The sequence below is a fragment of the Astatotilapia calliptera genome, chromosome 17 (assembly GCF_964374335.1).
Source record: "Astatotilapia calliptera chromosome 17, fAstCal68.1, whole genome shotgun sequence".
In the NCBI taxonomy this organism is placed as follows: domain Eukaryota; kingdom Metazoa; phylum Chordata; class Actinopteri; order Cichliformes; family Cichlidae; genus Astatotilapia; species Astatotilapia calliptera.
The window spans coordinates 21219588-21363766 of record NC_137438.1 but is presented as its reverse complement, the minus strand read 5'-3'; the positions used below and the strand labels follow the sequence as shown (position 1 = coordinate 21363766).

The following is a 144179-nucleotide window of genomic DNA, read 5'->3' as shown; positions in this document are numbered from 1 at the left end:
GTAGTGAAAGTATATGGATCGGTGGCCTGTGGGGAACACCAGGACATGTCCTGGTGGCCAGAGGGCTGTTTTGGCCTGTGATGAACTGTCAGCTTGAGCACTGATATTATAGGTAAACAGGAGTGAGTCTGCAATTATCTGCATGCTTGTCTACACCGTGGACAAGTCACCTGCTGAAAAAGGAAGGTGGAGGAGAGGGAGGCTGTTGCTGCATCTGAAAATAAGTGCCAGGTAAGGACCAGGCCAGGCAAATATATGCACAGTTATAGCCCAGGCACAATTTAGTGAATACATATCCATGTGTTCATAAAATATTTTATCATCTGTCCTTCATATTAACGAAATAATCTGAAATTTTAAGTAGAAGAAGAATGTGAAGAAAATAACTTGAGTATGTTGCAGACACACTAGCTGGACACTTCACTGAGTTGACACTTCATTGAACTGCTGTAATTCTTCATAGAATAGATTAAGCATGAAGACATTTGGTTCATGCTCATATGATGGGGAATCTCGAAGTTCATACAGTACTGTTATCAATGCACAGGCACTTTGTCGGCCACTAACAGTCACACTCCGGTGAAACCGTCAGGGCGACTTGGGGTTCAAAGTCCTGGTTAAAGATACTTCAGCATGTGGACTGCAAGAGCCAGGGAACAATCCACCCACCTTCACCCAAGGAGTTAGCCTCACTTCCTGTTCTTAGATGATAGGAGTGGTGTGGTCTTCTGCTGCTGCAGTCCATCTGCTTCAAGGTTTGAATAAAATAATAATAAAAAGCAAATCAGCAGTTTCTGAAATGCTCAGACCATCCTGTCTGGAACCAACAATAATGATGCATTCAAAGTCTCTTAAATCACCTCCTTCATTCTGATGCCGTTTGATCAGGAGGTCATGCACTGAGGTGCTGTCATGTGATTGGCTGATCTGAAATCTATTTCAACAAGTGGCTGAACATGTGTACCTAATAAAGTGGCCGGTGAGTGTATATTTAATGCAACCAATTGATTTTGTTCAAGTCAGCTCCTCAATCACGTACATTTCATGTACTGCTTCCACTCAGAATTCACCTGTACGCACCTCTGTCCTCAGGTTTGTTTTTTTATTGGCTTTTTAGTTTTTTGCTTGAAATCAGCATTATTATCCCAGACATGAGTCTAGTGTTTATTTCCCCTAAATATCTCCAATGTATTGTGAACATTTCCTTAATGCTTGAATAAAAAGAGATTCAGTTGAATATCACCTCAATACCTTGTGTGCAAGAGTAATTAATAAGCAAAAGTGTCAAGTTGAAGTTGACTTTTAAATAGTTTTTACTAGCTGTCCCAATAATCATTGTCTTGCCACGACCATGAAGTCAGAAGGAGCTTTAAAAATGGATAAGAGGGATGGGACAATGAAAATCTGACACAGCAGCAGTTGCTGCAGGTGGCTTGGCTGTACAGAGTGGCTTCAGACAGCAGTCACATCTATCTCTGCTGAGAATGTCCATCACGTGTACTGTAAAAGGTTGTGTTTAATCAATAGTGGCAGGTGAACCTCTCCATAGCAAGCTAGCTAGTTAACGCCAGCTATTAATGAAAACCAGAAACAATTAAGTTAAGATCATAAAATAGTCAAACACTACTTCATATAACAATTACAAATTTACCAAGCACGCCGTGTCCTATTAATTACTGTATGTAATCTGATGTCAGTCACAGGTAGGTGTCCAATAATCATTTGATCCAGTAATTTGGGAAGTGATGTTTGAATAATTGAAAACGAAAAAGATATTTGTATTGAAAAGAATTTTTATTGTCCTTTACACTCTTTGAGACTACATTTTTTTGTTTACAAAAAAAAAAGAAAGAAGAAAAACAAAAACTGGCAGGGTCGATTTTTCAGATTTCAACTGATTCAGATGAACCACAAGAGCCAGCCGGCCTCTCATTTCATCACTCCTTCCCATCTTATATTATTTATTAAAAACAAGCCTGTAGTCCTCTAATATACATGAGAGACTAACACATAATCCCGCATACATATATCACGATTAGAGATGAAATAATTCAGAAGTGCTGGTGAATTCTCAGATTTTAAGGATTTCATCATAAAAAGATGCCCCCACAAACTGCATCTAAAAGATGGATGTATCCACCATGACATCATGTCACGAAGCCTCAAGCTGGTTTTCACCATCTTGGTGTTGAAACAAGTGGGGGAGCTTCTGCCCAGGATTTCAGACAGTACATATACTCTATTAATCCTCATCTGCCTTTATTACAGAGCATAATTTACAACATTTTATGAAATATGACCTAAAACCAGCGTTTGAGTCCAGACTCGCCTCCTGCTGGTCATTAAAAAGACTGCAGACTTCTATTTTCTTACCTTGAAGCCATTTTTTTTTGTTGTCCTCTGCTGTGCAGTGCAACTCGAGCACTTGGAGCATTACCGCTGACGCACCACATTAACACAACATTAGACTTGAATCTAAAGGCAGGCTCATCATGTACAGTATAACACACAGTAAAGTTACACAACCCTCTTTAAACCAAAACCTAATCAACTCATTTTCGCTCATATTTTCTCCTCACAGGTGTTTCAGGACTTTTTTTTCACCTGCGTGCCTTCTCATGTGGGTGGTTAGGCTCCCCGCCTGACTGAAACTTTCCCCACATTTCTCACAAACGTACGGCTTCTCGCCTGTGTGGACTCTCATGTGGACCTTCAAGGAAGTGGTGTAAGCGAAGTCCTTCTTGCATATTTGGCATGAGTACGGCTTCTCGCCCGTGTGAATCCTCGTGTGACTCGTCAACCTGGAAAGGCGAATGAACCTCTTCCCGCAGGTGTTGCAGACGTGAGGCTTCTCGTCCGTGTGTGTCCTCGTGTGCCTTTTAAGCTTTGAGGCGTTGACAAATCTATTCCCGCAGGTGGTGCAGAGGTAAGGCCTCTCACCTGTGTGGGTTCTCATGTGGCAGAGAAAGCTGTTGCTGTGGGCAAAACGTTTGCCGCAGGTTTTGCAAGAATGCCGCTTCTCGCCGGTGTGTATGGCCGTGTGCCTCCTGAACGCCGACGGGTCGTTAAACCTTTTTCCGCAGGTGATGCAGAGGTACGGCTTTTCCCCCGTGTGCGTTCTCATGTGCAGCCGCAGCTTATCGTTTCTTCTGAACGTTTTGCCGCACTTCTCACAGAAGCACGGCCTCTCATCCGTGTGGACTTTCATGTGGAGCTTGAAGGAAGCGCTGTAGTTGAAAACCTTCCCACATGTCATGCAGGAATACGGCTCATCGTCTGCGTGGATTCGTAGGTGATTTTTAAGCGTTGATTCATGTTCAAATGTCTCCGCGCAGGAGCTGCAGGAGTAAAGCGTCCCATCTATATTATTATTCGTAGTACCACAAAGTTCTTTTATTTGTAAACTATTCCTGCAGACTTGTGTGTTTTCATCTGTGTTGTTACAGACTTTCTTTGGTTTCGGCTCCGTTTTTAAGGGCATTCCTGAGTTTTCACATTTGACTCCTTCCTGTTCTCGACTCTCAGGTACAAAACAGGACAGAAGCTCGGCACTGCCCTCACAAACAGGAGTCACCATGAAGGCATCACTTTCCTGCTTTAGCACAAGCTGCTCTCCTTCCTCACTAATGCACAGCTCCTCCTGCTCCTCTTTAATCAGTGAAGGTTTCTGATCCTCTGGATCCAGACTGGCGTTCTTCTCCTGGATAGAGATTTCCTCTTCCTTCTTTGTACAGACGCAGCGTTGGTCTACAGGGACAAAGGGACACGAGGCAAAACGTGAGCAGATCGTTAGTTGGGATGTGACGGTGTGGAGAGACATTTGCCCTCCCCTCCCCGAACAAACACAAAAAAAATGCAGGTATAGAGAAGAACCCAGGTGTCCCAGTTTTCCACTGGGACTTGAACTCAGCTTGCACCAGTGGATCCTTGCGCATCCACTGGTGCACCTGTACTTAAGGTTTTGCAAGTGAGCGAGGGGGATGTTACATGTAGTTTTACACTCTGTAGGAAGGTTTGGAAAGACAAAATGATCCGATTTGTCACGATGAACTTAAAAGGTTAGTGCATCAGTTACTGTTATTTATATAATATTGTTATTCATTGTAAAATAGTTTTAGGCGTTGTCAAAATGCTTCATGTGTGTGGATTAGAGTGTGCATTTGCAAATCTTACTGTGTGCTTGTGGATCACACTATACCCATCTACAAACCCTTGTGAGGCAGTGGAAGAGATCCTAGTTCCTTCCAACAAACATGCCAACACGGGAGGTAGTGAGGAGAGGATAAAAGAAAAGAAACAACGGGCAATATAATAAGATATAAAATAATTTTATATTTAGGGCCACCATAAATAAATGGTGCAGTGTGAGGGGTATAGACACAGTGAGGGTGTTCAAAGAGTCCTCCTCCTCCTGTGCATCCTTGCTTGCTGCTCCTCCAGCAGTCTCTTTTCTCCTCTGTCCTCCTGATACATTTCAGGATTTGAGGCATCCTTCAACATTACTTCTTGCCATTAACTTCCGGGTCACAGCCAGCGGGACGGAGGAGATGAGGAAGCACATATTAGAGAAAAGCCTCAGGTGAAGTAAAGATAATGCGTTACTCAAGGCTAACAACAAGGGAGCTGTCAAATAGTTCGTTTTGCTTAGCTTGCTTGGCTAATAATGAGAGCTGTTTGCATTCTCTAAATATTAAGGAAAGGCGCTTAACTGCTTCTTTTATTGCCTCCTTTAGCAGAGGAGACACTGGACACCACTGAAAGAATAACACCCGCTTCTTCTCGAGGTTTCGCCTTCACATAAATTTATATAACCTCTAAATCCACATAATGAGCTGTATTAAAATAATCAAAGTGTATGGAAGCTATAGTTTTATAGGTTTGCATTAGCAATATCTGCTGCTGCACTGCAGCATTTAGAGTTATGCTGGCAATACAATATAGAAGCTGTATTGCCAGCATATATGGAACGCCAGGACTGCCATAATGAATTAATTAAATACACCATTAAATAATTAATTAAATGTGGCAATAATTAATTAAAATTGGAATTAATTAATTAAATAAATAGTTATGACACATGTAATTAATTAATTATTGACACATTTAATTAATTATTTATGTATTTCACATTTTAATTAATTATTGACACATTTAATTAATTATTTAATGATATATTTATTTATTTCATTTTGGCAGTCCTGGCGCCTGGCTCTCGTCATGAAATAATTTTATCTGTCAGCCTCACCCATCAAACTCAGGAGGCGGGGTTAACGCTGCCCATGCAGCTTCTCTAACATTTGATTGGTTGCCGTGCAAAGTAAGTCAAAACAGGTCGATCCTAGATAATCGATTGCTTGTGTAGACTTGGGACAGCCAGGTATCCCAGAATGCAGATCAAATCACAGGCAGCAATGGTGGTGGTGGTGTAGTTTTAAAATACCCCGTTTTTCTGTCACCAGCTACACTTTTAACAGTGTTTTAGCCGCGAATGTCGCGACGTATGTCTGGTCAGGTTGTCAACATAGAATATGTTTGCAAAAGTGCTCAGATGTTTTCAGAGATTTCACTAGCTCTGCTAACAGTTAGCATGCAGAGTGCACCGAGGGGGTTACGTTAACCGGTTTGTTTACATATTCCACTCTCCGTGTTCCACATGTTGCATTCGCAGATTCTCATTTTCACCGAACGATCGTCTCTTTCCGCCTGGTCTTGTGTCTCTGTGCTTCTGTAACATAAAGAACGAGCTGACATTTTTCTCACGAAACCAGCGATCAGCTCAGCAGACCCTCAGTTTACCTGCATGCATCCTCCTCCTCATCTGTCAGCTGTTTAACACCTGCTGCTAATTCAAGAAACACGCCTAGTTACCTGGTGATAGTCACAGTTTAACTGGGCAGCCGGTGCTCGATATAAAGCAATGTCAGCGCATTTTTATGCACAAGATAAGTAAATATAGTGTTTTCCCCGAGCGCAGAGCTGCTGGAGCTTGTTTCCTTACAGAGCACTTTATAGGCGAACAGCTTCATCAGCGGCTGATGTCCAATCACCGGCACACAGCTTTCAAACCTCAGCTGAGTTTTAGCTCTCAGTGGTTAAACGCTGGACTTCATTCACTCAGGTTCTGTCTGTCGGGTCACGTTTGCTTCGCTGTTTTATTTACAACTGAGCAAATCTGTTTGGCTGAGGTTAAAGTTACGTTTCATAACTGCATAGTTTCACAGACGTTTAATGGTTCACTGGCACATGTGTTAGACTGAACTATCATCTAAATATCATCTGTTTTTTAATAGTTATTCAACTGTATTCTAAGCACCAGCTGTCTGTTAGAATGTGATTTTTTTCTCTCTCTGTTGGCAGAGGTATAAAAATGCGCAGGAAAATCTGACATGCATGGCGAACTTCACCGACGATATTTAGGGAGGAATAAACACACATCAAACATAAATGAACCATTTGTCTGTCTCCATAATTGAGAGCATTTTCTCTTCTTATGTCAACACTCTCTCTCTTTTTTTTTTCTTTTTTTTTTCTTTTTCGGTCATGTTATGTTTACCTGTCAAAGGCTTGTTACAAACTATGAAACACATTGTGCAGACTTCTGGATGTTAGAAGAAAACGAATACTGCTCATGAATGAGACTAAAGGCAGGAAGGTGTCCTTTAAAACTAAACATGTTAATAGGACCTCCCTGTTTATATCATAGTTTATGATATAGCACGTGTATTTCAGTAATAGCCTGCTGAGGCCACTATACGTGCTGGCCTCATATCAAATGTGAAGGCAGACTGAGTCTATGTTTGACGTTTGTTTATATCTAATCTTCCTTTTCAAACATTTAAACAGCAGCGAGTCTGCAGCTGAGGGAATACAAATTCAAATTGTCGGAACAGGTTTGCTCGTTTATTAAATGTATAACTGTTATTCTAATCTGCTGCTGAGTCTCTTACACTTTTCTTTATGCTGTATATTTTCACGTCTCTGGAATAGTTGGAAGTTAGATAGTCAGGTGGGAAACTTTGTGTTAACTCATGGAGCTGAGGATATCGTGGATATCGTGGATATGCTGACCTCGCTGCGTGGTGTACAGAGCGAGGTCAGCATGATTAATATTCACAATAAAAATATTAGCTGAACATCATGAAGTCTGTATGTGTTTCATAGTGTCGAACAACCTTTGTACAGTTAAAGCCAGCAGTTACTACATGACAGAAACACCAACGTTATCTCTTTTATGCGTTTATACACAGGTCACGCTGATTACTGAACAAAAACCCAAAGATCAGATGTTAAACAGATTTATTTGCTCTCTCTCCTCCTTAAACATGTTTTTAATGTTAGTTATAATTCAGAATTGGCGACTGAAACACGTAGGACACATAAGAACATCAGGAAATAAAACATCGATAAATATAACCTCAGTAAAAGAAGTCAGCGGGGGTTACTACAGCTGTGTACCGGGGCCTGCGCTTTGTCGGTGGGATTGCTTGCGAAGCGAGCGGGTCTATCCCACGCTTTGCCGTGAGACTGGGCAGACATCTCCGAAATCATCGAAACACTTTTGCAAAGAGGCTGTATCTTGACAAACCGACCAGACACATGAAGATTAAACCACTACATTCTCGGCTAAAAAAATATTAAAACGGTATTTGGTGACACACAAACAGGGTTTTTCAAAGCTCAGTTCTGTTAGCTTCCACATGCCGGTTGTTGTGTGCAAGAAACAATGGCCACCAGGCCAAAGCAATGGTTTTGACTCGATCAGCGTTAACCCCGCCCCCTGAGTTTGATGGGTGAGGCTGACAGATAAAATTATTTCATGATGAGAGCCAGGCGCCAGGACTGCCAAAATGAAATAAATAAATATATCATTAAATAATTAATTAAATGTGTCAATAATTAATTAAATGTGTCAATAATTAATTAAAATGTGAAATATATAAATAATTAATTAAATGTGTCAATAATTAATTAATTACATGTGTCATAACTATTTATTTAATTAATTAATTCCAATTTTAATTAATTATTGCCACATTTAATTAATTATTTAATGGTATATTTAATTAATTCATTATGGCAGTCCTGGCGTTCCATAAGCATATGCCACCACAGACACCCTGAATTGGCTAAGTGATGGATGAAGGGAATATTTCAGTCACAGAACAACTTTGAAAATGTGGAAAGGAAAGAAAAATATATTTACTGCCTTTTATGAGCCACATGTGCCATGTTCTTTAACATTCACGTGTTTATATGTTTTTGTCATATTGTGTTTCTGTTTGAAAATGTGCTCATTTTGTCCATGTTGCGGACATTGTAGTTTCAACACTGAAGAACACTGTTGACGAGTCTAGTGTAAGTGCGATCTGATCCTCTGAGCGCTGCACTTCTCCTTTCTTAAGACTTTTTCTATTCTTCCTAACACATTTCCATTAAGCAAGTGACTTTCCAGGAATTAGCCAAAAAATTGTAGACTTCTCAACCACACATGGTGTTCTTCCTGGTTAAAAAAAACAGGGTTAGGGTCCACGCCCCTTCATGCGTAAGTAGATAACATAACATGCATCAGTTACAGTTAGTGACAGCTGTCACTGTGCAAGCACGTATGCTATTACAAGCAAAACACTTCTTAGTAATACACTAAGCATAACTATGATATGACCGTTGTAGAGAATGCAATGCGAGTAAGCCTATATTATTCATAACGGGCTTGACAAGATTAGTTCTCACAGTTTCTGTTTGACGGAAGGCCAAAGCCTCACGCTAGGCAACGTAATCATCGAATAAAGCTAAAAACAGTTAGACAAGTTCCCTTTTTCATCAACATTTTACCATATACAGTGGGGCAAAAAAGTATTTAGTCAGCCACCGATTGTGCAAGTTCCCCCACCTAAAATGATGACAGAGGTCAGTAATTTGCACCAGAGGTACACTTCAACTGTGAGAGACAGAATGTGAAAAAAAAATCCATGAATCCACATGGTAGGATTTGTAAAGAATTTATTCGTAAATCAGGGTGGAAAATAAGTATTTGGTCAATAACAAAAATACGACTCAATACTTTGTAACATAACCTTTGTTGGCAATAACAGAGGTCAAACGTTTACTATAGGTCTTTACCAGGTTTGCACACACAGTAGCTGGTATTTTGGCCCATTCCTCCATGCAGATCTTCTCGAGAGCAGTGATGTTTTGGGGCTGTCGCCGAGCAACACGGACTTTCAACTCCCGCCACAGATTTTCTATGGGGTTGAGGTCTGGAGACTGGCTAGGCCACTCCAGGACTTTCAAATGCTTCTTACGGAGCCACTCCTTTGTTGCCCGGGCGGTGTGTTTTGGATCATTGTCATGTTGGAAGACCCAGCCTCGTTTCATCTTCAAAGTTCTCACTGATGGAAGGAGGTTTTGGCTCAAAATCTCACGATACATGGCCCCATTCATTCTGTCCTTAACACGGATCAGTCGTCCTGTCCCCTTGGCAGAAAAACAGCCCCATAGCATGATGTTTCCACCCCCATGCTTCACAGTAGGTATGGTGTTCTTGGGATGCAACTCAGTATTCTTCTTCCTCTAAACACGACGAGTTGAGTTTATACCAAAAAGTTCTACTTTGGTTTCATCTGACCACATGACATTCTCCCAATCCTCTGCTGTATCATCCATGTGCTCTCTGGCAAACTTCAGACGGGCCTGGACATGCACTGGCTTCAGCAGCGGAACACGTCTGGCACTGCGGGATTTTATTCCCTGCCGTTGTAGTGTGTTACTGATGGTGACCTTTGTTACTTTGGTCCCAGCTCTCTGCAGGTCATTCACCAGGTCCCCCCGTGTGGTTCTGGGATCTTTGCTCACCGTTCTCATGATCATTTTGACCCCACGGGATGAGATCTTGCGTGGAGCCCCAGATCGAGGGAGATTATCAGTGGTCTTGTATGTCTTCCATTTTCTGATGATTGCTCCCACAGTTGATTTTTTCACACCAAGCTGCTTGCCTATTGTAGATTCACTCTTCCCAGTCTGGTGCAGGTCTACAATACTTTTCCTGGTGTCCTTCGAAAGCTCTTTGGTCTTGGCCATGGCGGAGTTTGGAGTCTGACTGTTTGAGGCTGTGGACAGGTGTCTTTTATACAGATGATGAGTTCAAACAGGTGCCATTCATACAGGTAACGAGTGGGGGACAGAAAAGCTTCTTACAGAAGACGTTACAGGTCTGTGAGAGCCAGAGATTTTCCTTGTTTGAGGTGACCAAATACTTATTTTCCACCCTAATTTACGAATAAATTCTTTACAAATCCTACCATGTGGATTCATGGATTTTTTTTTTCACATTCTGTCTGTCACAGTTGAAGTGTACCTCTGGTGCAAATTACTGACCTCTGTCATCATTTTAAGTGGGGGAACTTGCACAATCGGTGGCTGACTAAATACTTTTTTGCCCCACTGTATGGTAGTTTGTTTCGACCCTCACATCTTCCAGGTGTTTCCTGTTGACTTACAATTTTCTTAACTCCTCTTTCGTCACTTGTTGCAGGGCAGGGCACAAATGCAATTTCAAGCTAAACGGAAGTCTGGAAGCATAAGGGCCATTCAATTTTGCCCATCTCCAATTTTTAAAATCTGATGGTCCACAATTTCCCCCTCACACACTGAAATCTGAGAAAATGTTTGAACATGTATATGTATAATAATAATATGTAAATAATTTCCCCCAGGGATCAATAAAGTATTCTGATTCTGATGTCAACAACTTTTCAAAATAAAAGCCTGAAGTTCTCTCTCACCATAAAACTGTCCCAATTTTAAACCATAAAAATTTCAGGTAAATGAGAGGGGGTTGAACAGAACATTATACTATAATATATTAATATTATGCTTTAAAGTTGCACTAATTCTAATGGGTCAGATGTTGAACTGTCTGACAATAGGATAACATAAAGTGCCATTAAGGACAGACTCTATAGCAATGTGTCTAATATTTAATTTATTATTTTCTAACAGAGCCTAAGAGTGGGTTAATGTTTTGGCTGTGTGTCTCCAAAAGTTGATTCTGTTCATCTGGACGTAGCTACGTCCAGATGAACAGAATCAACTTTTGGAGATTTACTTACCTGGATGATTGAGAATGCACCAAGACGTTTTGGCTGTGTGGTTTTATTTCATAAAAGTTATATTTCTCTTTAAAAAATATTTTATTGACTCCTAGTAGAATAATGAGCCCCTGTAAAAGCTCACTTTTTCCTAACTCCAGCACTCACACCAAACTCCATTCAAAAAACACGTGTTTTTAATGTTCTGCAGTCAGCCCTCTCTGTGTCCACATGCCGACATAAACGAAACGTTTCTTGTCTTAAACCAGGTGACATGTTGCTGAAACACACCTGCTGCCGTGCTGTATGTTACACACCTATTCTGTGCAGCTTTATTTCGGGGTTCCGGATGGTTTCCAGCAGTCTGCGCTGATGCTCCACTTCTGTCTCGCACTGCTCCATTTTACTTTCAAACTCTGTGAAGATTCCCTCAAATGCTCCATCCAGCCTCACACCAATGACGCTCCTCCACCCACCAACTGAAGACATTGCTGCTGCAACAATTTGCCACACTCATCGGCTACACAGCCATCCGCAACAAGGTTAATAACAGGCTAACGCTACTGTCACTACCCGATCCGTACCGGAAACCCTATCAGTACCCCGCATGCGCAAATTTTACGTCACTTCCTCTCTTTGCCAACATTGCGACATATTTGAATGATACGGTTAGCGCCCAGTTAGCTCCTAGCATTTCTCAGCAGCTCTGCCTCCTTTTCGACTACCGGGACATTTAAACAATGGATAATCCGTATACAAAGAAATTCATGCTTTTCTCCTCAACAGAGAGCGTTCCCCGATTGAACAACAGCGCCGTAAAATAAGAAGAATGGCGCCTAATTACAGAGTTAATAATACAGACTTTGTAATATCTCACGTGTAGATTAATCAGCCAGATGAAGTGTTTACTGACAATTGACAGTGATAGTGGAAATCATCATCACTATTCCAATCAATCCTCTCCACACAGAAGCATAAACACACTCGACTATCACTAAAGCAATTTAACACACGTTTGTAATGGGGCTGATTCAGTTTACAGTAGGGTTCATTCGCTCGGTCAGGGTTAGGGTTAGGGATTTTCTATCAGATCTAGTTGAATAATCATATGATTCAGATCCAGAGCTTGTTTTTTATCCATAAATGTAACAGATGAGAGGAAGAGGCAGAGTTCTTTGTGAAAAGTAAAAAAGGACGGCTTTGTTTTCAGAAAACGACATTTGTGAACGAAGAATTTGCCCATAATAATTATTACATTTAGAACATTTTCAAGCTTATTTTCTTTTCTTAGAGAACCAAAGTTAATATCATTTTTAGAAAATTCAAGTAAGTTTGGAATCTTTGGAAAGAGCCAGTAGTGCACATCGTTCAACAGGGCTTTACAGAATATACAATTATAAAATAAATGTTCTGTTGATTCAATATCCCCATCACAAAAAGAGCAAGAATTATTATCAATAACAAAGCTATTATCAATCCCTTAGCTTTGGGAGGAATGGGAAGTTTAAGGTAATTTTTTCTGATCTCTTTCTTTTGATCACAAGAGAACAGATGTGAAATGGAATTTGGATTGGATCTATAAGGGAAAAAACATTAATAAATAATTCCCTAATTTGGGAGTTTTTTAGACTGTTAGCTGTAATGTTATGCCCATTTACCAAGAGTTCAGGGAGGTCAGGGGATCTATAGTCAGGGTCTTGAAAAAGATTATATGCTGTACATAGAATGTTTTGAGGGATAGCCTTAGTAATTTTTTGAAATTCTTTGTTATTTATTTGCAGATTATAATTCGTGGTGAAATCTTCTAATAAAAATTTACCTCTATCATTTAACAAATGCATCACTGACCAGATGCCCTTATCGTACCATTTCTTTGATAAAGATTGATTTGTTTCCAACGTTTATGTAACGACAGTTCCATAGGGGAGTGTTGTGTGGGCTATACTTATGTTTGTATATTAATTTCCAGTATAATAAAACTTGCTGGTAAAAGGAAGAAAGCTTTATGGGGAGTTTTGTTTTATGTCAAAATCACATCTAAGTAAAAGATTAATTCCGCCTAGATCTGAGAATATTTTGCTTGGAATGTGAAACCAAAGGCTATTTTGACTTCTTAGCCAATTTATTTTTAGGGTGCCATTTAAGCTGTCAAATTCAATAGCTTGCAAACGTCCATCTTCAAAATGTTTGACTAAATTACCTTGCCTAATATAGTGGGTTTTGCGTTTCCATATAAAATCAAAGTTTAGCTGGTTATTAGATTTGATTGCTGGTTTAGGCACTCCTACCGCATATGCAGGATATACTAGCCTTTCCATTTTGGTGAGAAAAATTCTACCCAAAATCAATAAGTCTCTGAGCCCAGTTATTTAAATAAGTTCTACAAATTTGGATTTTCTCCCAAATATTAAGGTAATCTAAATCAGTCTTATTCTTGGTTATATACACACCCAAATATTTGACAGTGGATTTAACAGGAATATTAAAAGTGTTAGAAATAGTACAATCATTTAAGGGTAAGATCTCACATTCGTTTAAATTTAGATTTAACCCTGAAGCTTTTGAGAAAGTTTCAATAATCTGCAGAATTTTGGGGATTTCATTCAGGTTATTTAGGAAAATAGTTGTATCATCGGCTAACTGGCTGAAGGGACACAGCTAGTGACACGCCCAGCGGTTTCAATTTATTTCCGCCGGATGTCGGTGGATGTCCGGAAGTATGTAGGTGGAGTTTAATTTTTTCTGTTATTATTTCCATTTATTTAGCATAAAAAAATACAGGCAATTGAATGCAATTAATAACATAACAGTTAAAAAAAAGAATTTCAAACACATTAAATTAATTTAATAAGAAGGTTTAAGGCTTTGTAAATAAAGTTCAATTTGATTTTTGGTATAAGCGCTGGTGTATGAGTGAGATACTATAGGTACAAAAACGTTAATGTGTATAGTATAAAGTGCATTATAAGAGTTTCAAACTTTCTCCAGGTAGTAAATAATATTCATTTTCTGTATTTCAATCTTCTTCTTCTTTTGTCACTTATCCAGGTCAAGATTATGGAGGCAGCTGTCTAACTAGAGCAGACTTCCTGGTCAGCTCCTCTGATGGGGATACCAAGGATTTACCAAGCCAGCTGAGAGGCATAAACAGTCCAGTGTGTGACTGGGTCAGTTGGGCCTACCCAAAACACCTTACTTAGCAGACATCCATAAGGTCCTAGTCAGTACCCAAGCCACCTCAGCTGGCTCTTTTCAGTGAGTCACCTTTCTCCTCTGAGCCTCTCCTGAATGACATGATCTCGAATGATCCCAGGGGCTGTTTTCCCTGGTCTCCAGAGGCAAATTAGTCCCAGGTGTGTGGTCAGGCTACAAGTGATTCAAAGCAAGGAATGAAGTCACCTCACTTGGTGCAGGATTATCTGGTCCTTAGCCATGGAGCTTGGTTTGGCCTGGCCCCTCCTATGATACCACATAAGCTGGCTATAGAGACACTGAAGGTTACACATGTGACGCTTTCTATAGAAATCCAAAACAGCCAAAAAATATCTTAGAAGCAAGTCTTGAAAATCTTATGGGAAATTATTTAGAAGCTTTATCTAATTTGAATTTGATTTTTAATAAAATCATCAGCCAAGTTTGATGGAAATGACTGCTGTCAGTTTGAATTTTGTATTTTTATCGTGTCCTCTTCTCTGTTTTCATTACACATAACTTTGTTTCACCATCACTAAAACTTTTATAAGGCAGGTATGATAGTAGTGTGTGAATCAGTGCTGCTACCATTAAATTTCTCCTGCTGATATACAAACATAAAATTGTCAGGAAACCTCTGTACCTCCTGCAGGATCTGTTCGCCATCACAACCGGACATAAAACCCAGTGTAAAGCCTCCATCCAGCCCTGCCATGTTTTCTCTCTTTGAATTGCTCCCCATTGGAGGCGTTTTATGCCTCCGGCGAAGAAAGAATATTTACAACAAGCTGGAATTTTAAACATGAAGCTGGGTTTGTTTTCTCTGTTTTTTCTCACTTTCCAGAGAAGGTCGTAGTGGCTGCTTTATGGCCAACATATTAGAGCTGGGTGACAGCCGGCCTGCAGTATCACCACTCAAGGACTAGATGTGATTCTTGGCCATTGCAGTTCTCTGACTCTGAGAGAGAACGAGGCTTTGTTATGAGTACCCAGCTCCCTAATCTCTTCTCCCAGCGCCCTTCTGTCCTTGGTGAAGCCTGACCTGAACACTGCGTGCCGGTGTGAATGCAGAACGTTTTGTCTGGCTTTTGCCCAAGGCTGCCGCAGGTTTTGGTGAGTAACGAGTCACGCTCTCAACAGCGTTTCCTGTGGAAATAAATAGCCGCACGTATGATATTAGAGTATATGTGGATAGTGCTTTCATCTGTGACCTGTCCTTTGAGCTACGCAGGATAAACACAGCGAAGCCATAAATCAAAAGGAAGGTGTTCCAAGGCACTCGTCGAGCAGAAAATAAAGAGCAAAACAGAGGGGTGTTGCTTTTGCTGCTTCTTTATTTATTTATTTTCAAATAGAAAATATGAAAATGAACTCTCTGGCCCCTGGGCCTAAATCGGCATGACACAACAACAGTGTAGAAAGAAGAAAAAATGGAAATTAAAATGAAAACGCACAGCAAGCTTTCTCGTAAGTTTATACTATTGGTTCTTACAACACAAGAACAAGCTGTAGAGGAATCCAGTGGCTTTCATGTCGGCCACATACAAACACAAAGTCGGGATGCTGTGTGACATGTAAATAAAACACACAATGCAGTGATGTGCAAATCTCATATGTTTAATTCACAATAGAAAACAGAAAACACATCAAAAGTTTCAACTGAGTAAAAGAAATATTATTTTAAGAATATTTTAAGAAAAATATCAGCTCGATCTGAATTCCATTTAAGGTCTCAGAAAATTTGGAACCCGGGCAACAGAAGGCTGGAAAAGTAGTTTAACGTGGCAAATGGTCAGTAATGTGACTGGGAGGATTTTAGAGAGACAGAGTTTCTCAGATGATGGACAGAGGTTGAATATCTCATCATCTGCCCCACAAAATATGATCAAAAGACTGAAAATCTGGAGAAATCTCTGTGCGCAAGGGACAAAGCCATCAGTCAGTTCTGGATGCCTATGATCTTTGGGCCCTCAGGCAGCACCACATTAAAAACAGACCTGGCTCTGTGATGGAAAGCACTGCATGGGCTCAGGAACACCTCCAGAAATCCCTGTTTGTGAGCACAAAAGCTCTATCATACAAAGAGGAAGCCATATATGAACATGATCCAGTCATGCTGCTGTCTTCTTTGGGCTAAAGCTCATTTAAAATGGACTGAAAGTGGAAAGCTCTTCTGAGGTCAGAGAATTTTCAGTTTGAAACATTTGTGCTCTATTCCCAAAGAGAAGGACCACCCGGCTTGTTTTTTAAGTCCTGCCTCTCTGATGGTATTGGGGCTGCAGTGCCCATGGAATTGGTAGCTTGCACATCTGGAAAGACTCCACTAAAGCTTTACAAAGATTTTAAAACTTATGAATATCAATTTTTATCAACACAATTTTTTTAACATGAGAGAATATGAAAAAAATTAAAAAAAAAATCCCTAAAAATATGTTTTATAGTTCTTGTACAGCTGAAATAAAAACTCTTAATATGATATTTACAATTTTTTTTCATTGTGCCATAATGTCCTAAAATTTCAAACTAACACAGTTGCACTAGAGGAGGTACAAGCCTATTTACTCTTAAACTGGTTTAAACTGGTTGATGACAATGATTTGCGTGCAGTTATGAAAAAATTCTGACAAGTTCAGCTATTTATGGTGAAAAATATTGTCAGTATTAATTTTACGTGAAATAAATAATGCGATATGTAACCAGATATGACACGTCACTTAAGTAACAATGAAAAAGGTTTCTTAAGCCGTTTGTATGTTATTTATATTTTTCTTAATTCTTGAAAATGACAGGACACATTTACAGTGGACAACATTCATTAGTGAGAGCTTATGCTTTTTCAAATGTCAGTTGTCATGCTACTTAAATGAATGTATTTTCTCTTCTAATAAACAATAACAATCACCTTGCTCATAAAACTTAAAAATAAATCCTCCTCCCTCGTGTCCCTGCTACGATGACCCATAGTGATGAACCACATAGAAAAAGAAGTAAAAGTTGAAGCTGTACTGTGTACAAGTGGTAGAGCTTGTAAGAAACACTTATAAAGTTCCACCTGTCCTCACTAAGGTGTTTACTGTCTGTTTATAGCCACAGACAAGAAAGTAATACCTCAGGACCTGCAGTTATACCTCCTATAGACTCACTGATGTAGTAAATCACTCTGCAAAGCACCACGTGTATGGCAGGAGACCATATTCAACCCTGTAATTAATGTTCCAAATGGATAGTTTTTATTAAAGCATGAGAATCACTCAAATTTTTAGCCTCTGTAAACCAGCTGTGAGATCAATAATAATAATGAATCCTGCGTCTCATCCTACCTGCATATTTCCTGCTCTAAATGCCCAGCATCTGTTGCCATTTCCAGGAGGAAATAGCTTTTTTATATCTGAACTAAATGAACAGCCTTATAATGGGCAATGGAGAGCACGGACATGATGAAACATACAGCTGGGGTCTTTCTGCTGATGTTCAGTTTATTAAACTAAGGCAAGGACGCCTCCTGTTGGTCATGTAGGATCTGTAAAACAGGCAACAGGAGAGAAAAAACATGAGTCACCTGCCATTAACAATAAAGTGACAGTAAAGGTTTACAGAGAACATTTAACAGAACATAAAATTTCATTTTACCCTCATTTTTTTCATGCATAACCCAAATTGCATCTCATACAACTGCAAGACTGACCTGTGTAATGATTTGCTGCCAGAACTTCACAGTCTGTTGAATAGTGATGTGACCACAGTGTCTACAGACAGGTGCTTGTGGTTGCCTATGGATACCACCCGTGGGATTTGCACCTATGGGCCGGTTCATGGCTCAGTAGTTGTTAATCATTTGTAAGTAAACACTTTATACTCAAAGCCTGCTTCATATTATTCTTTTGTAAAGTAACTGCATTTCTCACACATTCTGCTGAAACTATTTGTTAATCAGTCAAACTTAAAATGCTCTAAAATAAATAAAATTGTCTAAACTATTTTGAATTCTTTGTTACTTATGTTTCTCGCCTCATTTGCTGCTGTAATGATTGAAGAATCATTCATTTTACTTTCTTTGAACTTATTGGGAAAAAATGCTTAATGCACTGAAAGTAAAACTCTCAATTTACTCATCTACTTACTTTATGCTTCAGTCAATGCACCGGATTTGTTTAACCTTGCCTTTCCTGCTTGTTAATGCCTGCATCTGATTCCTAGAGTTACTCTATTTTACCTTTTATACATATCTTTTATGGCTTTGTGCTTTTAACATGTTTTTCTTGATATGCAGTTTATGCTATTCCTGTGTATTAGTGACACTGACCTGTTAGCATACTTGGGGCTTTGTTATGGTCCTATCCTCCTGACTACCAGCAATGCAAATTTGTCCTCTGTAGAACACCTTTCTAAACCTGAATATCTCCCATGCACTGCATACTACAGAATTGCCTCCTTTGGGTATCTACAGAGGACATTTAGGACTTTCCAATGATACCAAATGTGAAGGGGTGGAGCTTTGGGAACTTTAGTTTTTTCATTAAGGAACATGGCGGCCATCGCTGCAAGCACATTTTATGGGAAGAAGAAAAGTAAGTGCATAAAACTTCTTATTGAGCAATTTTTAGCTATAAATGTTGTTAACATATTTTAAAGTCTCTTAATAACACATTAAAACATAGTATGCTTAATTCTAACTTCATTTTAGTATAGTATTGAAGTGTTTAAAAATGTCCTCCGTAGTGGACATTTGTAGTCATTTCCTCCATTTTGTTCTCTTTTTTTAAATGACCAGAAAAGGAGTCCTTTTTAGAAGAAAAAAGAAATTTATTGCAGTTTGATGAGGGAAACTCAGATCTTGAGTTGTCTGATGAAGAAGATCATAGGAGATCTTGAAGAAGAAAGAAGGAGGAGCATCAGAGATGGTACTCAGACCTGAACTTGCTGTCATTAAGTGGTTGGACAACAAGCCAGTTGTCATGGCATCCTCTGCCAATGGCAATCAACCTCAGGACAGACGCACAAGATGGTCTAAGAAAAACAAAAGGTTTGTCCATGTGCCAAGTCCACTGAGTACACTACCAATATAGGTGACGTGGACCTTGCTGCCGAATGTTGAGTTTCTACAGGATGGTCTCTCGCACTCAGAAATCGACAGTATGTGCAGTTCTCTACTTTTTGATCTGGCAATCACCAACTCGTGGCTTCAGTATAGCAATGACTTGCAGTTTTGGGGGAAGAAACCAAACCACTACAGTTCCTTGAGTTCAAACTTCTCCTTGGTGAAGAGTTGAAGCAAATATTTGCCATCAAAGTTTATTTTTACATGTTTGGCCTTCCAATGTCCTCTACAGTGGACATGTGATATCTAAAAAATGTAAACTTTTTTTTTCCCAAAAAATTATTTCAGTTTTCTAGTTACCTTACAAACATTGGGGGATTAAAATTTTTTTTGATTGGACAACATTTTTTTTCCTGGTAGTCTGGAGGCTATAGTATTTCATATTTATGTTTTAGTTTCTGTCTTTTATGTGAGGCACTTTGGTATACCGTTGGTTTTTAAATGTGCTCTATAAATAAAGTGTATTGTATTGAATTGTATTGTATTGTATTGTATTAAAAAATAAATGTAATTTAATTCAAATAAATAATGATGAAAAAATAACTTCCTGATGTTCTTTCTCAGTTCTGAGTGAAAAGCTTCAAAGGTTGAAGGCATTTTTAATGTCAGTAAATATTAAACAAAGTAAATATTAAACTGGTTACATAAATGAAGCAGCCCTGACAGCGCTGACACAGTAGGTAAGGGAAGGTAAGGTGAAGGTCTCCAGTCATATAGACACACCTGTACCCGCATTAGAAAAGGAGAAACGTAAAGATTTTGATGCAAATCAGTTGTGACAACCCAAATTAGTTTTGACTGAAGCATAAAGTAAGTAGACGAGTAAATTGAGAGTTTTACTTTCAGTGCATTTCTGATGTTTCTGGCAGTTTGGATCATCAGGATTTTTCAGCAGCAAAGAAGCTGTCAAACACTTCTCTCTCTTTTTGTCCTGTCTCATCAAGCCTCTGTCTCTGTCTCATCTGTTTGTCGTAATGATTAAAAAATAAAAGAACTAATTTCCTTTAATCTGCAGGAATAACGTTGTGCTCAGATTGGCGTCCTTTCATTAGAGACTTTTAACGGCTGGCTGCTGTCGAATAACAGGCTTCACCAAGCAGAATGATCCAATGCAAAAGTTTTGAATGTGCAATCAGCGTTTCCTGGTGACTGCTATCTCTGCTGTCTTTCAGATAACCTTCAAGTGTCAGAGAAAATAATGCACTGTCATCTTCTGGCTGGTGGCTTCAGTTTGAAGTTTGATTAATTGCTTTGTTGCTGCAGCAGCCATCAGCAACAGTCAGCAAGTTCCCAAAAGGTGGCAGCACAGACTAATACCCCATCTCTGTGTATATATGTGTGTATTAATGGCATGCTGAGGACTTGACTACTCGATCACGGGAACAAAAAAGAAGATTTAGGTGTAGGTTACGAAGAATAATACTTGTGTAATAATAAAGTGATCACATATTTGGAAAAGAGAAAAATTTTCAAGAACAAAGATAGTTATTTGGACGCTTAGACTGTTTTGCAGAGTAAGATTACATTTGTTTTTAAGAAACTGGACGTTTTCAGTGGATTTCGTCTGCTAAATGTGTTGTTTTTATAAAAGTGTCCTCACACTGCACCGAGTGTATATTAAAATTAATAATTTGTCAGTTAAGTCTTTCTGTAAAGGCTCAAACTGAGTATTAGGTCCTTTAAAACAGGATGTGACATGAGAGGACTGGATGTGATTGAAAAACACTTTGGACTGGACTATACTCAAAGATCAGCGTGGATGTGTAAGCTAGGTTTCATTTAGTCTGACTAGTGAGGATAGGGCAAGTGAAGTCAGATAAGGAAAAGATAATCTGGATAATGTTGAGCTCGCTTCATATTACAGATACAAAGACCCATATCTCACATGTTGGGGTGGCTGTGGCTCTGGAGGTAAAGTAGATCATCTACCAATCAGAAGATCAGCAGATTGATCCCTGCCTATTCCAGTCTGCATGTGAAGCAGTTTGTGATCTTTATGTGTAAAAAATGCTATATAAATACATTTTACTTACTGATTTAATTGAGTTCAATTGAACTGAATTGAACAATGTGCAAAAGAACTGAAATCAAATTATAACCTGTAAGATGAATTGACAAACAGAATGAGGATCCAAATACACACCTGTGGGAAGCAGGTGGAATTTCAGAGAAGATTTAAGAGAACTGAGTCAAACATGTGAGGAGACAATCAGAAGCCGGTGAAAATTATTAGGAGAGAGCAGGTGATCGTGCAGGAGTGAGGAAAAAATAATGCATAGAAGATGTGAGAAGCATGCAGAACATCAGCAGCTGGAATCTCACATAACCATAAAAAGCTCAAAACTGAACAGCTAAACAGCTGTCAGCTAACAAAGACTGATGTTCCTGATGTTAGAGTCAGGGTCACAAGGCTTAATGTCAGGGGTTAAATACTTAATTATGACAAAAAGCGTCCTTATAAAGGATGCTGCTATAAATCTGTGTGTGTGTCCCGCAGAGGGGATCAGTCCCCGTTTCCTGCTCTGGAGCATCTTGTTGGTCAAACACTTCCCTCAAGAAAGAGTTTTCTCACGCTGTAAACCACACACACACACACACACACACACACACACACACACACACACACACACACACACACACACACACACACACACACACAGTTAAAATAAATACACACATTTGAATCTCAGTTGTGCTTTAATCCCCATCCTCTCTCCATCATCTGCCTTTCTGGGGTGTCACTGTGGGTCACAAGTGCTACTTCCTCTTTTGGTGACACAAGGGTCAGAGGTCAAAGTTGAACATCTGTTTGGGTTTTTTTTTTCTAATGGTTTGTGAGTATGTGAGAACAGAGGAAGAGGGGGTGAGTGGGAGTGAAACCATGGGGGAGTTTAAAAAATAAGTCATGGAGTTATGGCATTTTGTGTGTGTGTGTTTGTGTGTTAACCGTTGTGTGCGTACATGCACACACAAAGCAGAGCCCTTACATCTGTTCTGGGGACTCAAACTCAAATGAAAAAGGAAAATCATACAAATTTCACTGTGATGACTTTGATTTAGGATTACGAATATTAAAGTACTTGATATGGGAATGCTTGGTACTGAAGTGATGTAAATGTGAGTGTGTGTGTGTGTGTTTACAGGGCACAGGTCAAATCAATCCCCTGGTCACTTTCTTGGGAAACACTGGTGGATGAGAATCTCCTCACACGTCGCCTAGCCATGCAGTAAGGACACTCTCGGAGCCACTGATAGCTCACGGTGTCCCTGTTGACAAATCCTCCCACACACACGTCTGGTTTGGCTGCTGCCCCCAGGCTGTGGCCTCTCAGCTGGGACAGAAAAGCAAATGGAGTCCCAGGCTCCGTGTTGAGGATCTGTAACCTTTGTAAGAACATATCCCAGCACTACAGTGGTCTCCAGACCACTCTCCCCAGCCCTGGAGGTTGGGTCCTCTCATGGGTGGAAAAGTCTGAGTAATTACTTTGCTTGTGCTTCAATATGTTATTCTTCCTAAGGGAATAGAACACACTTCTTCCTATCTTCTTTGATAAAAACACTAAATGCATTTTTCTGTTTTTATCTCGAGGCGTAGACTGAATGAAGGCAATAGATACAAAACATTATATGTTTTTGATTTATAGACTGACTATGTTTTGAGCGGGAAGTCTGTAAGTAACGCTCCCCAGTGCTTCTTTTTACTTCTTCCTGTGGTTATCCTGAGGCTTTCCCAGGCCAGATGAAACATTATTAAATGTCCTCAGTATGTTTCAAATCTAATTAATGCTCTAGAAATCCTCTAATAATGGAACGTCTCCATAATGTATCAATTTTAGCTGCTGCTTTGCAGAGCTTCTTATGCATATTAAAGTTCCTCATGTTTTATTCTTTTGTAATCTTATTCCTTTAGTCACTATCCAAAGCTGTGACTCTATTATAGATCCTTGTTATGCTAAACTGGAACATATCTTCCAGAATCAACATCATACTGAATTAAATAAGACTTGACAGTATTGATTGAAGCACGGTGGCACGGTGGTTAGCACTGTTGCCGCACAGCAAGAAGATCCTGCGTTCAATTCCACCATCAGGCCGGGGTCTTTCTGTGTGGAGTTTGCATGTTCTCCCCGTGTTTGCGTGGGTTCCCTCCGGGTACTTCGGCTTCCTCCCACCGTCCAAAAACATGCAGTTAGTGGGGATAGGTTAATTGGAAAATCCAAATTGCCATTAGGTGTGAATATGTGAGTGCGAATGGTTGTCTGTCCCTGTGTGTTGGCCCTGCGACAGACTGGCGACCTGTCCAGGGTGTACCCCGCCTCTCGCCCTATGACAGCTGGGATAGGCTCCAGCGCCCCCCGCGACCCTGAAAAGGATAAGCGGAAGCAAATGGATGGATGGATGGAGTATTGATTGATTAAAACAAAAAATCATCAGAAAGGGAGAAGCAGGGGTTTTTCCCCCACTACTTCTATTCAACTGTGCTTATTTGTACAGCCAGAGCATGTGGAATGCGGTTTTGAACTTGCTGATGGGCACATCATGCAGAGGACAGATACATGAGAAGACCTTCTTCGTTTCCTTGTTGACTGCTTTCTTGAGGTCATTGACTGACCATTGACTGATCATCTTGTAGATTTAGTGGACCTGCTGCACTAGGCGCAGGTTGTTTTTCTGAGCTCGTTGGTGTGCTTCTTTGAGAAACCCACCCAGAAAAGGCACAGAAGGTAGCCATTGGTTGGCTTCATATTCAGCAGTAATGACCTGCTACTTCTTGACCATGGAACAGCATCCTTGCACGGGTCAGGCCCATGCTGTGGAGGTTGGTAAGGCTGTTCATGTCTTGAACATCCCCAGCAACAAGCTGGAACGCCTGATCGATCAGTGAGCCTCACCTTGAACACCTCCCCCTTCACACCATCTGAGACGATTCTGGATCTCTGAGTCCTGCTGACTGGGGTCTTGCAGAGATTCTGGATGCTGAACATGAGTGGTGCCTTGACACCAGTCCATCTTGGAGAAGGCGTCCACAGTCTTGGATGGATACTGTCCACTAACTAAACTTGCTGACTTGAACCATAAAACCGAGGACTCAAAATACAGAGTCCAGTCAATTATCATCAGTTGTTATTAATCTCTGACTCTCTTCCAGAGTTTGTCTTTAGGGGTGACCAAATTCATAGGCTGTATCCTTCTGAGGACCCGGCCTTTGTGGTCTACGTGGCCCTGGTCTTCAGAAGGCTGGGTAGGCCGGAAATGAGCAGCTGTGAAATTGGACGTCTAGCCTTCAGTTTTACATCACCAGCTGTCTTAGTGGAGTTTAATAAACTCGGCCTTTCTATCTAAAATATAACAGGACACTGGCGTAAATTCTCAATCATCTCACACTTCTGTTTAATTAGTTTGACATTTATTGAGCTATGTGAAACTATATACTATACTATTACTTTAATCTCAGCCAAACCGATTTACTCACAAATAAAACACTGAAAAAAGCCAAACAATAACATTTTTAAATTATCTAAGTGACTTATATATCATATTTAACCTGAGTAGAGAAAGACTACGGGGGTTGAAAACGATGTGCTGGGAGTTCGCTGTTATCGCCCCGGCTAGCTATCGAGTTGTTGGGTAACAGACATCTCCAAAAATGTCGGAGCACTTTTGCAAATGTGTGATATCTTGAAAAACCGAGCAGATATTTGAAGTTTACACACCTGAAAATATCACAAAAGTTTATTTTGTGACCCAGAAAGAGTAATAAGAGTAATATTAAAACTAAGTTTCCGCCATTGTTGGAAACTGGAATTGGCTGGGCCTTACTGTGAATTCTGGGATATGGTGGGCCACCAAGGATACACCCGACACATCCTTCAAATTTGGGGAAAAGGAGGACACATTTGTTGGCTGCATTCGGAGGAGTCTACATCACACATCGATTACATCATGTAATCTGCCTACACATGCGGCCTCGGGAGGATGCAGCCTATGAATTTCGACACCCCCGTTTTGTCCTCCCTCTGGTTCTGCAGGAGATTTCTTCCTGTTATAGGGGAGTTTTTCCTTCCCACTGTCACCAAATGCTTGCTCTTGGGCCGGGAGTTATCTGATTGTTGGGGGTTTCTTTGTTTTATTGTAGGGTCATTACTTTATAATATAAAACACCTTAAGGTGACTGTTGATGTGGTTTGGCACTTTAAAAATTAATGTGAATTGAATTAAGTTAAGTCAGCGATCCTTGATCTGTACAGCTGAATTATCAGTTTTTACATAGTTAAATTGATACTTTTGGAGCAGTAATCTAGACTGTCAGGACTTGTCAAGAAAAAAGAAATTTGGAAGGCCTCCAAATTTGGAGGTGTTCCTTTTCTACAAATTACCTTCATAACTGTTTTTTTTTTAAACTTTATAAAAATATAAAGCACTGAGCACGAGTCTTCCGTTAGGTGAGAGGTACAATCAGATTGGAAAGCTCCCTCCCGCTGCACTGTGCCGAAAATAGCGCTTACACTTTTCAAAATAAAATTAATGGGAAAAAAAAATATTTGAAAACTCTACCAACATTGAGACACTGTTATGGCTCTTATATTACCAACCACACATAAGTTAAAATAGTCTTCTCTCATATTAACCTGGGGGGAAAATTCCTTTATTTCATTTGAAACATACTCAGCATCTCTGAAAAAGGCCGATTTAATCCTGATTTGGCTTTAGTTTGACCTAAATTTATCCTTCTATCATGTACATGAACTATTCCGGAAAAAAAAGAAAAAAAAGACAACCATCATATCTGAGAGTGCGTGCGTATCATTTGTGCCGCACGAGCGCCATAACGGCTTCTGAGCGGACACGATAGTGGTCGTAATATATAGGCATTTCCTGTCACCGTGCCTTCAGTATAAACCGCAACCATAAGACACCTCGAACAGGGATAAAGACTGCGGAAGAGACGCCGTGACCCGTAAACCTGCGTCAAAGGTCGGGTAAGTGCTGGGGTGAGCTCTCCTTCTTTATCCTTCTGTCATTCGCAACCAGGCGACAGCATCCTCAGTGTGCCGTAACACGACGTCTTAACTGAGGACGTTAAGAGATGGTGCTCTGTTGATGTGAGAGAGCCAGACTTCATTGAGCATTCCTCCAGTTTGAGTCGATTTGGCTCTTACTGCTGGCGCGTAGCTTCAAAATAAACAGTGTAAAATATCGGAGTTTTTGAGATGTGAGTCTTCATTTCGGCACCGTGTAATGCACCGTGCACACACAATTCAGAAGAAAAAAAGCGTTTTGCTGCTGGTCGTGGAAGGAGGCTGGGTCGATCACAAGCGGTACAGTTTAAAAAGTTTAAGGATTTATAAATTTACATCTTCTTATTATTTCAGTTATTCTTGCCGAATATTAGATTGGATCACATTGGTTTAGAAAAATCACACATCTTTATAATATGTCTGTTTTTACTGGTCCGCGTGTTGAAAGTCTTCCAACTGTTTGATTTCTGAATGGAGGTTTGTTGATATTAATGCGTGGCAGGACTGAATCACAATGAAGGACGCTGAATAACACGTGAAAATAAACCCGATTGGTCTTCCCTCCATCCATCCATCATATTTTTTTTATGCATGCAAGAATCGAACCTCGTCCTTCTGAGTGCAGCAGCTTGCATGAATGAAAGACAATACAGTCGATAATGTGCTCTCTTCAGTGCGCCCGCTGACCGCATCAAAGGTCCCGGTTTCTGTTTTAATGCTAGCAGTTTCACGTGTGTACCCTGCAGGCTCTAGGATTCACTCAGGTTTTAGGGATGATCTCCCATATCAAGCTGCTGTGTGTGCAACCACACGAAATCAGATTAAAGAGTTTAAAGTGTCCATCATTATAAATGTGCACATGCCAAAACATCAGAGCAGCTTGAGGTCCCTTAAGGATAGTGTCATATTTCACCTTGTTAATTAAAATAGCATTATATTTACTCTATTTATATATATAATATCAAATAATTCTAGTTATTTTAAATAAAATATTAATATAATGACTTTACGCATCTGTGTGATTTACCTAAAAATGTTTGATTTTCCAACAGAGGTTAATATATTCATACAATCATACAGACAGATTGTTTGTGCTGTAGAGGTTTAAATAAAAGTACTACACATGATAAAAGTAGATATGCCAGATTAAGCGATATTTCTTTAACTGCATGTTTGTAAATCCACTTTGCTCTTGACATGTCAGCAGGCTGTTGAGGAAGCCTATAATAAACCTCCTTCTCACCCTTAAACTGGTACAAGTTTGGAAATCTGATAGGAGGTGACTTTGTATCAAGCTGTCTGAATATACAGAGTTTTACTGATTTTTATGAGATTTGAACCTTCAAAATAAAACTCCTTTTTTTCTTTTTAACTATAGGGATTTTCAGTTTATAGAAACTGCTGAGCATACGACACAGGCTGAAGGGCAAAAAAGGAGACAAATGTAATGTGGGATCAAGAATATGTGTAGTAAAAATGAACACAAACAATTTAAAATAATGAGTGAAAATGACACAAGGACATTTTGGTGTAACAGATTAGGTGAATGCATTTAGCATGCGTACACATGATGACATTATACATGTGCAGAGAATGAACGAGATGTCTGTATTCAAAGCATATATAGTATTTAAATATTTAACTGCCTCAATATGCTGGTTTTAGTATTACTTCATGTTATTCCTGCATTGTACAAGGTGTTTTAAAAAATGGGGTGTAAAGTGTTGAATCTACATTGTTGACTTTAAGATTTTGTGTCACATGTGCTGTGCTTAAAAAACAAACAAACTAAACAGTAAATATCGTAAATTCTGCAGTTGTTCTTTTTGTGTACTAGTACAGTTCTAGTCATCATGAACTCGTATTTTAAATTGAACTAAGTTGCCAAAAAGATGAACTATAAACTAAGGTACAGATAAATGTAATTATAGATATTATAAATGTTGATCTTCGTATTATATTTTTCAAAACCACTAAATTATTATATGGACTGGTTCTTACATAGTTCTTGTTTATTCTATCTAAAGAAACTGCTTTCTTACTCCAATTAGTAGAAACCTGTTCTGCATCAGGAGCCACATTATGGAAATTTGCAATGAGAGACAATTAGCATTTTTCTATATTTAACTGTGGATTGTGAGTAATTCAGTGTAAGCACATCAACAGTACTCACTTTATTTGCAAATACAAAGGTTTTATTTTGAAAGACTTGGATGGAAGCACTTCTTCATACATGATGTAAGCTGACACCATCCACACAGACAGGCAGCAGTGAGTGGAGCAGCTGAATCTCTTGCGGAGCTAAAAATAATCAACTTTTTCCCTCTCCAACTCTCACCGTATTTTGTTTCTGTTCCTCTCCCTCCTTTCTTCCTTTCTTTTTTCTTTCCTTTGTCTGTTTTCCTTGTTTTTGTTTTTATTTGCTTTTTTTTTTTTTAAATTCAAGCATTCTGAATGAGACGGTGTTGATAAGGCTTATTACTTTACTCTGAGGTAAGACACTTGGTTTTATTACTACCATTGTAGTTTTCTTATTAAGCTGCTTCAATTTAAACAACTCTAAATTAGGTTCCTGAATTATCCACATGTAGTTTAAGTACTGGGCTGTATAGTGTAATGCAGGTGTTCAAGGTTAACTTACTTGTACTTCCAGGTGAAATGATGCACGTACATTAATTACATCCTTCTGTGATGGTAGTAAAAGGGAAAGTAATACGGTAATAAATAAATAAGTAAAGAAGTTAACAGTAGGCAGAAATTTGAGGTGAAACTGCTTGAAACGATACACTTCTTCTCCTGTAAGTCACACAGTGATAATTTCTCAGCAATAAGGCAACAGAATGCTGTGTAGTGGCTGCATATAAAAGTTGAACGTAACCGCCATGTAGTGATTCAGTAACTAGCCTTTGCATATTTAGTAGGGGTGCAACGATACACAAAATTCACGGTTCGGTTTGGTTCGATATTTTTTCGATACAAAAAGTTTTTTTGTGCCTTTTTAATTTATCATTTATTAAATTTATAAATATATATTTTAACTCAAAAGTACAGTTTTTAAATTTAATGTTGCTGAAACAACAAAATAAAAAAAAATAAATCTATCTAATCAAGAAATCACTCATCTTTGGAAAAGAGAGTTTATTACAGAGAAATGGCTCTTTCCAAAATAAAAGCTATACTATACGCTTCTTCTGGGCTATATTCTCAGCAGCATATTAAACATATCAGGTCCCCATAAGGAGAATCATGTGCTAACGGCTGTCTAAATGACTCGGGTAAAGTTAGTAGCATGCTTGTTGTTTTTGTCTGCTTCCACTTGTCTTTGCACTAGGATGATGTCGGCGTAAATGTGCAGTCATATTCGTTGCGTTCCCACTAGTGCTGTCAGCGTTAATCTCGTTAAAATGACATTAACGCCATAACCCGGCAAATCTCCGTTAACAAGTTACCGTGGATTGCCCCGTGCTTGGGGCTGGACGGCGTCAACACGTTAACAAGCTAACTGCACTAAAGTACTAGTTCCCACAAATTGAGCATTGCGTGGCATATCCGACATACTGTTTTACTTTTGTCCATGACACACTTACCATCAGGGTCATACTTCACATGAAAACCAAGATAGTTCCAAACGCCAGATCTGAATAAGGGTGGGGGAGGTTCAATTTTGGGTAGCATTGAGGCAGTTGCCATGTTGCAACGAGCTTCAAGAGCAGGGCTTAGCTTCTGTCTTGCTAGCTTGTACTGCGCTCAGTGGATCTGCACTCGACAGTGCAGCCTAGGCAGAGTAGTCGAACGCAGATCCACTGAGCGCTCAACACAGACAGCATCGTCAGAAGAAAAGTTGATAAAATAAATAAAAAATGTTGTATTGTTCGATACATATGCGTACCGAACCGAAAGCACTGTATCGAACGGCTCAATATCGATAGGTGCATCCAACTCTACAGGTGCAAAACCCAGAGCACGTAACTGCTAATTCATGCTAAGTAAAAGATTTGAATAAAATATTTGTTTTTCACTCACAAAAACTTAAGCACAGAATTCTTGGATGAGTTGTACCTGACAGCAAGCCATAATTACTGTTCAGTTAGTCCCATTAAAAACTGCTTCAGCAGCACAATCACAATATCCAAGTTACTGAGTAGAATTAGCGGACAAGGTCTAGCAGAGAGCTAGAAAGGGGTCACACCCCTAACCGTAATATTTAGCAGTACAATGCCAGAGTAGGTCATAAAAATGTCACTCCAGTACAGCTGTTATAAGGGGGTAACTATCCAAAGAGGCAAAATCTGTTTTTTGTTTTTTATTTTTTTTTGGTACCAGACTGTAAAGACTGTTTTCTGTTGTAGTTTGATCATTCAACATGGGAGCATTTGGGCGTTGACTCACTTTTAGAGGCAGCCTCAAGTGGTCACTAGAGGAACTGCAGTTTTTGGCACTGGCTTCATTATCAGCCCTGGGCACTGCTGCCATTTCTACATAAGATAGAGATATGCTCTTTAATAAAAAAAACAAAAAACTGTTTACTTTAATATCTGGTGAGTATTTGGATTTATTACCAAGTATAAATATTAGCTATTAGCTTAGCATACTGCATACTGTCATCTGTTGGGAGGTGTTTAATAATCTACTGATATTTTTCACATTTTCCCCCCTTGTGTTTGAGGCATATCATATCTGATTTTGTTACAGAACTAATTTTAAAAAAGGGAAAAAAGACATGTTTAGTTAGAGTCAACGCTAAAACAACACACTTCACATAAAGCCAAACCTTTGTAAATAAAGTTGAAATTTGGGGAGTTGTTGTTTCAAGTTAAACAGCTGCCCCTGCTGTTACACCCTCTACAAGAAGCCTTGTGTAGATGAATTAGTGAAATTGTGCTTCAAAATCAGTTTTAGTAATAAAGAATTATTTATGTTGTTGTGATAAGTATAAGGACGTTAAAGAGATGGGGCAGAAATCGGCATCTGGTCTGAAGGAAAAACCCTAAAACCTGGAAGACTTAGCTGGATTCCCACAAAATGAAATAGCTGGCAAAGGACAGATGCAATGATACCATAAAATATAATAAAACAGCTGGTTAAATAGTTTCAGTAAAATGAACAGTAATACATTTTTTCCTAATGTGGCCCTAATACTCTGTTGTAGGCTGCAGACTTTTCTTTTTCTCTTTTGTTCTATTCTTGGATCTTTATGATGTCACGAGTAAAGTCGAGTGCATTTAAAAACATTCTGACGATGTTGAAGATGTGCTAGTGAGGTCACAATTTTAACCCTAACCCAATGTAAAGAAGGAGGGCATTCATGTCACAGATTTGAATCGCAGAGCCTGGGGTTATTGGCTCTGCGTACTAATCAATTACAGAAGTAACAACGGCATCATGAGATCTAGGATGAGGCTTTTCCAACTCTTAATATTCACTTAACATTAAGCCACCATAAGCCGGCCGGCACATAACTGGACGGTGTCCCTGAAATAGCTCTCATGCCTCTCAGAAGCCTGAGTGTAGCACCGAGAGTGTGTGTGCACTTTGTGTGTCAGGCCACAGAAATGTCTGAACTTCAAAGCTGCTGCTGCAAGATTACATAAAATGATTATTTTTTATAAAAATGATCTCAGTTGTCTTTAGTTTAGTGTGGTTTGCGATGTGTTGGCTGATTTGGGGCCTTATTTTTCCAGACTGACTCAGGATTCATATGGAGCAGTTGGATGGCGGCAGGGCCTTGTCATTTTGTGGCAACAACAGCACTGCCTACAGTGTGAAAAATGGCGTGCTGAACAATCCGTGCTTCGTGGATGCTCTCAACCTGGTTCCTCATGTCTTCCTGCTCTTCATTACCTTCCCCATCCTCTTCATTGGTATGTAACACACTGCTGTATTTGTGACTCTTAGAAAAAAAAGTTTTTCTTCTTGGAAACTACTTTTAATTTTTCATGTAATTAATTTATGATAAATGTCAAGTGGGAGCTTTTTTCAGATTTGTTATGGAATGATTCAGGTGTATTTTGAAGGACTAAATAAAGAAAATAAACATTTTCACAGGTAAATACTTATCTGCATTATGAACACAAAAGAGTTTTGGTATATCTGCAGCATAAAGTCACAGCTGTGGACCCTGTGTTATGTTTTAGTGTTCCCTGCTTATATCTCTTAAAGCGTCGCCTTCATTACCGGAGTTCACTACAGTTGTCAAGACTGAACTAATCCAGTGAGGATTACTGGATCTGAGTCAAATAGACTGTTTTGATCTTTCTTCTTATTGTGTCACATGCACTTCATTGTGATTAATGGATATTGGTCTATACATATTCTAGGTGTCAGCTATTGTTTTTGGATATGCATTTTGAAGCCTCTGTATTAGTGTTTTGGCTCCTGCTGGATTTTGGACCCAGAGTTTTGGGTGAGAGTGCTATCATCTGAGGCTAGTAAGCTGTATTAGCAAGCTGCATTTATGTAAACTATGGGTGCGATGTGGAGCTATGTTGTCAGGAGCACTTTGCTCCTGGTAGAGTCTCCTAAGACAAATTGGATCAGGGTGAGGTGTCAGACAAAAAGCTGACAAGCCCTTTGATGAAAAACAAAATTAAGACTCCAGTTTACCCTGCATAGGACAGGGTCAATGGGGCCCCACGCTGGTGCCAGAACAGAGGTAGGCTTTTTGCCTCTTGTATAACAGTTTTTTTCCCAGTCGTTGAGAGCGTTGCTTCCATGCACCTTTAGTCCAGACTTACCCAGCTTTCATGTTTTTTGTCACCCCTACAGGGGTGTTACTGGGAGGAACGGCCTACCCGATCTGACTGTTATTGAACCTCTGTACTAATGACATTTGGTTAGTTGATTTTTGTTAGCAAGTGATTAATTGCGTAATAGTCATCCTCATAATGGTGAATCAGGGACACTGATGTTATGTTTCAAACATTTTGAACTGCAAATGTACCAAATTTGATCCAACAGAAATGAAGGCCCTGTGGGGTAAAATAAAAAACTAATATTTACTATGTCATAGTATTAGATATTTTAAGAAACCATTACCTTTGGGATTTAACTAAAATTAATCAATTGTTACTTGTGAGATTGGAGCTGATTGGAGTTTAGTTCCACACTCAATAACATCTCTATCGCTCAGTGAACTCATCATTTCCCTGCAGTTATGGCGTTTAGCTGAGAAAGGTCGCGGGGTTTATGGGAGCTGACATTTTTTAAAGGCCAAAAGAGCATCTTTATTTAAAGTATGAAGCAATATGACAGCGTCTCAACTTGTTTCTCAACAGCATAGGAGAAAAAGATTTGCTTCAGGGCTGGATTTAAAGTTAGTGTTTTGGTAACATTTGTATTGACGCTTTCTTATTTCAGAAATTCTGGCTATACTTTAGCTTTTTTTTAGGTCTTATAACATTTTGAAGAAGGGCCAAATATAACCAATGAACTGATAGACTGGGACCAAAAAAACCCCATATTGGCCTAGCCATTTCGAGTCAAGATTTCAGCTATGAAGCAAACTGACCGAACCCAGCAGTCGTTAACAAGCATTTTTTTTTTTCTTGTAGTCATTATTTTCCCATCAAAGAAAGCATATGAGGCTACTGAAAGAAGGAGGAGAACTTAATTGCATGGGAAACATGGCAGGAAGGCAATGATCATAAGGCCAGTTTGATTCATTCGTGTTTACGACTAAAAATAGATGCTTGTGAAGTGTAAAATATGTTTAGGAGCATGTGTATGAATAAAGAAAATATAGGTTTCAGCCAAGCAGCCCCTATAGTTTTTAATGCAACACCAGTAAAGACGTTCTGCACATTTAGATTACTTTTAAAATGAACAGTATAAATGTACCAATAAATTATATCCATCCATACATCCATCCAGCTACTTTCTGCCACTTATCACTTTAAAGAAATGAAACCTTTTTTTCATGGGATAGTAAAATATATAAGGTGACATTAAAATAGTGATTTGCTGACTTCAATTGCCTGACAGGGATGTGGTCAGAAAGTGTCTGGAAAGAAAGGAATAAAAACCCTTTTCTAGGGCTTTGAAGTGAATGATGAAATCCCTTGTCTGACTTGTCTGAGCTGTGTTACTGTAATCTTCTATTCTAGCATGACTCTGTGTAATCTGACTGACTGAGCAGATGTGTGGGTGATTTTAACTTTCCCTGTTGTGCTCGCTCGCTTGGGAATACACACACGTGCACTGTTTTTGCTATCTTTGTGCGGTCGCTCATTGACATGATGCGTTTTCTTGCCCTTCTTTAACCCCAGCCATTAAGCAAAATCTTAACATGAAAAATGCAAATGTTTTGAAGATCTGTCACATGTACTCCTATCAGATATGTCCTTGTGATAATAGTTTTGAGACAAACATTGGTCCTCAGAAAGATAGCAAAACACAGACACGCGCGCGCACACACACACGCACACACACACACACACACACACACACACACACACACACACACACACACACACACTATAATTTCAGAGGACAAGCATTACATTAAAAATATGTTTTTATTTGTAAATGCGATGATTTCTGATATGATTCATGTTTAAGAAAACACATCTCCATCTGTAAAAAGAAAAAAGCGTTAGGTCCCCACAACATGACAAAAACTTGGAGCATACACACATATCCTTAAAGGCAGTATCTTGACACGAATGTCATCATTAAGCTGTTTTGAGGAGTGGTTAAGATGGGATTAGATTGATGGTTCAGTGATCCACTGGGATCTTGGCTGTTGTTGCTGGAACAAGTAAAACACACAGGAACAAAAGAGCAGTCAAAATCAGTACTGGCAAATTATTAGTTGAGAATATTGTGTGGGTTAGGTTTGAAAATATTAATATTCAAGTTCCTACACACCCATTTACTCTTCGTTTGATTTTTCCCTTGTTAGACAATGAAAAGAAAACTAAATATGAGTAATGACAAAAAGAAAAATGCCAGAAAAATTAAAGAAAACAGAAAAGAAGTAAGAAGAAAGAGGTTGAAGAATGACGAGGTATCGATCAAACTAACAAACAAGAATGAAATATGTATTTATTAAAGGTTTCGAGTCATTGCAGGGAATAACTTACTGAATGCTTGGCTGGTTATCTGTGTTGTTTGCGTTTGTGTGTCTCGGTGTAGTCAGTATTTTATGGGAATGGTTCTGACCATAAGCCCTCAGCTCTCTCCCCGAGGACTCACTAATTGATGCTTCCTGGTTGTAGTTTTTCATGGTCTCTGTGCCCTAAGGCTCCAAAATGGCTTCAGTCCATTGAGTTAAGAGCAGAATCAAATCTAATAATAGAGACTGGTGGAATAAATTAAACTCTATTACTAAAGCAGCAAGACTTTAATTACATGTAGAAGTAAATGCTGTAGAAAAAAGGCAGACTTGGAAAAAGTCCATATGCAAGCAATTTGATAATTACATACTTACTCAAATTTATTTTCAAGCACAGATAATAAATATTTGATGGGTACAAGATTGCCTAACATGAATTTATTAAGAATATAATTAGCAGTTTGGACTTTAACATAATTAGTAGTTGCTGCCTTATTGAATGACTGTATCATTGATTGAATATGTCTTAATACATAAGGTACTTGGTACCTGAATATACACTCACCTGACACTCTATTAGGTACATCTTACTTGTACTGGACTGAATTATTTTTTGCCTTCAGAACTGCTTTAATTCTTCATGGCTTTGATTCAACAAGGTGCTGGAAACTTTACTCAGAAATACTGGCCCACGTTGATATGAAGGTATAACCATTGCTGAAGATATTTTTGGGCTGCACATTCATCATGTAAATCTCCCAATTCACCACATCCCAAAGGTACTGGATAGTATTGAAATTATGGAGACCATTTAAGTAAAGTCATCTCACCATTTATGGAACCAATTGGAAATGATCAGAGTTTTGTGACATGGCATGTTGTCCAGGTGGAACCACATTCAGAAGATGTTTGTGCCAAATTCTGACCCTCTAATCTTAATGTTGGAGCAGAACTTTGGACTCATCAAGGTGAAAAGACGGATTCTTATATAATGCATTTCTACTTTACAAAAGCACTTTCTACCTAGTGTTTGGCCACATTCATACTCACATGAACACATCGGGAAGGAGCTTGGGGTGTAGTACCTTCCCTTAGGCACACATGCGATTTTGAGTAGCCAGGGGTCAAATTAGTAGATGGCCTGCTCTAACTCCTAAGCTACAGTCATCTCAGTTTCTCGAACCTCATCAGACCAGACAATGTTGTTCCTACTACTGTCAAGTTTTTGGGAGCCTGTGTGAATTGGCACCTACATTTTCTGTTCTTAGCTGACAGGACCTGGTGTGGTCTTCTGCTGCTTGAAGGTTTGATGTGGTCTTCTACCTTGGTAGCTACGAGTGGTTATTTGACTTACTGTTGCCTTCCTATCAGTTTGCAGAAGACTTATCATTTTCCTCTCACTTTTGGCATCAACAAGGCATTTTCGATAAGTTATCTTCTATGGGCCATTCTCTGTAAACCCTAGAGATGGTTATGTGGGAAAATACAAGCAAACCAGGAGTTTCTGAAACACACAGGCCAGCTCATCTGACAACAACCATGCCACATGGAAAGTCAGTTAAATGACCTTTCTTCCCCATTCTGATACTCAGTTTGAACTTCAGCAGATTGTCCTGACCATGTTTACGTGCCTTAATTTGTTTTAATTTGTGGTCAAGTATTGTTCCAATTTGCTTAAAAAAGCAGCCGAACAGGTGTACCCAGTAAAGTATATTACAGCTTTTTCTGATGGCTTAAGCACATTTTTTGTAACTATTGGCTATTTTTGCAAAACTCTACACACAAATAAGAAAACTCTTCACCCAATCAGCAAAACATTGTAGTTTTCTTGTAAAAGCGAACAACTCTTGCTTAGCTCTCCACACCTTTGTAAAAATGGTATTTTGGTATCCAACAGTTAACACAAGCCATCATATTAATAAGCACACAATGCACCAACTAAACACTGATGGTATGAATAAAAAACACATCTGGCTTTTCCTTTCTCTGTGCACAAGGTAGGCTATGTCAGTTTGAGCTCATACTTTTGTCATAGGTCTGTAAACATAGAGGGATCCAAACTTCAGGTACTGGTGTTTACTTACACACATCAAAACAAACACAAGTGTTTATTCCCAAGTCCAAACAAAACAGTAATTTCACTGAGGAAAAAAAAAAAGTCTACATCGTGTCGTCTCTCTGGGTCCGGCCACAAAATTTCATCAACATCACATGCAATGTCCTCGAGTCCAAGGCAACGGGGAAAATATCTCCTGGAATGGCGTATCCAGGCCTGACATGATGCCTGGTCAATATCCCCACATGCCTCCTCCATTGCCTGTAAAAGGGTTATGCGTTGATGCGGATGACGGTCATAGACGAAAAAGCTCTCCAGAGAGTGATCCGTACAGCAGAACGCTGCTGCAGGATTGCTCTCCCCCCGCTTCAGGACACCTACACCAGGAGATGCCGGACTAGAGCAGCGCAGATACTGAAGGACCCGTCCCATCCTGGCAACAAACTGTTCCAACTTCTGCAATCTGGTAGAAGGTTCCGCATCTTCCGGGCAAGGACAGAGAGACTCAAGAGGAGCTTCTATCCCCAAGCCATCCGTGCCCTAAACACACACACCCGCCCTCTCACATCATCTATAATTGACTGAGTCAGGACTCTTCCAGACACTCTAAACCAAGGCACAATGTACATTTCAATTCTTTTAATTTTAAATATGTTTATATTGTGTATCCTGTAAAATAGTCAGTCTATTCATATTACAGTTTTTTCTGATTGCTTAAGCACATTTTTTGTAACTATTGGCTAATTTTGCAAAACTCTTCACACAAATAAGAAAACCTGTCACCCAATAATCAAAACATTGTAGTTCTCTTGCAAAAGCAAACACAGCTAGATTAACTCTTCACACCTTCGTAAAAATGGTGTTTCCGTATCAAACAGTACACACAAGCCATCATCTACTAAGCACACAATGCGCCAACTGCACACTGATGGTATGAATACAAAACACATCTGGCTTTTGCTTTCTCTGTGCACAAGGTAGGCTATGTCAGTTTGAGCTCATACTTCTGTCATAGATCCATAAGCATAGAGGGATCCAAACTTCAAGTACTGGTGTTTATCCAAACACATCAAAACAAACACAAGTGTTTATTTCCAAGTATAGGATTATTTGCAATCGCCATAATGACTATATGGGTTACTTGGCCTGCAGTGAACATGCTTCCTCTGCCCCCAGCATCTGGTTGTCTAGCAATTCTGTAAAGTAACAATTTCAGTATTTTTACATCAATGGTATTGGTGTGTTTGTCATCAGCATATGGCAGTGCTACAAATCTTAGTGCAAAGTGACTGTACTAACCGATTCTCATTTCGAAATGTCCTTATGATGCCTGCTACAGTGTTTTTGCCCGTTGCCTGAACACATTTTGCAAAACTTTGCTCATTGTGCCAAAACCCTAAACACAAGTAAACATGACACAACACTGGGAAATATACCATTCACATCTGCACCAAATTGAAACTCTACTCTCAAAACCTAAACTCTGCTATCAAAACCTAACATTCCTTTGTCAAAATGTAACTCTGTTGACAAAATGACACATACTTGCATCATATGCAAACACTTACAGAGCAGGAGGAACACACTAGTCTACTTTATATAAAGCACTGCAGTCTTTGATTTCCATTGTTCATTCAGAAGGCATATTTTCAGGAGACACATTTGCAAACAACCAAAAAAGCAAATAGACCTACTCAATATTGTACATTGCAGTACCATGAATTCAGATAAAGCAAAAAAAAACCAAAACAAAGAAAACCCCATAATACAGTAATAGAAAAAACACTATACTGTAAACAAAAAATCATGACAATTGTGCATACGTGGGCTCATGGATCCCGCCGTCTGTTGGGGTCTGGCCACAGGACCTCATCAACATCGCAAGCAATGTCTTCTCCCGCTGGGCACCGGGGAAAATATCCTCTTCCATGTCAAAACCATCCATGGATTGCTGTCACCTGAATGTCGCCGCAGGCCTGTTCCATTGCCTGCAGAAGAGGCATGCGGGCATGTAGTTGGCGGTCATATACACGCCATCTCCAAGCCGAAAAAAATTCCTCTATAGGGTTTAAAAATGGTGAGTAAGGGGGCAAGCATACCACTTCAAGTTGACTTTGGTTGGAGAACCAGGCCTGGACCAGAGCAGCCCGATGGAAACTGACATTATCCCATATCACCACAAACCTGGGCTGATCTGGTCTGTTCTGTACAACTATATCATGGAGAGCATCTAGAAATGTGAGTATGTGTTGGCTATTGTATGGACCTAGTATTGCATGATGGTGCAGAAGCCCTCGAAGGCATATGGCGGCACATAATGTGATGTTTCCCCCGCGCTGCCCTGGGACGTGCACAATTGCCCTTTGGCCAATTACATTACGACCCCGTCGTCTTGTTTTGCTCAGGTCGAATCCAGCTTCATCAATGAAAATGTATTCATGAGGCTGTGCAGCTCCATCCATGGCCAAGATTCTCTGGAAAAAAGGGGAACATATCACTGTACTACAGTGCTACACATACAGCACCCTCACCCCATCACACAGGTACCTGTGTAGCTCTCAGAATGGATCCATGTGGTACTGATATGGTACATATTCAGCTGCTACTGGACTTCACCAATACTCTATTGTAAATGTAAGGGACAGTTACACGTACCCGTACATATTCAGCTTGAAGTCCTTTGACCCTGTCACTGTTCCTCTCGAATGGGACTCTGTAGAGCTGCTTCATGGTGATGCTGTGTTTACCCAAGATGCGTCTGATGGTGGTGATGCTCACATGGTCTATGTTGCTGAACACTCGCCTGTCTGCAAGTATTTTCCATCGTAGCTGGTGGAGACGGATGGCATTGTCTGCCCTCACTAGGTCCACAACAGCAAGTTCCTGCCGTTGTGTGAACAGGCGTTGGCGTCCTCCCCCAGAAGGTCTTCGAGTCATTCTAGAGAAATACAACCACATATTGTCATCGGTTTGCTTATTTTTCTTACAGTACTTCACTGTATATACTGTATCATCCACTGTACAACACTGTACTTCAATATAAGTAATCATGGTATGTTTCACAGAAACTACCACTTTGGCTGCAAAAGGAGCATTAGCACCCTGCAATACCCTGTACACTTGATATGGTAACTGTAGAACAGTACTATGAAAACCATCTGAGTAGAGTAGAAGGCAGTGAGATGAAGACAGACCTGTTTTCTAGTCGGAATTTTCTTATTACAGATGCCACTGTGAAGCGGCTTAGATGTGGGTGGACTCTCTGCCCAGCTTCCCTCATAGTCAGGCCGTGGTTGATGACATGGTCCACCAAAGTTGCTCTTATATCATCAGAAATATGGGTCCGTGCATGGCCTCTTTGACCTCCTCCTCCTCTTCCTCTTGCTCTCCCTCCATCCATGCTTGCAAAGTTCTTGAATTGGCTAAACTGAGGGCTTTTTGTGGTTGGCTAATTTGTGTTCAGTTTTGCAAGTAAGTGCCTTCAGGTGTATATTTGAGTGGTTGCAATTACCCGATGTGTTTTGTATTTTGGATACATGTGTTTTCCAAATGGCACCCTGAAATTTCATTTTTGAACGAAGTGTCTTATGTATGAAATAGAGTGTAGTATGCAGGACCATGTGTGTTGCATAAAGGAGTAAGTGTGTTGCATAATTGCAACCAGAGTGCAAAGCAGCACTTTTGTTTAAGGTATGGGTACATGTGTTTGGGGTATGGTAACAAAAGCTTCAAGTTGTGTTACTTTAGTCTAAGCATGGGTTTATAGTGTTCAAGCAACGAGCAAAAACTGTAAGTTAGGCTGAACCCGTTGGCCAGCTTCCCTCAGGGTCATTCCATGGTTGAATACATGGTCCACTATTGTAGCTCTGATGTCATCAGTAATTCTATTTCTTACTCTTCTTACCCTTCCTCCTCCCCCTCCTCTTGCTCCTCCTTGTCCTCTTCCTCTAACTTCACCTCCTTGTCCTTGTTGTCCTCTTTGTCCTACTGCTTCACCTCCACGTCCTCTTCCTCGGCCTCCTCTAATTCTCACTCGTCTCACTCTTCCTGCTCCCTCCATTGTACTCCACACGGACAGCTTACCTGTAGCTTATTTATAGTGCTTAGGCTGATTGGAAAGTGAACTAATTATCTAAAACAGTTTTCACATGTGGCAGTGTGCCCGACAGTTGGCAAAATACTGTAAATAATAGCCATAAATGTGTATAGTTTTGTTAGGAGTGTGTTGATCATTTGGAAATTGAGTGTAAAGCAGTGAGTTGTGTTTACAGTTCTGCAGAAAGAGTGCTGTGCAGTGGATTGTAGCTACAGGTTTGCAAAGTGTGTGTTACAAAATGGCAAACTGAGTGCAAAGCAGTGTTTGTGCTTTTACTTTTGCAAACTCGGTGAGTGATTTTGATATAAGTATTAATAGTTTTTGAAATTGTGCTATAAGAATCACAGTTAGGGTTTAAGCATTCAGAAAAAACTGTAACTGTACTAGTGATAGTTTCTCTTTGTCTTTTCTAACTGCCAGAATATATTAATATGTTAAGATTTGAAGGTTAAATCTGGTCCTAATTTATCAAAGTATTCACTATTTTGTATGGTTGGAACTAATATTATGCATTACTTCTGTGACTTTTCACAGTTGGGCTCTTTCTAGATTGCACATGCTTTCAGGACCTCTCTTTTACAGTTTTTTTGTAACATAACATGAAATAAATATGACGTGAATTTTGTTGTCCTCTTACAGTTTTTACCGAATGCCTAAACACTAACTGTGAATCCTGTAGCACAATTTCTAAAACTAGTCAGACTTATAGCAAAACCACTCACTGAGTGTGCAAAACTAAAAGCACAAAAACTGCTTTGCACTCAGTTTGCAATTTTGTAACACACACTTTGCAAGACTGTAGGCACAATTCACTGCACAACACTCAATTTCCAAATTTCCAACACACTCCTAGCAAAAGTATACACATGTATGGCTATCATTAACACTAATTTGCCAACTGTCTGGCACACTTTCACATGTGAAAACTTTCTTAGATAATTCGTTCACTTTGCAATCAGCCTAAGCACTATAATACAGGTAAGCTGTGTGTGCGGAGTACAATGGTGGGAGCAGAAAGAGTGAGAAGTAGAGGAGGCCGAGGAAGAGGACGTGGAGGTGAAGAAGTAGGATGAAGAGGACGACAAGGACAAGGAGGAGCAAGAGGAAGACGAGGAGGGGGCAGAGGAAGCATGTTCACTGCAGACCACGTAACCCATATAGTCATTATGGCGATTGCAAATAATCCTATACTTGGAAATAAACACTTGTGTTTGTTTTGATGTGTTTGACTAAACACCAGTACTTGAAGTTTGGATCCCTCCATGCTTATGGATCTATGACAGAAGTATGAGCTCAAACTGACATAGCCTACCTTGTGCACAGGGAAGGCAAACGCCAGATGTGTTTTGTATTCATACCATCGGTGTGCAGTTGGCGCATTGTGTGCTTAGTAGATGATGGCTTGTGTGTACTGTTTGATACGGAAACACCATTTTTACGAAGGTGTGAAGAGTTAATCTAGCTGTGTTTGCTTTTGCAAGAGAACTACAATGTTTTGATGATTGGGTGACAGGTTTTCTTATTTGTGTGAAGAGTTTTGCAAAATTAGCCAATAGTTACAAAAAATGTGCTTAAGCAATCAGAAAAAACTGTAAGAATCAGAATCAGAATCAGAATGGGTTTATTGCCAGATGTTGAGGTTTACAACATTAGGAAATTGCTGCGGTGCTTCAGTGCAGACAATAAGAATTAAAGTGCTATGTAGAAAGAAAGATATGTGCATGAGATATACATGTGATATATACATGAGAATAAGAATTGTGAGTGCTACGTAGAAAGATATATACATGAGTGCAGGTGGTGATCAGTGCCAAACATATATACAAGAGAGTAAGAATTATGAGTGCTGCGTAGAAAGATATATACATGAGTGCAGGTGGTGATCAGTGCCAGACATGAAATGATGCAGTGACACAGCGTAGGGTCATGTGTTAGTGGCGGGTACAGTCATGTGGTTATTGTTCATGTGTCCAACAGCAGAGGGGAAGAAACTGTTCTTGTGGCGAGAGGTTCTGGTGCGAATGGACCGGAGCCTCCTGCCTGAGGGGAGCAGGTCAAACAGACTGTGTCCAAGTTAACATATCTTCCCAAAAGATTCCTGATGCATTTAAAAGCATGGTTTGGAGTTGTTTTGATCATACACACAAATGCAGAGATTTTCAAAGGTCAAAGTTGTAAGTGTTGTCATGTGTGATTCATGTTTATGTTTAAAGTTATTTTCTTCATCCGTGAACAATGATTTTCACTCGGTTATGACATGAATATAAACCAGCAGAATTACTTGGAGAGTGAAAGTAAATTGATGCAAATCGGTTGTGCTTTGAAGTCACATTTATAAACACATTTTTTGGATCCACCATCTATTTTTTTTTTTGCTTCTGTTACGCTTTTCTGCACACACTCTCACCTCTGACAACATCACAAGCTCGGATGCACTGTCTTGTGTTTTTGTCCAACAGGTTGGGGCAGTCAGAGCTCTAAAGTCCAGATCCATCATAACACATGGCTTCATTTCCCTGGGCACAACATGAGGTGGATCCTCACCTTCTTGCTGCTATTAGTCCATGTCTGTGAGTTTTCAGAAGGCATCGTCTGCAACATGTGAGACCTCAGAATGTTTTTTTTAATCAAACATAAGCAAATAAAAAGAAGCTTTTTTTGTTTTTTAGTTGTCTTTAGTTAAATAAATGGTTTGCATGTTAATTATTATATATTTTGTGTTTGCCTCTTACTGTAGGGTGATGGGTACCAACCACCTCCATCTCTTCATGCCAGCATTCATGGGTTTTGTAGCAGCCACAACATCAGTTGTTTACTACCACAATATAGAAACATCCAACTTTCCCAAACTGCTGCTTGGTAAGACAGTGAGGGGCGCTTAATATGACCCATTTTGTTTATTTGACCAAATAAACAGCCAAGCAATTCTGTTTAGTCAATATAAAAGAGGATAATTAAGATTAGCACCCCTTCCTTAATTAAAACAGAAAAAACAAAAATATAAACCAATTAACTTGGTTTCAAATTATCAACCTTCCCTTTGGAATTTTAACAAATAATTATAATCATAAAACAAAATGCAGGAGGTTGAGTGAGGAGTATCTATCAAAAAACGGACGCTCATTAGATGCAAGGATGTTTCAACAACAATGGCAGGTTAGCATGTGGATGTTTTGCAGACATTTCATGTGAAATTTGCTAATCCTAAGAATATAGACGTGCCTCGCTAGAGTTCATCCACTTTCTCAGCATTTCCTGAGATTATTTCCTCTGTTTGCTAGGTGGTATATACTGAATCTATAAGCAGGTACTTCTCTTGAAGGCTTGTGAAAGCAATATCAACACTAGCTCCATCCATTATCTCCATCCAGATGAGTGTTTTAGCTTAGGTTCATGTATAATCTACAAACATCTGCCACACTGGCAATAAAGTGGACTATTAAGCAGCACCTATTGCTGACAAGTTAAAGATCAAAAGGTTTATTGGGTAATGACAAGCCAATAGGGAAGGAGATATCAGTCACAGTGATTCTTGGGGACAGTTCAGGTTACGCCAAAGAGAGGTGGTCCACAGAACTGTTTAAGAGGGTTTTGCTCAGAGTGTGTGTGGTAGGTTTGGGCAAGATACTTGGAAAGGGGCCATTTGTCTGTTTTGCACCATCGAATAGAGTTGTTGCATGGTGTCACGGCCAAAGGGTGGGAATCCGAGACTTCACCTGGACTCAGAGAGAGTGGAAAAACAAAGCAGTAAACAGACCAGTGCGAGTGTGACATACAAATTATATTGCACGTTTGAAAAGGCATGTGAATTGACCATAAAAACTGTGAATGTGCATCCTGGTGTAAACAGAAAGCAAAGGCATGCCCAACTAGGAATGAATGGTTGATGTTTTCATGGTTTCCAAGAATCTTATTTTCTGCATAGTCAACACTCAAAATAGACTTTTAATATGTGCTCCCTGGGAGGAGTTCCAGAAGGTCCGTTTCAATGACCTAAAGTTGTTTTTGTGTGGACAAGAGGCCAAAATACAAAGAAAAATTCAGCTTTTTAGGGTACTGTATGATCTTCCAAAGCACAAATATGATAGCAGTGATGCGGCATCTGTGACTGTCATGCTGCTTTTTGTCTCTTTTCTCAAAGTCCTTTTCATCTACTGGGTGCTGGCATTCATCACAAAGTCCATAAAGTTGTGGAAATTTGCTGAGGACAAAGGTGCAGCACAGTATCTCAGGTTGTACATCACTGCACTGTTAGTGATCCTGTATGGACTTCTGATGGCCGTGGAGATCAACGTCATCAGAGTGAGGGTGAGGAAATACATTTCACGCTACGTCGGTTTAGTTCAAGGAGCTTTGTTTCTTGTAGATTGCAATCATCCTGGCATCCCAAAATAGTTTTGTTTTTCTTGTTTTTTCCTGTGTAGTTAATTTTGTTAATTTTGTCTTTGTGTCTTCTAGAAATATGTATTCTTTGCGAACCCTCAGAAAGTTAAACCACCAGAAGATTTACAGGATTTGGGGGTTCGTTTTCTGCAGCCTTTTGTCAACCTGCTGTCAAAGGTAGATTTTCAGAACCATTATTAACACAAAAAGGTTAAAATGCAAATTCTAAAGTATATAATTAAAATAATCTGTCAGTGCGCCACACGGCAGCTGTGGCTACAATGTAGCTTGCCATCACTAGTGTGTGAATGGGTGGATGACTGAACGTGTAAAGCGCTTTGGAGTCTTTATGGACTATGTAAAGCGCTATACAAATACAGGCCATTTACCATTTTAATATTTAGACCACAAGTACTAAAAACCAAGAGAAGGAACTTATTTTGTGTTTTAATGCCTCGTAACCCGTGTGGTGTCCTCGGGTCAAAAATGGTCCCTAGGTGAATGGCAAACAAGTATATGGGAATCCCGAGGACACCACACGGTCAATATTGAGTGTGGCAAGTTTTTACTGGAACGCAACTTGGCAGCACAGCACAGAAAATTCTTGGCTCGTTTTTTAGGCGACATATTGGTGGATGAATCCTCTCATCATCGGAGCCCATAAGAGGCCTATAGAGCTGAAGAAGATAGGCAAGCTGCCCATCGCCATGAGAGCCCTCACCAACTACCTGCGGCTTAAAGACGCCTATGAGGATCAGAGGGTGAGCACATGGAAGCCGTAAAATAATTTAATTTCACTGCAGTGATTTCCAGTGGTTGTTCTAAATTAAAATATACAGATCTAATTAATTTCTCTGCTTTTTCCTTCTATCCTCCGCCCTCACAGACACCTGAGGACCCAGATAGGTCTCCATCGATCTGGCGCTCCATGTATCGAGCATTTGGCCGTCCCATCCTGCTCAGCAGCACCTTCCGCTACTTGGCAGATCTGCTGGGCTTTGCTGGGCCCCTCTGCATCTCTAGGATCGTTCAGCAGCTAAATTCTGAAAAAGATGTTCCAGAAGGCAACACAACGGTGAGTGTTTAAGATGTATGACCTTTAAGAAAAGACGCCTTAGTACTGTTTACACAAGGCCAGCAGATTTTTTCTACACAAACACATTTGTTTATGGACTTCTGTATAACGGAGGGTTCAACCTTTCTTTCTTTCAAGCTTTTTTCCATCATCACTGGTTGCATAATTACAGTTCATTATGGAATATTACGGCGTGTTACGAAGTCTGTTTTTTTATTGTATAGTGTGTTTTATATGACTGGTTCGGACTCTAGAGTCATTTAAATTTTGGGTTTCTTCGTGTTTTATTTTTTAATTTCAGTTAGATTTCCTGCCTTTGCTCTTTTTCCCGCCGTGTCATTTCCACATAGTGTTCAGTTAGCAAATCAGCCTCCTGTGTGGACTTAATACTTGTAACTAGAGATGGCACGATACCACTTTTTTATGTCCGATACCGATACCGATATCATAAATTTGGATATCTGCCGATACCGATATGAATCCGATATAGTGTTTTTTAATCAACAAAACTGTTTTTTTTTTAAATATCTTGCTGCATTTTGTATAAGTTCATACTCAAGTTTAAAACAACAACTACACTAAAGCTATTCTGTTATACCTGTATGCAAAAAAAATATATTTCATAGTTCAGCAATACTGATCAATCTAATAAACTCAAACCTACACCATCCTCCCTATTCTGGTATTTTAAAGAGTACTTAGCATAAATATTAAGCAACCTAACTAATAGGGTTCCAACTCCCAGCAACAACAAAAATAAATAAATAAAAAATAGGGAACCACCCCTCACGCTCCACCTCATGATGCTTAATCGACGTAATCAACCTTAATTTGATGCAGTGTGGAAAAAAATGCACAGAAATCAATTATTTTTCAAGAAATATTAAATAGATTCAACATCTTTCTTCAACAGAATTGCAGACTGCACAGATGGTACCTTCCCAAAGGAAAAAGTACTATAGCTTACTAGGGTATATATATTAGACTTAATAGTTACTATATACAGTAATGGACTTCTATTCATTTTACATCAAATTAAAACTTTGGGTGTCAGATAATTATTTATTAAAAGCTAGACATTTTAAATGAGAATAAGAAAGAAAAGTATGTCTTTGTGGCCCCTTTTCCCAGTTAATGCCCTATCGGCCCCCCTGGCTAAACTTTGCTAGATCCGCCCCTGCACAGTTACCAGCGTCAGCTACGTAGAAAAAGATCCTGGTGTAGAAAGTAATATTAAATACATTCTAACAATAGCTGATCAAGCTTAAACGTGCTGCTGTTGTTCAGCCGCTGGTTTCCTCTTTCTGGTGCAAAGTGGGCCAAAAGCAAACTAGAGACACGGACTCGCGACAGAAAAGCCGATCAGCTGATCGTTAAGCAGTTTCATGATTGAAGTAGCAGCCGGAGAGCGAGAGGCAGTCGCTCCATATATCGCTTGTTAAGCTTAACGCAGGAATGCTTTACAAACATTTAGAGATGGACTTACACACTTGCTTTACTTCTCTCGGGAAAACTTTGTCGGAGATGAAATGCGGGGTTGCTAGCGAAGCTCCAAATGCTATCCAGACCACCACAGGTCCCGCATGCCACAGCCGCTCTATCACGTGATGCATACTGCTCCGACGTGCTAACGCTCTGAGGTGAGTGTGTTGCAAGTTTTGTGAGGTGCTTTCGTGATATTTAATGGATCGGATTACATTTTTTTTATTTTTCTCCGATATCCGATCCAGTAATTTAGGTCAGTATCGGACCGATACCGATACGTAATATCGGATCGGTCCATCTCTACTTGTAACCAAGCTTTCTTGTGTTCTTGGTGTTTTTTTTGTTTTCCTTTATGGTCCTAGTTGATTTCCTCATACATAATGCTTTGGATGTTTGGTTGTTCACTTTTTTGTGAATTTTTTCTTAGCTGTGAATTTTTTGCCGACTGCTTCTTGCATTTGGGTCCTCTTTCCTTTCAGAGGTGTATTTGTTTAAAAATGACCCATTCTGCTCATTTCCAGCTCTGCATTCTTGTTCTTGGACGTTTCATGATTCACAGCTCAGCATAAACATCATTTTTCTTATACTAGGTTTTGGTGCTAACATGTCAGAGAGCTGAGTGATTAAGATTACCTCATTAGGAATATACACTCTCTCTGACATCATACATTTCTAAGAGTAGAAAAAACAGACTATTAAGCTTAGAGAGTCACGCCTGAGCTTTAGGCTCTCAGGGATTGTTTATAACATAGTTCATGTAACATAATACTAACCCTAATATTTGTTATTTAAAAAAATATAAGAATTAAGAATTTAACAATATAAAAACATCATAAAGTAAGAAAAAGCAGACCTCCAGTATATATAGTATGTTTTAAGAGATGAAGACGTAAAGAGTTTAATGCCATTCGTTTTCCCTTCTGAGAAATCATCCTGGAAACCTGAACCTTTACTCAGGCATAGCTGATGTCTCCAACACCATCAACAAGACCAAAGCCTTGTTAAGTGTTTATATAAGATCATTATATTAGTGGTTAAGGGCAGATCAGTGAAACATCATGGGTCATTAACACACTATAACTGTTGGGTGGTCCAGTCAGCCAAAGAGTGACTCACTCTAAGCACGACGTCAACAAGGCGTTGGTCACAGTCGCCACATCGTCAACAGTTCGTGTGCGACGCCGTGTCTGACGTGATGATGATTAAGACAAAGTTAAAATGACATCACACACACTTTACGTGGAACAGACCTTGTGGATGTAACTTTAACCAGAGCAGCTTCATGCCTGACTCCTAGCATGAAACCAAACCTGCGTTTCACCTTAACTTTTAATATTTTTCCAAATGTTTTCTCATTTTTTATCTTGAAATCCAAAGTATTTTTCCTCACAAATAAATGAGCACAAAAAACGCTTCCAGGACGTTGTCAGCAATAAAGGGTCTTCTGATGTCTGGAAGTTATATTCCACTGAATTCCATATTTGCGTTTTTAGATATTAATTTAAATTCAAGCAGATGATGCTGATTAGATTCAGTCACTAAGTTGCACCTTTTTATAGTAACTTCATACAGTTTCGGGGTTTGGAAATCAGCCATGAAGGACACATGACATCAGGTCATTTGCATAAATCCACAGAGAGCAGAAAATCTCCTCACGTACCAATTCTTATTTTAACCTCTAGAGGCAGGGCCCAGAGGGGCTTACAATGAAGTGACATGAATGCTTAAGTTATGTGAAGTTTTTGTGTTACAAAAGTGGATTTTTTAATGTGGCTAAATCAGCATAGTAACTGATGCTGAACACATAACCAGGTCAGGAGCAGGTTATGTTCAGAATTTGGTTTAAAATTAACAGGAAGCACCACATTTTCATGAATTCTTTTATTTACGATACATTTTATCTGCATTTATTTGCAACTTGCAACAAGCTGTACTTCAGTAAACCCACCAAATGAAGCCTTTCTGTTAACACAGTGCACACTGTGTGTTAACACAGTTAAAAACGGGTGTATTGATGTAGAATCGAGTGTTCCACTTAAGGCTTTTATTTTGAAATGATACTTTATGCGGCATGGCCTTCACACAGTTAAAGTGACAGTGAGTGGGAGGCTGTGGAAAGGCCAGACTAGAATTGGGCTTTAGTTCAGTTGTCTCCCCTCAGTCTTTGTTAACTTGTTGTTTTATTCTTGAGTCTGAATTGCTCATTAACTTTTTCGATTTTTGTTATTTTCCTACAACCTCATCGCAGCAAATTCTATTACTAATTTTCAGAATTGCTTCTCATTATAAGATAAGATAAGATAAGATAAGATAGAACTTTATTAATCCCTCGGGTGGGTTCCTCTGGGAAATTCGACTTCCAAAAAAAGCACAGCAACGACCGAAGTTACAGTTACAGAATTGTTATATATATATATATATATATATATATATATATATATATATATATATATATACACACACACACACACACACACACACATATATATAAATACAGAGACGAATATAAATAAAATATACAAAGGGGATAAATAGAATAAATAGGAATATATAATAAAAATACAAGTGAATTGCACATTTCAAGTATTGAGTCTATTGCACTGTTGACTATTTACAAAAAGTATTGCACAAGGTATTGTACAGTGAGGTGAAGAGGCACTACAGCTTAGTTGTTCCCCCCTCCTTTGTCCTCCTGTTTCCCCTCCCTCTCCCCTCCAGAGAGGAGTTAAACAGTTTGATGGCGTGTGGGACAAAGGAGTTTTTAAGTCTGTTAGTTCTTGTCTTGGGGAGAAGCAACCTGTCACTGAACAGACTCTTCTGATTGTTTATGGCCGTGTGCAGAGGATGCCTGGCATTGTCCATAATGTCCATCAGTTTCTTTAGTGTCCTTTTCTTTTCCTTTTCTTTTCTTATGGACTTTGTTATACTTGTATTAAGGTACTGAATGAAAATGTTCCTAGAATGCAGTTTTGATAATTCAAGTAAACCAAAAATTGTTCTTAAAATGGCTTTAAAAAAATTAAGCTAATCCATTTGGATGCATAGTAACAGTATATCTGGCTTCCTGTCTGATATCTTAGCATAGACCAGCATGACTCATAATTAGCTCGACCAAACCTGCAGCTCATACACAACATTACAAAACAATATAAATATCTCCCTACAATAAAAAGGGCAGAGCAGACAGAGATCAAGCAGACTGGTCACAGACAGCATTTCTGGCAACCAAATATACACCAGCAGAAGTGATCATAGGCATCAACTCCTCTTAAATCCATGCCAACCTCTCCAAAGGTCATAAAGCAGTCAGGGCTTGTAGGAGAGGCAGAACAGATGCTTTTGTAATGGCAGCGTATTTTCACACAGTCCACTTGGCTGGATGCTGGTATAGTAGATGTTAAGCTGTTGTCAGGTCTGTGCCTGCTGGTTAAAGTGGGTATAATGGGCAATTGAGATAGAGAGCAGAGCATGGCTGCATTTCTGAGTGACATGGAAAATTCCCCACTCACCTCACACTCTCTGCCTCAGTTTAACGTACACAGAGGGACTGCTGAGCGTCACTCTGGGATTTTTGAAGCAACAATTCATGTGTAATTTTTTCAATCCAGATTGATTTATCAGTGTATAAACATTTTTTTTTTTACTGCGCTAGAAATGGGATACATGGATAAAATTCTAATGTGTATTTGTTTAAACGAATTCAGAAATGTAGAAACTAATTAATAAAATATTAGAATAAAATATTCTGTCTCTTTTTTGCCACAAATATAAATATTGTATAAAATTGCTGTATTTGAAAATGCCAACCATGCTTTCTGGTTTAAAACCCTGGCTACATGGGGCTCATGGACAAAGCACTGAGAATCACCATGAATGGCACAGCCATCATTTGCTTGGATACCAGCTGAGGGATAACAATCAGTCTGGATCATAATTTACTTTCATCTTATTATCCCCTTAGAGTTGGAGGTCACTGCAAATCAATAGAAAGTAATTCTGAGTGATCGCCTTTATCCTATGATTACGTAAATGGGAGTAGTTCCTCTCCAGGTGACAGAGGCTCTATCCATGAGTGGTTTCATGAAAATGAATCATGGTTTAGTCTCGACACTCACCAGAGCTCAACTTAAATGAACACTGATGGACTTTGCATCGATGTTTCAGACTTTGCTAAAATAGCAAGCGTTCCTTACTTTCTAAGAGCTCCAGAGACTTGGACAATCATCTCTTTTTCCACAAAGCCCATAGACTATATGTAAATGGATTTAGCCACTATGGTGTAATTTGGGGGGGGATTTCCCCACTTCTGGTCTGCATGCCCCTCCCTCAGCTAGAGCTAAGAGCCAATCCATAGCACAAGAGACAATAAATCTGTTTCTGGCTTTCACTTTTGGGACTTGCGATCCCAGGACAGTAAAGATGACACTGCTTATGAGAGAAAGACCCCAATCCTGTTCCAATTCAACGTCTTATTTTTACCACTGCTGCTGCAGAGTGAAAACCGATTAAATGAAAGAAAAATGAAGTAGAATCTTAACATCAGATTTTACAGAAGATTCTCAATAAGTCCTAGAAATACTCTTTCTTTAGCTGATCATCTAGATAATTTCCTAATAATTATATCAATAATAATAATTTTATTATTATTAAACTGAAAATGTTCTGCAGTTGCATTTTTTATTTACACTGAATGATAAAGAACCTATTTTTGAAACACACTTATTTACATTGTTACTGATGAACGTCCAGAATATCCGTCCAAGGTTGAATTGAAAAACATCTGTATCTGAGAGAATGTTTTCACATATTTTCTAGCAAATTTTGGTTTGTGATTGAAATAGGATATGCTCTTGTTAATGCACCAGCTACTATGGTTTGTGGAACAGACAACAGACTGTCATCGAATGAGAAATCAGTTTGACCTCTGATCAGGTTACAAAGAAGAATCTTATTTTTGTACCTGTTGTCTGCTTGTGTTTGTAGGTCACCCATTTCGAGAACTACCATATGTCTTCCCATGAGCTGCTGCAGAACAGCTCCATCCTGGCTGTTCTTCTCTTCTTGGCTTTAATCCTGCAGAGAACCTTCCTTCAGGCCTCGTACTATGTCACCATTGAAACAGGCATTAACATGCGGGGAGCTCTGCTGGTGAGTGAAGCATCGTGGAAAATGAAAATTCGGACCGGTGTTTCAACACTCGGGTGTCACTTTGGAAAGCTCATCGTGAATGATTTCTATGATGCTTCAGAGTTTTATCAGCTCACACAGCCATTATCTGTCACCTCATGTGACACCAGGCTCTTTTAATTGCTGATGTAAGCCCCAGCTTAATAGCCACATAGAGGTTTCATTGGACACCTGTTCTGAAGTGTAACAACAGTCCGGTAGATTTCAGCTGGCAGTCAGTGTTGAACAGAAACATGGAGGAGGGTTAAAAATTTCCAGGGCTGATGTAAATCGATGATGTGAAGGCATTTAGTTAGCATTTCTATTTAATTCAGTTATGTAAGTGATGGGTTTATTTATAGGAGTCCCTCAGTGGGAAAAGTCTTTGGCATTCTGCATAGTGCTGACACTGTCCATTAACCTATTAAAACTTAAAGCTAAAACATTGCTTTTTTTACAAATGTATTTAAAATGCTAAATTCTAAAAGAACGTGCTATGTTATAGGTATCTCTTTTCACATGTATTTTTGGCATTTAGTCTTTATCAAGACAGGCTTGTGCACAGCGGAAGAAGCAGCAAAGTTGCTTTAAATAAGCTAAAATTACTGATAAGTGGTAGTGGTAAAAACTCCCATGGTTAATGTAATTAGATGTTATCCAAATATTTAGTAGGCATTTCTGCATAATTCAGTTATGGCAGTTATAAATATATAGATTCCATTAATGGGATATAGAGTGTCTGGCTCTCCATTAAAACCCAGAATAATACTGCTAGTAATGAATATATTCATGAAAACCACTGTGCCATGAGCTGGAGTCAGCTCAGCAGCAGACGGCAGACAATATTTTATTTCACTTAAACTCTAAGATAGGTACTAAACATCTAACCATTGTTTATTGAAGAACCAGATGGAATGTCCCAGTTCAAAGTGCTGGCCCTGACTCAACTATTTCAGTCAAAAAAAGGTTGGTATTGCCATCTGGATTAATTTCTTTTGTGATTTGGTTCTGGGACCAGTGTGGGACCCCACACTCAATAAACACAGGCATCAGGTGGGTCAGGTGGGTTCCACAGCAGCTTGCAAATGTTCAGCGACCTTTTAAAACAAGGTGACTGCCTTTAAAAGGTTGGCATTATAGATGAACTAATATGTCTATCTATCCATCATCTTAAACTTTCCTTCATCTGTCTTATTATCTGTCTTGTCTAGGCAATGATCTACAACAAAATCCTGCGCCTATCCACCTCCAACATGTCAATGGGGGAGATGACGTTGGGGCAGATCAACAACCTGGTTGCTATAGAAACCAACCAGCTCATGTGGTTCCTCTTCCTCTGCCCCAACCTGTGGGCCATGCCCGTGCAGGTAAGATAAGCCATATTCTTAAACATATTTGGATATGTTTTACTCCTATCAATAGTTTTTCAAGTCAGGTCTTTTTGTTTCTTTGCAGATTGTGATGGGAATAATTCTGCTCCGTCATTTTATGGGCTCGAGTGCCTTGGTAGGAGCGGCTGTCATAGTTCTGCTGGCTCCGGTCCAGTACCTTATAGCTACAAAGCTGGCAGACACGCAGAAAATCACACTGGTAAAGAAGATATTTATAAATATAAAATAAATGTTTTCTCAGTGTAGAAAACAAAATTTCCTGCGTAATTCTGAACAAAAATCTTCTTTGAATGTCTTATTTGCTATTTCAGGAACACAGTACAGATCGTGTTAAAAAGACCACTGAGATCCTAAAGGGCATAAAGTTGCTGAAGCTGTACGCCTGGGAGAACATCTTCTGTGACAGTGTGGAGGAGACCAGAGGCAAAGAGCTCACCAGCCTCAGGACCTTCGCCTTCTACACATCCATGTCCAGTAAGATGAAAATCAGTAGCAGGAGTTTTAAGTATGTGAGCAGAATGTCTGCAGACCAGCAGAAATGGAATTTGTTTGGCATGTACAGAATGAATCTTGTTTGAAACGCCACACATATATTCAGCGATGGTTAGCATAAATCATTTTTCTAGGAAATTATTTCCACAGTACAACTTAACAAACAGTTAAATTACAGCATTAATTACTGCACTTGGTTTTCAGGTGATTATATTTAATTTATACATTCTTCCCTTAGGCAGTATCCTTCAAAGCAATAGCATAAATTTTCACTGCTATGCAGATGGTATCCAGCTTTATCTATCCATGAAGCCAGATAACACGCACCAATTAGTTAAACTGCAGTAGTGGCTTAAAGATATTAAAACCTGGATGACCTCTTTTTATGAATTCAGATAAAACTGAGGTTATTGTACTCGGCCCTAAACATCTCACAAACATGATGTCTAACCAGATGCTTACTCTGAATGGCATTACCTTGGCCTCCAGTAACACTGAGGAATCTTGGAGTCATCTTTGACCAGGATATGTCCTACAGTGTGCATATTAAACATATGTAACACTTAATATGAAACACTGATTTCTTAAATTTACACAATATCCTAAAATTGGAAATATCCTGTCTCAGAGTGATGCTGAAAAACTAGTTCATCCATTTATTAATTCTGCACTGAGTGTTTCTTCTTCATTCCCCTTTTTTGCTCACAATGTGTTTACACAAAACTTTGCATTTAATTATTAGCTATTATTAAACTCTAGATCTCTTCCACAGTGTCCTGTCTCCCACCCTCACCCCCAAAGATTTTCTCTGTATTATTGTAGGGTCTTTACACAATATAAAGGGCCTCAGGAACCTCTTTTTGTGATATAAATGAAACTGAATAATTGTTACTGTTATACAGTATTTGATTATAGAGAAGGCTCTTGTCTAGCCCACATTCATAAGTGCTGTTTTTGAATAATGGTTAAAACAATGCAACATTTGTTTTTCAAAGAATAATTTTTTTAAAAGGGACTTAAAGTATGTTATAAAGCTTGTATTGTTACCTAAATCAGCTAAGTTACTATCCTACCAATAAAACCTGTTCCTTTTTTTTGTGCAGTTTTCATGAATGCTGCTATTCCCATTGCTGCGGTTCTAGCCGTAAGTCAGTTTTATTACAATCTGTAAAAGAATTTGACTCTGCTTTAAATGTTCTACTTGCTTATTTCTTAAGCTATAATTCAACAGCATAAGGAAGAGATGTTAAACTTGTCTTTTGTTGTTTTTTTGCAGACATTTGTGACGTATCACATCCTCAATAAAGAAGGCCCCAGTCCTTCTCAGGCCTTTGCAGCTCTGTCACTGTTTCACATCCTGGTCACCCCGCTCTTCCTGCTTTCCACTGTTGTCAGATTTGCTGTGAAGGCTCTGGTTAGGTGAGTGTTTAGATTTATTTGTATTGTAAAAGGTTGTGGACAGCTGGTTGGCATGCTTTGACTGAAGGAGAGGGGATGTGGACATGACTAAACATGGAGTACAAACTGGACATGGCTTCAGCGGCAAATCTAATTAAAGGAACGTCAAGGAAACCCAACAACAGTGACGAGAAACTCTAAACTCCTGAGAGATTACCGGTATTGGAATCATCACAGTGTCACTGTTAATAGGCTGTGTGTGTGTGTGTGTGTGTGTGTGTGTGTGTGTGTGTGTGTGTGTGTGTGTGTGTGTGTGTTCTTACAGTGTTCAGAAGCTTGGTGAGTTTCTACAGAGTGATGAAATTGGAGACGACAGCTGGAGAAATGGTGACATATCTGTTTCCTTCGAAGCTGGAAAGAAACCCATGGGGATGGTGAGTTACGATACCAGATCAATAAAAAAGACCAAGGAAAAGTGCAAAAGTAACAGTTTGTATTTTTGACTGCTACACCTCTGAGCCTGTTTGGGGTATTTGAACATTTCACCACTCAGTGAAATACAGGCCTAATCGTGTGGCTGTCTGAGTCTTTAGTCGCTTATTGTCTGCTCTGCAGTGGGATTATCACTGTTTGTGTTCAAATGGACAGTCAGACCACAAAGCTGAGTGACTCACATGATTCATTAGAGCTGTAATGGTTTTCAGATAAGATTGTAAAAGGAAATTTAAAAAACAGCATACCCATTTATGACATATTTTTTCGACTCATTTTATTCTCACTCAAAATCAGCTAAAATTAGACAACATAGAAAAATAAAACCCCGTAACAGTAATACCGGATTTTGTTTTCATCTCCATTATCATTTTATCGCCTCTACTTAATGTTAAAAACACATTTTTTAGACATTCTTTAGCAACTAAACTTCTTATGTGTGGAAACTAAGCAGCAGTCATGGGGTGTTTACTAAATGTAAGACCAAAGTGGAGATATTTGGCCATAAACGTAGCATGTCAGCACAAACGCCTCATACCAACTGTCTGCACGATGGTGGAGAGATTATGATTTGGTATTGTTTTCTAACCACAGCACCTGGGCACCTTGCAGTCACTGAGTACATCATGATCTCCTCTGCACACCAAAATATTCTAGAGTGTGATGTGAGGGCATTTGCCTGACAACTAAAGCTTGACCCACAGAAATTGACTGTTACCTGCTTCCTAGTATCTCCAATGACATCAATCACATGCCCTTTTCTAGCTGGTCCATAATCCTGGGTTATGTAGCCAATATGGAGATCTTTGAGAGTGAAAACTGTGACTTCTATGGATACAGCATCCTGGTACTTGGAGTACACTCACATACTGTAGCCTGACTACATCTTCTTGATGAACGTGTGAATACTTTTACTTTTGTGTGGAGATTTTAGTTGTGGAACTTCACGTGCAATTTAGAAACATTGATGAACTTTGTTTTTGTATCTGGATCATATAATAATAATGAGGACTGAGTCCATTGGGGCAACGTTTTCTGCTTCCAGAGGAAGTGCAGCAGATGCAGAAAAGTCTTATGTTTATTATCAAATGCTCACTCCTTTCTCTCCCTTTTTCTTTCGGTTGTCCCTCTCAAGACCAAAGCCATCAACAGGAAGCAGCCAATGCGCTACCAAATGGACAACTATGAGCAGCCAACCAGGCGACAGATGAGACCCTCAGAGACAGAGGATGTGGCTGTAAAGGTCAGGCTCAAAGTTTATGTGTTAGGGGAAAGTTTACAGGGGTGTAAGTTAGATACAGGCTATGATCACATGTAAAGTGCAACACATGGACCCACGTCTACCCATTTATCAATGAACCTTTTGGTTTTTTGGCAGCTTTAGAGGAACTGGCTGTGGTTTAATTTGTAGTAATGGACACCTCTGACTTTCCAGAGCTGTAGATGTGGGATAAAGAAAGTAGATGATGGGACTGGAAAGACATCATTAGTATCGGAGCAGAAACCTTTGTCTTGATATCTAACCCACTGGTGTCTTGAAGGGTTTTCAGCATGTGACACTAAGAGTGGGGGTTATGAGCAACACATTTAGATGCAATGAACTCAGTTGTCCAGACTGACAGTTCCCTCTTAAAGATAAATAGTCTTTTGAGGATGGTTATGCTTAGATGCAGAGGAAAGGTTCCTGTTTTGATGGGAATAAAGAGAGCGGAAACTCGTTCAGCCATGTTATCGGCTGCCTGTTCAAGGCAGGTGCAGGATTTCCCTGACAAACACACCTGGAGAGTGGACAGCAGACACGATAAAAGCACCTTTTCGAGAAGAAGCATCAGATGGATAAGCACAGAAGGGCTGCGTGCTGTTGCTGCCACTTATCTCACTTTTATGAGCAGCTGTTTCATATCTTTATTGTTTATGCGTCCATGGGTTTTTGCCTGCAATCATACATGCGACATGCGTGTGTGCACATACTCTCACTCCTCTCAGGAAGTGCAGGATTCACATGAGAATTTGTTGTCCCTTAAAGGGCCTTGTGGATGTGTCCAAGGTTTTCTCAGCCCCTCTGTGAAGACTCCTCTTCCTGTCCCATCCCTGTGGAATGATGCTATTCCCCAGATGGCAGACCCCCAATTAGAGTGGTAGCTTTTCCATGCTTGACACAGACCTTGTTGACTTATCAGTGTAAAACTTGTTTGTTATGCATTACACACACCCACATATACAAGGTTATGGCCATTTAAAGGAGGCCTTTGCTTTTCCTTTTTCTATCAGATATGTATTTTGGTGGATGCTCATGTTAAACATGGCCAACCAACAGGCCATCCAAACTCCACACAGAAGGGTTTCTGTGTGGAGATCCAGATCCAGGAAAATCTGGACACAATGCAGATATAGCATTAATGTTAATGTAGTTCCCCTAAAATTCTGAGAATAGAGGAAATTGAAGCTTTTGTCTTCATCATACAGGCTTTAAATCAGGTTCATAAAATGTTTAACTCGGCTTCACAGGCTTGAGAAAGCTGCAGAGAAATACACCAGGGTTCATCTTGTTTTTTATATTTCTTATCTGTCAGTCTTTTGTTTTGTTCATTGTCATATTTACATATCACCAGGCCCATTTCCTGCAGCTGCACATTTTCTATTAAATATTTTGACTACATTTATCTGCTCTCAGCAAAATCTCATCTTTTTATTTTCACTCCCCTTTTTGCACATCTTCTCTCCCTGTCCTTTCTCCTTCCTCCCTTGTCAAATTGTTGATAGTATCTTAACTTGCTTTCAATTTTTATATACCTCATCCTGCTTTTTGTAATCTTGGTTGTTTACTTTTGCTCAGGAGCATGGACATACATCTGAGATTTCCCATGTGTGTTTTGGTGGTCATGCATGAACAGCCTGCTCAATTGAGGTGTATTTGTTTCTTAGTCACTCAGTGTAAAACAATGTCTAAATATTATAATCTTTATTTTTGGTGCTATAATCTTTTAAAAGAGATCTTTCATCATCTTATGATGCTCTTATATTCTTGATTCCTTTGGGATCGGGTCATTGGGAAAAGGAAGCTTTGAAGAAAGTTTGCGTTTCAGGGGGTGTCCCTGCATAAAATAATAAAAATAAATAAATGCAACAGATGGGAGGAATGTAAACAAACTCCATGCATGAAGGGATATAGACGAGGGATTAGATACACAAGTCTGCTACGTGCTGATCGGCGGGTTTCTGGACACAAATAATGAAGCTTTCAAAAAGAAATTTCATTGATAGTGGAGCTTAAATTTAAGACTTCTTCCATTTGATCTTGCTTTAATGCCACGTCGTGAAGAAGCAATGAGCGGAGGGTCATGATCCTTTATTCCATCCCTCTTCAGTCTAAATTTCCAGTGAACATGTGTGTTTCAATCAGCTGACTGATTTTCATTGTTTCCATTTCATCAAAGGTGATTTCTAACCAAGCCGAGGAAGCTGAATCCTTCTGTTCTTTCTTGTGTTGACCTTTTTTGAGTCAGTAATGGAAAATAAAGTAAATTCCTTTTCATAAGACTCATCCAGCTATGCTTACTGGGGGTAACTGATTATACAAATGGAAATGGAAGTAATTATCATTCATTCATTTTTGGTTAATGTCTAAAAGCTTGTCTTTAAAGGGAAGTCTTTAATAGATTTTCCACTAGGCCATAACACTACCATTAAAGTCATTAGTTGCACTTCGATTGTATTTGTGTCGGACGGTGTCAAAATCCCATGGTTAGAAATTTACATTTGGTCCAATAAAAATGTAAATTGACCACATTTTGTTATATTTAGCTTAAGTCTTTCAGATTTAATACACAGGCTGTAAAACACGTGTCGTAGAACCAAAGAACAACTTGTTTAGATGGTGAACTTATCGGAAACCATGAATACATACTGTATATTATATAGCCTGTCAGGCCTTTTAATGCAAACCTGTGATTTTTTGGCTGCATCGATGACACTGACCGTAATCTCCTACTGAAGTGTGAGTGGATCAGGCCTTCACACATCTTGCACTGACAAAACAGAGCTGTAGCACCTGTCCCTCTTGTGTAACAGATTTTTATTTGTCAGCATTCACCAAAGTGAACTTGATGTGAAATGCGTCACAGGATGACATTTGGTTTGGTGTCCCTCATGCCACGAGCCCAGTGTGTGTGTTATCTCAGCAGTGTTCGCTGCAATGCACTTACTGTTAGCATTTCTTAAACTCTGGGTCGGGGCGTAAAGTGGGTCATGTCCTTTGCTCCAGTGGGTTCACACGTAACAAGAAAACAGCACGTATTCATGTTGCATAATGGGAATTTACTGAGAGTCATGTGCTGGGAAAAAAAGCACTTTAGCGCACTTTAGTAGTATAACCCTTTTGTTACCTTCTGATCTTTTTATTTTTTATTTCTCTGTGTAGGTCACGGGTGGATCCTTCACCTGGGGAAATAACCTGTTGACACTGTCGGACATCAACATCCGGATCCCAACAGGTAAGACTAGACGACAGGTAGAATACTTTAAAGTTCAGGTTTGTATAAGGAGAAACTCTAGTATGTGGCAATGGAAATTTTGTTTATGTTGCATATATTTCATTATATGTAAACGCAATGTGCTCAAAACATAAGAGGTTTACAATGCCTTAAGAGTGTATACCTATACAGCTATTAAGTGAAACTTTGTTGAAATAAAAAGGGTTTGACATATGTTATATATGATGCATCAAACCTAATCATTTCTGTCCTGAACCTAACCTTGCTGATTCTTCTCCTCATACTCTTCCTTTCTTTTAATTCTCTTAGATGTCGTGACATTTGAGGTTTGTTCTTCAACAGTTAGATTTGGTGTACCTCAAAGTTCTGTTTTTGGGACCTGTTTTATTTTATATATATCACTTTATAGGCTACAAGCATAATTTAGCCTTAATTAGAGTCCCAGAGAGCAGCCATTTGGCTTTTCTACCTTTAAAACCCACCTTCCAGCCAAATGGCTGGTAGGTGTTTAATATTTTAGCATTTGATTTTTACTTTCTTTTATTTTACTAATATTTTGGTTACATATTCATATTTGATGTGTATCATATTTTCTCTTTAATGTTTTGTAATGTGGATATTTGTCAGACCCAGTTCTTTTAGAATTTGCTATATAAAAACACTTGTTTTTATATGATATACGGTGCTTAACAAATGTATTAGACCACCTGTCATGTAAACAGGAAAACACAAATATTTCAGAAATCTATAGGTAAACATTATGTTGTTATGTGTTAGACAAATAATACTGAATTTATGTTTTTATACCCACATTTAAGCTGGCATACCATTTCACCGATGAAATTAATTTTTCTGTTCAGGTTAATTTAAGAAGGAAAAAAATATATTATTGTTACATTTATTCATTTTTTTAAAAATGTGACAAACTTTTTTGCTTTAAAAAAATTAAAACTGTAAATATGAAAAAAATGATCAACATGACCTATTTTTACCATTAAAAATATCATTTTGATTAAAGAGTTTGTGCACACTGGTGGGTTAACCATTAGAGAAACTGTAAATTTAGGTTGGTTTTGTCACAAACCTTATATTCGGTGGCGGTCTAAAATTTGTTAAGAACTTTATAACATTAAATGCTGCTTTGTGTATTAAAGCAGTATCAGTGTTTAAATAAATACATGCAATCACAGCCAGATACTGACTCTGCCAAGTGTTTTAAATTTAGAAGCATACATCCACAGGGAAGGATCTCACTCATATCATTGCGTATTTTAATACATCTGCTGCCTTTCACTTTCTTATGGTGGCTCTGTTCGCTGTAACGTTTCTCTTCTTGTTTTAAAATCTAGTTTTTGAGATTTAAGATCACAGGAAGTTTTGAGCTTATCTTTTTTCTTTACTGTTTCAGTGTGACAAACACTGTTTTAGTATACATGATGCTGCTGTTACACCGAGAGCTGCGGTAATTCTGCACTCCTGTAACTGAAACACTGAGTGTCAGGAGACCATGTTGCTGAAGCTGTTAACAAATGGACTGTATAGTATGTCTTACACGCACACAGACGGACACACACGCAGTTTCCCTCGGGAAGTGACTTGCTTGCCATCCCAGTCATGCTACTACTAAGACAACCAGGATTTGTTGTCCTGCCAAGTGCTGGTGTAATGTTGTTCGGAGTAACTGGAGTGTTATGTTTGTGCGTTTTTCAGTTTGTTTTAGAGTCATTACAGACTTTCAGCTCACAGTGGCTGCTTGCATTTAGGGGATAAGGAATAATAAACAAATAGTAGATCTGAGCTCCTTTTAAGCTTAGTTTGACTGGTTTTGTCTGAAAGTTTCTTGTAATCATATTTATAGATTACCTTGATTGTTATCTGAGAGATTATGAGCGGGGTGTATTGTTGATGTCAGTAAGTAGCGGGGTTTCTAAATGGTTAACCTGCCCTCCACATTTAATGCCTCAGATTCTCATTAACATACAATTTTCAAGTTATTGAAACATCTTATGACATATAGTCTTCTTACAGAATCATGAATATTTAAATATTAAAAGGTTACAGTGTGCCTTACTCTGTAATAAAGTAGCATCCACCAGATAAATTTAGCTAGAGTTAAAGGCAAGGTTAGGTTTGGGTTCAGGTCATGCCCACCCCCCTTTTATACAACTACCCCCAAATTAAAAATCTTTCATCTGAAAAATGTAATCGTCAAACGTATGAATCTTAATCTGAGAATCAGTTCCAGACCTGTTGCTGCCATCGATCGTACATTTTCTCAGTCTAAACTCAATTTGTTTTCTATGCGCAGTTGTGAATAACATCTGTGAGATTTGAAAATCATTGTTGTCATTTAGATTTTCCACAGCCTCCCAACTTGTTTTTAAAACAGGTGTTACACTTCATCGTCTGCAATCGTGGAAAAATGAAGCTTTCACATAACTCTATGCAGTCATCTGAAAAACGAAGTACTAAGTACACTGCATGATTCAAAAGCTTGTAGGGTGGGATTTCAGTCAGGGTGACTTTCATTGGTGCAAACTTTAGCTGTCGGACACATGGCCTCACATTTGACTCTACAATACTTTTGCATACAGAAGATTTCATGGTTGACTCAGTAAGTGCAAGGTGCTGGTATGAAGTGTATGCGCTGACATGCTGTGGTGCTGTGCATTATGTCCAAACATCTCCACATTGTTTGTTCAGATGTAACATTGCAACCATTCCAGACCACCATGCCTCTTCAGTATTTGGCTGATTGTTTTGTCATGAATTTTAACTAAGGCCTGCAGAGTTTGAGATGTAGGTCTTTGATTTTTTGGAATTTCTCTGAGTATTGCATAGTTTGAATTTTCTGAGATGTCCCCTCCTGGGAAGATTTTGGCATTGTGTTAACACGCACCAGCAAACTATCACAACATCTACTTTTCATTAGCTAAACCTGGCTCATACTTACCCTCTTAACTGCCATGGAAGCAGTAAAGTTTTTTTTTAGTTTGTTACGTGACTGCAAAGAGTCTGTTTAGCATGTGGCTAAAAGAACACCTAATCCTTTCTCCATGTGGGCCACCAGTGAAATGGTGGCTTTAGGAGATTAACTGAGTTTCTAGCTAGTTTACCATCACCACCTTTTTCATTTCATTCTATCTCAGGTCAGCTGACAATGATCGTGGGCCAGGTGGGTTGTGGGAAATCCTCCCTGCTGCTGGCCATGCTTGGAGAAATGCAAGCCATCGAGGGGGGAGTCTACTGGAGCAAGTAAGAAAATATTTTATAGGTACTTAGTATCTAATATGCAAGAATCTGTTAAATGTAACAGAGGATCCAAAGCTGGTGGATTAATAATAAATAAATACAGTAGCTGTTTTGGTGTGCTGCAAATAATTAAATAGAGGAAGTGGAACCCATGTTCTAAAAGCTTTGTATTTTGTATATGATGATATTTGAAATTTCTTCTGTTCTTTCTATGTGTTTCTATGTGTATAAACCTTTTAATTTTTTTTTTATGTATCAGAATGATAATCTCATATTTCTCATTTTATTTTGTTTAGTCAAACAGTTAAGTACTTTCAGTTGTTTTTGTTTCACGCCATTTTTATTTTACACATCTGGCCGCATATAGTACGTCTTCATGACCATGATTGGGAACAAATGTAAACTAATAATCTCTTGTCTGTGCACAGAGTAATGCTGACAGTAACGAGACGAATCAATTACTGGCTCGTTAGTGTCAAACGTCCAGCAGCGACATTCACTGTCATTTAATTTGCCGCTCTCGTGGTCATCTGGGATCTGTCAGCTTCTCCTCTGGAAAGCTTTCCATTTATAAAATCAATTATGGACGACTCAGTTACAGTCAAACTATGATGTTTAAAAGCATTATGTTCTCCCCGAGTTTAATGTAATTGCCATTCATTCGCTAAAATATGGGGGATATTGAGTTACACCAAAGATGCTTTCATTCATTTTATTATTTAATTAAACTGCAAAAGACAAACTGGTTCTTCAGCCTCACAAACACCAAATGACACTGGCTGAATCAATTACGAGGAGGATATTTGGTAATAAGCAGATCTCATAGCCTCAAAGCCTGAAGGTGATTCTGCTTTCACTTTCAGGAATGAGCCATTTCTACGACACATAGAGGTCAGCTGTGTTTGTCGTCTCTGGACATTTTATTATTAGAGGAAAGGACTTCCTGGTTTCTACTGTGTCTTATGCTAATTGAAGAGAAGTTCTGAGATAACACTGGTCATTTGTAACATCTCAGTTGCTTCCATAATTGTGATCAGTTTTTCTCAATGTCCTGACAGTTTCACACTTTTAGTGGTTCACTCAGGAGTTTCACCCACAGTGTTAAAATTGGGAGGTTACTTGAATAAACATAAGTGTTTATGTAGAGCTGTGGTCAGAAGTTTAGGCCTGTTAACTTCTCATTGACCATGATTGACCACAACTAAAGTCATTAAAGAAATGAAAGAAGTCATTTAAAAATCCCCAAATACCATGACATTCATACACAGATTTTTAATGTGCAATGTGAAGCTGGAAATGGAAACAAAAGGTTGCTGTAGGTGTCTGCAGTGTGCGCCGTCATATTAGACAACTGTCCTGTGACTACGACTCATTTTCTTTCTGTAATTCAAGTTTCAGTTGCTTTTTTTTAGAGGATTTTTGAATTTCTATCGCCTATATATCTGTCTTTATATCCTTATATTGTCTTTGCACACTAACCAGTGTGTGTGTGTGGTTGTGTGTGTGTGTGGTTGTGTGTGTGTGTGTGTGTGTGTGTGTGTGTGTGTGTGTGTGTGTGTGTGTGTGTGTGTGGTTTCTTTCCCTTTACCTTCTGCTTTCTTGCCATATCAGGCAGCCTGATTGTGAGGTGATCCACGAGGGGAACATAAGGTACCTTCTCTCTGGTCTACAGTCATTTAAACACAGACTGTAAATACTCAGGCTTGAAAATAGGTACTATTTTCTCACTTGCATACCCTCATGTTATTTTAAAGGGGTATATTGGCAAAAGCATGAGTATCTTCTTGGTGTTAAATTAGTTTATTAGTCATAATTTTTTATTACACCCAAAAAGGTAACTGCCATCTTTCACTGCTCACTGAGCACAGCATTTCCCCATCAGTTTAATATAAAGAGGTTACAAATCATTCCATATCATTTTTTATGCCTTTCAACGTTTACATTTAGCAGTTTGGATGATTTTTTTTTATTGCTCACCGTGTGTTATGAAGGTTAAGTAAGTAAATCGCATTAGGAAGTAATCTGAAGGTGTGATCGGCTGTGGTTCACGAGCCCTACAGAAACCAGTGCTGATATCAGGTAAAGCAGTTTCTGAGTTTACCAAGGACACTTTCTATCTGGTGTTTGCTGAGTTAGTGCAAAATTGCACTGAAATTCGGAAGAGAACAACGTGGACATGCACAGCTGTCATTGAGAGTTTTTACTCTAAAATCTGCTGCACGTTTGTACTGAGTGGCAGCACTGAGGTTTAGCCTGAAGTTGGAGAGTGAGGTTAATATTGGAGATCTGTGGAAGCCACATAATTATCAGTACATTCATATTTCTCTCAAATGTTGAAGGAACACAATTTTTATCCTTACATTAGGATGTCTGATGCTCTTGGCTGATGATGGCCTCAGAGGAATGGGACATTCACTGTTTGGTTCTGCTTTGATGCAGAGACATTAATCAGTCTGAATGTTGTAGCAGGATAGCTACAACATTCAGACTGTATTGTTGTAACACATGCCTGATGGATCGATTACTTTATGTTATTCAGTGGTTAAACTGATTTCCATGAGCCAAGAGAACCAGTACAGAAGTTTAACACACTGAAAGCTCTTAGAGTGACCAAACCATCTGAGAAGGGTCTGAAACTTGCGTAACTCTTGCCGCTGTTGTAATGTTTTTGTAATGTCATAAGACTAATCTAAAAATATTAAATTGTTACATTACAGTGTTACATATTGAGAAACTAATTGCAAGAGAAGATAATTTATGTGTTATTTCGTTTCTTACAGCTGTTTAAAATAAAACAAACATAATAAATAACACACACCACGTACGAAACTCAGAAGTATAAATGCTGTCCTCTCTGCAGCCTCTCTACACATGATGCTTTTAAACTTTTCTCTTTTTTTCAAAGCTAATTTGGTTTTACTCATTTTTCATGTCTTGTTAAACTGTAGATGTAACAGTAAAATCGAATATTCATTGACATGCAAGAAACAGAAAAGACTATTTGCTCATCTATGCATATTTATTACATCAATCATTGATTTTGATTAAACTGAACACGTCATTATTCTATAGGTTTATACAGTGTTGCACTGTTTTTCTTTGTTCTAGCACTCCTCTTGCCAGATTCTCACTCACTATTTTTAAATATATTAGCTGACTTTTGTGTATGACTTTTGACAACCATGTAATTTTTGAAATGTAAACCTTTCAACTCTACTCTACTAACTCTATTACTAGTCCTCCAATAGTACTGGAGCTGGAGAACAAGAAACAGTACATCCTTAAAGTAACACTGAAAATGTCTCTGAGCTTAAATTAGCATGAGCGGAGAGTGAGGGCTGGATACTTTTTAAAGTGCAGTCGGGGCGTATTTGATGCTGCACGTCCTTCTGTAAATAGGCTTGATTTAGCAGTTGGATTGAAGATTCTCTGTTTGTTGAAGGCTCTTCTGTTTATGCCTGTGCTCGTTTAAGCTGGGATATGATTCTTACACAAGCACACTCTCAGTCGCAGAAAATACACGACCTCATTGTCGAGGAAGCCACAAAACCTAATTATCACAGACAGACAATGACTGCATCACTTACACAGCCCTTCTTTTCTGGGTGGGAAGGTTAATTCAGTTAACAGCTGGCAGGCTGGGGTTTGACATGACTCTTCCATTTGTTTTCATGTTTTTTTCTTCTTCGTGCTTTTGGTTTTCCTCCTTAAAAAGCGAAGCAGCAGCTCATCTTTTGTGTTTTGTTATCGCTTTGCTTTTGTTGCGGTGGTCTTGTCCTTGTGTTCACACGTAAGCGCAAATATACATGCAGTGGACGGCAGCAGGCTAATTCTAACACACTGACTTTGACAGTTGGTCAGAGGCAGAGGAGTCTGACGAAGACATCAGGAGGTACTCGCTCTTCTTCTGGTCTCGACCTCAGAATGATGTGACCCTTTGACCCCTCAGTCTCACCTCCTCTTCTTTCTCCTCTGCTTCTCCTCCTCTTTCAGTTTTAACCCCATTTGTCAGTGTTACTGTGCCTCAGAAGAAGTTGCCATTTTGCAAATAGCCAGGTTGTTGTTCTTGAACACATATATATAAGCTGTCTTTTCTATACCTATATAAATAAATATTATATAGTGTTAGTCATAGACAAAAACCACAATTCTTTAGTGAATACACAGCTTATAATACTGAAATTAAAAAGCAATGCAAGGTTGCCAGTTTATTAATGCAACATTATTTTACTTTTATTGATTTTTTCTTTTGTTTTGTAAAGAGGTAAAACGTCCAGTAAGCGTTTCATTATTTTAACTTTTTAAATACAGAGATTTTCTTTATCTAATGCTTATGAGGACTTGAAATGTGATTGAAGTTAAACCTGAACCAAGTTCAGTAAGACAGCAGCTTAATGAGGAACCACAGATGGATCACTTATTGGTTTATTCTTTCTTTCTTAAATGATTTTGCTACATCAGGTCATATTGTGTGTGTTCAGGACCGTCAGCCTTCAGAGAGTGTTCTGCTCATTGTGTTGCTTTTTGTTCACGTGCCGTCTGTTGTTTTTGTTTTTATTGCTGGGAGTCATTGAACCCCCCCATTCAAAAAAACAAACAAAAACCAAACAAACAAATAAACAGACTATAAACAGACTTTCTGATGCAATTGCGATATTTCTGCTAGAAGATAGCACCAAATAAGAAAACGGGAGCTGGCCACTTTATTACTTTTTTTCTCCAAAAAAGTTTATTTATAATAGCGGTTTGTTGACAGTGGCAGTTGGATGACAGACCTCTCAATCTAATGGCTTCAGATCGAAAAATATACATGTGGTGACTTTGAGGAAGACTTTGTTGGTAAGAAGATTAATTTTCTTATGATTTGAGGGTAATATGATGGTTATAGAATAAAAATTGTAGGCATGCCAACAGGTTCAAAAGAAAATTTTAATTAGAACTTTTCCCCCTTTTTTTTGTCTGTTAATTAGTCCACTGGAGCCTTCTCATTCCCTCAAATGGGCAAAGCATTTTGTGAATTTTGTAAAATCTAGATCATAAAAATAAATAAAAGTATTAGACTTATAACCTTGCTAGTTGATTTAAAGTTTTAACAACAAACCTGTGTCAGAGGAACAAGGCCAGAGAAAGAAAAACCACAGCTGAAGGATACCCCAACCATAAATATGAAAAAATTAGATGAGAAATGGGATTTTTTTGACAAATTGTTAGATAATTAAAAAATGGTATGCAAAAACTAGAAATGTTTGCACACTGGTGACTTTCATTTTCAGGCTTTGAATGGTGTTTCCAGTTTTGGACGTACAACAGCATATACTGGGATTATTTGCTTTACATAATCCCATCAATTACTAAGTTTAAGATGAAATCAGCAACTGGGAGCAAAGATGTATTGTTCCCTCTTAGACAACCTCAGGCACCCCTTAACCAACACCTCATCACATGTAGACAATCAGTAATTAAGCCTAAGCAGCACCCAAAGACTCCTTACACTGCCACCTCAAGGAGCCAGCTGTATAATAGACTTTCTAACAGGGTCTATACAGGGAGTGCAGAATTATTAGGCAAGTTGTATTTTTGAGGAATAATTTTTATTATTGAACAACAACCATGTTCTCAATGAACCCAAAAAACTCATTAATATCAAAGCTGAATGTTTTTGGAAGTAGTTCTTAGTTTGTTTTTAGTTTTAGCTATTTTAGGGGGATATCTGTGTGTGCAGGTGACTATTACTGTGCATAATTATTAGGCAACTTAACAAAAAACAAATATATACCCATTTCAATTATTTATTTTTAACAGTGAAACCAATATAACATCTCCACATTCACAAATATACATTTCTGACATTCAAAAACAAAACAAAAACAAATCAGCGACCAATATAGCCACCTTTCTTTGCAAGGACACTCAAAAGCCTGCCATCCATGGATTCTGTCAGTGTTTTGATCTGTTCACCATCAACATTGCGTGCAGCAGCAACCACAGCCTCCCAGACACTGTTCAGAGAGGTGTACTGTTTTCCCTCCTTGTAAATCTCACATTTGATGATGGACCACAGGTTCTCAATGGGGTTCAGATCAGGTGAACAAGGTGGCCATGTCATTAGTTTTTCTTCTTTTATACCCTTTCTTGCCAGCCACGCTGTGGAGTACTTGGACGCGTGTGATGGAGCATTGTCCTGCATGAAAATCATGTTTTTCTTGAAGGATGCAGACTTCTTCCTGTACCACTGCTTGAAGAAGGTGTCTTCCAGAAACTGGCAGTAGGACTGGGAGTTGAGCTTGACTCCATCCTCAACCCGAAAAGGCCCCACAAGCTCATCTTTGATGATACCAGCCCAAACCAGTACTCCACCTCCACCTTGCTGGCGTCTGAGTTGGACTGGAGCTCTCTGCCCTTTACCAATCCAGCCACGGGCCCATCCATCTGGCCCATCAAGACTCACTCTCATTTCATCAGTCCATAAAACCTTAGAAAAACCAGTCTTGAGATATTTCTTGGCCCAGTCTTGACGTTTCAGCTTGTGTGTCTTGTTCAGTGGTGGTCGTCTTTCAGCCTTTCTTACCTTGGCCATGTCTCTGAGTATTGCACACCTTGTGCTTTTGGGCACTCCAGTGATGTTGCAGCTCTGAAATATGGCCAAACTGGTGGCAAGTGGCATCTTGGCAGCTGCACGCTTGACTTCTCTCAGTTCATGGGCAGTTATTTTGCGCCTTGGTTTTTCCACACGCTTCTTGCGACCCTGTTGACTATTTTGAATGAAACGCTTGATTCTTCGATGATCACGCTTCAGAAGCTTTGCAATTTTGAGACTGCTGCATCCCTCTGCAAGATATCTCACTATTTTTGACTTTTCTGAGCCTGTCAAGTCCTTCTTTTGACCCATTTTGCCAAAGGAAAGGACGTTGCCTAATAATTATGCACACCTGATATAGGGTGTTGATGTCATTAGACCACACCCCTTCTCATTACAGCGATGCACATCACCTAATATGCTTAATTGGTAGTAGGCTTTCGAGCCTATACAGCTTGGAGTAAGACAACATGCATGAAGAGGATGATGTGGACAAAATACTCATCCATCCATCCATTCGCTTCCGCTTATCCTTTTCAGGGTCGCGGGGGGCGCTGGAGCCTATCCCAGCTGTCATAGGGCGAGAGGCGGGGTACACCCTGGGGAGAACATGCAAACTCCACACAGAAAGACCCCGGCCTGATGGTGGAATTGAACTCAGGACCTTCTTGCTGTGCGATAACAGTGCTAACCACCGTGCCACCGTGCTGCTTACAATAAGCGGAAATAATTATTTTAATAGTGGTTTAGGTTTAGCAAATACTCATTTGCCTAATAATTCTGCACTCCCTGTATTTCATCTATACCTCTGAATATGCACAATTTAAGACAGTACAGTTCTGAGAAATGGCTGAATTCGGGTATCCTAAACGTTTATATATATTACTTACTATACAGCCAGATATGGACGAGAAAAAAACAACTTTTAGAGACAAAATATTAGAAAACTGTCATCATCACAGCTCTCTGACCTCATTAACGACTTCACACCAGAGCGGGTCTCAGCTCAGACTCCCAGCAGTGGTTTTTGACGTGTTGATGTTTGTATTCATGATTGTGTTGCTGTAGATGATGTCATGTTGTTTTTTATCATTATTAACTGTTGATAATTTGCAGCTCATCATTAACCTCATCCATGACCTTCATATTTATTCCTCATATCTCACAAGTTGTTTTTACATTGCAGTGGAGTTTGACAGATTTACAAACATAATCCTCCCTCTCTTCCTCCTCGTTTTGTTTTTGTTTTTATGTTTGGGTCCCACTTTCATAAAGCTGATCAGAACAGGAGTACTGATCTTATGTTAGCTTTAGCCTTTAGATACAGCAAAAAGCTACATACTGATAACTGTAAATAAAGCTGCAATGTTGTATTATGGTGCTGAATTCAATGGAGAGGTTTTAGAGAACAAAAAGAAATTCCCAGATTAAACTTAAAAATTTATATTTAAAACGTAATGTTGGAATTAAACACTAGTATTTTTATTTGTTCAAGAAACAATATTGCTTTACTTTTTTTAGGTTAGCTTTTCCTTAGTGAATGACTTATTATATTAATAACTAAATACTTTAACAATCATAAGGATGCTGAACTGTAAGCAACATTGCTGTGAAGGTGGATCAGTATTTCTGCTCTTTAAAGCTTTATGGATGCATGACCTGCATTTTTTTACCTAGTATCTGTTTGCCTCTATTTCCTGTGGTGCACACAGCAAGAACAGAAACTCTGTTGCCTACGCTGCCCAGAAGTCCTGGCTGCTCAACGCTACTGTGGAGGAAAACATCACCTTCGGTAGTCCATTCAACAAACAGCGGTGAGAACCCCACAGCTCACAGTTACAGCTCACCTCAGCGGTGCTTTGTGTTCACATTGAGAGCTTTCCTGACATGTTCATGGGTGTTTTTCAGGTACAAAGCAGTGATTGACGCCTGCTCTCTGCAGCCAGACATTGACCTGCTGCCATTCGGAGACCAGACTGAGATTGGAGAGAGAGTATGCAAGTTTTTAATTTGCCTTAAAAAAAAACAACATAATCACATGAAGGGATTTAATTTATCTGTTTCTGTGTCAGGGCATCAACCTGAGTGGAGGGCAGAGGCAGAGAATCTGTGTGGCCAGAGCTTTGTACCAAAACACCAACATCGTCTTCTTGGTAAGCTTAAAATTCCCTTAAACTTTCTTTTTAATGTTCAAAACATTGGAAACTCTTCTGAGTTCTGTCTTTTTTTCTTTTTTACAATGTGCAATTAGAATTTTTTTTAATGTAAAATAAAGACTTTTACTCCTAATTTGTAGCCAAATTAGATAATGCCATTTCTTTACAAGATTAAGTTCTGTAGTATTCTAATCTTCCCTTTTTTATATAATTAAATGTATCATGCAGTGATGTATTATGTGACACACAGTACATTGTGGCCGTTGGGATAATGACAGTGAATGCTGTCATTTGTTTATCTGGCTGAGTAGTTGTGTAATTTCCTGCTGCCACCTCGATTTTTAGTCCATTAGCAAGCATACATTCCTCATTAAAATCCATCAGTGGAATTCTTTTATACACTCATGACCCTTTGTAATGTCTACGATGGTTAAGAAAAAAATGAAATGTATAATGAGGAGGGAATGTTTTTCTTTTGTGCTGTTCATATCTGATATCAGTGCTGGAATATATGCGTCATACACTCCCACATCCCATAGCCATAACACAGGCTTCATTAACACAGTATAAAACACATTATAGCATCCGCCGTCCTGTTAGCACAAAGATTAATGGACATCTGGCTGTTATCCCGAGGAGTTTAAGTTGTGATGAAGAGCTGGATATAAGCAAAATTATCTCAGAAATCAGGTAGAACAGGTAGTACAGAGACACAGGGAGAATTTACTAACTTTTACATGGTGCAACTAATCATTTCTGCTTGGAAATTTCACATTACAGTTTTTTCCATTGTTTCATAAAGTATAAATATCTATTTACGGATTTACCTTTATTTAACCAGGAAGTCTAAGGGAGATTAAACGTATTTTCCACAAGAGGAGCCATGCAAACCGAATTTATATAAAAAATACAACAAAAGTACAACATCTACATCATGATGTACAATATACTATTACCTACCTGCCTCCACATGCCTCCTTTACAGCATTCCTTATGATGGAAACTGAAAGCTTGCTTAGGTTTAATCTTTGGGCAGGGATAGCTCAGTAGGTAGAGTGGTGGCCCCATGATCGGAAGGTCGGGGGTTCGACTCCACTGAACGGCTACCCTGATGTACCCCTGAGCAAGGTACCGTCCCTGCACACTGCTCCCCGGGCGCTGCACTGGTGGCTGCCCACTGCTTCACTGGGTGAATGGGTTAAATGCAGAGGAACTATTTCCCTATGGGGACTAACATGCACACTTTACACTTCTGCAGATTATTCCATGTCCAGTGTTGCAAGGAAATGCTGTACATAAATAGACTGAAAATAGACTGTACATAAAAAATGTACAGACGTGAGATCTCCCACTGGTCCAGGACCTTCTGTTTTGAAGCCTCGAATTGAACAAACTGACAGTCAACATTTTGGTTTCCAAAAGCTTGAAGTGATGACCTTTTGACATCACAGATTCATCCAGCCAACATAGATACATGCTAATAAAAGCTAACAAGTGGACAAGGCGGCAGCCAAAGCTACTTGGCAGTCAAAGTAGTCTCTCCCCTCGTAATGGAAATTTAAAGACTGAATTTCAATTGGAGAGTTTTTATCCAGCTATCATAAAGAGAGAAACTCTCCACAGAAACCAAAATCGTCTTTTGTGACTCCACAGCTACTTTTAGGTGCTCCCTTGTCACAAGGGGTTACCAAAGCAGGTAGCCCCCAAAAATGCCTTTGCAGATATAACCCCAAAGGGGATTTGTGCCTTCAGCCAGAAGCAAACCAGTGACTTTTTACAGTACTTGCCAAAAAATATGACACCTCTCAGCTAGCTTTAAAGTTAGCATAGTGTATGGAGCAAGCCATTTGAGGAACTGCATATTCTTGCACTTCCTGTTGGATTCATTTTCAGGTTAGAATCTTTCTGTTTGATTTTTAAAAAACTTTTCTCATGGCAATTTTTTTAAAAAAAAGAAAAAACAATCAATGGTAATTTGTACAGATAGTACAAAATAGACTTTTCTAAGTAAGGGTTTGAGCATTAAGATATAGACTATTGTTTATACTCAAGAGACTTTTATCCACCACATCTCTAATTAAGGCTTTGTCTGTCATAAATCTGATATACATCAGATTTGCTTTTCATTTGAAAATAAACTCAATTTGAAAGTCTTTTATGATCATAAATACTTCTCACAAAATGTGATCCTCCAGGTATTCACTTATGAGAGTGAAACATGACAGAGCAGAAGACATATGTGTCAGTGTTACAAATGTTAGTTTAAACCAGTTGATTACATACGTATTCAGGACTAAACATTTTTAAAAGTGAATACGTGTAAAAGCATTTCAGATTGAGAAAGTCATTCGTTTGTCAGATTAACTGATATCCATGCTTCTCTCTTAAATCTTGCAGGATGATCCATTCTCAGCACTCGACATCCACCTCAGTGATCATTTGATGCAAGAAGGAATCCTTAAATTTCTGCAGGATGATAAACGAACCGTGGTCCTCGTGACCCACAAACTGCAATATCTTATACATGCAGACTGGGTAGGGCCTTCTGTTTCCAGGAAAATACATGTCATAAATTCAGTTTTCATTGAGCCTTAACATTATATTGTGTGTTTTGTCCAGATTATAGCAATGAAGGATGGTACAGTCCTGCGAGAGGGAACTCTGAAGGACATTCAGACTCATGACATTGAACTTTATGACCACTGGAAAACCCTGATGAACAGGCAGGATCAAGGGCTGGAGAAGGTACGGTATAAATCTGCAGCTGTCTAAGTGTTTAGTAAAGCTTTCTGTCTACTCTAATGTTTCTCCTATTATATCCACTCCTCCGGTGTGTAGGACATTCAGCAGGACAGTCAAACAACACTTGAGCGGAAGACGCTGAGGAGAGCTTTCTACTCCAGAGAGGCCAAGAACCAAATAGATGATGAAGATGAAGGTGACAGATTCCTTTTCAGTGTAACTGGTTGAGTCATGTTGTCAGAGTTTCCTCCTGAAAAGACATGATGACACATAGACATAGTGCCATCTTAGGGTTCATTGTCAAAGTTTGGTGGAGTGCTTGTTTCTCCAAAATATTCTAGATTTACTGTAGGAAACATGTTAGTACTCAAAAGTCCTTCTAGTTTTTTAATTGAATGTAACCTATCACTAATTAGCACCATGGCATCTTCAATACCATCTGTGATGATTAAAATGGTTAATTTATAATCACCTTAAAATAAAAATGATATCTTCTAAATGGGATTTTATTCTAACAGAAGAAGAAGCCGAGGAGGAAGACGATGACAACTTTTCCACGACCACCAACAGAAGGTCAAAGATCCCGTGGAAGGTAATCCACTCATCTGCACAATGACATTTTCTCGTGATTTAAAGTGTTGTTAGCAACAACATTAACTGCCACAAAAGAAAAATAACCTCAGCTAGTTTACTGGGCAGTTGTTTGGTGTAGTGTTAGTTACCTGCTACTATTTTTTTAGAGGAATAACAAGTTTGACCGACCAAATAACCAGTGACTACTGCTTTTCTTACTATGATCCATGCTGCTCTCTCAGGTGTGCTGGTGCTACCTGTCTTCTGGGGGGTTCTTCATGGTCTTCCTCATGATTTTCTCTAAACTCCTCAAACACTCCGTCATTGTGGCAATCGATTACTGGTTGGCTAACTGGACGTCGAAAATCAATAACAGTGCAGAAACAGACATGTATATTAATGGAACCAGACCCACCAACACCGCAGTGCAGGTACAATAAGTCTGTCATGGGTTTTAATGGGTTTTACTGGGATTGTAATTGGTTTTATTAGGATTTTAATGGGTTTTATTGGGATAATGTATTAAAATCACTTATGAACTGAATCTCCTGTTGACTCTGAATGTTGCAGAGAGCATAATAAGGGAAAATATATACAAATTAAATGTACATTTTAACTGAATGATTAAAAAAAAATCACAAATGCAGAGATCAGAAACCAGTTGGTGACATCACAGTGGCTCTATTTGTATTTTAGAAACATTTAATGATAATATTAGTTTCTGACATGTTGCTCTTGTTTCTCCATGGTGTGATTTCTGTCTTGTTGTGTGTCACCGGGGGCAGGACTCCTACTATCTGCTAGTGTTCATCATCTTGTGCGCGGCTGGAATCACTTTATGCCTCATCACCTCCCTCACTGTGGAATTTCTTGGTCTTTCTGCAGCCACCAACCTGCACCACAACCTCCTCAACAAGATCATTCACGCTCCCATCAGGTACATAAAACAGAACTGCAACAAGACCAGAGTAGACATCTGTAAAAAAGCTCGAAGCTCACATTTAATCTTTTAAGCAAACCTACGTCTGCTTTTATAACCTGTTGGAAGTTGTTTTTGTCTTTTACATGCTGAATTCTTAGTCTTTTAATCTATATGTGTTTACTTGGTAGTAAATGTGTGTGTAAAAGTTGTATTTTTTATTTTACTTATAACCTGTGCTGGTTTTTTGCGCTGAAGCGAGAATGGACCCTGGAGGTGAAGCTGTGCATTTGCTGGTTAATTAGCGTTCTGAGTTTGAAGACTAACAAATATCCTAAAGAGTGAAGCCTTTACATGGGAGCTTCTTGAAATGTGGATTAACCTTTTTAATAAATCTGCTGGCGGTTTTGATCCAGCACCTATGTCATTGTGCCATATGGCTCAACTATGGCTGTAGGAAGTGCCCCAAATAATAATAATAAGACGCAGAACTGAGCTTTTCCTGAATGGTGTCTTGGGTCACCCCTAACGATGGGGTGAAGGGTGCAGTCATTTAGACTACTGTGCATCAAACATTAGTTTGCACTTCTGTGCAGGCGTTTTGGGTATGTTAGACTTGGAGGAGCAAGGACATGGATGAATTATCTCTGGGCTGGGTTGGAAAACACCGCAGTGTGCTGTTGGAAGAGTAATATGTGGTGATGAATGGAAGAGAGTCAGGGGAGCGTTGATTGTATTTCCTCACATCACTTTTGTAAGTGGTAGAAAATCATCAGAATCAGAATACTTTATTGATCCCTAGGGGAAATTATGTAAAATGGATGGATGGATCCGCTGAACAGTGTGTTTTTGAGTGTGACTGGGGACTTTGGCGAACCATCCTCACACTTGAGCCACATCTCTAAGGAAACAGTTGAGTTTTGTGTGTGTGGCTGCACTTGTCCCGCTGTTCTTCGCTCATCATCGGTCTTCGTAATTGATGGAAAGTTTTCTGTTGCTCTTTCTGCAGACTCCCTCTCTTTTCTTCAGGATTACATAACCCTTATTTAAACACCTCTCTCCACAGGTTCTTTGACATCACTCCTTTGGGGCAGATCCTCAACAGATTCTCAGCTGATACCAACATCATCGACCAGGTAAACTGATGAATTTGCATAAGAGATAATGGACTCGAGGCCCATGAGGAAGCGTGTACACAACTGCTGCACTGAACAGATGTTTTAATTATTATTCCTGGTTAGCCGTCAAAGTGAAGTTGTGATTTGTTTGTGTTTTGCTAAACTAAAAGAAGGAAGCAAACATGACTGAACTCCCACTTCCTCATTTCCTTTCATTGTAGCATATTCCTTCAACGCTGGAATCTTTGACGAGATCCACGCTGCTCTGTTTGTCAGGCATCGGGGTCATAGCCTCAATCACTCCTATTTTCCTGGTTGCCTTGGTTCCTCTGGCTGTGGCCTTCTACTTCATTCAGAAGTATTTCAGAGTCGCCTCCAAGTATGTCCACAGTGTATTTGTTGTAGCTGCAGCGCATAATTTTTCTATCTAAACAAATCAGGGAGTTTATTTAGATGCAGTGAGCTGAATCTCCTCACTGCAGGAAACAGGAAACATCAACTTGATGATTTATGGGAACATGAATTCTGAATGAGTACACCAGAGGACATCATGCAAATAGGATTCAGTGTGTAATATGCATGTGTACACTTGTGCATGGGAGATTTCATATGAAGTGATATGCATACTGTAAAAACACCTTCTCTCAGGGACCTCCAAGACCTCGATGACTCAACACAGCTTCCTCTGCTCTGCCACTTCTCTGAGACTGCAGAAGGTCTCACCACCATACGAGCTTTCAGGTACACGCTTGTCTTTTATGCACTGAAATTTGCAACCCTTGTTTTTTTTCTAAAAATTGGTCAAAAAATGTGAACGACGATTTTACGGCTGCTTGTTGTGCTCTGCAGAAGATCATTCGTAAACAGAAGAAATCAAAACAGTGGTGAATTTTTTATATTCTTCAGTTCAAACTACTAAAGTTCAAACTGGAAATCGAGACAAATACAGAAGATAGAGTGTATTGGCATAGCTTTTGTAAAAGATGTACTTCAGTCATGTTTTACAGGCATGAACATTTTTTCATGTTTATTTTAATGTTTTGTGTCTTTTTTTCTTCTGCCTGTGGTAACTTGAGTTGAAAACAAGTGAACTTCTTTTAAGTTCCTGAAGATGTTTCAAATCTCAGGTTTTTCCACTTCTGATGCCACATTTAGATAAGAGGTAGAACATCGTCAAGAGCCTAAAAGAAGTCCACTTACTTTCATGTCAAGCCCATTAAATGACCTTGACCTGGATGACTGAGAAGCTAGACTGGCACTGTAAGTCAGCGGTTCTCAAAGTGAGGTCTGGGACCCGCAGAGGCCCAAAAAAGCTCACTGCATAATTTGCTATGAATCGTAAGTTTGTGCTGTATTATTACAAATATAAAGATGGAGACATTTTATACCAATGTTTGGGCCCAATAGACACTGATATGAAAATAGCAAAGTACAAGTACTTTGTATATACCTATAGTTTTCAGGCATCTGTACTTTACATGACTCCTTATTTTTCGGACATCTTTTTGATTCCTATCGCTAAATTTTAACACAAATATCTCTACTTTCCACTCCTTACATTCTCAATACAGACGCATTACTCTAGATTTATCACATTTAAGGGTAGGTACTGATTCTTTCTCATCACTGCACACCTTCCAGACTTCCAGCCAATTTTAACCTAAATAAAGGGAACAATAACACATAAAAGACAACTTTACTGGTGTATCCATCATTGCACATGACTGATCTAAAACATATAAAAATGAAAGAGGCAAAGCAAAGACATAAAATCTTTCTGCAATGAGAGAGGAAATGTGCTGTTAGTGACATTATGAGAGCAAATGAAGACACTGGGCAGCTAGCTTTGCTCAAAAACAACTCGTAGAAAGAACGATTTTTTTACTTTTGAAGAAAAGTTAAATCAGTACTATTGCTTCAGAGGAAACTATAGTATTGAATAGACCAATCACAACACCTGTGGGTTGCGTCAGTGTGATGTGCAGTTCCATTTCTAGGCAAGAATACATCATGTTATGGTGTAGGCTACAGCTCCTTATCCAGCTAGCTATCTGGCACGCGTGGCCAGAGCTTTATCTGCTGCAGACCGGCTTTGACTGGCTTTTGCATTCAGTCCTTCACAGGCATCACCTTTGCATGCCTAATTCCAAACTTTGAAGTTGAGTCCACACAGTGTGACTACAGAAGAGATCTCCATAGAAAACACATGACAGTAAATGTGTACATAAACATTTGGTTCTTTTGCATAACTTTTGAAGCTCTTTTCTGAACTGAGTGGTTTCGTATTTCGGGCTGACTGATAGAGCGAAATGACTGAGTTTGTGAAGTTATTGAAGATGATCTTTGCCTGTGCAGCAAGGCTTGGAAAAATCTGGAGACCGTTCTAATGGTCATCAAACACGTCTTTATTGAGGTGTCAAAACACTTCATTAAGGGTACAGGGAAGGTTGTCTTCATTATGGAATGAGTTAAAGTGTCCATTAGCACTTTTTATCCTGTCACCTTCCACAGTAGAGCTGTTCAGAGCCCTTTAGATTGATAGGATTGCCGTCTTTGCAGCTCTCTGGTAAGCTGTCACAGTTTAGGTTTTACTTTCAAACATTTTGTGTTGTGCTTTGCTGCCGTTCCTGTGGCGGTAGCGAGAGAAGTATCTTCTTGTATTTCTGTATTCAGCCTCGTTCCCATCGTCCGGATAATCCAACATTAAGCAGCTCTCATACTTTTTTCTCCTCGTTTCCCCTGAGGACTTCCTCTTCCTAACACACACAAATATACAAACACTGAAGGACTCACACACACACAAAAACAGTGAATCTGGTGTTGAGACAGATTCTTGGCAATCGTGGGATAGTTCCCATTATCGTAACCACTGGTCTCCTTCCAAACCACGTCTGGTTTAGATGGCAGTGATTTACTACTGAATACAAACAAAGATAAAACTTTGAGATTCACCAGGCTGAAGTACAGTCGAGCTGCTCCCCTTCTTTCATTGAAAAACAGTGTACTTCTCTTACTTCCTGTTTGCGTTTTGTTTGTTATTTGTACTCCCTGTGTGAGTTTATTGTTTGTGTTCATTATTGAGGATTTAGGGGAAGATGATGTCAGCAAGTGATCAAAAGCCAAAGGCAGGAGGGCACCAGCAGTTCAGTGCATTGGTGAAGCCGTTAAACAACTGATGTGTCTTCTGTTCAATTACATGTTTGCTGCAGACACGAGGCTCGGTTCAAACAGCGCATGCTGGAGCTGACCGACACCAACAACACAGCGTACCTGTTTCTGTCTGCTGCCAACCGCTGGCTCGAGGTCAGAACGGTGAGAAACTCTTTTCATCGGACTCAGAAGAGGAGAAAGTGTTTGGTTATATAAATATGAGAGAGAGAAGATCTGAAGCTTTTGCTGCGGGTTGGGATTTGTTATGAATATGTTGTATTAGTGATATTTTGTTTCCTGATGTCTCTGCAGGACTACCTTGGAGCAGTGATTGTACTGGCAGCGGCGGCAGCTTCAATATGGAGTTTCCATTACGGGCTTCATCCCGGAGGTCTGGTGGGCCTGGGCCTTACCTACGCCCTCACTGTGCGTTTTCTCTTTTATGTACAGTTATTATCTTTTTTTTACTCTTTATTCAGTCAGTGAGTTGCCCTCCATTCGTAGTTAGACACTAATTTAAATTACTGTGTTTTAAAAGCAAGTTTTTCAAACCTAAATTGACGCGGGGTTACGCGGCAGAACAAACAAGCTGAGTTTAAATTATATTAATTACTATTTAATGGATCATTTGTGCTGTGTAATAAGTCTGTGTAAAGATTCATTCAAAGTGATGCTGACGTATAAATTTGATCTCCATGCTACAAAAATGCCTCTGTGCAGGTCACCAACTACCTGAACTGGGTTGTGAGAAACCTGGCAGACCTCGAGGTTCAGATGGCAGCTGTGAAGAAGGTCAACAGCTTCCTCAGCACAGAGTCTGAGAACTACGAGGGCTCTATGGGTAACTCAGTGTTAGGCTGATGGAGCAGATATAGCAACATTTTGTAAATGTTTATTGTGATTTACATCCCTGTATTCATCATAAGCTCTTCTTAATCAGAGTCTTTCTAAGAACTTACTCCTCTTTTCATCCTTTCTGGAGGTATAGACCTAAAATATATAAACTTACTTTGTGGGGGAATTATACAATCAAAAATGCCTTGCAGTGCCCTCCACATCCGTCTCCAGCAGCCTTTAATAACCAGACAATCCCAGTAAACATGCGAGTGGTTTGCACTGTGGTTTCCACAGTTCCTCCAGCAAACCTTTGGGCCTTTGGTGTCTATTTACTGCTCAGCTTTGACGTCTTTGATGGAAAAATGTGGCCTAAACATGGCGGAGTATGTCTTTAGATCTCCACCAGCAGCATCAGTATATAAAAGTGTGATAAAATTGCATCTGCAGTGCAATGGCACAAACTGTGGACTTTGTAAACACATTTAGACATCTGATGTTACACATGATACACACACACACACACACACACACACACACACACACAAACACAGATCTATGTATGGTTATTTGCCAAAGGAATGGAGTGGACTGTGACTGTACAGTATGCATGTGATGTGAGTAGGTTCACTGTGTTCAGTGAGTGTATGTGTGTAAAACCTTTTTCATAGTTTTATCTTTTTTGCTTATGACTCCAGAAGTTGTGTGTTTGGGTTTATGGACTGTTTCTATGGCGAAATGCAAAAGCTGCTGGCATCTTTTTTTCCCCAGTTGAAGAGATGGCAAAACATGAACACTTCATTATTTAATCAATCAATAGCATAGTACCACTGAGAGTACTAATGCCTAGCCAGGCCAAAATTAAACCTAACCAAACCCAACCAAACTATTTTACATGTTGTACAAAACGGGAAAATGTTTCGCTGGTCAGCCAAAGAACATTTCTCCGAGGCAGAGCAGCTACAGTATTTTGGGAAACATAACAAAAACAATTCCTGAGGTTGATGAATGGATAGAAAGTGAAGGGATAAAAAAGGAGGCACGATGGAACGAGAAAATACTTTATCTCAAATTTAAACAAAAAAAAAACTGAAACAAAGGAAAGTCCAGTTAAGAACTGGCTCTCTGTCTGTATCTCATATGAGCATCATCCATCTGATTGAGTTTTCCACTGAAGTCTTTTTCTTACAGTAAATGACCCACAAAACCAAAGTCCTCACTGACATCATGGAAGCTTCCAGCAAACTGATAAAGGAGGATAAAGGAGGAGTAAGCTAAAAGCAGGACTATGAAATCCTTACCTTTCAGTGCAGTAATATGATCAATGCAGGACGCAGACTCAGCTTTTTGTAGCATGTCATAGGACTGCTAACACGCAAATATTTTCTTTATTCTCTTTAGTTGACTGTTGGAGGCCAAAATCATAACTGATATTAAAATATGAATAATTGCCCAGCAGCGGTTTTATTGTTTACTGTAACTCAGGATGGAGAGCGTTTTTTTTCTTCATCTTTTTGTTTCAGTTAAAACAGTCCCCTTGGTTTATGACCAAAACAAACAGCACGCTAACACAGTAAAGTAAACTTGATCAGAACTACATCTTCTAAACTGTAACATGCTACCATATTAATTGTGAGCATGTTGGAATACAGAGGTTAGCTGTTAGCCCCCCAGAGCCTCTTGACCTTTTCCTCAGTGCATTAGTAGCACTACTGGAACACACAGCCATGGCCCAAAAAGTCAGCATGCCCCTGTTTTAGTGCATATGTAGCACCAACAACAAAATGAGATGTGAAAGAGACAGAGGCTAAATAACGGAGCATAAAAACACCAGGGAGGAAAGAATTGTAACAAACATGTGCAAAAGTGATCAAAATGAATTAATAATCAGTTGTAAATAAGCAAATGAAATTTGGCTACAATATTATAGCAAAGACGTGTAAAAGAACAAAAAACAAAACCTGAGGCGCAGTCACTCTGGCTGTGATTGCCCTCTGCGGGTGATTATACACATCTCTGCCCAGGGATCGTGTTCCTGTCATGAACCACTGTGTGTTCAGGGTTGTGGACTCAAATGCAGGACTTAGGTGACAAAAACTGAACATAAGATGAGCATCTGAGGCTGATTAAATAACAAAGTTCTATAATGTAAGAATTAGCAGAGAGCAAAGCATCCAGGAAACAGTAGGAATACTTCTTTAGAAAACACAGAGAAACCCAAGCTGAAGGTACGGTAAATGGACTGGTCCTTCTGTAACACTTTCTTCTATACCTAAGGGCAATTTCATACCTGCAGTTCATTCAGTCTTGTCTGAATCAGTCGATGAGTTTATAAATTTATAGCTTATTTTGTTTATTTTTCATGCAGAGAAAAAATTCAAGTGAACTTTGAGAATGTTCAGTCCGCTTATTGGCCAGATGTGCAGATGTGGGCAACAAAAGTAAATATGGGAATAAGGTGCTATGATCAGGATTATTGGAGAACATCGAGAATTCACATTCATTTCACCTAGTTGCTAGTCCATACTGACTTTTGCACATTTATAGTACCTTTCCACATTCCAGAATTCAAAGCATACGAGGCAAAGGGAAGTTTGTTTGTTTTTTTAGCTTAGACCTGCAGTGTGCACCTCTTAGTTGGTTCAGATCGAGGTCGGATCACGTTTACATCATAGATGATTGGTTTTTCACCAACCCCACTAAGATCCTTCCTACAAAGGATCTTAGTGGGGTTGTTTTACACCTGAGTGCGATTACTGTGTTCACATCTGCACAAATGAACTGCACCATCGAGGAAAAATAAGTAGAATTCAATTTAAATGGACTAAACACAGCAGGTGTAAAAGCATCATAAGTGCTTTCTGAAAGAGGAAACAGGCGGGAACCAAAACACAGTTGAAGACAATCAATGAATCTGTGAGTGTAGAGAAAGGACGAAACACTCTTCACAAGGGAAAACTGAACTTTCAAAGTAAAGACAGGAAGTAACTAAAGAAACTAAAGAAACTAGACAGATATAAGGAAGAAAAATAGATGAGACAGAAAAAGGAACAGAATGGAAACACAAAGGGGAACTACACACAATCCTAAAGTCAACAGTAACTGAAGCTAAGAACTGAAATCTGGAAAATAAACCATAGACAATGGATAAAATAGGAAATTGCCAACAACTGTGTGAAAAGAAAACTACATACTAACAATAACAGAAACCTTATCCAAAGAAACAAACACAAATCGAGTTTTAAAGGAATTGTTATAGTTTACCAATGCTTACAGAGACTGATGCCAACTGAGTTCTGAAGCCTCAAAAAGCTACAACTTGAGGCAAAAATTTGTGTCATTATCAGATAGAGTACTGGATAGAGTCTGAATCGTTCAAAAACTGCAGGATACTTAGCAGTAAAATCCTGTGGCATATAATCAGAATTTCAGTAAAAGGTCCACTGGCTTTCACCCATACCATCCTGAGCACACCCAGTCCCATCTATGGGCAAAGTCTCCTATCTGTGGTGTTATGACATGGTCTATAGCTCCTGTTTACACCATCCAGGACTGTAACATAGACAGTAGCAGCTGTAAGAGGTCTGCTTTTTGTTGTGGTGTTCTTAAACTTCAAGAGCTGTTTTCTGGTCTGAAGGGTCTGAGAGTGAGTAAGAATTAAAGTTTTTAAAAAAGAGAGGAATAAACCACCTTCTGTGTCTCTCCCTACAGATGCCTCTCAGGTCCCTGAGAACTGGCCCCAGGACGGTGAGATAAAGATCCAGGGCCTGTGTGTGCGCTACGACCCAATGCTCAAACCGGTGCTCAAACACGTAAACGCATACATCAAACCAGGCCAGAAGGTAAATACTGATTCTGTGAGAAGAATGGAATCATTCAATCATTCAGGAGTTTTCATCTGGTAGGATGGTGGAACTAGATTTCCTAAAGTTAATAAAGTCAGTTAATGCTGGATGTGCGGAGGCAAAGCTCCCATTAAGTCTACCATCAATACAATTTTATTTTCATCAATTTTTAAGTGCCTGTCCCTTAATATAAGACAGCCCACAGGGACTTTACAGAGTTCTTCTTCACTCAGAGGTCTGACACTGGCGTACATGTCCATGTTATGCAGCATACCTTTTCTTAAGTTATGTCTGCAGGAGCAGTGAGTCACAGAGGTTTGCAAGGAACCGTGGGCCTCACTTAACACTGCAATGAAAAAGCAGTGTCATACAGACAGGAGAAAATTTTCCCAAGAGGCCCAATGGGAAGTTCAGGGGGTAGAGAATATTTACTCACAGTAATGACTGGAAGGACCGGAGCAGTTTAAAACCCCTGAATGATTCTTGGTTGGAAAGCAACTCCTTTTCATTTTCCTCAAAGTCTGTTGTTAGACTCTGAGCACCTCCTCCAAAACTCCAAAAGTGGAGAGAGTCCGTGTTACACCTATTTGAGTTGTGATTTTTTTTAGAGTCAGAAAAAGACAAAATCGTGGCTCAGGGGGTTGCAAAGCTCATCTGTAACCGGAGGTTTGCCGGTTCGATCCCCCTGCTCTCTCTGTCCTGGTCGTTGTGTCCTTGGGCAAGACACTTCACCCTGCCGCCTACTGGTGTTGGCCAGAGGGGCCAGTGGTGCAATATGGCAGCCTCGCTTCTGTCAGTCTGCCCCAGGGCAGCTGTAGCTTGCCTCCACCAGTGTGTGAATGTGAGAGTGAATGAATAGTGGAATTGTAAAGCGCTTTGGGTGCCTAGAAAAGCGCTATATAAATGCAATCTATTATTATTATTATTATTATTATTATTAAAACATTAGTAAGCTTGGTTAGTGAACTGCATCTAGTTCATGTTGCAAACTAAGTAAATTACCACATACTTTCCTGTGCAAAGTAAAATTCTCCTGTTACTGTTTCTCAGGAATAACAGGCAAACATGCGTTGCTGTACATTGTACCCTGAGAGTTTATGTATGGAACTGGCTAACTAGCTTAGCACTCTTCCCTCTGAACTACGGCTACATGTGCCTATGAAATAAAAATCGAACTAGCCCCAAACACAGAGGTTTTAAAAACCAGAGTGCAAAAATCCGTGGGTAATATTTTGCAGTTGCTACATCCATCTTCTATACACAGTCTATGCTTGGCATGTATTTTATTCAGAGTAGACGTGCTTACGTATCCAAATGGTTGTGTTACATAAAAACGCACCTCCAGTACAGTAGGATACCTATAAGGACATAATTAAATGTGCTTTGGAGTGCTTAGTAATTCAGACCTGTGTAGCCTCGCTGATCCTTTCCTAAGGTGAACTTTGTTTTAAAGTGTGGAGTGTGATGTTGCTGGAGCTTTCTTTGAACTCACAGCCACATGCCTCTAATAAACTGTAAAATGACACTTGGTCACCAAGCTCCATCCACGCACAGCATGTAGCTGCTACCCTGTTATCACACAGGTGTCTGATGTCTCACAGCAGCATCAAGCGTAGTGAAGCTTATTGGTTTTTCTCTCCTCAGGTGGGGATCTGTGGCCGCACAGGCAGCGGGAAGTCTTCTCTGTCGTTGGCTTTTTTCAACATGGTGGATATTTTTGAGGGTGAGTCTCCTGTCATGCTGTTAGCTCTCCTCACAAGGAGAGAGCACGTTGTTTTTTTCCACTTCTTTCATCTTCAAGCTTTTCTTCCTGTCCCTGGAGCCTCCCTGTTTTTCTCTGGTTCGGTATGTTTATGTCTCATTAAGATAATCGTGTTCTGTTTGGAAACTTTGCGGAAAGATTTCCCTCGGGGTTGTTTCTGTGAGTAGCTCTTGACCCAAGGTTCTACTTGACCCAAAAGGCAACAACAATCACGCTGTTATGGTCCCCGTTTTTGGTTTCCAGTTTCCTCTGAGTCACTTACAAAATAAAAAAACTTGCCCTTCAAAAGATGTTCCTGACAGGAGGATTTACAGATTTTCAAGAGTAAAATTAAACTATTATGTGAGATTTAATTACTTTTTCGTGAGGTTTTGAGTGGATTCATGATTTCCACATCCCCTTCTGCCCTTCTTTCTTTATTTCTTTTTCTTCTTTGGTTGATGGAAAGCTGTTGTGAGACTGTTTATAAAAGATGGATTTAGTCTCAGAAAAGAAGCTGTTGCCTCTGAATCTTGTAGTCTTCCTAATGGCCAGCAGGGGCAGCTTCGGTGATTGCATAAAAGAGATTTTGCTCTCAGCTGCTCAGTTTTTTATGTTTATTTTGTACACTGTGGTCCCACTTAGAATAAATAATGCAACACTTTCTTTAGGATGCAGAAGTGTGGAGTATCTTTTATTTCTCGCTAGAATTGATCTAGATCTTGTTGTCTTTGAAGATGAAGATCAGGTCTGTAACCACTCGTCAGACTGAGTCAGACTGAGTCAGACTGATTTCAAATTGGCACTTTCATGGAGTTTCTTTGTCAGAATAAATCGACTTTTAGAAATGAGGGAAAATCTGTTGCTGTCTATGTAAACAGAAAGTCACATTCACTACTTAGATTGGGGGCAGGGATAGCTCAGTAGGTAAAGTGGTCACCCCATGATCGGAAGGTCGGCGGTTCGAATCCACTTAACGGTTACCCTGAGGTACCCCTGAGCAAGGTACCGTCCCTATACACTGCTCCCCGGGCGCCTGCCTAGTGGGCTGCCCACTGCTTCACTGAGTGAATGGGTCAAATGCAGAGAAAAACAAGTAATTTCCCCATGGGGATCAATAAAGTATCCATTATTATTATTATTATTAGATTCAGGCTCCAGTCAGAACCTCATAGATCTGAAACAGAACTTCTTCCACAGATAGTGATGTCACTGCTGCCTCTCCAGCTTTGCTTCTTATATGGGAAAATATCCAGAATACAGCCAGCTGGTAAGCAGATGAGTGGAGAACCCTGCTGCAAAGAGATGTATTGCTCCGTGTCTGAGATTGATTCTAACATGTTGGTAATCAGTCTTTGAAGCTACACTTTACACAATTTGTGCAAAAACTGGACAACACAAGATTGGAACAAAGTTGTCTGCTGTGACATTCAGATGATAGGATCAAAATTGGTGTAAATGGCATGAAAGTGTGGCTCTGTCTTGTCCTGTATTGATGGTTTAGGCTGCTGGTGGTGTAATGGTGTGGGGGTTTTTTAGTACCAAGTGAATGGCATTTAAACACCACAGCCCACCTGAGTATTGTTGCTGCTTCAGTAGGATAATGCCCCAGGTCACAAAGCTGAAATCAGTTGTACTCTAATGGCCTTCACAGTGACCAGATCTCAGTCCAGTAGCCACCTCTGGGATGTGGAGAAACAGGAGATTCACATTATGGATGAGCAGCTGATAAATCTGTAGCAGCTCTGAGGAATGCAGCACCTGGTTGAATTTGTGCCACGAGAAATTAAGGCAGTTCTGAGAACACAATGGGCTCCAAGCTGATACTAACAATGTCCTGAATATCACAGGTAGGATCGGGGACCAAGGGAAACCCTGGTGAATACCAGCACCAATACCAGATACCAAAAAGCATTCTTGACTTTGTGTGGGAGAGAGGAAGGAGACATGATTTTGGTTATATGACCTGATGGCTCGTAACAACACTGTGGTACACAGTACTGCAGGAGTATACCAGACACATGTAGACTAGACTGTCAAACTTCATGACTGCTCCAGAAGTTTCCTGACAGTAAAGAGCTGTTCCACTGTTCCACAACTAGAACCGAAGCTGGATTGCTCCTCCTGAATCTGAGATGCTTGTTATGTGGATTCAAGCTGTCCATGATATTTATAGACCCAAATACGACTTGAACAAGCTTACAGTTTTTCTCGATTGCTAAAACACATTTCTTGAAACTACGCCTCATATCCTCACAACAGTAAACACAAATCCATAACATCTCACTCAATTTCCCAAACATCCTATTTCCAGGTCAAAATTAAGCTCTACACCCAAAACTATTCACTCCTGCTGAAAAACCAAACTTTGCCCTCAGACATCAAACACAAGCCCTCAAAAACACACACACTACAACAGAGTTTTGCACACTGGTACAATTAATTCAAAACAATAGTTCCAAAACAAATAGGTTGCTTATGGTTCTCCCCTTCAAAACCCTTGTCACATGATAAACACAAAAGACGCAACCAATGTATGTACAGTGGCACATTGTCATTCATGTACTATACAGTACAACACACACCAGAAACATTATCCCACCTCAGCATCTTGTCTTTGGTCTGGGTCAGGCCAGAGAATCTCATCCACATCACAGGCTATATTGGCCCCAGCCAGGCAGCGGGGGTAAAATCCTCTTGCGTGCCTGATCCACCCCTGGCATGCATCTACTGATATGTCTAGGCAGGCCTCTTCCATGGCCTGAAGGAGGTGAACACGGACATAAGGTTCTCGGTCATACACTTTCCACCGCCATGCCGAAAATAACTCCTCTATCGGGTTTAGAAAGGGAGAGTATGCAGGCAGAAAGATATTAGAAAACCTTGGGTTATTGGTAAACCAGTCACGAACCAGAGCAGTGCGATGGAAGCTGACGTTATCCCACACAACAACGTAGTGAGGCTGCTCTGGCTGTGCTGGTTCCCTGTAGTCCAGCTGGAACATATGTTGTCTTAAACCATCAAGAAAAGCAAGGAGAAGCATAGTGTTATAGGGTCCTAGTACGCCATGGCGGTGGAGTACCCCTTGTTGGCTGATGGCTGCGCACATAGTGACATTCCCCCCACGCTGACCAGGGACATTTACAATAGCCCGATGGCCAATTATGTTCCTCCCCCTTTTCCTTCTTTTGGTCAGGTTAAAACCTGCCTCATCCACAAAGATTATTTCATGGGGAACAGGCCGTCCTTCAATCTCAAAGATTCTCTGCAGAACACATAACACAGTAGAGTCAATCGGTACCCTGAACCACAGTTCAAGAGTGCTGAAATGGCAGCATAAACTGCCATGCTGTGATGGTACACAATACTTTATACAGTATCAAAACTCATACCTGAACATATTCCACACGTTGGTTTTTCACTCTGTCAGAGTTTCGTTCGAAAGGGACTCGGTATGCCTGTTTCATCCGGAATTGATTCTTTCGGAGGATGCGGTCAATTGTGGAGAGGCTGATGGCATTTATGCCTCGAAAAAGATGATAATCCTCAATCACTCTCCTTTGAATCTCTTGCAGGCGGATTACATTATTTGCAATTACCATGTTTACAAGTTCCCTCTCTTGCTCCTCCGACAAAAGCCTTAACCTGCCTCCACCAGGTGGTCGTCTCTGTGTCCTACAAAAATAGAAGCACTCATTACTGTAACTGTCACACATTCATTTTACAGGCAAATAATGGAAACATACTGAAACTCAAGACACATAAGTTCAGTAACTTAAACGTTACTGTACAAAGCAGTCTTACTGCAAGTACACCTACCTGTTTTCCTCCCTGAAGGTTCTGATGATGGAGGCAACAGTGAAGCGACTCAAATTTGGTTGTACTCGTTGCCCAGCCTCCCTCATAGTCATCCCATGGACAAGGACATGGTCAACTAAAGTGGCTCGAATTTCATCCGAGACTGACTGTCTTCTTGCCCTTGCTCTTCCCCTTCCTTGTCGCCGTCGTTCTCCACCTCCACCTCCTTCACCGCGTCCGCCTCCTCTTCCACCACGTCCTCCTCCTTCACCACGTCCTCCTCCTTCACCACGTCCTCTTCCTTTGCATCTCTTTGGATCCATTGTTTCAAACCTGAATGAGCTGACTTTGGCCCTTTTATCTATCTATCGCAGGTTCTGATTGGTGTGTGCTAAATTTTGACTCCTAGTGTTTCCACCTGGTTAATTGTGTGCTAATTGAGCTCAAGCTATGCTGACTTAAGTTAACATTATTGCATGCTAGTGCTTTCTAAATGACTACATGGTGTAAGCACTGTAAAATGTAGGGATTTGTGTGTAGAGTTTTGCAGTAACAGTTCACCAAATTTGAGTCATGTGTCAAAGCAGGGAATAGTGTTTATAGTTCAGGGAAATGGGTGAGCTTTTTGAACAGTAGCGTTACGGTTTTGAAATTTTAATTTAGAGGCCTGGTTATAGTGTTTAAGCAATCGAGAAAAACTGTAATAGAGTTACTTTTATAAATTCAATATGCTATAAATGATCTGTCAGAGTGAGCAGTAATAAAAGTATTTAAGGTGACTGAGTCCCAGAGACAAAATGACGATAGATATTGCAGTGTGTTTTGTTAGAACTAAAGCACTTCTTATTGTAAATTATTCCTTTAAAAGGTGTTCAGTCATCAGCCACTACTGCAGTACTATGTATATGTTGGAGGAAATATTTATTCAGCTCTTTTTAAACACTCGTGCGAGTCCTGCTAAGTGCAAATCTGAAGGCCTTTTTGTTCTTCGCATGCCTTGTTTTAAGAGAACCTGAAGTAGACTCTTGTATCAAAGAACTAGCATAAGGACATAACAAAAAGGCTCGACCCATTCTCCTGCACTCGTTTCCAGGCTCTAGACATGTTCCTTCAAGAGGGCAGAAATAAAGTCCTAAAGCTGTCTGTTTTAGTTATTGCATTTTGAAAGCAAGTCGTAATCGTACCACTCTGTTTTCACTCTGGCTGATGACGGCTGCTCCTAGACAGATTATTCAGACAGGGGTGAGATTACACAGTCACTTTTTCCATGCACTCACACACACAGCTGGGAAGACAGTTCATTTAACTGTAAATTTAAGACCATTGTGTCAGCAACATTTCCTTATAAAGCAGTGAAATAAAAGCAGAGCACCTTCCTGGTGATTGCTCTTCTGAGTGAGCTGTACAGAACATTCTTGATTTCATCACCCTGAAAATAAAACATTGTGTTTAGCTGAACAAAAACATTTGTTCAGGGTCGTTCATCGTGTCCACATGAAAGAGCTTTAGGAGAAAAGGTGGTTTAATTAAAGCAAACCTATACAAGTTTGTGCTGATGAGTGCAAATCCTCCGTGACACGTTTCTCTGCAATCGGGGACTCAGCTGGTTTCCATTCTGGTTATGTTCCTTTATAAAAACAAGGTTTCTGAGCACCTGTGTCATTTTGCAATTAAAATCTCCAGCTTACCACAACTACGTCACCATATGCAAAGAAATTTCCAATCTATGAGGTTCTGACCCAACTCTGGTTGTTTGTAGTTCAGTTGAATTTCTGTTTACGTCGACAGCAACAGGTTTGCAATTTTTGATGATTTATCACAGATTGCTAACTTGACTTGATTTGCTTGCACGCTGATGGGGAACTGATGGCACACTGACTGATTTATTACTGCTTTATCACCACCTTGATGCAGCAAAGTCAGTTTAAAGATGGTAACTGACTGATGGCTGCAGACCTCAACAGCCATTTCAAAGCAACAACGTTGCACATTCACTGTAAACATCCCAATCATTTTTCCGTGCTGCGGTTGTGCAGCAACGTTTTTCCATAGTGCATCTTTAACATAAAATATTGAGTAAGAGACATCACCTGGTCTACTGATTTTTAATTATGTCATTTTTGTAAGACAGAAACTACAATGTTTGAGCCGATGGGTAAACATGAGTTATTAACTATTAGTTGATTAGCAAAATGCATTTATGTTTCACTGTGGCATAAAACGAGGTGCCAACTCTGGCTGCCAAAAATATAAATAAAGATTAAAATAAATTGTACTTGATTAAGTGAACTGATGCTTAACAGTTAGTTTATACTGGCTGATGTCATCCTCCTGGTGAGAGGCCCATGGGAAAAGTGACATCACACCTGCTGGTGTGATGTCACCAAGCTTTGGTGATTTGTCTTATAATGCAGCCGTGAGATTTCCAGATTAAACAGAAGGAAAAGCAGCTTGAACTCTATTCCTGCAGCTGATGCAGAATGGGTGTTTTTTGGTAGTATTCAGGAGAAGGTCGCAGTGAGAACAGGACGCCTCAAGTGCCACTATAAATGAACTTCATGAGCTGTAGATATAGAAAGTTCAGAAGAAAGCTGTATTGGATAATTTAACTGTTATTTTTCTGTTATGAGAGGAGTGTTGGTGGCTGTAAAACTACCTGGAATGTGAACACAGTGTTTTGCTTATTTGCAGGAAAGATCATCATAGATGGGATTGACATCTGTAAGCTTCCTCTACAGACTCTCAGGTCTCGACTTTCGATCATCCTCCAGGACCCTGTCTTATTTAGTGGATCAATAAGGTAAACACTCGTGATTAACATGCCTACAGAGAACTTGACTATATTCTTTTTTAAAAAGTCTTTTTGAAGACTTATTATGTAAAGCCTTAGGATCTGGTTCCTCGCCATGTTTTCCTTCCCAGAGATTGCTGTTTATAATTTTATTCTTGTGTTACCAATCAGAACTATAATTTGTGCTCTCTGTGGTCCGTACTTCCAAATCGGTTACCTAAAAGGTAAAGAGAGGTAACAGCAAAGGTTAACATCAACAAAATCTGAATAAGATTTGTTTACAGAGCTTTAATTCAAATCTCCAAGATTTGAACCAGTAGTTATCTGCTAAAGGTGAACAGAAACTTTGACTGTTGTTTGGTTCTCTAAAAAGTTTCTTATATACACAAAAAATGTTGCGATGCACATCAGAAATGGTTTATCACAAGGACTAATCACCCAAACAGAAACTCGACAAACCAAATGCAGAAACCAAACCAACACTCCACAAATGCACGGCACAATTTAGGAGAGCCAACCCCACTGGGACGAGACTAAGCTGTGCACCTGCATGTAAAAGATAAATTGTCACTCTTTTGAGGCTGCCAGCACTCACATATTGGACAGACTAGACAGATGGTGTCAGAGACAAGTAAAGGAGGCCATCTATGTCCACTGCGAACATCTGTTGTTGAACAGCAGCAGCAACACTAGTCTTGAGATCTCTTCCCAGGTAATCCAACCCCACCTGCTCCTTGACATCAATAGCACACATGTGATGAACCACATGATTAATAGTGAGTGTATGACCTTCAGGACCACCTCCAATGTGGCATCTGGGGATAAATATCTGGGAATCTGTCAGCCGATTTAGAGCTGTGCAAACCTCTTGGCAGCCACAAAAGTCGCCCCCTTGTGGCCATAAAAAATAATCCAGATTTAAGACATTTTCATGTTGGCTTCGCTTTTTAGTCTTGGATGTTAAGGTTCACACTCAGGACTCAAGCACATGACACAGTCAAAGGGTTAAAAACTAAACAGTCTTCAGCTAAATCCAGCTGTGATTAATTCCATCTGGAATATAAGGAACTTCAGGTAAGTAATCCTGTTTTTTAGGGCAGGGATTCGAACTGTTTGTCTCTCGAAATTAACACCTCTCCTCTTCAGTTTTCAAGGAACAAAACATGAATACACTTAATTGGGTGGGCTTGGTGGGGGTCTGACTTGCCTTTCAGGTGTCTGGCTTCTAGCTCAGAGAGAAGATCAAACAGTGAGTATGAGCAAAGTAGTCACGATCAGCTTGGTATTTCAAACAGCCTCAGCAATTCTAACTGTACTGGGGGAGAACAGTCAGGCATCACCCAAGGCTCGAGACCCAGCTTAAATATGACGTTGATTGGTGATGAGTAGCAGGTGTGCCAGGCCAGGACTTCTAGAAGCCACACCCACCACTTCATTTCATACACTAGCAGAGAGGCAGGTCCACACCTAGACTACACGGGGACCATGATGGTCCATTGTTTGTACTCGCTGTAGTCTTTTGTGTTTTTTTTGTGGGTTTGTGGTTAATACTTGCTTGTTCCTATAAACCTGTTAATGTGGGGGCATTTAGATGAATAATTTTGGGAAACGTTAGATATGATCAAAAAGTTTCCTCAATCAGCCCATAAAAGAAAAATACCAGATTCAAATCTTTAAATTTCTTGTCTACGTCCAAATGGCTTCCTGCAAATTTGTTCCTAGGAGTCCAGTTATGACCAGGTGAGCCGTGTGCTCTGCTGTTTACCGCAGATTGGACCGTGTGACTGCTGGCTATCGCCCTGCAGTTTAAAAAACCAGAACGCTTGACATCACAGTAAAGTCAACTGAAACATCCAGAGTTTGAGGGAGAACTTTTACTGGAAACAACCGAACCGTGGTGCACTCCATTGTGCTGTCATGAATTTGTGTTTTTTCCACACAACCTTGGCTCAGCACCTGCTCCACTCACCAGATATACCTCTGTGCACATGCCTCCACTTGCCCAGGATGAAATTAAGTGAGGCTGTTTTGACACACTAGATTTGATCCAGCATGCACGGCAGATGCACAAGAGCAAGTGCATATCGCGTCTGTTATGTTTGTCCAACTCTTAGAAACTGTGATGATGAAAATTGATACCAGAAACAGTGGAAGGAGTTTGTCTGGCTTGAAATTACAGTTGAAAAACTAAAAAAAATCTACACAGACGGTTTAGGGGGTGTCCTGTTCTCGTCTGATGCAGAAACACTGATGTTTGCCACAAACGTTAGTGGACCAGAATCTAAACATGCCATCAGAGCACTGGCTCTTTTAAGCCTCCATAGCTGAGTGTCACGCTGCTTGATTAACTACGCTCAGATTTGGAAAACCCGGATTCGCCTCATTGTGAGCTCTTAACCAGAAAGAGAGAAAAAAAACCCTCTTTGCCAAATCGTAGTCTGAGTTCTGTCCCGAAAGATGTTTGTCACATGACGACACAAAGTCCCAGCTGTGGGGTTAGCGGTTGAGAACGCAGTGGGAAGTCTGGCCGGGACCTAATCTGACTTTTGTCACAGACGTCACGTACCGAGGAGGTCGCTGGAGAGATGAAGGACTCAGCGCCGTTTTGTGCGTACACACTCGCAGCCTCTGTGTGTTTGTGTTACCAGATGATAAAGTTACTCTGTTTGTTATAAAAGACAAAGTGCATGTGCTGTTTGTTTGGACAGATATGCTGCTCCAGATAATTGTATGTGAAAGTGGGAGACGGTGAGTGTGTGTCTGTGTTTTGGCATTTTCAGCAGCTCTTGTTTATGTGAACGTAAGCCTGAGGTGAATGGTCGGCAGTGACTGCTTCACACTGTTATCATAGATGCTCTCACACAGTTCGGCTCTCACACACACACACACACACACACACACACACACACACACACACACACACACACACACACACACACACACACACACACAGAAGTAGTAATGAATGCATTATTTATAATTATTTGAAATGCCACAGTTTTAAAACAAACATGGAATTAATTGTTATATTAACCCTTTAACCTTCTTAAATGCAAACAGGACCTATTCTGTTTATCTACACGCCCCTTATTTTTGATCTTGGACTCTACTAGATTCACATTTTCAAATAATAATCTTCTATTGGCTGTTCACAGCCTCTCAGTTCATTTCCGGTCTGAAATGAGTGATTTTAGTTCCTATGTTCCTCAGTTTACCCCAGTAACTTTTTTTTATTGGCTGCCCCTCTTAAGCAGAAGGTTTAACCGGGAGGTGGGCGTGGCTTCCATGTCCAAGATGACCATGTTAGGGATGTCAGCTCTCTAAAACAGCATACAGAGACAAGAGTAAAAACAGATGCCTGAAATTGAGCTTTTGGCCCACAGGGATTGCTTGTACATGTGCCGATGTCATTATTTAAATCTATGTTTATGAGCATTAAGCTCATAAACATAGATTTAAGTATAAACATCTCACAAAACAAGGATAAACAGAACAGCTTTCTTTTTAATTATTTCTTTTTTACCATTTTCTCCTTCTCTCCTCGTCTCTCCTTATTTAACATTAGAACTCAGTGCCTTTTACTTCTATTTATCTTAACAATGATCATTTAAAACCGCTTTGTTTGCTTTCTTTTTCCTGTTTGGCCCGAACTTCCAAACTTGCAGCCCACTCTGCAAAAACCTGTTGAAGACATGCGCCTGACAATTCAACTTGTGTCAACAGTGTCAACTTGACTTATGATTTATGTGGCTGTCAATTGAATGTATAAAAATATGAAGATGTTTTTGAATTTTTTTAAACAAGCAGTATGAAGAGTAGACGAGTACTAACCTTCACTTTAGAGCCAAATTTAACTCAGTTTTCAGCTTGATTGCTGTACCAGTTAAACATTTTTTGGTGTTATAATCAACAGAAAACTGCTCATTATGCTATTGCTGAATGGCTGACATTAGATTTACTCCAAGTAATGAGCAGCCTGAAAAAAAAATCCTTTTTTACTTTTCACTTTTCAGCCAGATTTAGACATAAAAGGATGACTTCTTTTGTGGTCTTTTGACAACACTGATGTCATCCAAGGACGTCTTTTGCTTGTTTGGCATATTTAACTAAGTGGGTCTTAAGTTAAATTTCCATTTTCCATCTATCTAGAAAAGGTCAGTAATATTTTTGCTTCGTCCTGTTTAGATAATTGGAATATTTTGTGCTCAGAGTGCAGCCAAGAAATGATCCATCAGCTGTAGCGTCCACCAAATGCACATTTTGTTCATCACATTTTAAAATGCACACACATGTGATCTGTCTACTGCAAGACTAAAAGATCATTTGAGAGTTATATGGAACATTATGGCAGCTTGTGCATCCGTATATTCATGCAAGATGTTAAAATGCGGAAGGTGAAGCTGAATGTACATAACAAATTGTGTTTCTGAAGGTCTTCCAAAGCTTTTCTTTAGCCATTGGCTGCTTTTTTACTCATTTTGAATCCAGTCCTTGTACCTGATCATTTTCAGAGAAACATTTTGGGGTTTTTTGGACTGAACAATTAGTCATTGAAACATAAAAGACACCTAACTGAAGGGATGAACCAGTGTTGTGTCTACACATACAGTGGGGCAAAAAAGTATTTAGTCAGCCACCGATTGTGCAAGTTCCCCCACTTAAAATGATGACAGAGGTCAGTAATCTGCACCAGAGGTACACTTCAACTGTGAGAGACAGAATGTGAAAAAAAAATCCATGAATTCACATGGTAGGATTTGTAAAGAATTTATTCGTAAATTAGGGTGGAAAATAAGTATTTGGTCACCTCAAACATGGAAAATCTCTGGCTCTCACAGACCTGTAACGTCTTCTGTAAGAAGCTTTTCTGTCCCCCACTCGTTACCTGTATGAATGGCACCTGTTTGAACTCATCATCTGTATAAAAGACACCTGTCCACAGCCTCAAACAGTCAGACTCCAAACGCCGCCATGGCCAAGACCAAAGAGCTTTCGAAGGACACCAGGAAAAGTATTGTAGACCTGCACCAGACTGGGAAGAGTGAATCTACAATAGGCAAGCAGCTTGGTGTGAAAAAATCAACTGTGGGAGCAATCATCAGAAAATGGAAGACATACAAGACCACTGATAATCTCCCTCGATCTGGGGCTCCACGCAAGATCTCATCCCGTGGGGTCAAAATGATCATGAGAACGGTGAGCAAAGATCCCAGAACCACACGGGGGGACCTGGTGAATGACCTGCAGAGAGCTGGGACCAAAGTAACAAAGGTCACCATCAGTAACACACTACAACGGCAGGGAATCAAATCCCGCAGTGCCAGACGTGTTCCGCTGCTGAAGCCAGTGCATGTCCAGGCCCGTCTGAAGTTTGCCAGAGAGCACATGGATGATACAGCAGAGGATTGGGAGAATGTCATGTGGTCAGATGAAACCAAAGTAGAACTTTTTGGTATAAACTCAACTCGTCGTGTTTGGAGGACGAAGAATACTGAGTTGCATCCCAAGAACACCATACCTACTGTGAAGCATGGGGGTGGAAACATCATGCTATGGGGCTGTTTTTCTGCCAAGGGGACAGGGTGACTGATCCGTGTTAAGGACAGAATGAATGGGGCCATGTATCGTGAGATTTTGAGCCAAAACCTCCTTCCATCAGTGAGAACTTTGAAGATGAAACGAGGCTGGGTCTTCCAACATGACAATGATCCAAAACACACCGCCCGGGCAACAAAGGAGTGGCTCCGTAAGAAGCATTTGAAAGTCCTGGAGTGGCCTAGCCAGTCTCCAGACCTCAACCCCATAGAAAATCTGTGGCGGGAGTTGAAAGTCCGTGTTGCTCGGCGACAGCCCCAAAACATCACTGCTCTCGAGAAGATCTGCATGGAGGAATGGGCCAAAATACCAGCTACTGTGTGTGCAAACCTGGTAAAGACCTATAGTAAACGTTTGACCTCTGTTATTGCCAACAAAGGTTATGTTACAAAGTATTGAGTTGTATTTTTGTTATTGACCAAATACTTATTTTCCACCCTGATTTACGAATAAATTCTTTACAAATCCTACCATGTGGATTCATGGATTTTTTTTTTCACATTCTGTCTCTCACAGTTGAAGTGTACCTCTGGTGCAAATTACTGACCTCTGTCATCATTTTAGGTGGGGGAACTTGCACAATCGGTGGCTGACTAAATACTTTTTTGCCCCACTGTACCAGACAACTTAGCAAAGAACCAATTTACATTTATGTTTAGGCACTTTGTTACTAACAGCCTGTCACTAAAACACATCGCGTGGGCCATTTCTTTAGTTGAATCTATAAAATATTTTTATAGATATTTTTCTCATCTTGGCATGGTGTGCTATGTGTCTTTCAAACATTTGGGGACAGAAGAAGAACTAGAAGGTCAAGCAGCAGATGAGCAGTTTCTGAAAGGATTATCTGTAAGAAACACGACTACAGGTCAGTGGTGTTGGGAGCATCTGATTGGCAAGAGCTTTATTTTTTTCAGTGTGACAGCGATCCCAAACACACTCTTAATGCAGTAAAATAATACCTGGATAGAAAAACACACAGTGGAACACTATCAGTCATGGATCGGCCTTCCCAGATCCCCAAGCAGTGTGGGATCATCCTGACAGAGAACAGAACAGAAGGCAGAAACATCCAAAGAAGAGGATGATGTTGGATGTAATTTGGGCAAAAGACTGACTGGACCGAGGCTGAATTCTTTGGATCAGTTTCTGCCAGTTGTCCTCACTATGAAATAAGATTAAATATAATTCATTTAAACAAAACAGGGATTAGGCAAAGCTTAGGCCAGCAAGCAAGCCATTCATGCTCCCGAATGTTTCTTCTTCATTTTCTTCTTTTCATGACATTAGACTCTCTATAGAAATGGCAGCAAAAGTGCATAACGTGCAAGTGTTGTGCTGATCAGTCATTCGATGTGTTTTTGGCATTTTTATTCATTTAAAGGACTCACTTTCCTTCCTGGCTGCCCAAGACTAAAAAGACAGTAAAAGTTGCTGAAACAGTTCACATTCGTGATTTGTGATGTCTTTGTTGGTCTTGGGTCCATCACTGTCTTTATCAGCCTCTGCAGGTGGTGTATTAAATCTATGGTCAGTCCATGAGAGGTAGAAATATGCTTTTTTTGTGTTAATGATGTTTACTTGTTGCAGGTTTAATCTTGATCCGGAGAAGATGTGCACTGACGATCGACTGTGGGAGGCCCTAGAGATCGCACAGCTTAAGAACATGGTGAAAGCTTTGCCTGGAGGACTAGGTGCGCAAACTTAACTCGAGAAAGAATGCAGCTTATTGCACCAACAGTCGGTTTTGAAGTAGAGTACTTGATCGATGTGTTTGTGTTTAGACGCTGTCGTGACAGAAGGAGGAGAGAACTTCAGCGTTGGGCAGCGGCAGCTCTTCTGTTTGGCTAGAGCTTTCGTCAGAAAGAGCAGCATCTTCATCATGGATGAAGCCACAGCATCTATAGACATGGCTACGGTGTGTGCTTATTCATGACATCTCGTGCAATCATGTACAGAAGCTTTTTCCTTAATAGAGATATATTTGTGGGATAGTAATTAAATGTTATCATCAGCCAGTTTCATTTTACTTATGTAACCCCAGTTGTCCCAAAAATACTAGAGAAGGAAGCAAAAAATGAACAAGGCAAGCAAAGAAAATGAACGAATGAAAGAATTTTAGTTAAAACAGGTTATTTCTAAGGCATCAGTAAAGAGAGACATGACATCATAAACAGCTTGAAATACATATAACTGGACTGGAGGTGGGTTGCAAAGCAGTTTGCATCGCGACAGCCCCATTTTAGCCTCGCTCTACTTTGGATCACGTTTACAGCAGCTCACCACTTCCTCACCTGACGATATGGTTTCTATTCTCTGTTTCGTCTTTCTGTCTTGCAGGAGAACATCTTACAGAAAGTCGTGATGACGGCGTTTGCAGACAGAACAGTCGTAACAATCGCAGTAAGTAGGGCTGCTCAATTAATCGAATTTTAATCACGATTACGATCTGGGCTTTCAACGATCATTAAAAATGACTGAGCCGATTATTAGCCCCTCCCTCATGCTTTACTCTCGCGCTGCTCCGTGTGGCAAATCAAGCGCACTGCTCTGCATTTCGAACACGCGTCACAACAATTAAGAGGACCCGAGGGAAGCTCGGAAAGCTAAGCAGAAGTTATTTGGAGAGGAGTGGACTGCCGTTGGTTGAAAAGAGAGGTAAAAAAAAAAAAAAAAAACTTCAGTGGTGTGGAAACATTATGGGTTCGCGGAGTCAGACGTGGATCAAGTAGACACAGTGTGTAAACTTTGCTATGGTGTCGTAGCTGCACCACAGAGCAACACTGCAAAGTTTATATTTTTCATTTATTTCTTTTATTGCAAACATTTGCACTGTTATCAGTATTTGCACACTATTTTATATTATTTTTTAAAGTCATTATTCAATACATTGTTATTGTTAACCCTTTAAAGCCGGTCAGAGCAGCATGCTCGTTTTGTATAACTATTTTTAAATCCCTGTAGAACCTGAACCGCTAAGCTAGCACAATAAATTTTTTTTTCCATATGAAACCAGAGGAGTTGTACTTACATCTTATGCCATCAGCTTGTCCTAGGTCACGGTTTCCTTCCACATATAGCTTTGCAAAAATTGCATAAAAAGCGCTTGCAGGAACAAAAACATAATATTCCAGAAACACGCTTTGCCGATCCGATCAGCTGTTCTTAACACTTCCCACATTGAAAAAGACGTCAACGCGAACTATCGCAAGTGACATCATTTTCGCGGAAAATATAGTTTTTTACTTGTAGGCCTTAGAACTCGAATTGCACTGCTGGAAATAGTTTATTTTGATGCACATGCACATTCTTTGCAAATTTGCATCATAGGATTGTTTTTTGTTTTTCCTGCAGTATATAAAAATTGCTGTATCTCCACAAATAAAACTATGAAGACACTCAAAATAAATTTCCTGTTGTTGTAAACTATTTTTTGCAACTTTTTTGTATTTAAAGTTTTGAGGGATAAGCCTCTTAAATTTCTCCAAGTAGAAATATATGTAAAAAAAACAAAAACGATTTTCAATTTTTTTTGTAGTTTATTGCACTTTTTTGCAATTAATGTAGTTACTATGGACTTAATACATACACATTTTTAAAATATGGGCTATAACAGTTGTATTGATGTATAGCAACTTGAAATGCTCCCACAAATGGCACTACAGCATGTAAAAAAATAATATAAGCTCTGGTGGACTTGGTTCTATGGTAGGTCTTAAAGGGTTAAATAAATATCGTCAAATAATCGTGATCTCAATTTCAGTGAAAATAATCGTGATTATCATTTTTGCCATAATCGAGCAGCCCTAGCAGTAAGTCCTTCAGTCTTTTATCCTGTTGTTGTTACTAATGAGGCAAAAAAAAAAACTGCTGAGGTCAGCTGAGGTTTGTACAGATAGATGCAGATATGTGGCTCTCTTTGCACTGAGCTCTATGTTCATCTATCATTAAATTATTTACCCCACAGATGTTTCCTTTATCTGTGCCTTTTATTAATGGCCTTTCCCACACATAAACAGTTTGTAACACATAGTTCCTTATGGATTTAGTGACTTAAATTCAGTCCTCTTGTCCGGTTCTTTTATTTATATGCTTCCCTTTTTTCTGACTTTTGTCTCTTTGTGTTGCTGTCTTATCCTGCTCTGATTTTCTTTCCTTTCTTTTTCCATCTGTTGTCTCCTTCTACTTTTTCCCCAAATCCCCCCCCCCCCCCACCTCCTTCCTTTTCTTTTTTGTTTTCTCACTTTTTCTTTTTTACTACATCTACTACATTTTCTGTTGTCCTCCTTCATCTCCCTTTGTCCTGCCACCAGCATCGTGTGTCCTCTATCTTGGATGCCGAGCAGGTGTTGGTCTTCTCCTCAGGGATCTTGGTGGAAAGTGACTCTGGTCCCAACCTGCTAGCACAGGAGGAGAGCCTCTTCAGTGTGCTAGTGAGGACTCACAAGTAGACCCGGATCAACACAGACCACTTTGGCTCAGCTGACTCTCGGTCTCTCCTGTTTTCTTCCATTTTCCTGCCTGTTTCTGTTTCTTTTCCTGGCTGAGCCACAGCTGACGTCTGACTCTGGGTCTGCTGAAGCTTTACTGCCACTGACAGCCTGGTTGGTACAAGAAAATACTGCATGCTCTTTTAAAGATATTCCTTGTGGATGCAGTGCAAATTTGACGACAGTCTTCAGTGTTGTGACATTGTTTGTCCTCCAAACTAAAAATTGAGAAGGGATTCAGTTAGAATTAAACCTGAATTTGTATTTTTAGTAGCTGACTGGTTCAGATGCTTTACATTCATCTCATTCAGCAGGTTCCTGGAAAATTGGACTGTATCAATAAAATGGGTCTTTGGACATTTCTTCCAAAAAGAATAACATCATCTCCAAAACTGTGAAGAGTCCGCATATTTTAATTTTTAAAGCAGCTGATCAGTCTATAAAATTCTTACCAAATCCTTCATTTGATCCAACAAAACTAGCTTAAAACATATTATAATTTTTTTAAAACAAAACATTTCACTTAGACTTATTATGTTTGTGTTTTGTGTCGTCCCTGTGTGTCTCCAGCACCGTGTCCACACCATCCTAACAGCTGATCTGGTCATTGTGATGAAGCGAGGCAACATCATGGAGTACGACAAACCTGAGACGCTTTTGGAGCAGGAGGACGGGATGTTTGCTTCGTTTGTCAAAGCTGACATGTAGGAACACGCGGGACCCAACGGCTGACAACCTGCTCAGTTTCTTGGGTTTTTTTGTTTTTGTATTTTTTTTTTACCTGAATTACTTTCTTGTTGAGGTGAACAGCCCTCTGAGAGAATACCCCACTGCAGGGAAGCCAGTAACATACTGTTTCTACGAGGAGAAGCTTCCCTGTGCACTCACCAAATGGAGACAGGGTCAGCTGTCAGTCAGTGGGTTTAAGAAGTCGTACTAAAGAAGTCAGGAAGTAAAAGAAGGTGCTTTGGGTAGGCTTGCTAATCAATGAGTCCATCGGTTGGTTCATCCCGTTTTTATTTTGTTTGAATTTAAGAAAACCCAATTACACAAACCACAACATTACTAGTATTTGGACTGGAAAGTGAAATAATAAAGATATATCTTATATGTGATGAATGGCTAATGCAAACTACAAATGAATATATTTTCTCACTTGTCTCATAGAAAATCTAAAGTTATTTTTCCGACTTTCAAATTTTTCTCAAGATCTAAACAAGAAAATAAGCAATAAATATAATGCTTGTGAAGCTCACAGTATCAAAATGGGCAGCCAGGCATATCTTTCCTGTGCTCTAAGACTAAGAATAGTGAGAACACTTAATAGTTAATAAAGAACTGATAAAAAGCAAAGTTATTTCATTTCTTATTGCCAGTAAATCCCACGAATGACCAAACCTACTATAAAATATGTAATATGTATACTAAATAATGCAACCACAAATACAAAAAGTAAGTCTTAAAAACTGCAGTTGTGGCCACTTGATGCTGGCTTCGAAAAATCTCCACAGATCCTGTGTCAAAATGTCTAAATTCACAAAAGAAATGAACATGTTGATGAAAAACGTGTATCTCAGATCGGTTGCCTGCAGTTGCTAGGTAAAATCGGCCAGAAAGAGGTGTACGGAGCTGCACTGAAAACCTCTGTGGTTGCTTTGGTCTGTATCAGATTGCTGCGGTTGCAGGTTGTGCAGCAGTGAAACTGTGAGGAATGTGATGAAGACGGTAAATGACGACTGTTCACCTTCAAAGTAAAAGTTGTTCCTTTTGAATCGTGTTGGTTTTGGCAGTAAGACACAACTTGCCAAGACAAGTCAACATTTCCAATGCAAATCTTCAATTCTATTGACAAAACAAATGAATCAGGGGCAACTTGGAGTTCAGCATCTCGCTCACTTTTGACATGCAGACTAAATGAGCCAAGAATCAAACTATCAAAGTTGGCCATATGATAGGTGTCTAGGACTATACGACCCATTTAAATTGCATATATGTTTAAAGTTAGGCAATACTAGAACTAGAACTAGACATCTCACCCATGTTTATGGCTTTGGCACCTTTTGGATCTGATGAGCAGATTTTTCTATGTTTGATTAAACTTGTGGATGCACTTTTCTAACCAAGCTAATAAGCACTAGCTGATAGCTTTTGGCTCCATAAAATGTCAAGATAATGCTAAAGCCATGACATCATTATTGTTATAACTACCATATTTATATAAAATCTCTCTGAGAGCACCGAATATGGATTACCTGCCTTAACAAATGCACTGTTACCTCTTTTTAACACATTTTTTTACACCGTTTTAAATGGATTTGAAAGGTTTTTAGGTTAGAGTATTAAGACAGAGGCTTGTGTTTGTTGGTCTTTTCATGGGATTTGTAGACAGTAGGAAATACATACAGTTTATTAAATATAAATTATGGCTTTGAGATTTTATTTCAGGTGTTGAGGCTGTGAAAAGTGTAAAATGTAAAGATTTAATAGTTGGAGAGTGAACAGAAGTGTTGTTTCATATTAATAGAATTTTTACAGTCTTTAATTATCTTGTGTAAAATATTTGTTACTTTTTAGATCATGCACCACCTCTGTTTATACTGACTGGCACCTGTATTATGCAATAATAATGATGGAAGAATTTTTAAATGTATTTAAAATCCTTTTTAAAAATGACTGTTGGCTCTTTGGCCATTATTTTTCTGAATAACGCAGTGGAAGGATTTTAAATCAACCCTTTTGTATTCTACTCTACTTTTTGACCTTAAGTTCTGCCATAGAGGTAACACTGATAGAAATGACAAAGCTGATGGAATCATATGGTTTTATTAACCAGTTTAAGAATGCATTTATAATGATAAATAACACAGCTGATTGTTGTGGCCGTTCTTGGACTGAACATGTGTTGACATTTTTCACGAGATGCCAAAAATGAGACGTCACAAAATACCAACAGCAGTTTCCCAAGTGAAGGCTGGATACTCTATTTCTGGCCTACTTCTCCTTCCTCCCTGTTCTATCAGTTGTACGTCTATGCCTCCATTAGTACAAACACTGTAAGGTGTCACGGCTCGGCCTGCAGCCAGTGAACCTGCTGTCTGTCTGCGGTCATGCTTTGCTGAACTTTTTATCCTCGGGGACAATAGATACCCAGCATGCCTCCCGTTAACTCCAGAGATGCTTCATGGATGTTTGAGAGGGCAGTGATGTCTTTTCTTTTTTTTACTGAGGAAGAGCAGTAACTTGCAGTAACTTAATAATCAGTTCTAGGGGCTGAAATTTAGAGCTACATCAATCTCTATTTTGCACATTAATAATGCAACATTGGTAATAAATCGGATGAAACCAAATTAGAGCCCATAGGAGAGAGTGAATTTTAGAGAGTGAAATTTAGCATTCACAAGGTGAACATAAAGAGGAGTCCATATAGTAAAATAAAAGAGCTTTTGCATATGGGAACTGCTCCATCTCTTTGATGGGCTGATATCAACATGTTTTTATATATTTTTATTTTTAAATAATGAAACTTTAACACACTCACTGTTTTTATCAGACGGATTGGATTCTCCTTGGAAGTCCTAGCTAACACTTTTTGTTTTCTGTCCAATGCATTGTGTAGTAGATTTAGATTTAATGTTTTCATGGAGCTTTGTTTAAAGTGTCCATTAAACTAGGAGAGTTCATTTTCTGCTGGAAATCCTGTTAGAGGTAGACACTTTGTCTCTGCATGGAGAGTTATGAAGGCATTTTACATGCATCTTCATAACCATAAGCCACCTTTAAAAATGAAAAATGAACATTTGATATATCATTTCTTTCATCTATACAAAAAAGTTGTAATGTTGGCTAACTGAAATCCTAAAAAAGCTTATTGATGGTTTCTCGCTCGGCATGTATAATTCAACTTGTGTGGATCAGGTCTCCTGAAATTTAAACTGTAGGATGATGTTGTGAGCTGTTGTACATGTGTAAATGTTATTTTAGTCCATTGCTAGGTGGTTGCTAGGCAATGTAATGGCATCACAATATCTGACATAGATAAGAACCTTTGGGGGCCGGAGATGTACCTGTGAGCCAAGTTTGTCTGCCCGACTTCTGATGCTCTTGGAGGGTTTTGTGGACAAAGAATCAAACACACAGCAGAGATGCCAGAGTCCTTTCTTTTGCATTGAAAGAAAAATATTTGGGAGACAGTATCTCATAATTATGACTGTTATCTCCCAGATAAAAGAAAACTTCTCATCATCACAAGATAATGTACAATAATAGAAAAATGCCACAGAAACGTGCCTGACAGTGTTCACTGTGCAGTGGGACAGGAAATGGAACCGCTTCATAATGTGCTTGGGAACTGTTGTGTTTTTAATCATTTTGAGATTTAATAAGCAATTTAGTGATGGTTCTTGCTTCTGTTGGTTTCAAATAATAGAGATAGTCAAGATTCCTTATCACTGTCACTACAATGCAAGTTTTCATATATAAACAGCAGAAGTCGTCCCTTTCTGTAGTTAAAAACACACGCAACATGCATATCAATGAATGGCTATTTAATTAATAGGCAGGCTTTTTGAATAAAAATAAAAATAAAATGTCTTGAATATAAATGTTACCCAAAGGAAACCAGCTCATTGCCATCACAGTGAATCCATTTGCGCTGCCACTCCTGTGCTCTCAAACATAAAAATGACTGACCAACACTTACGGGTCTCAAATTAAGTGATAATAAATCATACTCGTGAGCCAAGGTCTCAGCTTTTGGGTGATATTTTCAGTGCACAACAATATGTAGTTACAGCTCAGCATTCAGTGCATTTCTTTGGAATATCTTTTCTAACCTTTCTGGGAGCGGTGCTATTGTCCCTTTATATTATTGTATATTCATTAGACTTAATTTGCTTTTGGACTAAAATTTGAAACTTTGTACTGTACAGTGTTGAATGCCAAACATGATTTTTCCGCCTTTTCTTGTTTAAATATCTTACATGTTTCATCTCAAGAAGTTGTCACTTAAGCTTTTGAACTTTGTGATTTCTCTCATTTTACAAGTTGTTTTAATATAACACAACGAGATGACACGTGAGGTTTACCGTCACACTTGGTGATCACAAGCTTCGCCTGCACTTTTCTTTCCCCTGACAGCTTTAACTGTAACACTGAATGTCTTTGTTGTTGTCCCTGCAGTTCTTCCAAGTCCTCGTCCGTCTCCTCTGTTAGCGATCGAGTGCTCTTCCTGTTCTTTGATCTTCGTTCAGTAGCACTTTTTATGCTCTTGGCCACCGTCACACTCATAAATCCTTTGTTTTCCTTGCTGTGCTTCCATGCTGCTCCTGTTCTGAACCTGCACACGGCTGCCTTGTAAACTCATCCTCTCACACCCCAAACCACTTTTTGTCTTCGAAGCTGACATTTTACACCAAGAGCAAAAAAGCAGTGGTGCCATTTTTCCACGTTACACTTTGCACAGGTTTTTTCACTCAAAGAATGTCTCTTTTCGAACAGGTTTCACGTGTGTTTTAGTTTCTGGGAACAAACAAGTACATAAAAACAGCGAACGGGTGGAAATGTAAGGGAACTGCATGTAACTCATTGTGGGAGCTATGCAGAGAGCTTTCCTTACTTTCATGAAGTTGACTGTTAACAGAGAGCATCGTAAATGCTGACATCGTTCTCACAGATCAGTTTGGAGATGGTCATTTTTTTCTGTATGTACATTCTGTATGTAGTAGCCTGTATAGCCAAGGGTTTAAACATATATATATATATATATTAAACTGCTATTATTATGTGTGCCTGATTTCTTTCTTTTTTTACACTTGTAATAACAATAAAATGCTCTTGAGTGACGTGAGGCTGTTTGTTTTTGTTGGGCTGCTTTCACGGCTGTAAACTCTTGACCTTTCCTACCTCAGGACACAGGCCAGGAGTCACGGTACCCTCAATACTAGATGTGATAAATTGCTAAATGGCGCCCCCTGATGACTGTTTCTAAAATAAATCCAAATACATGCACTAGGAAATTGCACACATTTCAGAAAATATATGAAAATGAGAGCCGTCAGGTGGTTTTTTTTTTCTTTTTTGTTGTTCTTAATAAACTTTTCCTTGTTGAGCTTTTGTGTTCATTTTAAAAGACGTGTTTACAGATTGAAACACAAAACCAGTCAAACTGGACACTGGTTTTTATCAACAGCTGATGTTTGTTTTTGTTTTACCTGAGCTCAAAGAGTCATTCCTGCATGAATTATAGCGGCACAATCGAAATCTTGCCCTTACTTTACCCGACACCCACCTCTCAACCATCCTATAGCTGTATGGGGTTGTCCCATAGGAACATTTAGCTTGCCTGGAGAACACCTGTGGCTTGACAAATTTAAACTGGATAGAAAAGACGGGTAAATATAAAGGTTTTTATAGACAACTGAGTCTAGAGTGATTGGTTTCATGGATGTAGATTAGCAGGGAAAGTGCTGAAAGTGCTGACCCAGCTCTAACTAAAGTTCCCTGCAGGTCCGATTGTTCGGCTTCCATTAAATGAAGGTAGGGTTAGGATTACCGCCTCCAACCTGAGTAAGAGCTACAATTACAGACAAGAGTAGCTCCTCCCCTCTGTAAAATGCCAAATAATGGTCCAAATTTCACGACTTTCCTTTTCACTGTTTTCCATGTTTCTTTGATATTTACATGCATTAAATTAGCCCTTTATGCACATTCTTGATAAAGTGGGTTAAACAATGACCGAACTTAAGAGACATCTGTTTAGTGCTTAAAAAACTGCCAAAAAAGTTAAAAAACAAAAAACCCTATAAGATAAAAAAGATTCTAGGGCCTTCCAAAGCAGGCTGTTTCGGTGGTTTTGCCCTTTCCCATTGCCTTTGAGGGGGGCCTGAAGGCAGCAGCGCTCTGATCCGAGCGGGTCTTGACTCTGGAAGTGCGTCAACAGCAGAGTGGAGACCGTCCCAGCCCTCAGAGGCTCAGAGCAGAGGCGGCGCGCTGCCTTCAGTCCGAAACATCTCCGAAAGGCGACGGAGTTATAACTGCTCGTTCGTCTTTGAGCGTTTCCCTGAGGGTGGGCATGCTGCGTCCGTGCGTAAAGACGCACTGAGGACTGTTTTCTTTGCCATCGGGAGCGGAAAGCGGACGAGAAGATGCTGGCGAGGAAAAGCATCATCCCGGAGGAGTTCGGTCTCCCGGGGCTCGTCTCCCGGATGCCCCGCAAGCCGGTGTTCAGGGACCGCGTGAACAAAGCGCGCTTTATCGCCAAAAACGGCTCGTGCAACTTGGCGCACAAGAACATCCGCGAACAGGGGAGATTCCTGCAGGACGTCTTCACCACGCTGGTGGACCTTAAATGGCGCTTCACGCTGGTCATCTTCACCACGACATTCGTCAGCAGCTGGCTGCTGTTCGCCATGAGCTGGTGGCTGGTGGCATTTGCGCACGGAGACCTGGACCCTACGCGTGAAAACATGACCGACTGCGTAAAAAATCTGAAGTAAGGAAAAGCCTGAGTGCTTTCATGTAACCTGTTCCAAGAAAACGAGGTTGTTAAAGTGTGTTTGGTGTAAATTCGTCAAGTTTTGCTCTGTCGAAATTCTTTCTGTCTCCGTCTGCACTTGATCCAAACCTCCCAGCTCCCACCCGCCTCCTCTTCTCTTCGCCAACATTCTCCATTTTTAAACTGTGGAAGAGAAAAAAGAGGGAATGAGAGAACTTCTGCTGCGTTTATTTCAGGCAAATAAAAGAGCAGAAGCAGAAAGATCGCATGTGGTGAAACGTTTTTTGGCACTTCCATGTTAGCGCATCCACCCTCACCCCCATGAATCCTTACCACAGGGAAGGAGAAGACAGAAAGGCAAATAGGAAATTTGCTTTTGCTTCTTTCTTGGAAATGATCAGAATCCATTGTCGGGAACCACTTGAGGTGGCGGTTCCATCTTCCATTGAAATACTGCTTTATTTTCACACTCCCTAAATCTCATAATCATAATCATCATAACCTTTTCACATAAATTTTTTTCTCTTCTGAATTTGCTGATGAAGCGTCTGCACTTTTATCTTATCTGAATTTCAACTGCAGGACATCGACTTGTTCACGTGCTTTTTAATATTGACGCACCAGTGATTAAAAGACCTTCATGAATATTACATCAAAAGTATTTTTGGAGGTCAGCTCTGTTTTTTTCTATGTTTGTCATCATTTCTTGCTTTACGAATTAGTCTTGTGGAAAAGTAGTTGGGGAGCAAATGTCGTGAGTAACAGGGTTTGACCAGACCTGATCTGAAGACCGCAACTCTACTTCCTGTTAACTTCTCAACATCCAACATGTATGTGAATAAATGACATCCAAGGTTAGGGTGCATTTTAGTAATATGTTTAATCAAACTGAATAAAAATTTGAATTTGAAACATGACCTTACACATCAAGTATCTCACATGCATTTTGACCGCTTGGTGGTTGTGACCCCATCCCTAACCCCGATCAGCCATGAAGACCTGGATGTTAGAGGTTAAGCCCATTGTGCATGAAATTGGTTGCGATTCAGGATGCGGAAGGCAGGGGGCGCTGTCGCAGTGCTCCTCAATGAAAAAGAGTGAACTGAGCTGAACTAAAATAATTATTTTACCTTTTTTCTGGTTTTACATTGTTTCTTTCACAGTGAAGCTCATTTCAACCATGAAGCGATAGGTCCAGCAGCACCAGAGGAATATTTCACAATAGTTTATCCCCCAGGATATCTGATTTAACTTGTCTCCCCCTCTGCAGGTCGTTCACATCAGCCTTCCTGTTCTCCATCGAGGTTCAGGTGACCATCGGCTTTGGAGAACGTGTGATAACGGAGCAGTGTCCCACTGCCATCACCGTCCTCATCCTGCAGAACATTGTGGGACTCATCATCAATGCTGTGATGTTGGGTAAGGTGCACGAAATGTTTACCTCAAACCTAAAAGGATCAGCAGAAAATCGATGGTTAAAATAATACAGAAATATCAACCTCGCTCAGTTTTTGTCACCTTGGATGCTGTTTATACTTCAGGGCTGCTTTAATTCTTCATGCACAGAGTCACAAGCTGCTGGAAACATTTCTCTGAGACTTTTGCTTCATGTTTACATGACAGCATCACACAGTGTCATGTCAAAGAAACCAGTTTAAGATTTGAACTTTGTGCCATGAAACATTTTCCTGCTGTAAGCATGGATGCGGTGTGGCTATAAAAAGATGATCATGGTCAGCAACAGTGCTCAGGTAGGCTGTGGTGGTCTGGGCTCAAAGTATACCAGAAAACTATATCTGATAAAGTGTTTTCTTTTGTTTGAGAAGCAAAGCACTTTGGATGTCTTTAAATTTAGCACCTTTGAGTTATTTTGAAGTGAAATTTCTCCTGAAAGAGACGAAAAGAAACATAAAACATTTCTGACCTGCGGGTTTAAAGCAGCCTGGCTCTACAGTGCACAATTCCGGCTTGACCCTTTGCCCTCTTTTTAATTATGTATGATTCTGACTCTCGGGTCAGATAGGTTACAGGACTCATTTTTAACTTGAAGAAAAAGGGTTCAGATGACATCTTCATTTCCGCTCAAACACTGGCAGTGAAGCCATTTTGACTCTTGGCATGTTAAAAGAACTGCGGTGCTTTGTTCCATTCTGACCTATAAGTACTGATGCGTGCATAGACGCACCTGCTCAGGTTAACCTTGCCGAGTTTTACCTCCTCAGGCTGTATCTTCATGAAGACGGCTCAGTCGAACCGTCGGGCAGAGACGCTCATCTTCAGCCGCCACGCCGTGATCGCAGTCCGGAACAACCGGCTGTGCTTCATGATTCGTATCGGGGATCTGAGGAAGAGCATGATCATTGGAGCGACCGTCAGGTTACAGGTGAGCCTCTCGTTTTAACCACCAGTAAAATCAAACTCGCTCAACATATGTTTTTGTGTTTTTCTACATGAATCTGAGACATTTTCCAGCTAATTGCTGCTCTAAAATGTCAGCTGCCACTTTTTTTTAATAGAAAATGTAAACTTTGTAAATACGCCTATATAGCTTTGCACATACTCATTTTATATACTCATAAAATGTACATAGAAATAAAGATGAAAAATCAGAAGAAACACACAAAGTAAAATAAATACAAATCATAGCTAAACAATAAAAACAAAAGAGAAAACAGCACTGCACCACAATCCAAAGATTTAAGACATATAAATGAGACCTCTCCCAAATCTTTCCCTTACCAATCACAGTGTGGGCCACGGCCCCCTAGTGGGCCTAGAACGTATTGCAAGAGATCTTTTTACAATAAATACTTTGTGTTTTTGTTCAGTTAACTGAAATAGAAATTTCAGAGTCACAGATTAAAACTTTGATGTGACTCAATCCGGTAAACTTACAGGCAAAAAAATGAAAGCGGGGTCAGAAAGGTGGGTCTTTAGTTTGGGTCTTTAGCCAAAAGATAATGCTTTTATAAAATGATCTTTGGGATCAGTTCTAATAATTCTGTTTAAAGTTTCAGTGAAATATTCACATTTTTAAAAGATACGGAGCAACTCAAACGTGGGTTTAAAAATGTCTATTATTAAATGTTATTCCTCCTTTCCTGATCTACTTTTGGTCCGTAAGTTCTTTCCAGGTAACAACAAGACAAAAGTTCAACAAATAAACCATCAGAACATCAAAATGAATTATTGAAAACACAAGAAAAACTTTTATTACATGAGTGTTTTTTTCTTATGTGATGATCAGAGTTGTTGCATCTATTACAAACTGAAGTGCGACTTTTTTTTTTATTCTTTCAATGAATAAAGAACCAACATGTGAAAGACGTTTTAACCAGATTAAGTTTTCATCTGTTGGTCGAGCTGTTGTGGCAGTTTTATCTCCGTGAGCACCTCCAGTCTAAGAAAGTTACCCACATTTATTCATGTAACACAACTTTAGTAATTACTCACTACAAAAATGCAGAAATGATCAGCCGGGTACTTTTCTTCACTTCAGATGATATACCCCACCTCTCTAATCACTGAAGTATCTACCAAAATAAAGCAACAAGTAGCTTAGTAAGAAGGAAAGCTTAAATAAGGGGCTGGAGTAAAAATATAATGACACAGGGGCAAGAGGAGAAATCTTCAGCTTGACTCTATTTACCTCGATGTCGCTATCTCACCCAAATATCTACAGACCCACTTTCAAATATATTGGGATGCTATGTGAAGTGCACAAATCTGATAAATCCATATTTTATTCACAGTGGACACGGAAAGTGTTTAAACTTACCAAATGTGGCATTTTAAAATATAAGAGAAATATGAGCTCATTTTTAATTTGATAGGATGTCTCAAAAAAGTTGGAAAAGACTGTCTTCTTTTAACTACAGTCTGTAAACATCTGGGATCATCTGGGGAGAAACTGCTAGACCTTCGGGACAGGAATGATGTCTGATTCTAGTCTGATGGAGGATTTTAGTTGCTCAGCAGACCAGAGCCCATGCATTAATGCAATGTGCCGGGCATCCAGCACTGATTCTCAGCCTCATTCCTCACGCAGAGATTTCTCCAAATTCTCTGAATCTTTTGATTTTATTTACTGTACATAGAAAAATAAATATTCTAATTATTCACCTTTTTCTTCTGAAATTGTTCCACAATTTGTATATGCAACATTTTGCAGATTGGTGAGTACAGCTGAGTAGAGTTATGAATTGAGGTTGTACCAAGATTTATTTGAAGGACTTGGCTTGAACAGGATCAGGCCCTGGGTGATATCAGTTACATATGAAGTCTAATATGTCTAACAATGTGGTTGGTTTTTAATTTGTGGACTGGTGCCAGCTGAACTACCTCCAGATCAACGCCAGTAAAACCAAGGAGCTGGTGGTAGACTTCCGCAGGCACAAGCATTCTCCACTGCAACCACTGAACATCCAGGGTATGGACATTGAGGCTGTGGACAGCTACAGGTACCTTGGTGTTCATCTGAACAACAGACTGGACTGGACTCATAACTCAGATGCCCTCTACAGGAAAGGGCAGAGCAGGCTGTACCTGCTGCGGAGACTCAGGTCGTTTGGAGTGGAGGGCCCACTCCTGAAGACCTTCTATGACTCTGTGGTGGCTTCTGCTATCTTTTATGGTGTGGTCTGCTGGGGCGGCAGCATCTCTGCTGGGGACAGGAAGAGACTGAACAGGGTGATCCGAAGGGCCAGCTCTGTTCTAGGATGCCCTCTGGACCCAGTGGAGGTGGTGAGTGACAGGAGAACGGCGGCTAAGCTGTCATCCCTGTTGGACAACGTCTCCCACCCCATGCAGCAGACTGTGACAGCACTGAGCAGCTCCTTCAGTGGGAGACTGCGGCACCCACGGTGTGGGACGGAGAGATTTCGCAGGTCTTTCCTCCCCACTGCTGTCAGACTCCACAACAAAGACTTTAACTGAACAAACACACACATCCACACATGTGCAATAACACTAAGTGCAATAATCCTTTCTGGCATCGTTGTATTTTTACTCAGTTGTATATAGTATTTGTATTTGTATTCTATTTTTATCTTATTGTATATTTATTTTATTGTATTCTACTGTATATAGTATTTTATTCTATTCTGTACAGTTGTGTACTGTATTTATTCTTATTGTATTCTAATTTTTGCCTCATAACTTTTGCACTGTCCACTTCCTGCTGTGACAAAACAAATTTCCCACGTGTGGGACTAATAAAGGTTATCTTATCTCTTATCTTATCTTAATTACTTCAGAATTCACTCAAAAGCAATTTTTTTCTCAGGTTTAATCGAGCTGTTAGTTAATTAGGACTACACTTCGTCTGCTTGCAGGTTGTGAGGAAGACAACCACACCAGAGGGGGAGGTGATCCCCATCCATCAGATCGACGTGCAGACAGAGAGTGCTGTGGGCAGCAACAGCCTGTTCCTCCTCGCCCCGCTCATCATTTGCCACATCATCGACAAAAACAGGTCCAGAAACACATCATGGAGGCTGTGGCTTTATTACACCTGACTGAACCCCACTTTGCGCTCTCCACAGTCCACACAAACAGATAATATGTGATGTGTTATCAACCAGAAAGCCCCTCAGCTGATTTATGATTAACAGAAAATGGCAGAGAGGAGAGAATATTGGCATTTGGCTGCTTTTGCTTTAAAAATAATCCAAAGTAATTGTTTTACCTTTAGTTCTTTTTAAAAGTTAATCACTGGAAAAAGAAAACTCATAAAAGTAACAGTGTAAGAGTGTGAGATAACAAGATGAGACTCGTTTATGCCCTACCGCCACCTGCTGGACAAACACAGACTTAAAGTTTAAATAAACAACTAAAACAGAAGCCATGTATCACCTGCACATACTCTGACATACTCCGATATTTAAACCTGGACTCCCCCCACTCTGCCCTCAGCCCGCTGTACGACCTGTCAGCCATGGAGCTGCAGTGCAGCGACCTGGAGGTGATTGTCATCCTGGAGGGAGTAGTGGAGACGACGGGCATAACCACGCAGGCACGGACTTCCTACGTCTCCGAGGAGATCCAGTGGGGCCACCGCTTCGTTTCCATAGTAACAGAGGAGGAGGGCGTGTATTCTGTCGACTACTCCAAATTTGGCAACACAGTCAAGGTAAACGCTAAAACAAAAAAGATCCTGGTGGACTTTTGTTCATTATCATCATCAATCACAGCAAAACATTGATTTGGGTCAGTGTCTCTTCCCACTGGTGAACTTGGTTTAAGAGATGTTCGCAAAATGTTCTCTTGTTCCTCCTGCAGGTTGCGACGCCATGCTGCAGTGCCAGAGAACTGGACGAGAAGCCGTCCATCTTAATCCAAACCCTCCAGAAGAGTGAGCTTTCGCACCAGAACTCACTGAGGAAGCGCAACTCCATGAGACGCAACAACTCCATGCGCAAAGGTGCAGGAAGCAGCGGGAGTCTCCGCAGGAACAACTCAGGCCTCGCCGTGCCTAAAGTCCAGTTCTTCACCCCAACCGATGGAGGCCAGAACCTGAACGCCGTCACCTGACATGAGGCCTACCGTCTGCTGGCTCCACTGCTCTTCCTGGTGGGGAGGAAGATCCTGGGTGTTGGTGCATCTGTCTCTCTGATTGGACTCATTCTTCTTCTTTTCACTGGCATAGCTAGACTTGTGTCTCGACACGTTCACTGTTAATGTTCCCTGTGTTTACGTTCATGGTTTAAAATGGGTCCTGTTCAGATTACATTTGTGATCTCTAAGCAGTTAAAGTAACATTCCTCTGCGCTGACAGAAACCCAGAAAGCAGATACTAAAACAGATAAGAGACGGATGGAAACTGCAGAATTGGTTGTGTGAGCTTAAACTGATTTCTAAATGACATACAGCGCTTTTCATTCTGAAACACTACGGTATAAAACGTGCAAAAGTGGCTTTAGCCTGCATTCTTTCTCATGGCCATCAGGGGGCTACTCCTCTGGCTCCCAGATCTTGGCTAAAGCCTTAAAACTGACGTCAGTAAACACTTTTCTTTTGGGTTTTTGGACTCAATCACTTGTATAAGTTTTATGTCCCTTCTGTACATTATGGTCCTCATTAGAGTCCATAAGGATGATAAAACATGGATCAGGCAGTTTGCAGACGACTGTATTGGTTTGACCATCACTTCTGTGATGCATCAGTACACAAGCTCAGAGAGTCACAGATTACACATAGGAAGATAATCTTCCTGCTTGTTCTGGTTTTAAGTTACACCAGCACCACTGATGCAGAGGTTTCGTCTTCCCCTATCATTTAGAAAAATACATTGAATGCCTGTGCACTGTAAAACAGAGCTGTGGATGAGACATGACCAATGCGGTGACCATAATCGGTCCTTAACTTCTATAATGACTGTCATGTTGTATTGTATAAGCTCTGAAAGTTATTAATTAACAGGAAAGTGTTCACTAAGCTCACTAATGAAGTCAGGATCACTTCTATAGACTTCAGTTCAGCTGGACTTTTCTCTGAAACCAAAGGATTTGCCCCCTGCTGGCCATTAGAAAGAATGCAGATTGTCTAAATCCGTCTTTCTTGTCGTTGCCCCCCGTTTTCTTTGTTAACCTAAACTAGCAATTCTATGCCTTTATCTCAATGATGCTGCACATCAGATACTCAGAATAGCAGCAATAGTATATTCTTAAACACACACAATACCCTTTGTGTTTGTCTGTGTGACCTGCCTGGTCTCAACTTCAGTCACCAGTTCTCTCCACTCAGAAGACGAGACGCTCCCTGACCCAGCTGATGTGTTCCACTTATTGTAATGATCCGCAGACAGAGAAAGCAATCTGAAGATTTCACTCTGGACAAACGAGAGGTTGCATTGAACCTTTTGTACCTTAATGGTTTATTTTAAAAATCAGCATGTTAATGTCTCGTGAAAATAAAAGATTATTCCAGCTTTGAAGTAGATTTACTGTAGCCATGGTGTGCACTGTGCAGAGGGGGAAAAGACTGGGATGTGTTCACTTTTACTGTTTACTGCAAAGGTGTTGTGATTCATTCAGAGTCCTTCTTTATCCTTCACCATCAGCTCAATCCTCTGTTGGCAGTTTTGAGACCACAAATAGTTTCATGTGAAATCAACCAGCTGTCGCATCAGCATTACTGACATGTTTGCCTTCACTGTATCGCTGCTTGTTCCGCTTGGTTCCAGTTTCCAGTTCATTTCCATAATCTGTCCAAACCGTGCATGCTATATTATCACAACAGCAGTATGCAAAAACACCTGGCTGTTGTAAGGGCAGACGCACTGCTTAAGTAATATTTTCTAATTAAGTTCACAATCACTACTAATGAGAAGTCATGGCAGTCATTCACCGTATGGTACTGATTTGTGTATTTTTCATGTATGGTTGTCTTTGTGTTGTTTGAGAATAAATACTTATGTATGCAAACGATGCAAATGCAAAACATGAATGTGGTTTCACTGTCTGTCTGTCACTGAGCAGCAAATGCAGAAACCCATTAAAAAAGATTACATAATTATACTGTTAGACAGTCTTTCACAAATATATAACAAACTCACTAATGCAGTTTATACACTGATTAAGATCTGCTTTCCTTGTAGAATCTTGGCCGACATACCAAATTTCCTCAGCTTCCTCAGGAAATACAGCCGCTGCTGAGCCTTCTTGACCAGCTGTGTGGTGTCAATGTCCAGGTTAGGTCCTCAGTGATGTAGACGCCTTGGTATCTAAAGCTGCTCACCTTCTCTACTTCACTCTCCCGGATAAACAGCAGCTGGTGAGGCCTCCTCTCCTTCCTCGTGTCTACTATCATCTCTTTTGTCTTATCGGTGTTGAGGGTGAGGTTGTTGTCCCCACACCATGACACCAGACCGGCCACCTCTCTCCTATAAGCCGCTTCGTCCCCTCCAGTGATGCGACCAATCACTGTCATCTGCGAACTTCAGTATGGTTTTATCCCTATTGGTGTACAGGGTGTAGAGGATGGGACTGAGGAAAGAACGATGAGTAGAAGCCATCCAGCTTCTCTCTGTACTGCCTCTTAGCCGCTGTAATGGCTTTCCTCAGACCATACTTCGCAGCTTTGTACTCTATCTCATTGCCTGATCTAAATGCAAGAGACCGAGCACGCAGCATGTGTCGTAACTGACTGAGATAGAGAAGCAGAAGAAAACCCAGAGCACACAAGACAGGAGACTATCAAAATAAATAACTAATACTGAGGCCAGACAGAGGCAGTAGATGGACAACAAACTTATAATTAACATAAAGCAGTGAAGAAACCAAAGTCCCAGATTCAATAAAACCATAAACAGAAGTTAAACATAAACACAAGGCTGTGGAGCTATGGGAACATAAATCCCCAAAACACAGAACGAACCTGAAGAAAGCATGAAAACAAGAAGATATACGAAATATAGAACCATAATAAAAATAAATACAAGAGTAGAGAAAACCTAAAGATCCCCAAAACTCAAACCACTGAGCCAAAGATCTTAATTTACAAATATTTTGGAAGAAAAACAAATCAACTGATAGTATTTTTACATGTATGTCAAAAATCTCTATTTATGTGTCACATAAACATTAAATACTACATACAGACTTCAGCTTCTCAGCTTCCTTCTTTGACTGCCACTCAACCATTTCTTATCTGGCCAGTAACAGGAATTGTCAGGAAGCCCTGCCCTCTTTTGAAATGAGGAAGCAACTTGTTTTTCTCTCTGCTGAGGATGCACGGATGAAAGACGACACTTTATCGCAAAATTCAAGACTTCCCAGTGAGGAAAGGCTGCAATAGTACCACAGGGAATACTGTGAATACTGTCATTGGCAATGTACTGTACCTGCTGCTAGGAGGCTCGTAAGGAAAGTGAAAGTAACTTGACAGTATAGAGAGGAACTAACTGCAACATGGCGTCTAAATTACAGGAAGATCTGTCGTGTCCCGTCTGCAAAGATATATTTAAAGATCCAGTCATCCTGTCATGTAAGCACAGCTTCTGTAATGACTGTTTACAGAAATACTGGGCAAACAAAAATGATTTGGGGTGTCCGGTCTGCAAGAGGAAGTCTTCAAAGGAGTGTCCACCTGTTTATTTTGAGCTGAAGAAGCGTTGTGAGGCTTTCTTACAGGAGCGAGCCTCTGAGCCCGTCTGCAGTCTGCACTCTGAGAAACTCAGCATCTTCTGTGTGGATGAGCAGCTGCTACTGTGCAGATACTGCACAGATCAAGAAGCTCACAGAAACCACCGTTTCCAGTCTGTTGATGAAGCATCTCAGGACCACAAGAAAAAACTTGAGGATTCATTAAAACCCCTGAAAAAGAAAATGAGGGCCATCCGTGAGGTTAAAGGGAAATGTGATCAAACCGCAGAGCATATTAGAGCTCAGGCTGAAAGCACAGCGAGGAGCATTAAGGAGCACTTTCAGAAGCTTCACCAGTTTCTAGAAGAGGAGGAGGCAGCCAGGTTGGTTGCACTGAGGGAGGAAGAGGAGCAGAAGAGTCAAGTGATGAAGGAGAAGATTGGGGCTCTGAGCAGAGAGATAACAGCACTTTACCGCACCATTAAAGATACAGAAAATGAGCTGAGAGCTGGTAATGTCTCATTTCTGCAGAACTACAGTGCTGCAGTGGAACGAGTTCAGCAGCAACCTCTTCCTGATGATGCAGAGCTTGCCTCGGGAGCACAGGTAGATGTGGCCCAGCATGTGGGCAACCTAAGCTTCAATGTGTGGGTCAAGATGAAGGAGATGGTTTCCTACTGTCCTGTGATCCTGGATCCAAACACTGCTCATCCAGGCGTAATCCTGTCTGAAGATCTGACCAGTGTGAGGCAGGGAGAGCAAACCCAGGAGCTTCCTGACAATCCAGAGAGGATTGATCACTTCTTCTCCGTTGTCAGCTCCGAGGGCTTTGACTCGGGCTCTCACAGCTGGGAGGTGGAGGTTGGGGACAATACGGCCTTCGTGCTGGGAGTGTTAACAGACTCATTTCAGAGGAAAGGAGTCAATTGGCCTGCACTGTGGAGGCTGATGTTCTGTGGTGGTGAATACAAAATACTGTCGCCATTAGACCCGGGGTCAGACGTGCAAGTGACGAGGAACCCGAAGAGAATCAGACTTCAGCTGGACTTTGACAGAGGAGAGCTGTCATTTTATGACTCTGACACAGACACACACATACACACCTTCACACACAGCTTCACTGACAGGCTGTTTCCATACATTAGCACCTGGTGTGACGTCCCAATAAAGATAGTGGCACTGAAGATCTCTGTAACAGTGGACGGTTCGTTGTAAAATGCCATGTGCGCTGATGAACAAGGCTAAAAAATTTTGGCTGCCAAAGCTAGAACCTGTTAAAACTACAAGTTTTTACTTTTTCACCTCTTCTGTCATGTGCGTTTCATTTTGCAATGCACAAAAATGCAGTCAATATTTAATAAACCGATAATTAGGTAAAGAGGTGCATGGTAACCTAATATTAACCCTGACAATTGTCTTAAATGGCTTGCTGGTGACCTAGATGGTGAAAGAAGTGTAACTTTAAAGTATTTATTTGTCATTTTGTAGTTTCTGTAACGTTATTAAAAACACACCTGCACACTTTGTTTTTTGTTGAGTCCCTTACACTGATGTAAATCCAGGTAACACAGAAGATTGGAGTTTGTACGTGCTTTGTTTCTAGGGGCCACCGTAAATATACTTTTATTTATTCACTCCACATGAAATGTAATAAATAAACTATAAAATACAAAAACCATCTACACACGTCGCCTTCACACACTTCTCCGCAACTTCAGGACGGAGCTCCATGTAACGCCGATACAACCTCCACTGTGAGGAGAGGTTACCGAAGGCACACTCCACTACCAGCTGGGCCCTGGAGAGGCGATAGTTGAAGATCCTCTTCTCTAATGGGAGGAGGCGTCCAGGGAAAGGCCTCATGATCTCCCGCCGCAGCGGGAACGCTTCATCAGCCACAAAGACATGGGGATGGGCTCCACGGTCTTCTCCACCAGGTAGAGGCTGGTCAGGAGACAGATGGAGAGTCCCAGCCCAAAGAGCCTGACCAAAGGTGGAGTTGGCCAGAATACCTTCCATATCCCCCAACATCAATGACGCGGAAGCGATACCCTGCATCCACAAATGCAAGGAGAACAATTGAAAAAGTTCCCTTGTGGAACATGGATCCTGAGTTGGGGGGGTGCCTTCATCTGGACGTGCTTCCCATCCAGAGCTCCACAGCAGAGAGGGAAGTTCCAGTGCTCCTGGAATCCCTCTGCGATGGACCGCCAGTCTTCAGTTGAAAGTACAGCCATGAGTAGTGTCTTTCGTATATTGTCCTGTGTTTGGCGTTGATGTATGAAACCTGTTTGATCATTACATATCAGTGTTGGTAGGAACTCTTCTAGCCGTTTGGCCATGATAGATGTGAAAAGTTTATAGTCCACGTTAAGAACAGAGATTGGCCTGAAAGATCCACATTCCATTTTATCTTTGCCTTCTTTTGGTATAACTGAAATAATTGCCTCCTTCCAACTGGGGGGCATTTGTACCTTTTTCAAAACCCAATTCAATGTAGGCAGTAAGACAGGTATCAGTTCCTTTTTAAATTCTTTATACCACTCTGCCGTGTAACCATCTGGTCCTGGTGATTTACTTAATTTAAGCCTATTAATTGCAGCTTTTAATTCTTCCTCAGTTATATTCTTTGTCATTGCTTGATTTTGTTCTTCATCTAGAGTGGGTAAGTCTAGAGAGTTCAGAAAGCTATCCATCTGAGCTTCAGTCCCGCCCGGGGCTTCAGAGTATAGGGTTTTATAAAATCTTTCAAAGGCTTCCTGTATTTCATTTAATTTATTTTTTATCACTTTTGTACTTGGGTCCCTAATTTTATAAATTGTATTTTCCGCTATCTTTTTTTTCAATTTCCACGCCAATATTTTGGTAGATTTAATGCCACTTTCATATTGTCTCTGTTTCAAAAACATTAAATCTTTCTTGATTTCTTGTGTGGCTATATTGTTAATTTCGTTCCTAATGTTTTTGATGTCCCTTAATATATCCTGTGTTAAGTCCCTTTTATGTCTTCTTTCTAATTCCTTTAGTTTCTTACTCAACTCTTCTAATTTTCTATTCTTATCTTTTTTCCTAAATGAAGCTATTGCTATAATTTTCCCTCTTAGTACCGCCTTCAGAGTATCCCATAGTATGGGAGGTGGTACTTCTCCGGTATCATTGAACTCTAAAAAGAGACTAATTTCTGATTTAATTTGTGCCTTGAAAGGTGAATCATTCAATAGACTTGAGTTCAATTTCCATGTATTATTTTTTAACCGTAAGTTAAAATCAATGGATAAATATATTGGTGCATGGTCACTTATATCTATCGTTCCAATTCCACAAGTATATATTTTATCCTTATCTTTACCAAATGTTATAAAATAATCTATCCTTGTATAAAGAGAGTGTGGGGCAGAGTAGTAAGTATAGTCCTTTCTATTAGGAAAAAGGTCTCGCCATATGTCCATTAATCCTACCTCCTCAAAAAGTGCATTCACTTTGATATATGGAGATTTCATATCGTATGTTTTCTTGCTAGACGAGTCTAATTTTGGCTGCAGGTGTATATTTAAATCCCCTCCACAGATCAAAAGGCCTTCTGTTTCTGTTACCATAATATTAATAATCCTTTGGAAGAAGCTAATATCACTCTTTGGTGGGGCATAAACATTTAAGAGGGTGATCAAATTCCCATCTATTTTCCCTTTTACTAGAATAAATCTGCCCTCTTTATCACCCATTTCAGATACTTTTTCAAAGTTTAATTTGCTTGAAATAAGGATTGCAACTCCTCTCCTATGTCCTGATTTGTATGAAGAAAAAAACAGATTAGTAAAACCCATTCTCTTTAATTTTACGTGCTCCTTATCTGTCATGTGGGTCTCCTGTAAGTAGACTATATGGGCTTGTTCTGCTTTCACTTTAGTTAGGATTTTAGTACGTTTAATTGGATTTAACAGCCCATTAACATTGAAAGATATAAATTTTACTTTATCACTAGCCATATGTAATCAGCGTATGTCCATAAAGCAAGTAAAATTAAACTTATCAGATCTACTCCCTAAACAGACAAACATATCAAACATAAACATCAAATACAGAGAAAAAAAACAAACAAAAAACTGTGATTCCAAGGCTGGGGTCTCTAAGAAATGACCCTGTGTAGAGCTAGAGAAAACGTCTAGCTGTGGAGGAAAGCCTCTCCCATATATGGGCTGAGGGCCCCCATCATGGCACTTGAGGCGGCAGAAAACAAAGTCGTTGTTCATTTCACAAAAAGTGTGTCCTTATGTGTCTCTCGCTTATATCTGTGTAGTCTCATCCAATTGGGGTAAAGATATTCTCACAAAACATCTTGAAATATATTTAACACCACGTATTTTTACCTCATTTTAACGTCCGACAGTACTTATAGCTCCTCTGGCGAGGGCATGATCTGTCTTCTGAAGGTTCGCAGTCTCGCCCTGATATCTTTCTCTCGCTCGTCGTCTGTCCCTCGCTGAGTTGGACCTCTCGTGGTTTCCCAGGCGGTACGGGACAGCTGCTCGACCAGACTCTCCTTCGGTGTAGTCACATTAACTGGAAGTCCTCTGTCCTTCATGTCTGTAGTCGCCTCCTCCGCCGTCTGATACAGAACTATTCCATCCTCATAAAACACTCGTAGTTTTGCCGGGAACGGAGTATGGAAGCGGATGTTTTTCTGCTTTAACACCCGCTTCGCCTCTACGTACTCCTTTCTCTTCTGCAGTACTACTGGAGGGTAGTCATGGTCAAAGAATATCAATTTCCCATTCAGAAAAACTTTCTTCTTTTCCCAAGCTCTACGTAGGATCTCTTCTTTAACCCTATAGCGGAGAAATTTGACTATTATTGATCGCGTTTTATCTTGCCTGTCTCCGGCGGGTCTTAAAGCCAGCGCCCGATGTGCTCTCTCGATGCCAAACTCCTCGTTAGGGTTTATCTCCAGAGTGTCCCGCAGTAGTTTTTCCACAAAGTCCACCATAGACGAGCCCTCGGCTCCTTCCGGGACATTATAGATCCTTAAATTTTTTCGTCGGGATCTTCCTTCATAGTCAAGTAGCTTATTTTCTTGTTGATGCATGACTTTTATCATCTTATTCAGAGTCTGTTCCAAGTTTTGAACACGGTCTTCCACTTTTTCAATTCGTACCTCTGCCTCTGTTATTTTTTGATTAACGCTGGTAATCTCTGATTTAATATCAGTTAATTGTTCTTTTATGTCTTTTCGGAAGTCCCGAATCTCCTCCAGGATTTTTGTCAAACTTACGTCGGCACTTGAGAGAGCTGGGTTAGCATTAGCTTCGCCTTCTTGTCCCTTCGTAAGAGAGCTGCTCCTCAAATTTTCTGCATCTGCAGTTTCTGCTGCGGTGGTTTCTTTGTTTGCACGCGTCTTCCCCATTCTTGCCCCTCTCATCTATTCGAGTATTATTTGTAGGTCTAGTATTTGATGTTCTGAAGGGACGAAATAACTATTTTCGCGAGGGAGCTATTGCTTTAGCCTGCCATTCGGGATGGTGACGTCACCGGAAAAACCCCACGAAAGACACTACACATTATGGACCATATACAAAAACACAAAATCAAAGCAATTGTGATGAGTGTAGACGCTGAAAAAGCCTTTGACTCTGTCAATTGGAAGTTCCTCTACAGGGTACTATATAAATTTGGCTTTCATGATATGATTATTAAAACGATACAAGCATTATATGATAATCCTACAGCCAGGATCAAAATTAATGGATGCCTATCCAACAGTTTTACCCTAAAAAGGGGCACTAGACAGGGCTGTGCATGGTCACCGTTACTTTTTGCACTATACTTGGAACCACTAGCTCAATCCATCAGGCAAAATAAGGACATTAAGGGAATTTTTATCAAAGGGACACAATATAAACTGGCTTGCTACGCGGATGACATTTTGATTTACCTTGGACACCCAACATATTCTTTACCCAAGCTGATGCAGTCATTTGAACAATACGGCCAATTATCAGGCTATAAAATTAATATAGGTAAAACCCAGCTACTCTCATATAACTACAGCCCACCAGAAGAAATAAAATGTAGCTACTCTCTGGTATGGCAAACGGAGTGTTTTAAATATTTAGGCATAAATTTACCGAAAGACCTTACAAAACTATTCGAACAGAACTACCTACCCTTATACAAAAAAATAAAGGAAGATATAGTAAGATGGAATTTAATTCCTTTCTTTAGTTTTAATTCAAGAATTGATTCTATTAAAATGAATGTATTGCCAAGATTTTTGTATCTATTTCAAACCCTACCAATAGAGATTAACCAAAGTCAATTTAATGAGTGGGATAAAATGTTATCTAGATATATATGGCAAGGTAAAAGACCAAGGGTTCGCCTTAAAACACTACAGCTGGCTAAGCAAAAGGGAGGATGGGGCCTCCCTGACCTCAGATATTATTATTTTGCAGCGCAGATGAGAGCAATAATATGCTGGTGTAACCAATCATACACTGCCCAATGGAAAACCATTGAGGAACAAATGCTGTCTATACCTATTCAGGCAACTCTAGCTGACAATAACTTACAAACCTATATAAAAAATACTGATAACATGTGGGTGAAAAGGACCCTTAAAACATGGAGAACTATTATAAAGGAATATAAACTCGAGACCAATATTACAGTTCTTAAATGGTGTGCTTACGACTCAGAGTTCAAACCTAATGAACTGGATTCTAGATTCAAGGACTGGACAGGTAAGGGCATAACAGCCCTGTGCAGTATAATGAAGGATGGAAAATTGTTCAGCTTTGACATGCTTAGAAAAACATTTTCATTAGAAAAAGAAGACTTCTATCGATATCTGCAGTTAAGGCACTATGCCGACACGAAGATGAGAAACGTAACAATGATAAACACACGCTTGATGGAACTGTTTATAAAAAGCTATAACTCAGAAACTATTGATAGAATTGTATCATGTCTCTATAAGGGTCTAATGGATTTGAAACCACATTCGACTTCATATATTAGAACAAAATGGGAGAAGGAAGGAGGGATAAAAATATTAGAGGAAGAATGGACGGCAATATGGAGATATCAGTGGATGTGTACCAGCTCACAAAAGTGGAGGGAATTTGGCTGGAAGTGCCTAATTAGATACTTTATAACACCTTCTCAGAAGTCTCATTATGATGATAACCCCCCTGCTTGTTGGAGGAACTGTGGAAATCAAAGTGCAAATCATTACCATATTTTCTGGGACTGCTCAATCTTGAGGGATTATTGGAGAGAAATACATAATGCCTTACAGGATATCTTTAAACGTGAAATACCTCTCGAGAGTAAGACTATGTTCTTTGGATATATACCTCAGGAATGGCCTAAATATGATAAACATTTAATAAATATTTTATTGGTGGCCTGTAAAAAGAATATCACCAGAAAATGGTTATCCCCAGAGAGCCCAAACATAAGTACATGGATGGAAATCACAATGGAAATTTATAACATGGAAAAGATAACAGCTTCTGTTAACCACAAGCTGGAGAAATTTACATCATATTGGGAAAACTGGGTTAAATATATCACGCCTCATAGGCCAGATTTTACTATTACAAACCAATAATTATGATGTATGTATATATATTTATAGGATCACCCCATACCAACACATCCGTGTTTTTTTTTTTTTTTTTTTTTGTTTTTTGTTTTTTTTGTTTTTTGTTTTTTGTTTCTTTTTTTTGTTTTGTTTTGTTTTGTTTTTTTTCTCTTTTCTTAGGTTTGTTAGTTTTGTTTTTTGTTTTTTATATTTTCGGATTATGTGATGGTTTCAATTACTTCTATCGTTGTAAGTATTCTTCCCTTATGACTTGGATGTAAATTAAAATACTATTTCAGTATTTAAGGCAGATAACCTAAGTATGAAGAATGCTTAAATGATGTACATACTGTGAATGCCTGCTTTTGAAACCTTAATAAAAATATGAATTAAAAAAAAAAAGAAAGTACAGCCATGAAGTCGCCCACTAGACAGTCCCAGATGGTCGTTGCTACCTGGGGGGTGATCTGGCACACCGTGGACACACCGACTCTGAAACTGAATGCGATGGTCCTAAAGGAGTCCCTGGTGGCACATATATATATTACATAATATATATTAGATATAATATAAAACAGTCAGTTGTGTTTTGTTTTAACTTTACGATGTCCTAATTTGATTGGTAGCAACTTTTACCACTACAGTGTGCCAATCACTCATAATTCCTAAACATGTCAATCAGGTAGGAACGAAGTAAGACATTAATAGAAATAAAGAGTTGGATGTTGACATGTAGCCCTTTCCTTTCTTAAATCATTAATATTTTTGAAAAATTAACCTGTGATAAGACAGCTTATCAAGATAGAATTGTTATTATCAGATAACTAAAGATGAACCAACTTTCTTGATGCATTCTCAATTATCCAGGAAAGTAAACCCTCTGGGTTTTGGTCAGTGGTTGTTGATCAATGGTCATGAGAATTTGCATAATTATGATTAAGGAACTGACCTCCCAGCCCATTGTTCCCTGAGTGGGCTGGTTTCAGTCATTATGCAAATGCACTGTTTATAAGATTGGGGAAACCTGCAGTCAGCTGAAACTGAAGAAGTCACTTGGATGAGTGACGAAACGTTTCTCCCACAAAACGCTACGTCCAGATGAACAGAATCAACTTTTGGAGATGAACCAAGCTGTTTACAATTTTATCTAGCTCTCAGTTTTAAAAAGGCTGGTGACCCCTGCTATGGTCTGACAGCTGCAGTTGGATATACAAATATTCGACTGGTTCTATACCAGAATTAAACCAGGTCTAAGTAAAAAAAAATAAATAAAAAAAATAAGGACTTATCCGTTAAACTAGCTATGTAATTCCTAAATGCGTGTAGTTTAGGGTAGATTATTTTACCTCGATATGACTGGCTCTGATGAGCCTAAGGTACCAAACATACCAGCGACGTTTATACCGGTTTTGTAGCTCCTCGGAAATTAAAACAGTACACAACACACTGAGCATCATTTATTGGTCCATTTTTCAGTTTTCGTGCTGTGGTGTGAACGACCAGAAATGTGTGGAATAAAGGGCAGACTTGAACGAAGGCCAGCTTCTCAAGCCCATCCTACTCGGCTGTTCAAAGAATCCTACCTACGTCACGTAGGTAGGATTCTTCGGAGCACCCTTCCCTGAATTTGGACACAGCATATAAATTAACTCTAAATCATGAAATCCTTTTATTCATTGAACTCTTACAACTGTAAATGAAGTACCTTGGTAACCAAGCACCTTTTATCAACTATATATTTTAACCACTTTTATAACCATGAACTTTTCCACCCGTTTTCCTATATACTCTAAACCTGAATAATTTCGGACAATGCTACACTCCGGACATTCTTTCACCATGTTAAATTTACTCTTTCACAAGAGTTGAAATTCCAGAGTTAAATTGACTCTAAATTGAGTCAGGATTTAACACTGACCAACACTGGGTAGTATTATATGAGATTAACACTACAGGCTAAATTACGCCATAAAGAGCATTATTTATACATTTAAGTATGCATATTTTACTCTAGTTAATTGATAAATAAACTCAGAATTAGAATGCATATGAAATATATAATTCCCTTTTTTTGGATTGTAACTTGTTGTTTGTGAAGGTTCTCAGTCATCCAGGTCAGCGTAGTCTAAGGAGCTTGGGGAAAAAAGCGTCTGGACTTCTTTAAGATGCTTGAAGACGTTTCACCTCTCATCCGAGAAGCTTCTTCAGTTCTAGGGTCCCCCCAAGACGGACAATGGACCCCCTAATTATCCTCTACCTAATCACACGAGCCAAGGTGTGAAAGACTGCTGATTTTGCTGTGTGCGTAGCAGCAAAGAAGCCTTGAGAAAACAAGAATGATGAGCGAATCTGGACTCTGATAACGTCTTGCTCTGCTCTCTGTGTCAATGACGCCTCACATTGAATTTGTGAACAAGGTTTTCATTTTAGCCACTTTGATTTAAATTTTGCGTAAATAAATCCATATGAGAGTTTTAATTTTAATGCACACTTTTAACCAAAACAACAGAAACTAACACAAACACCACTTAACAAAAAGCTGGCACAATAAAAGGTGATGGACTAACGTCAGTCATTGTGAGGATTATGTGTAACAGGACAAAGAAAATCCCTAAAAATACTTCATTTTTTAGATTTATGTTGTAGTTATGTTGTTATTAATTTTTTACTGAAATACTGGCAACATTTCATACCTCTATAAGCTACTGAAGTAGAGTGTTGTATTTCAACAAGCTTATTGAATTATAATATTATAGTTTTGTGTCAAGACTATTAATTTTTATAATCTTCTACTTAATTACAAATCCAGAACTAATTAAACCAGGATCTGAAAAAAAAAGTAATTTTGCTCAAAGATCCAAACTTTAGCTTCTGTTTAGGATTTACAGTCTAGCAAACAGAGCTTAGATGTAGCTCATCTCAACATTAAGATTCTCGTTCCATTCTTAACCTCATTTAATCCATCTAAAATTGGACAGAAAGCAGCATTTATCTATTACGTCAATTTTTTTATCCACCATCTTAGTCAACAGTGTATTTCCTTCTCATTGCTCTCACAGCAGCATTTAAGGCACACAATGGATCATCATCATCTTTAGCTATGGTGAACAGGAGGAAATCCTCAGAGAACATGAAACAGCACAGCCGACACATTCACTGAAGGCTGGTGGTAATTACTAAACTCACCAGTGAGTGCTAATCATGTGTTCCTGTCAATATTAATCACATGATCATTGTATAAAACTCATTCATTGCTAAAACTCAGTCAGTCGTGGGCTTTTTCTGCTTTATGGCTCCACACTGGTTTGCGTTTCTCTATGAAGGCGCGGATCCCCTCCTGCCCGTCTCTGAGAGCCAGGTTGTCGACCATCACCTTTGATGCGGTGGCATACGCAGCATCGCGACCTTGAGCCATTTGTCTTAGGAAGGAAACATACAGAAACAAACACCACATATTTTAATTTATATTTAATTGTGTTGTGGTTTGCAGTGTGTTGTGTTGTTTCACTTTAAATTTGTTTAAAAGGAAAAAGCTGAAAATTTAAATAGTTAAAAGTTAAAATGTAGATAGTTGGTTTTTGTATTATGATTTATTTATTACATTTTATGTGGAGTGAATAAATAAAAGTATATTTACGGTGGCCCCTAGAGACAAAACACGTACGACCGGATTTGGTGTGTGGTAGTAACAGGTAAATGAACATTTTTTTAATTATTTGAATATATATGAGTGCTTGTGTATAAATACACAAACAATATACATATGCTTTCAATTGTGTAATGTGATCTAGGTAGCTCTGTTTTGAAAGGTCAGCAATGTGTTTTGGAGTTTGTACGTGCTTTGTCTGTAGGGGCCACAGTATATATTTATATAGAAACATATATAAATAAAACTTCTTTTTTTAAATTAGTAATTCCTTTTGTGCATAATTTCATATTATTGTTAATAATAAATTAATTAAAGCAACAAAACAACCTGAAGAGCCGGTTGGGAGCCGAAAGAGCCGGCTCTTATTAGTGAGCTGAACCAAAAGAGCCGGTTCTCTAAAAAGAGCCGCAAATCCCATCACTAATTCCTATGAAATTATTGCCATGGAAACCGTCTGTGAGTTTACACACTGTAAATTCTCACCTTTGGAAAGTGGCCTTTCCGAGGGCTACAACAGGTCGGCTAGCTTTACAGATACGCTGGGCGATGGCTAATGTTTCCTCTTCCAACTGCTCCTCCGGCACCACTTTACTGACCAGACCGTGGAGCAAAGCATCATGGGCTGAGATGGGAGTTCCTGTGAACAACATCTCCATAGCAACCTGTTTAAAAGAAGGAAAGGAAGGTGTGTATTGATTAGAGCTAAATACTAGAATACTAAGGATGTTTGTTCACAATTGAGTAGATCCAAAGAGAGACAACATGTTCTGAACACGTGTCCTCTTAGAAGAATCAAAATCCAAAAGTGATATTGACTTCAAGTGATTCAGAGCTGAATGACAGACAGATTGATAAACTCCAGAGAACAGCGTCCTGTTTTTCATGAGTGCCTCATAGAAAACAGGGTTTAACTGAGAACTTTTCTGTTGAATAATTTTCATGATGTTCATTTATAGACCAAGCTAAGACAGGGTGTAAATAAAGATTTAAAAAAGGACCTCGTGTACCTTTAATTTACTCGTAGTGACTGTAATTACTCAAACCTTCAAAACACAAAACAAAAATGTTAAAATTGATTATTAATGAGAATAAACAAAAAACAGCCTTTAAAAAGCAGACGTTTTTTAAATGACTTCGGTTTATGATCATTTCTGATTTTATCTTGATCTTTCGCATAATGTCATGTGAATAACGAACTTTTCTAAGTCCTAACAAGAAGAAAATCTAAAAGTTTCCATCGAATGAAACTATAAAACCAAAAATAATTGGAGGAGCGCCTCACCTTCCTCGGCACCGCTCTGCCAATGGCCACCGCCGGCGTCGAGCAGAACAGACCCACGCTGACACCCGGAGTAGCAAAGGTGGACTTCTCCGTCACCACAGCGATGTCACAACTGGCAACAAGCTGGCATCCGGCTGCTGTGGCAACACCGTTCACCATGGCGATCACTGGAACAGGTATGTCTTGTATCAGCGTCATCACCTGCAGCACAGGGCGCAAATCATAATATTTAAAACGTTTTTCCTTCATATTTATATTTATGTGGAGATCTGATGTTTCCATCATTTGGGACTTTTAGTGATTTCTTTGAATTGTTCTAAGGAGAATAATGGATTTACACAAGTTGCGAAATTCAGCTCAAAGCTCAAAATAACCATGACATTCATGCCCACGATGAATGGACGGAAACTTGTGACCAGAACTGTACCTGAGTGTCTGTAACAAAGCAAACAGTACAGTGATTTGTCAGCATGTAAGCTGCAGTCACAGTAAAAACACAAAACAAACAAACCAAAGAAGCTGAGGTGGATAGATCGATCTTTGACAGGGCAATCAGTGGTTTTGATAACAAAGTCCACCTTATATATAAAGTTTGTCTCTTTTTCATGTTATTTTAAATTAAGCAAATTTGGCTTTTTGGTCACATAAACTGTCTGAAAACATCTGTTTTTATTTTGCAGTCGTTTCAATATGCATGGCATGATTCATTACATTTTAATTCACAAAATTATCAATAAACGTCTCAGTGAATGACAAGACAAGAAGACAGAGAAACACTAACTGACCTCTGAGCAGGTATGAAACACCTTTGTGTGATATTCTCGACCCTGAGCAGATGTCAGCTCCTTCAGGTCGTGTCCAGAGGAAAACACTGGACCTTTGGCTGAAATACACATAACAAGGTCAGACTGGCATTTGGCTTTCTCTCTGTCACACACGTAATAGACAAACACCAACCTGATAGGATGACAACTCTGAGATCCTCGCTGTCAACATCAGCTAAGATGTTCTCTCGGAGAGACTCGAGCATGGACAGAGACAAAGCATTCCTCTTCTTGGGGTTGTTTAGTATTATTCTCCTGAAGACAAGAAGAAATTTTTAAAAAATATATATTTCTTTAACATATTTCAGAACAATTTTCACCAAGGTTACAGAAATCATCTTTAAAATGATTCTGTAATATAGGCGTCTGCCACCTTTTTTCCTTTCTTTTATTTCCCATCTTTGATTTCGCTGAAGGTGATGAGGTAGAGTGTCGTAAATAGATATTTGCCCTTTTCCTGATTTCTTAATTTTTGAACATTTGTCACACTTAAATGTTTCAGATAATCAAATAAATTATAATTTTAGAGAAAGGTCTGAATAGCAGCAGACCTGCTGAATGGAGAAATCACTTAAATAGAGCCTGATGACCATGATCTAAAGAAACAGCTGAGAAACAAAGTCACTGCACCAATGGTGGCACAACCAGTTATTAGGTTTAGGACACAAATACATTTTCACACAGGACCAGGTACGTTTGGAGAACTTCTTTTCCTTAATACATGAAAACATAATGTAAAAACTTCATTTTGTGTTGACATCATAGTGGGTGAAGACAGGAGAAAAACAGAAAAAAATGGTCTGGACAGACAGACAGTATAATGTTCACGTTGTTGCTCATGAAATTCAGATTTCGAGCTTTTGTGCATTTAAATTAAACCAGTAACCTGAAAACATGTTCCCCATTGTTTCCAATTCAGAATAGCAGACATTTTAACCGCTTTTCACTGACGTAATATTCATCCCGAGTGTACTTTGTGTGTACGTGTTGGTCTGACACACAAACTGAGGCACTGTACGGATCACTACAACAAACTGCTGTTGTGAAAGTCTTGCTCCATAATTGTTGTGCATCTGTATAATGGACCAGATACGGTAACTAGCTGCACCTTATTCCGTCGCTTTGCTGCTTCAGTGTCAGCGGCTCCGCTTCGCTCTGCGAGTAGAAACGAGCACCGGACAGCAGCGCGGTTTTCCTGCCTAGCTGAAGCACACCGAGGCATGTACACAGTACGCTCCGTGCCATCTTGCCCGTGGCCGCTTCGTCTTCACGCTCACTTCCGGTGTTCTGAGAATCCATCCCACCTGACAAACCATCCTACCCGTTGTTTCTACGCATGCGCACAACACGAAATTCACAGTGTTGCCAACTTAGCAACTTTGTCACTATATTTAGCGAGTTTTCAGACCCCCTTAGCGACTTTTTTTCTAAAGAGCGACTAGCGACAAATGTTCCACGATGTGGAAGAGACATAAAGTAACCCTAAAGTAACCCTAACCCTCTCCAACAGCGTAGGTTACAATTACATCAGCATGACCAATTATGCAAATTAGGCGATGATGTCATTTTTATTATTATTAGTCCTTTATTTATCCAGGTAAAAATCTCATTGAGATTAAAAATCTCATTTTCAAGTGAGACCTGGCATCATGGCAACAAAAGTCAAAATACACATACCACATAAGTATATAACATTTAAAACAAATACAATATCCCATACCAACATGTGTAAAATATACAATAACAGATCAAATTACATTAAAAACAATCACACTGAGTGAAAGAGTTATTCTCTCGTTCCTTTAAGACAGACTTAAACTCTCCCAAGGTAACCAATTCTGATCATTTCAGTTCCTTCTGCAGATTATTCCAGGAAGCAGGGGCAGCGTATTAAAAAGACTTTTTCCCCAATTCTGTTCTGATTTTTGCGACAATCAATTGTATGATATTGTGAGAACAAAGGCTGTATTGGTTGTGGTTTTTATACATATAAACAGATAAATAAGATGGAACCAGCCCAAGGAGAGATTTATAGATAAAGATCAACCAATGGGAGAGTCTGTGAATATGTAAAGATGGACATTTAGCAGCAGCATACAAAGAACAATGATGTACACGATTTCCATAGCCAGTAATAAAACGTAAAGCACAATGGTACACAGTATCCAACCTCTTTAGGTAGTGGGTAGGTGCATTCATAAAAAGCAGGTCACCATAATCCAATAAAGGTAAAAAAGTTGCATGAATCAAGTGTTTTCTCACTTGGAGGGAGAAACAGGATTGATTTCTAAAAAAGTAACCTAGTTTTAGTTTTAACTTCGACACAAGCCTTTGAATGTGAGTTTTAAATGACAAATTCTGATCTATAATGATCCCCTAGATACTTGTAAGATGTGACCATTTCAATTTCAGTTCCTTGAATTCTTTTAATCTTAGGAGACGTAGCTTACAATTCTTTGCCATTTGAGAATAACATGAACTTGGATTTCTCTGGATTTAACACCAACTTAAGTTGAGTTAAATGGGACTGAACTACATCAAAGGCAGACTGCAGAAATTGCAGGGTTTGTTCTACTGAAGGGGATAAACAATAAATAATTGTATCATCTGCATAAAGATGAAATGCTGCATTTGACAAATTATCACAAAGGTTGTTTATGTAAAGAGAAAATAGCAATGGCCCTAATATGGAGCCCTGTGGAACTCCTTTGGATACTGGGAGAAAAGAGGAAGAAGACCCAGCAGCATGGACACACTGTTTTCTTGCTGACAAGTAATTTGAAAACCAACTTACAGCATTTACAGATAGACCAATATTGTGTAGTCTATTTAATAAAATAGCATGGTCAACTGTATCAAAAGCCTTTGACAAGTCAAGAAAAAGAGCAGCACAGTATTTTTTGCAGTCCATTGAATCAACGATGTCATTAACCACTTTAATAGCAGCAGTTATTGTGCTGTGTTGTTTTCTGAATCCTGACTGATGTTGGGAAAGAACTGAATTTTTGTCCAAAAAGTCTTTCAGTTGTTCACTAATGAACTTTTCTAGAACGTTTGCTAGAACACACAATTTAGATATGAGCCTGTAGTTATTAACTGAAGGATCACCTCCTTTCAGCAAAGGGAGAACATAGGCAGATTTCCATATTACAGGGATCTCACTGTTCGAGAGGCTAAGATTAAAAATGTAAGTTATTGGTTCTGCTATAAAATCTGCAGCCAACTTAAGAAAATAGGGATCAAGTTGATCTGGTCCTGCAGATTTATTTAGATCCAACAGATTTAAAGCCCTGTGGACCTCAAAAACATTTAGCGGAGAAAAACTGAAGGGTTGGACCACAGATTCAGTTTGAGCGGTTGCAGAGAGAGCCTCTTGTTGATTAAGCTGTTTTAAATCTGGATATAAATAAATATCAAATAGAGATCCTGAAGAAACAAAAAGTTCATTAAAGCAGTTTAGAATGTCACATTTCTCTGTTAAAGTGCAGCAGTGTTTTACAACAAAAGTTGGCATTTCATTTGTAGTTATGTCCCAATAAGAAGATTTTATTATTTTCCAGAATCTTTTAGGATCGTTCAAATGTTTAGTAGTTTTTGAAAGATAGAATTCTGATTTGGCCTTTTTAATTAAGGAAGTTGAACGGTTTCTGAGCTGTCTAAAGATCAGCCAATCCGCTTCGGATGTAGTTTTTCTGGCCTGCCCAGGCAGCATCCCTTTTTTTGAGTAGACTGGAGAGCTGAGGAGAAAACCAAGGGTTGTTTCTACATTTTACTCTACATTTGCGCATGGGGGCATGTTTATTTATAACTTTGATAAAAGTGTCATAAAAATAATTCCATGCCAGCTCAAGATCAGTTATCAGGTAGATTCTATTCCAGTTATAGTCCCATAAATCATGAAAGAAAGCTTGCTCACAGAAATGCTTAAAATCTCGTTTAAAAACTATTTGTGGCCTTGATTTTGGGAGCACTGCTGACGTCGACTGAGAAAATTGTCAGGTGGTGGAAGGAATACTTCGAGGACCTCCTTAATCCCACTGACACGTCTTCCGAGGAGGAAGCAGAGTCTGGGGATGAGGGGAATGACCCGCCAATTTCCGGGGGCGAGGTCACTGAGGCAGTTAAACAACTCCTTGGTGGCAGAGCCCCTGGTGTTGATGAGGTCCGCCCCGAGTTCCTGAAGGCTCTGGACGTTGTAGGGCTGTCCTGGTTGACACGCCTCTGCAATGTTGCGTGGAGATCAGGGGCAGTACCTGTGGACTGGCAGACCGGGGTGGTGGTCCCCATCTTTAAGAAGGGGGACCGGAGGGTGTGTTCCAACTACAGGGGGATCACACTCCTCAGCCTCCCTGGGAAAGTCTATGCCAGGGTGCTGGAAAGGAGAGTTCGTCCGTTAGTCGAACCTCGGATACAGGAGGAACAATGCGGTTTGCGTCCTGGTCGCGGAACACTGGACCAGCTCTTTATCCTCTCCAGGATACTTGAGGGTGCATGGGAGTTTGCCCAACCAGTCTACATGTGTTTTGTGGACTTGGAGAAGGCATTCGACCATGTCCCTCGGGGTGTCCTGTGGGAGGTGTTGCGGGAATATGGGGTCTGGCCCATTGCTACGGGCCATTCAATCCCTATACAACCGTTGCAAGAGCTTGGTTCGCATTGCCGGCAGTAAGTCGGACTCGTTCCCGGTGGGTGATGGGCTCCGCCAGGGCTGCCCTTTGTCTCCGGTTCTGTTCATAATTTTTATGGACAGAATTTCTAGGCGCAGCCAAGTGGCGCAGGGCTTTCGCTTTGGTGGCATCAGAATCTCATCTCTGATTTTTGCAGATGATGTGGTTCTGTTGGCTTCATCGGGTGAGGGCCTCCAGCTCGCACTGGAACGGTTCGCAGCCGAGTGCGAAGCAGCGGGAATGAGGATCAGCACCTCCAAATCTGAGGCCATGGTTCTCAGCCGGAAAAGGGTGGAGTGCCCACTCCGGGTCGGGGATGAGTTCCTGCCCCAAGTGGAGGAGTTCAAGTATCTCAGGGTCTTGTTCGCGAGTGATGGGAGAAGGGAGCCGGAGATCGACAGACGGATTGGGGCTGCAGCTGCAGTAATGCGGACGCTGCACCGGTCCGTCGTGGTGAAGAGGGAGCTGAGTGTAAAAGCGAAGCTCTCAATTTACCGGTCGATCTACGTCCCTACCCTCACCTATGGCCACGAGCTGTGGGTAGTGACCGAAAGAACGAGATCGCGGATACAAGCGGCAGAAATGAGCTTCCTCCGAAGGGTGGCTGGCCTCTCCCTTAGAGATAGGGTGAGAAGTTCGGCCATCCGGGAGGGGCTCAGAGTAGAGCAGCTGCTGCTCCACATCGAAAGGAGCCAGCTGAGGTGGTTCGGGCATCTGACCTGGGCACCTCCTGGGTGAGGTATTCCAGGCATGTCCCACCGGGAGGAGGCCCCGGGGCAAACCCAGGACACGCTGGAGAGATTATATCTCTCGGCTGGCCTGGGAACGCCTTGGTATTCCCCCGGATAAGCTGGAGGAGGTGGCTGGGGAGAGGGAGGTCTGGGCCTCTTTGCTTAGGCTGCTGCCCCCGTGACCCGGCCCCGGATAAAGCGGATGAAGATGGATGGATGGATGGATGGATGGATTTTGGGAGCTTTGATTGTCTGAATACAGCTACCACACAGTGGTCACTGATATCATTTGCGAAAACCCCAGTGTGAGAATATTTATACGGCATATTAGTTAAAAATAAATCAATAAGTGATGGCTTTTCTGGGCATTTAAGATTTGGACGAGTTGTGCTGTAAATTAGTTGTGTGAGATTATATGAATCACAGATGGATTTAAAACTGTGTGAGGCAGAGGACAACCAGTCCCAGGTGAAATCTCCGGCCAGCACAATTTCATTAAAATCTAAAGTAGATAGTTTTTCACTAAGTGAAAAGTTGGAGCTTGAGCGCAAGAAGTTCAGACTGTTTACAAACAGATACGATGAATCGACAGTAACATGGAATTTGCTTTTTACATAAATTGCAACACCGCCACCCTTTCTGGGGCGGTCGCAACGGAAAAGATTATAGCCTGTTATTGCAATGTCTTTGTCAGTAATCGATTTTGTAAGACAGGTTTCTGATAATATAAGAATATCGGTATCTAACTCTTTCATCCAAATTTTCACAAAATCAAGTTTGGGAAGAATGGTAAATGGTAAATGGCCTGTATTTATATAGCGCTTTACTAGTCCCTAAGGACCCCAAAGCGCTTTACATATCCAGTCATCCACCCATTCACACACACATTCACACACTGGTGATGGCAAGCTACATTGTAGCCACAGCCACCCTGGGGCGCACTGACAGAGGCGAGGCTGCCGGACACTGGCGCCACCGGGCCCTCTGACCACCACCAGTAGGCAACGGGTGAAGTGTCTTGCCCAAGGACACAACGACCGAGACTGTCCAAGCCGGGGTTCGAACCGGCAACCTTCCGATTACAAGGCGAACTCCTAACTCTTGAGCCACAATCGCCCATCAGACCAGAAGACTTCTGACATTTAAATGAGTGACACCAAGACCTGTTCGAGTTTTAAAATCACAAGGAGTACTTAAGCATTTGCAATCTGGACCGGGATTAGGTTGCACATTTCCAGATAAAAGACTTCTAGCGACTTTTAGGACAGCCAATAGCGATTTTCCTTACTGAGGAGTTGGCAACACTGGAAATTCAGTGGCGAACCGTCCTACCTTTGTGAATATAAGCTACAAACATACTCTGACGGGTAAAATTAATTGCCTTTGTAAATGTGACGTACAAGCATACTTTAACAGCTATATTTAGGTATCAAATCGTCCTACCTTTGTTAATATGAGCTAGAGCAGGGGTGTCAAACTCCAGGCCTCGAGGGCCGGTGTCCTGCAGGTTTTAGATGTGTCCTAATCCAACACAGCTGATTTAAATGGCTAAAAGACCTCCTCAACATGTTTTAAGTTCTCCAGAGGCCTGGTAATGAACTAATCATGTGATTCAGGTGTGTTGACCCAGGGTGAGATCTAAAGCCTGCAGGACACCGGCCCTTGAGGCCTGGAGTTTGACACCCCTGAGCTAGAAGCATAATTTTACAGCTAGAATTCAGTGGCAAATCATCTTACCTTTGTTAATAAGAGCTAGAAAAATACTCTGATGGGTAAAATTACGTGCCAAACCATGCTACCTTTGACAATGTGACCTACAAGCATACTTATATAAATGAAGTGGCAAACCGTCCTGGCTTTATGAATGTGAGCTACAAGCCTACTCTGATGGGCAAAGTTAAGTGGAAAACCGTCATACCTACTTACATTTGTGCTGGAATTACTCTGTGACAGCAGAAATGTGCATAAACTACTTACGGTAGGCCGTTTTGCCAAAGTAGGACGTTTTGTCAGAACAGGTTTGATGACTTCTAGGACACGTGACAGGGAAAATGTTTCAACAGTCACTGGATTAGTGCTTCTCAATCATTTTCTGTTACTTTTAGATAACTGGCGCCCCCTAATTCTAGCATAGAGGCTCAAAATGGTCCTGAATTCCCTCATAGATGAAACACAATCAGGTTTTATGCCTAAAAGATAACAAACAATAAAAGACTATTACTAGACATTCTAGATTATTCTGAACTATAAAGTCTATACAGTCTATAAAGAAATGGTAATAGCTCAGTGAAACTAAGCGGTGGAACTTGTCCTA

The 144179-nt window shown here is 39.9% G+C and overlaps 7 protein-coding genes across 8 annotated transcripts; 3 read left to right on the top strand and 4 right to left on the bottom strand.

Annotated features, from left to right (window-relative positions):
- Positions 1-1775: 1775 nt before the first annotated feature.
- LOC113009760 (uncharacterized) lies at positions 1776-11697 on the bottom strand. Its single transcript, XM_026148275.2, has 2 exons — positions 11405-11697; positions 1776-3747 (listed from the first exon to the last, which is right to left on the bottom strand). The coding sequence occupies exons 1-2, from the start codon at positions 11574-11576 to the stop codon at positions 2576-2578; spliced, it is 1344 nt and encodes a 447-aa protein (XP_026004060.1). The 5' UTR covers positions 11577-11697; the 3' UTR covers positions 1776-2575.
- Positions 11698-25916: 14219 nt separating this feature from the next.
- abcc9 (ATP-binding cassette, sub-family C (CFTR/MRP), member 9) lies at positions 25917-108229 on the top strand. The gene is made up of 42 exons (XM_080291725.1): positions 25917-26357; positions 32078-32257; positions 44060-44201; positions 44338-44459; positions 45742-45908; positions 46059-46160; positions 46604-46744; positions 46870-47058; positions 53527-53691; positions 54921-55076; positions 55165-55299; positions 55412-55574; positions 56696-56736; positions 56869-57011; positions 57316-57424; positions 58618-58725; positions 61903-61975; positions 65125-65230; positions 66839-66877; positions 69081-69119; positions 73517-73618; positions 73713-73797; positions 73877-73957; positions 76358-76495; positions 76580-76705; positions 76799-76898; positions 77221-77294; positions 77518-77706; positions 78061-78212; positions 79261-79330; positions 79534-79691; positions 79961-80053; positions 82522-82624; positions 82775-82888; positions 83183-83303; positions 87008-87138; positions 88786-88864; positions 95372-95480; positions 102657-102760; positions 102851-102984; positions 103407-103469; positions 106127-108229. Exons 2-42 carry the CDS (start codon positions 32095-32097, stop codon positions 106262-106264), a joined length of 4767 nt encoding a protein of 1588 aa, XP_080147851.1. The 5' UTR covers positions 25917-26357; positions 32078-32094; the 3' UTR covers positions 106265-108229.
- LOC113009401 (uncharacterized) lies at positions 38851-41221 on the bottom strand. Its single transcript, XM_026147676.2, has 2 exons — positions 40160-41221; positions 38851-39978 (listed from the first exon to the last, which is right to left on the bottom strand). Exons 1-2 carry the CDS (start codon positions 40553-40555, stop codon positions 39436-39438), a joined length of 939 nt encoding a protein of 312 aa, XP_026003461.2. The 5' UTR covers positions 40556-41221; the 3' UTR covers positions 38851-39435.
- On the bottom strand, positions 91188-92907 carry LOC145421415 (uncharacterized). The gene is made up of 3 exons (XM_080291727.1): positions 92702-92907; positions 92275-92557; positions 91188-92147 (listed from the first exon to the last, which is right to left on the bottom strand). Exons 1-3 carry the CDS (start codon positions 92791-92793, stop codon positions 91476-91478), a joined length of 1047 nt encoding a protein of 348 aa, XP_080147853.1. The 5' UTR covers positions 92794-92907; the 3' UTR covers positions 91188-91475.
- Positions 108230-112443: 4214 nt separating the features above from the next.
- kcnj8 (potassium inwardly rectifying channel subfamily J member 8) lies at positions 112444-121493 on the top strand. 2 transcript variants are annotated; one of them, XM_026147675.2, is made up of 6 exons: positions 112444-113045; positions 114319-114467; positions 115271-115431; positions 118382-118521; positions 118962-119178; positions 119328-121493. In XM_026147675.2, exons 1-6 carry the CDS (start codon positions 112699-112701, stop codon positions 119577-119579), a joined length of 1266 nt encoding a protein of 421 aa, XP_026003460.1. In that variant the 5' UTR covers positions 112444-112698; the 3' UTR covers positions 119580-121493. The 2 variants fall into 2 exon arrangements, with proteins under 2 accessions (XP_026003460.1, XP_080147852.1); XM_080291726.1 differs by lacking the exons at positions 118382-118521; positions 118962-119178; positions 119328-121493 and adding an exon at positions 117381-118283.
- A 330-nt stretch (positions 121494-121823) lies between these two features.
- Positions 121824-124654, top strand: LOC113008668 (zinc-binding protein A33-like). Its single transcript, XM_026146258.2, has one exon. The coding sequence runs from the start codon at positions 122957-122959 to the stop codon at positions 124343-124345; it is 1389 nt and encodes a 462-aa protein (XP_026002043.2). The 5' UTR covers positions 121824-122956; the 3' UTR covers positions 124346-124654.
- Positions 124655-133178: 8524 nt separating this feature from the next.
- echdc3 (enoyl CoA hydratase domain containing 3) lies at positions 133179-137949 on the bottom strand. The gene is made up of 6 exons (XM_026146261.2): positions 137576-137949; positions 136601-136722; positions 136429-136526; positions 135644-135844; positions 134845-135023; positions 133179-134131 (listed from the first exon to the last, which is right to left on the bottom strand). Exons 1-6 carry the CDS (start codon positions 137764-137766, stop codon positions 133978-133980), a joined length of 945 nt encoding a protein of 314 aa, XP_026002046.1. The 5' UTR covers positions 137767-137949; the 3' UTR covers positions 133179-133977.
- Between the last annotated feature and the right edge of the window lie 6230 nt (positions 137950-144179).

Coding starts and splice junctions, on each gene's coding strand:
- LOC145421415 (XM_080291727.1), bottom strand. CDS start 92,793: ATGACTATGAGGGAGGCTGGGCAACGAGTACAACCAAATTTGAGTCGC. Junction 92,558..92,701: donor ACCTTCAGGGAGGAAAACAG/GTAGGTGTACTT, acceptor CTATTTTTGTAG/GACACAGAGACGACCACCTG. Junction 92,148..92,274: donor AACGTGTGGAATATGTTCAG/GTATGAGTTTTG, acceptor TGTGTTCTGCAG/AGAATCTTTGAGATTGAAGG.
- echdc3 (XM_026146261.2), bottom strand. CDS start 137,766: ATGGATTCTCAGAACACCGGAAGTGAGCGTGAAGACGAAGCGGCCACG. Junction 135,024..135,643: donor GCAGAGCGGTGCCGAGGAAG/GTGAGGCGCTCC, acceptor TCTTTTAAACAG/GTTGCTATGGAGATGTTGTT. Junction 134,132..134,844: donor GGAAAGGCCACTTTCCAAAG/GTGAGAATTTAC, acceptor TTCCTTCCTAAG/ACAAATGGCTCAAGGTCGCG.
- abcc9 (XM_080291725.1), top strand. CDS start 32,095: ATGGAGCAGTTGGATGGCGGCAGGGCCTTGTCATTTTGTGGCAACAAC. Junction 46,161..46,603: donor TTGTCAACCTGCTGTCAAAG/GTAGATTTTCAG, acceptor CTCGTTTTTTAG/GCGACATATTGGTGGATGAA. Junction 102,985..103,406: donor CATCTATAGACATGGCTACG/GTGTGTGCTTAT, acceptor TCTGTCTTGCAG/GAGAACATCTTACAGAAAGT.
- LOC113009760 (XM_026148275.2), bottom strand. CDS start 11,576: ATGTCTTCAGTTGGTGGGTGGAGGAGCGTCATTGGTGTGAGGCTGGAT. Junction 3,748..11,404: donor AATAAAGCTGCACAGAATAG/GTGTGTAACATA, acceptor TTGTCCCTGTAG/ACCAACGCTGCGTCTGTACA.
- LOC113008668 (XM_026146258.2), top strand. CDS start 122,957: ATGGCGTCTAAATTACAGGAAGATCTGTCGTGTCCCGTCTGCAAAGAT.
- LOC113009401 (XM_026147676.2), bottom strand. CDS start 40,555: ATGATTACTTATATTGAAGTACAGTGTTGTACAGTGGATGATACAGTA. Junction 39,979..40,159: donor TTCAAGCTGAATATGTACGG/GTACGTGTAACT, acceptor CCTTTTTTCCAG/AGAATCTTGGCCATGGATGG.
- kcnj8 (XM_026147675.2), top strand. CDS start 112,699: ATGCTGGCGAGGAAAAGCATCATCCCGGAGGAGTTCGGTCTCCCGGGG. Junction 113,046..114,318: donor GACTGCGTAAAAAATCTGAA/GTAAGGAAAAGC, acceptor CCCCCTCTGCAG/GTCGTTCACATCAGCCTTCC. Junction 118,522..118,961: donor CACATCATCGACAAAAACAG/GTCCAGAAACAC, acceptor CTCTGCCCTCAG/CCCGCTGTACGACCTGTCAG.